Source organism: Rhinopithecus bieti, unplaced genomic scaffold, assembly GCF_001698545.2.
Source record: "Rhinopithecus bieti isolate Rb0 unplaced genomic scaffold, ASM169854v2 scaffold_23869, whole genome shotgun sequence".
Classification (NCBI taxonomy): domain Eukaryota; kingdom Metazoa; phylum Chordata; class Mammalia; order Primates; family Cercopithecidae; genus Rhinopithecus; species Rhinopithecus bieti.
This window is the reverse complement of record NW_016810959.1, coordinates 459,406-568,034: the sequence shown is the minus strand read 5'-3', so window position 1 is coordinate 568,034 and position 108,629 is coordinate 459,406. Positions and strand designations below refer to the sequence as shown.

The window sequence follows — 108,629 nt, the reverse complement described above, 5'->3', positions numbered from 1 at the left end:
CTCAGGTGATCCTTCCACCCTAGCCTCCCAAGTAGCTGGAACTACAGGCACAGGCTGTCACGCCTGGCTAATTTTTTGTATTTTAGTAGAGACGGAGTTTTATTGTGTTGCCCAGGCTGGTCTCCAACACCTGAGCTCAGGCAATCTGCTGGCCTCGGCCTTCCGAAGTGCTGGGATTACAGGCATGAGCCACCACGCGTGGCCTCGTGCTTTCTTTTTATAGTAGCTTTATAGTTTTAGCTTTTACATTGAGATCTATGATCCATCTGGAATTAAGTTTTGTTTAGCATGAGGTAAGGGTCAAGGTTTTTTTTTTTTTTTTAAATATGGATATTCACTTGTTTCATAACCATTTGTTAAAAATATTTTAATTTCTACATTAAATTGCTCTGGTGCCTCTGTCAAAAATCAGTTGACCTTGTATCTGTTGACCTATTTCTAGGCTCTGCCTTCATTGTATTGATCTTGTCCTCATGCCAATATCACATGGTCTTGACCACTGTGATTTCACCGTGAAACTGAAAGGTCAATAGTGTATGTCCTCCAGCTTTGTTATTCTTCAGGATTATTTTTACTATTTTACGTCCTTTGCATTTCCATGTGAATCTTAGAGTCCGCTTGTCAATTCTGCTTTTAAACAAAGTAGAAGTGTTGATATTGGACTGCCTTGTTTTTGATTTTCAGAGGAAAGTATTCAGTGACTCATCATGTTTAATTATATTGTACACTTTTCAAACATGCTCTCTTCTGGGGGGGGGGAATCAATATTAGTTCCTATTTCTTTCTCTTTTTTTGAGACAGAGTCTCATTCTGTCACCCAGGCTGTAGGGCAGTGGTGTGATCACGCCTCACTGCAGCCTCAACCTCCTGTGCTCATGCAATTCTTCTGCCTTAGTAGCTGCCAAGTAGCTGGGGCCACAGGCGCACACTACCACACCTGGCTAATTTTGTATTTTTTATAGAGAAGGGGTTTTGCCATGTGGCCCAGGCTGGTCTCGAACTCCTGGGCTCAAGCAATTCATCTGCCTTGGCCTCCCGAAGCGCTGGGATTACAGGCGTGAGGCACTGCGTTGTTGCTTTTTTGTTTCTTAACCATGAATAGGTGTTGCATTTTGGAAAACGGTTTTTCTGTATCTAAAGGATAATAAAACAATTTTGCACTCCTTTCATAAATACCTTGTTGTGATGTATTATACTTTTTATATAATGGATTTGATTTTGTAATACTTTGTTAGATATTTTACATCTATAAAATGTTGCTATTTTTTTCCTTGCCATATCTTTGTCTGCGTTTTGTATTGGGGATATATAGGTAAGCCTTATACACTGATTTGATAAGTATTCCCATCTCTACTTTCTATGTAAGACAGATATTAATTCTTCCTTGTGTTTCATGTAATGCATCAATGAAGTCTTCTGGGACAGGACTTATTTGTAGATTTTAAAGTACAAATTCAATTGTTTTGAATATAGGGCTATTGAGGCTTTCTGTTCCTTGAGTCAGTTTTGGTATGTTTGTTTTGCAAGGAATTTGTTCATTTAATTTGTAAAATGTACTGGCTTAAGTTATTCATAAAATTCTTTATCTGACCGGGTGTGGTGGCTCACGTCTGTAATGCTTGCACTTTAGGAAACCAAGGTAGGAGGATCAGAGCTCAGTAGTTCAAGACCAGCCTGAGCAACAAAGCAAGACCTTGTCTCTATTAAGTAATAAAAATCTTTTAATTATAAAAATTTTAAAATTATTTATCCCTTTATACCTATAGCATCTGTATTCCATCTTTTATTTCTGACGTTGATAATTTGGGTGTTTTTCTTTCTTAATTAGTCTTGCTAAGGATTTATCAGTTTTATTAACTTCAAAGAATCATCTTTTGGCTTTGGTAAAATTTTCTATTACTTGTCTTTTATTAATTTCTGCTCATATTTTTTTCCTTCAATTTACTTTAGGTTTAATTGTTCATCTAGCTTCACATAGAAATTAGGATAATTTAAGCCTTCTTAATTTTCCTCTAAGCACTGCTTTAAGTGTATTCTACAAATTTTGATATGTTGTATTTTGTCATTCAGATCATTAAACTTTCTAATTCCCCTTCAAAGACTACTAGGAAGTGTATTATTTTTTAAAGTTTTCTAGATACTGTATTGACTTCTGATTTAATTCCCTGGGGTGAAGATATATCCCCTTTAAGATTTCAGTCATCTTAAATTCATTGAGACTTGTTTTATGATCCACCAGATGGTCTGTGAAAATTTTTTGTGCAGTTGAAAAATATGCTCAGTGTAATGTTTTATAAATGTCAATTATGTCAAGATAGTTGATACTGTCAGAGCTTCTCTATCCTTACTGATATATATCATATATATATCTATGTATCCTATTAATTCCAAAGGGTGAAATATCAAACTATGATGTCACTTTGTCTATTTCTCCTTTAAATTTTTAACTGCATGTAGTATAAAAGGTCTATCAGGTATTAGATGCACAGGCAGAATTGTTATTTCTTCCTGTTAGAGACCCTTTCCCCTTAATAGATCTGGTTAATATTCCCTTGTCTTAAAGTCCATCTTGTCTGATAATACAGCCACTCCAATTTTGTGATTAGTATTTGCACGGTACATCTTTTCCTATCCTTTTACTTTCATACCATTTGTATATTTGTATTTAGTGTCTCTTGGCTGTTCAGTTTGACAATCTCTGCCTTTTAGTGTATTTACATTTAATATAATTATTCATGTCATTAGGCTTAGTGGACATCTTTGGCTTATTCCTTACAAGGAAAGTATGTTTTGCTTATTTACATTTGTCCTGCTTCTTGTTTTCTACTTTTCTTGTTCGTTTTTGTTAGTTACTCCTTCCCTGCCTTCCTCTGATTAATCAAATATTTTCCAGTGTTTCTTTTAATTTCCTCTGGCAGCTCCAGCTATGTGTCTGCATTGTATTTTAGTCGTTACTCTAGGCGTTATGATAGGCACCTTTAATATATGACAATCTACTTAACAATTTTTGCAAGAGGATAGCTACATTTACCTACATTCACTATAATACAATTCTAGATAGCAAGACAGCTTCTTATAACTAACAACTAGGCAGTATACAGATGTGGTTTTATAAACTCAACTGGCTCCTTAAGCCAGTACATGGCATTTGGAGTATTCAAACTGCACACACAGGTTAAACAGGGAAAGAGGTTTGACCAAAACACTCAGTATTTATTCAAATTCTTTGTTCAAAGACATTATCCATAAAGTTATTCATCTACACATCCAATGTCAGGAGACCATGACAGGGAATTGTGCAAGCCTCTTTCAACCCGTTCTACATCCAAGAAAAAACCTGAAGGACACGCTTAAAATACTTTTGAGATGGAGTCTCGCTCTGTCGCCCAGGCTGGAATGCAGTGGTGCGATCTTGGCTCACTGCAACCTCCGCCTTCCGGGTTCAAGCGATTCTACTGCCTCAGCCTCCCAAGTAGCTGAGACTACAGGTGTGTGCAATCACGCCCAGCTAATTTTTGTATTTTTAGTAGAGACACGGTTTCCACCATGTTGGCCAGGATGGTCTCGATTTCTTGACCTCGTGATCCACCCACCTCGGCCTCCCTAAGTGCTGGGATTACAGACATGAGCCACCGCGCCCCACCACCATGCTTGAAATACTTTAATACTGAAGTTTGTTCAATTCCCTCCTTATTAATCATGAACAAGATATTAACAAGATCAATTTGAAAACAGCAATTGTAGAGTTGCTGTTAAAGTAACCCAAGCCCCACTGACCTCAGTAATATAATATGCTACCCCATTGTTGAGAGCATTTCACCTTCCCGATAGAAAACAGTGAGACGATAAAAGCTACCATTGCCAAGTTAAGGTTACTTTTTATTTTTTCAGACGGCATCTTGCTCTGTTTCCCAAGTTGGAGTGCAGTGGTACGATCTTAGCTTAGTGCAACCTCCGCCTCCTGAGTTCAAGCAATTCTCCTGCCTCAGCCTTCCAAATAGCTGGGATTACAAGTGTGCATCACCATGCCTGGCCAATTTTTGTATTTTTATTAGAGACCAGTTTCACCATGTTGGCCATGCTGGTCTTGAACTCCTGACCTCAAGTGATCTGCCCACCTCAGCCTCCCAAAAGTGCTGGGATTACAGGTGTGAGGCACTGTGCCCGGTCATCCTAAGTTTAGAACGTTGTGCTAATGCTTCACATGTACTGACTTAATTTTCACAACCACGATAGGTACTATCCCTACTTTTCCTGTTTTGAGGAAACAAGCTTAATGGTCCAAGAATTTACTCAAAGTCAATAAACATGTATCAGAAAAAGGATTCAAATTTTATGTGTGATTTGTCTTTCTATATCCATAGCCTGCATCCTGAAACCACTCTTATATACTCATGTTTAAGTGGGGAGAGTAGATGGAAACTCCCAGGAGAGATCCTTCAATTTAGTTTTGTGGCTAAAAGCAGTAAAGGAGAGGTTGAGGAATCTACTTGTAAATGCAGGAGGCCTAAGGACTGACAATTAAGAAGAAAACTTAAACTAAAAAAACTAAAAAGCAGTGTAAAACCTCAGAAGCAAATAAGTCCTGGATCATACTCATAGGAGCAAAAAATACCTAAATCACAACAGTAAGTATGTCAAGGGCCTAAGTGAAAATCCAGTCCCTAATTGGCCTGAGTTGTTGAGTTCACATTATATTCAGATAAGTATTATTAAAAACATGTAGAAATAAAATATTTAACAAAAATTGGTTAAATGTGTGTTAAGTGATAGTGTATTTCCCATTAGAGTCAGCTATATATGAAGTTTGTGACACTTTTGTCCTCCAATAGACTTATGTTAAAGACAACATGTGTATTGAAAGTAGCAATTTTATTTGAGTTAAAATTATTTACAAAACCCAAAGACATACTTCATGAAACTGGTACAAACTATTTTCCTGCCGTTGGCTTTTGCTCCAAAGATCACAGCTGAGAAATACTGTATAAAATAAAAATAGGATTGGATTCAGAAAAGTACTCTACTGTTCTAATTTCCAATTGGTAGTATTTACAGAAATATTTACAATGGAAAAAAAGGTTACTTTAAAACTTTTAGTTAATTTGCAAGTCAGCCTCAAGTACCCTAAAATGCAGAGTTCTCTGAGGGTTAAAAACACACAAATGCACTGCAGTTGGTGAAGTGATTATCTCCCCCACCACCTCCCCCCACCAAAATCTGCATCTCTATCAGTGCTTGATAATTAGTTATTATTTAAAAAACAAAACAAAACAAAAAACTGTTAAACACTGAGGTAAATCAATTTTCAAATGATTACCAGTGTAACAGAAAAATGTAGTTCGCCCTGATTGTTCTCATCCAAATGTTTTATAATATTCCTTACCATCTGCCACAAGTCAGGTTCACCAAAAATCTGTCCCTTTCCCTAAATCCAATGATTAATAAATATCAATGTATTTTGCATTTTAAAATAGAACTAATTTAATTTTATGGGTATCATTTACCAATATGTTTTTAAAAGTATTTTGCTAAGCTAGCTTTAATACTCAGGGCAAATACAATCTCAATGGTTCCCACGTTACACTGGCGTAGTATGTTCTTAAAAGGTGATGGGTAGGGGTCGGGGTGGGTAGAAGGAAGAAAACAATTTGCCTGGAATCAGTTACTTCCTTATAGATTTCCCAACAATCTGCATTATCAAAAATAGGAAGACAATAGAAGGCAGCCACTGCATTTAAAAACATTACAGCTGGCACTGATACAAGAGCCCCGATTTGTCACTTTATACAAGGAAATAACAAAGTCTAAATGGGTAAAAATTAGACTTTTAGCTATTTTCCCCAATACACACCAAACTAATATTTTTATGGCTTCAAGTTTTACAAATCCAATGAAGAAACATGATGTGTACTACCTGAAAGTATTTTAAAAGTATTAATGAAAAAGATCTCTTAGAAAGCCTGTATTCAGGGGGCCCAAATCAATAAAAAAAGGAAAAGAAAAAAAAATAGTACAACCAGTGGTCTGAAAATACAAGAAAAATTTGCCATGTTATGATATTAAATCTATAAAATGTTTTGTGTTCCATAACTGTTTTTCAAATAACCGCTCTATGAACAAAGGATCTGAATGAAAAAAGGGTCTTCTCTAAACCAGCAATTTAAGGCTTTGCGCTTATGCAATTGATCCTGTCACTCTATAGAAGAATATACATGTTATCTGAAAACATGAATTCCACATTGGTGTTTTAGCTTCCTTATATTTATTGTACTGAACATTAGAAAATATATCTAGAGAGTCTTTCCTCAAAACCTAATAATGTTTCAAGAGCCTCTCTAGCATTAAGTGTAAACTACTCTGGGTTTGACTATTTTGCCTCTTCCTTTAACAGGGCACATCATCTTATACAATATTCCCTCAAACTGTTGTTTTTCTTGTGTCTACAGCATGACACATTACGGTATGATATTGAATATGGTTGTGGTCTCAAAAGTAAAAAGTAGTTCAATAACCCAAACCTAATCAAGAATAAAAAAATATACTATTAATCCCATGTATCTTTGGATTCCATCTAATTTTAAATATAGACAGTAGTTCAGGGAACAACAACCAAAAAATTCACAAAATTATTAAAAGCTTTATTTACGATTGGAATCATTCAACAAAAAAGCAAAAGCAAATGAGCCTGAAAAAGGAACTAAGCTGTTGTCTAGAATGTCCTCAGAACATTCGCTACCTCAGTAGCTAAGCTGCCTTTGCACCTGGCTGGCATGACAACAGTGGCTCAACATACACAGCAGTTGCACTAACAGCAGCACAAATTTTCCCCTTCAAACTTGCCCAGAATAAAGCAAGAAAACAAGGGGAGGGTATAAACTCTGCCAAAGTAAATGTATTTAAATACTGCATGGAATTGTTAACAGCCTGAACCTTTTCCCTCATTTTTGATAGTTGCAGATTGATGTAGTAACTGTCATTTAGCAAATGCCGAATGCATGACGAAGAAATCAGGTGGCCTTAAAAATCCAAACACGAATGATACTGATGAATGTTCTTGGTACATCTTCAAGGATTTCTTTCATAACTTGACTTTTCTTTGTCTAAGGATAGCTCCAGCATTACCGAGCACCTGAAGCAAAGGTAAAGCAGCTAGCAATGTTCCAAATATTCAATCACTCTAGAGATAGATTTCTGGCCAGTTGTTCCAACAGCACACTGAAAGGGGGATGAAGGCGAAAGGAAGTAACAGTTAATATTTAACAGATTTTAAGAAGTATAAATAAAAGTTTGCCTCTAGATTTACTAAACTGAACACTACAAATCAAAGTACACCGAGATTAAATTGTGGATTTGATAAACAGTTATTTGCCATAACATGCAATAATTACCTTGAAGAAACAGAACACAATTATTAAAATTAGAAGAAAATCCCTTTTTGCTCCCACTTACTATGGCCATAGTATTTTTATGTCTACTGTCAATGTATTATACTTAAATTTAAAATCATAAAAGCTACTTACAGTGAGATTCATGAAGCTCAAAAATTTTTTGAGCATCTCTGTCATTATTGAAAAGTCTCCTTCTGGCAGATATTCCCGCACAGTGGTTACATTGATCTGAGGAAACAGAGCAAGACATATTGGTCAGCTGGCAGAAAACATGAGACTGTACCTCGTACAATGTTGTTGGTTTTGACACACATCTCGGTGTAAATTTTTAAGATCCTTGGAACACGTGGTTATTCTCTTTCCACACTCATTCTGTGTGCTGTCAATTTCCTATCACACCCCCAGAAAGAAAGGAGAAAGGTAAAGTTGGCAAAAGCTACAAAGAAACATTTGTGTACACATTTACTTTCTTTTTTTTAATGAAACAGTCACTCTGTCACCCAGGATGGAGTGCAATGGTGCAATCTCAGCTCACTGCAACCTCCACCTCCTGGGTTCAAAGCAATTCCCATGCCTCAGCCTCCCGGGTAGCTGGGATTATAGGCACGTGCCACCACACCTGGCTAATTTTTGTATTTTTAGTAGAGATGGGGTTTCATCATGTTGGCCAGGCTGGTCTCAAGCTCCTGGACACAAGTAATCCATGCACCTTGGCCTCCCAAAGTGCTGGAATTACAGGCGTGAGGCAGCATGCTGACCTACTTTCATAAATGCAAAGAAAAAGGCCTGAAATAACAAACTGCACTGTTTAATGTATATGTATGTTTCATTGGGGGCCCCGGAGGAACAGGAGAAGAGAGTGAGGACTTTAGACTTGAGAATGTACTCACAAAGCTGCTCATGAAATAAAAAAGATGAAAGAAAAATTCACATGCTTCACAGATGAATTCAACTAATTACACAGGACAGAAATTAACTAGAAGCATCTTTCCAAAGGTAATCTAACCTCACCTACGATAGATTCTCAGACAGTATCAGGAGAGAAAACCCTTCATTATTAGCAAGAAGCAGCCAAACTATATATAAACCAATCTGTTACATGGAAAACATTACACAACCTGCTTTAAAAACTATTTCATTACATTAAAGAATGCTTTAAATGTTTTAGGGAGAATAAAAAGAAAAAACCTTTTAGGAAGGTTCACCTGTAGTAAGGAGCAAAAGAAAGTATACTGTCCCAAGTTTGGGGACACAAGGTAAAGGGTTAAACAAAACCAACCAAACAACAATAAAACACACAAAACTTCCAATTTGACTTTTGTTAGCGGGGCAAAAAAGGAGAGACGACATATTTCTCTTCAGAAATTTGCCACTACCCACCCCCTTTTTTCTATTCCCATGCCAGGGGACTTGCAAAATTAGAAAGCAGCAAAATAATGAGATGAATACAGCTTCAGAAAAGATCTAATCAAAAAACTGCTGAAGTACTCATGTGCTGAAGGGATCAGTTACACACATTCAAACTGATCCTCCCACCAAAAGCTATCACAGTAGTGGGCAGAGTGGTGGCTAAAGTGTCTCTGGAGAACTGCTCAGTAGAAAAGTACACCTCTATAATAGAGAATATATGATTAGCTCCTATGTTTTGGATGCAAGTCCCTCAATCCAAATCAAATCCTTCTCTATCAACACACTACAGAACATAACATACAGCATTTCTGAGGCAATGGGAGGGACAGTGACCGCATTTTTTAACAGAGTATAGCAGGTACAAAAAGAAAAGGCGTGATACAGCGTGGCCTATTCGAAAAATTCTAAAAGTATCCAGTGGGTATGTAAGTTTGGAAATTGGAGAAGCAGTCTTAAGTCCAGGGTCTTGCAACACTAAACAGTCATTAGTCCCCTTATTGGCTGTGAGCCAAGGAAGACTGGGCAAGGAGCTATGTGATCAGCAAGTGCTCTGAAGTAAGTTAGCTCTGGTGGCAATGTGCAATGTCCCAGGAATGGAGGGGCAAGAAAGCAGGAAGAGCAATGAGAAGACTGACCACTGCAATGCACCAGATGCAAAGTGAGAAGTCATGAAGGGCAAGTGAAAACGGGATCAGACCACACAGCGGCATTTGCTGCAACAACCACATGCTTTCTTGTCTATCTCTTTCACTTACACATTAGGCAAACCAAACTTCCTTTACATTTTGTGGTATCAGCTAGCTTTTTGGTGTTAATCATAATCTCCAAGGCAACAAACAAATCTGGGGCTCTATGAATTCACAACATTGCCTATAACTTAAGAACATTCTCTCTTTAGAGACAAGATAGATACAGGCAAACACAAATAGGAATTAGCATAGGAAAGATGACCCAAGATAAATCACATGTGGTAATAACACAATTTCAAGAACGATTATGTAAGAAAGAATATGACTGAAATATGACTAAACCTATAGTGTGTACAAAACAGAGCATCTAAAAATCTTTACATTTAAATATTATTTTCATTGCTTTTGAGGCCTGCCTCTTCCTCCTCTCCTGTGTGTGATGTGTTTCTGATTTGCTCTTAAAATCTTGTCACTGCAAACAAGAAAAAGGGATATAAAGATCTTGCGGGGCCTCCAGAGCCACGATGAGAACTTTGGTCTTGATCCTGAAATGGGTGGTATCCAAAGGGGCCACACACAGTGGGTTGGTGTATTTAGGTTGGTTAAAATATAAGTATGGAAGAGATGGACAAGATGGATTCAGAAAAAACACACAGGACTTAGATACAGAAAGTGAAAAAAAAAAGGCAATACAAATAATTAGATGGCAAAAATAAGGAAACATGGCTGGGTAGATGGGCCTAAGTACAAGGAGCCAGCATGAGTTCCTGCTCAAATGAAGCCATGCATTTATCATTACTCTTGTTCTTCCAGTCCTCCAGCTTCAAAATGAGATGGCCCCTGCTTCCTACTGAAACTAACCCCCAGCTCTATAGGTCTCCACTCTTTCTTGCTCCCTCAATGCCCTTGCTCCTAGAAAACAATCTGCCTTCCATTTCAAAACCTGGCTTTACAATAATCTACCTACGCCCAACCCCCCATCTTAAAGAGAACACTCACAATGATTCTGCCGTCCCCTTCATCAACAGTTTTACTCCTCATCTCTGTTTTTCCCAAGGCAGCAGACTATCCCCGTAGTCATTACCTTCCACTTTCGGGCTGACTCAGCCTGATTGTCTAGACATTCGTATTTCTCCAAAGTGAATCCTGATGATCTAATCCACTCACAGTAATCCCATGTTCCTGGCCAGCAACTGGTTCAGACAAAAGCATTGTGACCCAGTGCTGGCCAAGATAAGGAAGTCTACCTGGTGAGGGGTTAGAGTGGCATGGGGTCCCAAAGGGAAATAAACAAACAGTTGTCTTAAAAAGATATGTATTTCTAGCCAATGTACCTGTGGAAAAAAAAAAAAGAATCTAGAGGAAGAGGCACCTATTACTGCTAGGCATTATTTAATTTGATGAGACACCTAGCTTAGCATGGGACCATGAGAGCCAGCAAAGGACAACATGTGGAGGACAGCAGTTTAAAGACAGAAATGGGGTGAGCGCTGTGGCTCACACCTATAATCACAGCACTTTGAAAAACCAAGGCAGGAGGATCACTTAAGCCCAGGAGTTCGAGACAAGCCAGGGCAACATGGTGAAACCCTGTCTCTACAAAAAAATACAGAAAAACAATAAAGACAGAAATGATCCGAGTCTCTGATGACCTCAGTGAGGCACTGACATCACCCAAATTAGACTCTGCCATCTTGTTTAAGCCAGATGAGTACAGGTTTCACACTATCCCTTCTTTTACTCCAACCAAAGGCATCTGAACATATTCATCCATCAAACAAGAGCCTTTTCTTTTCTTATTTATTTTTTTGAAACAGTCTCACTCTGAAGCTCAGGCTGAAGTGCAGTGGCGTGATCTTGGCTCACTGCAAACTCCGCCTCCAGGATTCAAGCAAGTCAACTCTTGCGCCTCAGCCTCCCGAGCAGCTGCGATTAGAGGTGTGCGCCACCACACCCAGCAAATTTTTATATTTTTAGTAGAGACATGGTTCCACCATGTTGGCAAGGCTGGTCTCGAACTCCTAACCTCAAGTGATCTGCCCATCTCGGCCTCCCAAAGTGCTGAGATTACAGGCATGAGCCACCACACCCAGCCACAAGAGCTTTTTCATTAGACCTAATGTATTCTGACCTTTGGGACGTACCTTAAAAATCTCAACAAGTATTTAAAAGTTTTAATATTATACACTATCTTGATTTTAATTTGATTTCATGCATGTAATTCTTCCTTTTCATTAGATTAAAGCACTGACTAGCTTGTTTTCCAGAACTGCTTTTCTTATATCTTTAATAGCCTAACTCTGACCGTCAAATCCTTTCTAACAAAGCCATAAAGATCAACTTTATTTCACTTTTTAAAAAGTGAAAATCAATTTAATTTACTCCACTCCAAGCCTTACTTAATAAAACCTATATTGGAAAGGATTAGCATGTAAAAAATGCTACATATTCCCTTTCCAATAGAGACTGTACAAAAGTTTTTACTTTAAAACTATTTAGGTAATTTAAATAAAACTACTGGAAATGTTAACACATTTTCTTGCCATTTTTCCTCCATAGAAAACAAACAGTTTAAACAACCCTATAACCAGCCAATAGCCTTTGTGGAATAAGTTGGACATTAAGGGGGAAACACTGAAGAAATAAGTAAGTGAAACAGGTAAAGGTATGAAGCTGTTACATTGGAATCTTTCAAAGATACATAAAACATCACTGAACTATGTACTTACTGGACTTTCCTGGCAGAGACACCCAAGAAGTAGTGCTGTGTAGGAGGCCACAATGCAATCCTCCATGTGTTTGCCGGCATGCTGAAGGGCTGAGAGAGTTGAAGTAAAGAATTGTAACAGTATATTAATTAACACAAACCTTACAAAACCAACCATTCTGTTAGTTATCTTTACTTCAAAACAGCTACAAATCAACAAATGATGCTAGGACAACTGGATATCCACAACTTAACAAAAAGTAAATCAAAATGAAAAAGGGATCCAAAAGAAGAGCTGAAACCATAAAACTTTTAGTTAAAATTTTTGTGTTACAAAAGACACAATTAACAAACTGAAAAGATAATCCACAGAATGAGAGAATATATTTGCAAATCATGAACTTGATAAGGGTCAAGTATCCAGAACATATAAAAAAATTCTTAACAACTCAACAACAAAAACAACCCAATTAAAACTGGGCAAAGGGCCCAGGCATGGTGGCTCACACCTATAATCCCAGTACTTTTGAAGGCTGAGGCGGGAGGATCACTTGAGCTCAGGAGTTTGAGACCAGCCTGGGCAACATGGTGAGAGCTCCTCTCCACTAAAATTAAAAAACCTTAAATGGGTGTGGTGGTGCACGACTGTAGTCCCCAGCTACTTGCAAGGCTGAGGTGGGAGGATTGTTTGAGCCTGGGAAGTCAAGGCTACAGTAAGCCCTGATTGTGCCACTGCTCTCCAGCCTGGGCGACAGAGCAACACTCTGTCTCCAAAACAACAAAAACAAAAACCCACCACACTGGGCAGAGGACTTAGAGATTTCTTCAAACAAGATACACAAATGGCCAATGAGCACATTAAAAAGATGGTCAGCAGCATTAATCACCAGGGAACTGCAAATCAAACCACAATGAGATATCATTTCACGCCCACTAGGATGACTAAAAATTTTATTTTACAATACAAGTAACTTGGAACTTTCATACATTGCTGATGGTAATGTAAAATAGTGCAGCCACACTGGAAAACAATTTGGCATTTTCTTAGAATGTTAAACACACAGTTATAAACAATCCAACAATTCCAAATCCTAGGTATAAATCCAAAAGAAATGAAAATGTCTACAAAAAAACTTGTAGATAACTTCAAAAAGCTAAAAAGCAGAAACCACTCATATGTCCACCAGTAAACAAATGGATAAACTATGGTATAACAGTATTACGGAATATTATTTGTCTAAGGAATACAGTATTAACAAATACTGTATCACGGATAACTTTGAAAACATTCTGCTGGCTGAAAGAAGCCAGTCATAAAAGGCCACATATTGTATGATTCTTTTTTAAATGGAATGTCCAAAACAGGCAAATCCATAGACACAGAAAGTAGATTAGTGGCTGCCAGTGCCCAGGGAGGACGGGAAAATAGGGGTGATGGCTGCTAATGGGTATGGGGTTCCTTTAGTGGTGATAAAAACAATATTTGGAATTAGTGGTGATGGCAGCACAACCTTGTGAATATATGAAAAACTACTGAATTACTCACTTTTAAAGGATGAATTGTACAGTCTGTGAATTCTATCTCAATAAAGCTGTAACTTTTTAAAAGACTGCTAAAAAACCAAAACTGTTATTATGCCAAAAAAAGAAAAGCATCAAAACCTAGTAACTGAGAAAAAGGAAAAGAAAAGTATTACAATATTAGAACTAATGGTATCAGATTTGTGGAGAAGTGGGAGTAATAGAAGGAGAAAAGGCTCAGAATGACATATTGCGGCAGCTTGCTTCCTAGTGATGTAAAATTGAACACATTACGGTCGTCCCTCTGCATCCGAGGGGGGATTGGTTCCAGGATGCCAGCACTCTCCAATACCAAAACTGGAGTATGCTCAAATCTCTGATAGGAAAGGGTGCAGTATTTGCATATAAGTCACACACATCCTCTGGCATACTGTAAATCATTTCTAGATTACTTATGATACCTAATACAATGTAAATGTTATGTAAATAGCTGTTATATTATTTATTAACCTGTGTTATTTTTTCTTCCCCAAATATTTTTGATTTGTGGTTGGCTGACTCTGTGGATGTGGAACCCACATGTATGAAGGGCTGACTGAACTTAAATCATAACCTTAGTGATATGAAGTTACAAATGGCTATTCTGCAGAACTCGTATGAATGGCAAAAGTTGTATCACAAATTCTGACAGCAGATACTCAATAATGTATGACTGGTGAAGATATTACCTCTAGTATCTTTTTTTTTTTTTTAAATGAGAAAGGGTCTCACTCTGTCACCCAGGGTAGAGTGCAGTGGCGCAATCATAGCTCACTGTAACTTTGAATTCCTCAGCTCAAGCAATCCTCCAAACTCAGCCTCCTGAGCACCTAGGATTACAGGCTTGCGCCACCATGCCAAGCTAATTTTTTAAACTTTTCGTAGGGATGGGGTCTTGCTAGATTGTCTCAAACTCCTAGCCTCAAGTAATCCTCCAGTAATCCTCCTGCTTCAGCCTCCCAAAGTGCTGGGCTCAGGTGTGAGCCACCAGCCTACAGTATATTTCTTACTGTTTCCCATCTAGTACTTACATTTTGAGAACTATTACTATAATTTATGACAATAGATCTTCAAGTTTACAGTGAAGCTGAAAAAACAATCTCAAAAACTGAAAACTGAAAAAATCCTATTATGTCTCCTATGTGTCTCTTCACAGATGAGCAAAGGAAAGGAGGGCCCCGGAAGGAAGAGTGATTTAACTGGATCTTTCCTGTCACTAGCATGCCTGCCATTGGCATGCACCTTCCTCACTGTGGGAGAACTACTCAAGCACTCAAGTATCAAAGCTTGTCTGGATTGAACGAGAGAGATCCTCAAGTAATAGCCAGATTAAGACAATCTGCGAATTAAAATGGTTTGAAGGAAAAAACAAAATCAAACCACTATCTTCAATGTACACCATTCAAAGTAAATATACCTTTATTGAGGTCAAGTTCTTCATCCTCCTCCTCCTTCTTATGTTTCTCTTCTGTACCATCAGTCTTTTCAGTTGATACCCACTGTATTTCTCCACTTGTTTCTTGCCACTCTCCACTCTTATCATGCTGAGTGGTGGGAGCATCTTTGATCAACTCATCTGTTTTACTTTCTGCTAGCTGGGCTGCCCGCTCTCGCTCAAGGAATAGCTGATAAAATTATTTTGAAGATCATTAAAAGAGATCGCCAATCAATATGCATATATGTAAATATAAAGTTATAGTTGCTTTTAAATGTATCACTAACTCTAAGATGGTTATGTGGTAAAAAGAGATGAGTATAAGTAAAAGCTTTTGCTCTACATCCTACTGAAAGCCAAAACAAAAGTATAAATGCTGCTAAGATTCAATGAAGTCATCTACTAATGACGCAGGTTGCTTGCAAGAATGAGTCTCAATAATTTCCCTTAATTTGCATAATACAAGAAATTCAAGCAAAAAAATACAAAATTGGAAAATTCTTAAGTCAAAGGGGAATATGCTAAATTCCTTGCCATCACTTACTTTATTTTCCCTGTGCTGGTATAGTACTGACACACAGAAAACACTGACATGATTTGGGAAATGCTCCAAGTTACTAAAAGAATTGCCTGAAAATCAAATGCCAAGTAGACCCCAAAGATTTGTTGAGTATACAGAAGAGTGGTATATAAACTTCAAAGAGAGATTATATAAGATAATATCTTTCAGAAAATAAAAGTTAACCTTTATAGAGAACAGCAATTCTCAAAACTGGTCTAAGAATCCCTGTGGATCCTTAAGACCCTATCAGGGAGTATAGGAGGTCAAAATTACACTCATAATAATATTAAGAGGTCTGCTGACTTCTTTCTTCTTTCACTGAGTGTACAGTGGAGTTTTGGAATCTACATGCCATGTGATTATGTCACTGCCCTAACAGCTAATGTAATGTCTCCCAGTTTTAATTTCTAATTCAATAAATATAAATAGATAAAGCACATATAAACAACAAAAGTTCTTTGGGTTTCCCAATAATTTTCAAGCCCTGAGATAAAAATGTATGAGAAGAGAATAATGGACTCCTACTTATGACTTCAGAAAGAACTAAGTTGTTGTGGGTTACTCTGAAGACATAACTTCAAGGATGACTGCTTTTGAAAAGGCCAAAAAAGGAAGCTAAACACAGCAAGGGCTTTGGAAAAATAAAAAGAATGAACCATCACTGTTTCTGGACATGTACAAAATGCCATTTAAGGAAATACCAAAAATACCTAGGAACCTGTTAGACTAGCAAAAATCCTGGCAAGAGTATGAAGGAATGGGGACTCATAAAAAGTTTTAGGGGGAAGTATAAATTGAGGGCACAGGAAGTATGTGTTTGGTGATGAGGGTGGGAGGAGTTAGGCATATCAACTTTAAATACAGTACAATATATTCTGATACAACAATTCCTAAATCAGAAAATTACGCCCACAGACATACTTTGTATGGCCTGGCCAGGCGGGGTGGCTCATGCCTGTAAATCCTAGCACTTTGGGAGGCCGAGGCAGGCGGATCACTTGAAGTCAGGAGTTCGCGACAAGCCTGGCCAACACAGTGAAACCACCTCTACTAAAAATACAAAACTTAACTGGGCGTAGTGGCGCATGCTTGTAATTCCAGATACTTGGGAGGCTGAGGCAGAAGAATCACTGGAACCCGGGAGTCTGAGGTCGCAGTAAGTTGAAATGGTGCCACTGCACTCCAGCCTGGGCGACAGAGCAAGACTCTGTCTCCAAAAAAAATTAAAAAAAGAAAAGTATGGCCTAAGATTTAGATGCTAGGGTATTTATTTCTGTAATTTTTGTAACAAAATAAAACTTAAAAGAACACAAAACAATCAAAAAGTGTATCAGTAGAGGTTTGGTTAAATAAAGTATTAAGGCAGGGCATGGTGGATCACGCCTGTGATCCTAGCACTTTAGGAGGCAAGGCAGGAGGATCACTTGAGTGCAAGAGTTTGAGACCAGCCTGGGCAACACAGTGAGACTTCAGCTCTAAAATACAAAACTTAGCTAAATGTGGTGGCATGTGCCTGTAGTCCCAGCTACTTGGGAGGCTGAGGTAAAAGGATCACCTGAGCCTGGGAGGAAAAGGCCGCAGTGAGCTGTGACTGGACCATTGTACTTCAGCCTGGGCAAAAGAGTGAGACTACTATGCATGTATGTATGTATAAATAAAAAAGCTACTGGTTTGCAGTCATTACAAAGAATGTGATAAACCTGTGTGTTGACATGAACAGCTCAGGAAGACACATTAAGCAAAGAGCGGGTATAGACTAAACACTATGTACAGTAAGAGTCCGTTTATATAAAACACATTGCACATTTATTTTTTATTTACTTTTCGGACAGGGTCTCACTCCCATTGACCAGGCTGGAGTACAGTGGCAGGATCATGGCTCACTGAAGCCTCGACTTCCTGGGCTCAAGTGATTCTCCCACCTCAGCCTTCCAAATAGCTGGGACTATAGGCATATGCCACCATACTTGGCTAATTTTTTAATTTTTAGTAGAGACATAATTTTGCCATGTTGCCTAGGCCAGGCTCAAATTCCTGGGCTCAAGCAATCTGCCTACCTCAGACTCCCCAAGTGTTGGGATTACAGATTACAGTCATGGGCCACCATGTCTGGCCTCCATATTTATTTTGATATATGCACAAACACTAATTTCTCAGGACAAACACAAAAGTTACAAATGGTAATGTTTTAGGAAATACATTTGTGGAGTTTAAACCTTTCTGGATCTGACTTTTTTTTTCCCCACTATGTATGTGAATTATGTTTGGTTTTTAAAAAATAAACAGATCCATAAATAGGTAAGAACAGCTAGAAAGAGGAAAGTTCATGTCAGTAATCAGAACTACCTGTAAGATTCCATTTATACAACATTATTGAAAAGATACGTAATTTGAAAATTACTGGATTCAGACCAATGTTACCAGTAGCATAAAAGATACAAATATGAACATGGAATTTTCCACTCTATCTTTGAATAACAGAATTAAGAGCCATTTCTTGATACTTTAAGATAACTGATGTGAGTACAAGGCAGCACAATTTTCTAAAATGAGTAACAGAACCCATCACCCAAAAGGTATTACAGTTGAAAAACAAAAACTTTAAACTGATTTAAAAATGACAAACCATAAACCATAGCAGATAAAAGAAAGCCAGAGAAGATACAGGATGACACCCTGAAGGACAAGAAGCTTCCACAACACTAAGTGCAAAAGAGGAATACTGGAAGTGATATTCCCAGGTCAATTAGACACAGTAGGAAAATTTGAGACTATCCCTGAAACAACTCACCAACAGGGGTCTCCTAGGGTGTGGGGGTGGCTTCTGCAAATGAACCCCTATTATGTGAATAATGCAGACCTATCATCTGTGCCTTCAAACACAGCTCGTGAGGCGGCTGACGGTAAGTTTTTATTCATTTCTAGGTTCCATTTGAAGAAAAGTCAATTTTTAAAAGAAAGGGACTAGAATGATAGAAAAAAATAAAATGAGATGAAAAAAGATGGAAAACAGGTTGGTGGTAGCTAGGAGACAGGGAGGGCGGTAGGCTGTACAGTGAGCAGCACAAGGGAATTCTTTTATGGTGATGGTTCTATACCTCAATGTAGTAGTGAGTACATTATACATGTAATAAAACTGAACAGAGGTACAAATGTTACACACAAACATAAATGAATGCAGATGAAAAATGGTAAAACTAAGTAAGGTCTAAAGTGCAGTTAACAGTGATGTACCAATGTCAATTTCTTGGTTTTGCTATGGTACTACAGTTATTAAGATGTCACCATTTGAGGAAGTTAGGTAAAGGGTAAATGGGATTCTTTGTACTATTTTTGTAACTTCCTGTGAGTCTATAACTATTTTGAAATAGAAAGTTTAAAAACAAGTCAACTGTACAGAAAAAAAATACTTTTTTAAAACGTTATTGAGACATGGTCTCACTCTGTTGCCCAGGCTGGAACACAGTGCTGTAATTACAGCTCACTGCAACTTCAAACTCCTGGGCCCAAGCAATCCTCTCACTTCAGCCTCCCAAGTAGCTGGTACTATGAGCATGCACCACCACACTCGATCAACTATTTTACTTTTTGTACAGACAGGATCTCACTATGTTGCCCATGCTGGTCTCAAATTCCTGAGCTCAAACAATCTACCCACCTTGGCCTCCCAAAGTGCTGGGATTACAGGTGTGAGCTACCTAGCCTGGTCAAGAAATGCTTCATTTAGCAGAAAAATAAATGTGTCGATGGGATCAAAGCGAGAGGTGCCAAATATTTTAAAATGGTTTTTGCATTAAATGAAATCTCTAAATGGTATCTGGAGACTAAAAGTAGTCTATTACCAATTATTGTTAGTAAATTACTACTACCATTTACTATTACTGTTATTGATAAGTAATGAAAATTTATCACTAGTTTCACATTTAATTTTGTATTTTAAATAAACTAAAATTTCAAGGCTAGTCAAGACTGAGTATCCTGAAACTAAGAAGAAAATCCTAGGGATTAACTACCTCTTATCTACAGTCAACATTCAATCACACATAATAGAGAACAAAAGAGGATAATGAAAAATGACTTTAAATGGTTCAAAGAAACATTGTCATTCATGATTTCCCATGCTCAGCTACTCTGTCCTTTCCAGACTGGGTAAGGGAACAGGTGACAAAGGACTTCTAACTTTCTATGGCCTATAAGGTCAAACAAGTTCTGGACACAGATCAGACGAGTAAATAAATATTAGAGGACATGAAGTGGATGAGATGGGCCTGGATTCTTGACTTTTTTTTTTTTTTTTTAAACAGAGATGGGAGCTCACTATGTTGCCCAGGCTGGTATTGAACTCCTGGACTCAAGTGACCCTCCCCACCTCAGTCTCCCAAAGTGCTGGGATTACAGGTGTGAGCCACCGCACCGCACCCAATTTGATTAATAAAACAAATGTGCCTTTGTCTCTGCTTTTTGGTAACAATGCTTAAGGCGTGATTATAACAGTTGAGAAAAATCAGCAGAATAAAGTAAGAATGCATTCTAAGCAGTATACTGATCTACAGAGAAATCACAACACTTTTTTTTTTTTTTGAAACAGAGTCCTCCTCTGTTGTCCAGGCTGGAGTGTAGTGACGTGCCACTTTGGCTCACTGCAACCTCCACCTCCTCAGTTCAAGTGATTCTCCTGCCTCAGCCTCCTGAGTAGCTGGGATTACAGGTGCATGCCACCATGCCTGGCTAATTTTTGTATTTTTAGTAGAGATGAGGTTTCACCATATTGGTCAGGCTGGTCTTGAACTCCTGACCTCAAGTGATCCACCTGCCTTGGCCTCCCAAAGTGCTAGGATTATAGGCGTGCACCACCATGTACCACATTTTTAATTGGTTACAAATTCTGGTTTAAAATAAGCTTTCACCCTAGACGCTGTGAATATTTAAAAATTGGTCAGGTGTAAAACAGTCCCTTTCGACCCTAGCAGAGACACGCTTCAGGAGTTCTAACTAAAAAGGCTGGAGGACGGGCAGACGGGGCCAGCGACAGGTGGGGAAGAAAAGGAGGTAAAAGGTGGAATTGATAAAAGAAATTGGACAAATCCAACAAACTGCAGTTATGAGTTTGTTTTTAAGTGGTTGCTTACCTGCACTAAAGCCTGAACAGCATGAACTTGTCCAGCTATCCTTAAACTACCATCCCCTTCTCCACTACAGATGGAAGAATCAAAAGAACACGATGTTTCCATGTTGACAAGACAGTGCCGATTCCGAGCACTATACTCCACTAGATTTATCAGCAGACCTAAGCCCTTCAAAAATTTTAAAAGACACATATTATCAGAGATGAGTACTTAAAACAAACACAATATACACAATTTTACTGGTAGCTAAAAGCTGAATATCAATGTTCTACCATCTACAAAATGACTAAAACCAGTAGTATGAAAGGACAAAAAGAAAAAAAAAGCAAAAAGACCGGGCACAGTGGCTCACGCCTGTAATTCCAGCACTTTGGGTGGCCAAGGTGGGTGGATCACTTGAGGCCAGGAATTCAAGACCAACCTGACAAACATGGGGAAACCCCATCTCTACTAAAAATACAAAAACAAGCCAGCTGTGGTGTTGGATGCCTGTAACCCCACCTACTTGGGAGGCTGAGGCAGGAGAATCGCTTGAACCCAGGAGATGGAGGTTGCAGTGAGCCAAGATTGTGTCACTGCACTCCAGCCTGGGAAAGAGGGTGAGTAAGACTCTGTCTCAAAAACAAAAAAAAAAACAAAAACAAAACACCAATTTTCCCAAAGAATCATTCCTTTAACTTTTAACCGCCACTTTTAGCTTTTGTACTTTTTATGTTTACATAGGGTCTTTCATGGCTTTCTTTTGCACAATAAGAAGTACATTCAGCCAGCCGCAGTGGCTCATACCTGTAATCCCACCACTTTGGGAGGTGGAGGCGGGCAGATCGCTTGAGGCCAGGAGTTTGAGACCAGCCTAGGCAACATGGCAAAACCCCGTCTCTACTAAAAATACAAAAATGAGTCAGGCATGGTGGCACACGCCTATAGTCCCAGCACCTGGAAGGCTGAGGCAGGAAGACTGCTTGAAACAGGGAGGCGGAGGTTGCAGTGAGCCAAGATGATGCCACTGTAGATTCCATCTCCAAAAAAAAAAAAAAAAAAAAAAAAATGTTTTAATGGAATTCATGAAAAAAACCCAAAATATATTAAAGGGTTAGTTCTTAAACCCAAACTAAGGTTAACATTTTGCACACCTTACTAGATATGATACTCGTTTCTGAAAAAGTCATTTCCACTTACCAGCACTCGAATATCAAATCTCTGCTCCTGAGGTAGGTACTTTGGAACCTGAAGCACACAGTTCAGTGCTGTGCCTATGAGACCGTCCTGCTCTCCTGTTTTGGTGCTGCCCCACTCTGAAATAAGAAATGGATATAGGAAAGTGGTTATTGATTCTTCCTTAGAACACTAATAATGGAGATTTATTAACATGGACATTAACTTGGAATTGTACAGTCATTTCTCTATTGAAACATACTGTTGATACTTCCAGGTTAAGTTACTAGGCTTCTAAAAATACCAACTCTTAAAAGCAATTTAAACCTACACATGAATAAGTCAAGTACATTATGACAAATTAAAAAATCACTATCCTAAGAAAAGGAGAAACAAAAATAACTTGTTTTCACATGCAATATACATCTTTCAATGAGAAAGAAATGGAAAAAATCTTACCATTATCATTAGTTAAATTGAGCAACACCCCAATGATGGCCCTCATGCAGTCCTCCACTGCTTTGCCTACATGGTTAGTTACATTCTGGTGAGGCAGAGGCTTACTGTCAGCTAAGCATATGCTGTCCTCAGCACGGTTGTACTGTTGAATCAGTTCTTCACAATGCTGTAATGCTCTTAAAAGGAAATAAAATATAGACTATTATAGTAAATAATAATAGGTACACAGCAAATTTCTATTTACTTGAACCTAAAGGCTATCGGATGAAATTTCACTTTATTTTGGAAAAACCTGATACCTTAAAAAAAATTATCCAAGGAATGTTAAAATTAAAAACTCATGGCAGAAGTTTATAACTGTACTATCTACATTTACCACTAATAATCTCTTTATTTCCAAATTGTCTTGCATGTTATTGATCTCTCCAATATAAGAGACGGACAACAACCCTTTCTCAAACAGTGCAAATGATTAAAGACACTTCTGAGGTAGTAAATGTTATAACTACATAACAAATGTTAAAGTAAACACAAGTATTAAATATTTCATATGCATTAGAGCAAATCATTATTTTTATTATCTTAACTACCAACGTGACAATATAAATCATTATTTTTTAATTTAAGTTCATTCAAACTGACATGTCTCCTTGACAGTTATCCAAGGGGATGAGTTACATCCAAGGATTCTTAAGATTCTACCCCAAATAACAAGGAAATATAATCCCTAAATGGATCTAGTATTTCTAAAGACACTGTTTAAATCACCAAGTCCACTATTTTTATGTTTAATACAAATCAAGTAAGCTGCCTCTATCAGTTGATTCTTCATGCATTATATAACACACAAAATTAGAAACCGTATCTAATCTATGCCTAGTTGCCCTTTAAAACATACTGAGGAAATTCTGTGAAAGTTCTTAATATTTTACAACCACTTGGTCAGGAAGGTGTTCTTCACGTCTAACCTAAAATAATTTGTTCTTCTGGTATTGAATGCTGGTCAGGATTACCATACTGTCATTGGTAACTCAACTGTTTTTAGACTGGGCTAAACTCGGGCTTTGAAGATAAAAGGAGGTTCAGCATGTGTTATTTAATCTTTCTGTAAGCTATCTCTGAATTGATTATGGTTTCTGCTGAAAAGCTTAAAAACCTAGAGATAAGTGCTCTTTTACAAACACTCAATTCTGACCTCTACTGCCACTTCCAAGACATGTGGCCTGATTTTCCTAATCACAACAAAAGAGCATCTGTCATATGAAATACTTCCTTTTACAAGGTACTTGTCAGAGGTTATGAAGTATACACAAGAGATATTTTTAAATCAGAAACAACATATACAATTTTTCTTGTCAATTTAAAAAAGAAAATGAAACCTGAAACATTTAACTTCAATAATCTTTGGTAAGGAAGGGTAAAAACATGGTAGCAAACAACCAGAATGCATGCGGTAAGAGCACTAAATATAGGCAAGGCACAGTGGCTCATGCCTGTAATCCCAACACTTTGGGAGGTCAAGGCAGAAGAATCACTTGAGCCCACAAGTTTGAGACCAGTCAGGACAACACAGCAAGACCCTGTATCTATTTAAAAAAAAAAAAAAAGGTGCTAAATGTATATAAAATAGGCCAGGCACAGTGGCTCACGTCTGTAATCCCAACACTTTGGGAGGCTGAGGCGGGCAGATCACCTGAGACCAGCCTGGTCAACATGGTGAAACCCCGTCTCTGCTAAAAATACAAAAATTAGCTGGGTATGGTGGCGCACACCTGTTGTCCCAGCTACTCGGAAGGCTGAGGCAGGAGAATTGCATGAACCTCGGAGGCGGGGGTTGCAGTGAACCAAGATCATGCCACTGTACTCCAGCCGGGGCTCAGAAAAAAAAATAAATAAAATAAAGATAAATAAAATATACAAATGAAAGATACAAAATGTACAAATCCAAGACAAAAAGGGAGATTTTAAAAACCTACAGATTAAGAAAATCTATTGAGACTAAAAATTTGAGACTATTGAAAATTAGAATATTGCCTAAACATAAAATAGTAGGCAACTAATAATGTGTGGTATGCAAATGGCATTGAGGTTATATTTTTTAAAAGAGTCCTTTTCTTTCAGACCTTATGTACTGAAGTATTTATGGATGAAATAATATCTGGATATGTTTCAAATAATACAGGAGAGGGAATGGATGGGGTTATAGATGGAAACCAGACTGGCCATGATTGATAATGTATACATTACAGTTTATTACACTATTTATATTTGAATTCCTCCAAAATAAGAGGTTAAAAAACAGATAAACTAGAGTAAGACTGCAATGGGCCTTTGATAAGGCTGACTTCAATAAGAAAGTTGTACATATATCTAAAGACAATAAGGAATCAGACATTTGAGAAATCAAAACTTTTTTCAAAGTAGCAATTTGGAGAAAGTTAACTCCAAGTGGTATTGTTCTGGATAGGCTAAAAGCCAGAGAACTAGGGCAGATATCAAGAACTAGGACAGAGATATCAGGAAGAGGCTGCTGTAATAAGATAAAACCAGGACTGGAGACATACTTGGGAATTTTACCTGCGCAGAGGTGACAGCATTAGCCTAATTGTGATGAAACGTGGGAAGAAAGAAATGTGGAATGGAAGAAGCTACATACAGATATGAAAAAACAGGTTTAAATAAAGTGCAGAAGAAGAGGGCTAGAAAACTCCATTTAAAACCAGAATGAGGAAAAATGCTTAGTATTTACTATATGCCAAGTACTGTTCTAGGCTTTGCATATTAACTAATTTAACTCATTAACATGTATCACAAATAAGATACAAAAGATACTTTTAAAGTCATTTAAATTTTAAAATGTTTTATATGTATTTTAATATACACATATTTTAAATTGTAATAAAAATCCTAGGTGGGTTAGACACAATTATTATCCCCCCTTGTAAAGAGCTTGGTTTGTATATTACAAAAGTGATACAGCTGAAATTATCAAATTGGAATCCACATCTTCATTTTGAGTCCAAAATCTGTACTCTTCAAACTTTTGTTACACAATGTGAACTGATTCATAGAACTCAACAGAGTACTTCACGGAGGAAGCTAATCCAAATTTCTTTCATTTACGATCAAGCCAAATGTTTAAAATAAGTAATAATGTTAACTGTTAACTAATAAACAAAAAACTTACTTAGCTGATGAAACAATAAGTTGGGAATCTTTATATGCTATCAAGTAGCTTTGATTTTCGGGATTATGCACAGTTACCTAAAAGGGAAGAATATGAGATAACTGTGGCAATCCAAAACTTTCATTCATTCACACAACACCACATTCTGCCTGGGGCGTAAAAGATATAAAAATGAGGAAGAAATAGTTCTTGTTACCTAAGGAAATAATTTCACAACCCACAGGTTCCAGACGTAAAATAAGAAAGCTAATATTTTACGAAAAAATTAAGACATCACTGTTATAATTATTCATTCATAATTAACATATTCTACACTATATATTCACTGTAACAAATTGCCAAACACACTGAATGTCAGAATACAGCAGTCCTCAACTTACAAATAACGTAAAGTTCATAAGTAGATTCATTTAGAATACATTTTTACAAAGAAATATCTGTTATCTACTGTACCCAAAGCACTCTAGAAGACATATGGAGCGATTACAATTTAATCTAGCCAGGAGCTTTTAATTTATACTACACTATTTTCCCCACAGATTTATTTATTTTTTTTTTTTTGAGATAAAGTCTCACTCTGTCACCCAGGCTGGAGTGCAGTGGCCAGATCTCAGCTCACTGCAAGCTCCACCTCCTGGGTTCATGCCATTCTCCTGCCTCAGCCTCCCGAATAGATTGGACTACAGGCACCTGCCACCACACCCAGCTAATTTTTTGTATTTTTAGTGGAGACAGGGTTTCACCGTGTTAGCCAGGATAGTCTCGATCTCCTGACCTCGTGATCAGCCCACCTCGGCCTCCCAAAGTGCTGGGATTACAGGCGTGAGCCACCGTGCCTGGCCTATTTTCCCCACAGATGTTTTTAAAATAACCTGGTGAACAAATCTATGCATGCTGAAATTAGCTGGCAGTATAAATTCTAATCTACACGGAACTGGGTTAAGTCCTTCATAAGAGTCAAAGAACAAAATATACTTACTGCAGTTCAACAGTATCATTCTCCAAAGCCAAATATTATGACAAGTCATGCCTATAAACAATCTAACTCAAATAAAAGTCAAATAAACAAAATGCTAATAATAATTTAAAAATAAAACTTGATTGCATTTCACTATTGTTATCTACAATGTAGTCAAGTAGAAATTCACATTAAGGAAATTCACATTAAGGAAAAAAAAGCTGGGCTTGGAGGGGCCCAGCAAGGTGTAATGCCTGTAATCCCAACACTTTGGGAGGCCAAAGCCAGCAGACCACTTGAGGCTAGGAGTTTGAGACCAGCCTGGCCAACATGGGGAAACCCTGACTCTACTAAAAATACAAAAATTGGAAGGGCATGATGGCACATGCCTATAATCCCAGTACTCAAGAGGTTGAGGCATGAAAATTGCTTGAACCCTAGAGGCAGAGATTGCAGTGAGCTGAGACAAGGCCACTGCATTCTAGCCTGGGTGACACAGCGAGACTCTGGCTCAAAAAATAATAATAAAAATAATAAAATCTTAAAAAAAGATTGGCATATATAAACAAACAAGCATAACATTTCATTTGCAGCAATAATACAGGTACTCCTAAAATACAAAACTACTCATTTGGCTTGTTTATTAACAACTGGTTGCTCAAAAAACGTACTGCTATTTCTATCTGGATTAACAGAAGTGAACCCCCAGGGGTATATAAAATATTTCGCAGTCTCTCTCACACACACAATCACAATTAAGATTGAATAATTTTTGCCAAATAGTCATCCATACTTACACTTTCTAAAACTCGTAAACATCTCTCTGCTCCCCATAGTGAGGCTACCAGTTTCTCTTCATCCTCATCTCTACTTAAATGATCCACACATTCTTTTACTAGGTAAAAAAAAAACAAATGTAAGTTAGTATTTACCATCAATATTTACCAACTGAATACTTTTAGCTAACATTAGAAGCCATCTGTACACACGCTATGAACATGCTGGAACCTCTCTGAACATTTTTTATTCTAGGTTTCATACTGTGAGATTCTGAAATATATCATACTCTGTAATTATTTTGTTTCCATAATTCCCCAATATCAAAATGTTAATGGCCTTTTTTCTTTCTTTTTTGAGACAGAGTTTCACTCTTGTTGCCCAGGCTGGAGTGCAACGGCACAATCTCAGCTCACTGCAACCTCCACTTTCCATGTTCAAGCAATTCTCCTGCCTCAGCCTCCCAAGTAGCTGGGATTACAAGCATGCACCACCACGCCTGGCTAGTTTTGTATTTTTAGTAGAGAAGGGGTTTCTCCATGTGGGTCAGGCTGGTTTCAAAATCCTGACCTCAGGTGATCCGCCCGCCTTGGCCTCCCAAAGTGCTGGGATGACAGGCGTGAGCCACCGCGCCCGGCCAGTTGCTTCTTTAAATGTTAGAAATTTGCAGGATGCTACTAAAAAAAAAATAGACATTTCCAAACGGATACAATTATTTTTTGAAGTATGTCAATGGAGTATTTTCTTCAGGCTTTAAATAACATATAAAAACATTATAAATGTGAATATCATACCTTTATCTACAATATGATCCAGACCACCCAAAAGCCGGAGTTCTTCTTTAAACCAGTCTCCTGCTCGTTTAGAAGTAAGGGACAATAATGTCTCCATAGCTAAATGCCCAGTCTAAAAACCAGAAGCATCATTAATGAATATTAACTTTCAGCAATAAGTCTAGAAATTGTTTCTTTACAAAACTTTACTGCATGCTACATGTAGTTTTTTAATACTACTTTTATACATAAAATTGAACTAATTTTCAATTTTATCAGAACAGTCTACATTGAACAAATTTAACCAGCTTTTCATAGAGAAAATGTGCTATTAGTCTATCATTTGTCAGTTTAGTATTATACATATATATAGGTTCTCTTATTTCTATAGTATAGAGGTCAAGTGTGGAACTGCTAAGTCAAAGGGTACATATATTTTTTAACTGTAAATCAATATTGGATTAATTTACCACAATGGATTTAACAAGTAACACTCTCAGGAGCAAAGTCAGTTGCCCTGAATCTTCAAAAGCACAAGTTATCACTTAACATTTTTGTTTGAGGACACAAAATGGTAACATATTGCTTTTGTTTGTATTTTTACAACTACAATAACCTTGAACAGTTTTTCACATATTATGTCTCTAATATGAGACTCCTGTTCATTATTCTTTCCATATTTTCCTGCAAGACTGATTGTCTTTTCTTATTATTCGGTGTATTTTGTCTATTCTGCATACAAATCTTTTGTTCATTTTAGTGTTGCAGACTGACTAGTTTTAAAGGGCATACTGCAGGCTTAGCAGCTCAGATATTCATCACGTGGCCATGATGACAAAACTGTATACAAATAATGCTTTAGGACCACCACCTTCTGGTACAAAAGCTAACAGCCACATTCACAATCTGAGTAAAGTTTTTATTGCTCTTTATTTCACTTTGGCTGTTGTTTTTCTTTTTAAAGCAGACAGCCACTTCCCAACAAAGAGCAATTTGGTTCCTGCTGTAATAAAGGAACTTCAGCATAAAAAAAGAAACGCTCTTTAACTAGCAAAGACTGACAAGATCTGATTTTTCTCCCTAAATTTCTCCCTTTCGAAAGATGATAGTTTACATTATCAGGTCTATTTGAAAACTGCACAAAAATTAGATATTTAGAAATGCAAACAACAGATATTACCAGTGAAAACCTTAGGACTGCACATTTAGAAGAGATCTAAAATATTTTAATCTACTTCTTTTTAAAAAGTTGCTCTCGGCCAGGTGTGGTGGCTCACGCCTGTAATCCCAACACTTTGGGAGACCGAGGCGGGCTGATCACCTGAGGTCAGGAGTTCAAGACCAGCCCGGCCAACATGGTAAAACCCCATCTCTACTAAAAATAGAAAACTTGGCTGGGCGTGGTGGTGGGCGCCTGTAATCCCAGCTACTCAGGAGGCTAAAGCAGGAAGAATTGCTTGAATCCAGGAGGCCAAGGTTGCAGCGAGCCAAAATTTTGTGCCACTACACTCCAGCCTGGCCGACAAAGTGAGACTCTGTCTCAAAAAAAAGAAAAGTTCTCCAAGGTGACAAATACAGAACTAGAATCCAATACCACAAAAAACAGATTCAATTGTGCCCATTTTTCATTCTGTCCCTCAAAGAGTAATTTAGATTGGTTCGGGTGTGTTAATTCATGAGTCATACCGGCAAAGCTGAAGCCTAATGAGGCATTCTTTGTTTGGAAGAAAGGTGACAGTAATGTGATATTAATAATTAAAACTCAAGTCTTTTTAGTAAGTTTTGGTTTTGTTTCTATTGGCATAAAAAGGATTCTTTGATATTTTAGGCTATATTCAGTATACTATAAGCTAGCATTTAAAAACAGCCTACTATTCAAGCATTTTATTTGAAAACTGGAATAGTCCTCAGAGTTAAAGCACAGTCAAATCACTAATCAGAAGATAAGAGCAACAGGCCGCAAGGTGGCTCACACCTGTAATCCTAGCACTTTGGGAAGCTGAGGCACAAGGGTCACTTGAACCCAAGAGGCGGAGGTTGCAGTGAGCTGAGATCGCGATACTGCACTCCAGCCAGGTTGACAGAGCCAGAGTTTCAAGGCAGTGCGGGGGAGCCCCCAGGCAGGTCCTTCAGAAGGTATTCTAGGTCAAGGCATTGTTATCACAGGAGAGGACACCTCCATGCAAGTTTTACTGCCCCTAAAACCTTCCAATGGGACAAGATATGGAGGTGGAAGACAGTCATATTGATAATCTTGACCCTGGGTGGACCTAGGTTAACGTGTGTGTGTCGTCTTCATTTTTAACAAAAAAATTGTTTTTTTTTTTTTTTTTTTTTTTTGAGACAAGAGTCTCGCTCTGCCGCCCAGGCATGGAGTGCTAATGGCCGGATCTCAGCTCACTGCAAGCTCCGCCTCCCGGGTTTACGCCATTCTCTGCCTCAGCCTCGCCGAGTAGCTGGGACTATAGGCGACCGCCACCTCGCCCGGCTTAGTTTTTGTATTTTTTTTTTAGCAGAGAGGGGTTTCACCCAATGTTAACCAGGATGGTCCTCGATCTCCTGACCTTGTGATACCGCCCGTCTCAGCCTCCCCAAAATGGCTGGGATTACAGGGCTTGAGCCACCGCGCCCGGCCAAAAAAGTTTTACCAAGAGTTAAAAAATAATAATTTTAAAAGCAGAAAAAAGCTCACAGAATATTTTTGTAGATCTATAAAATTTGTGTTTTAAGCTAAGTGTTATTATAAAAGAGTCAAGAGTTAAACTTAGGGGAGCCAGAGTGTATGGTGTTTATCAAGTCTGTAGCAGTGTGCAATAATGTCCTAGGCCTTCACATTCACTCATCACTCACTCACTGACTTACACAGAGCAACTTCCAGTCCTGCAAGCTCTACTCATGGTAAGTGTCCATATAGGTGTATCTTTTTAAACCTTTTATATCATATTTTTACTGTACCTTTTTTATGTTTAGATGCACAAATTTTACCACCATTGTGTTCCAACTGCCTTCAGTGTTCAATATAGTAACATGCTATACAGGTTTGCACCCTAAAAGCAACAGGCTTTTACCACATAGTCGAGATGTGTGGTAGGTTATAACTTCTAGGTCTGTGTTAAGTACACTCTGATGTTCACAAAACAACAAAATCACCTAACGATGCATTTTTAGAACATATCTGTCATGAAGCAAAGCATGACTATATTACTATTTTAAATTCTCTTTTCATGGCACATCAGCAATACCAATATATTCAAGAAATTAAGCAACTAGGAACAAAACTAATGTGTAGAGGATATTCATTGTACAAAACAACATACTAAATCTACTGTACAATTTAAAACAAAAATATTCAAGAATAGCTAACATTAGTGGGGAAAAAGAGGAATCCTAAAATTGACAACTGTGCTCTGGCTTAATCATATGAGTAAACTATTTAATACAGTGTAGGAAAGTTTCTATTCTGGTAAATATCATCCTAATAAATTCAACAAAATATAAGACAAATCCAATTATCAAGTTTATCATGTTATTTAACAGCATACCTGAAATGAATCTAAATGTTGAATACAGACAGAAAAATAAAGGCACATTCATCCAACTATGCGGGCAAATAAAAATTATAGGCTCAAATTTATTCTTTTATAGCATGAAAAAATTAGTAGACATTGTAAAATATAGAAGTAAATAAAATTACAAATATTTCAGACAGGCGCAGTGGCTCATGTCTGTAATCCCAGGAAGGCTGAGGAGGGCAGGTCAGCCGAGGTCAGGAGTTTGAGACCAGCTTGGCCAACATAGCAAAACCCCGTCTCTACTAAAAATACAAGAAAATTAGCTGGGTGTGATGGCACACGCCTATAATCCCAGCTATTCAAGAGGCTGACGCACAACAATCGCTTGAACCGAGGAGGCAGAGGCTGCAGTGAGACGAGATCACACCACTGCACTCTGGCCTGGGCGACAGGAGCAAGACTTCGTGATTTGCCATCTGAGCAAACCACCTCTCTCCACAATCTTATAAAGTGAAAATTACTGAATACATGTCAGTTTTGTATCTTGCTGTTTAGAGTTAAATTGCTCTCCCATCCTCCACCGTAACCAGAATGTATTACCACCTCTACCTTAATTAAAATAGAGAATGGAGTAAGAGCCTTAAGTCACATCTGCCTAGCACAAAGCATCCTACAAATTTTTGTGGCAAATGCTGCAGTCTTCAGTTAAGTAGGTGTGGAGACACTGGCCTTTTTTCTTTTCTTTTCTCTTTTTTTTTGGAGACACAGTCTTGCTCTGTTGCCCCAGGATGGAGTGCAGTGGCGCCAATCTCAGCTCACTGAAACCTCCACCTTGCCTCTTAGGTTCCAGGTTCAATAAATTCTTGTGCCTCAGACTCCCAAGTAGCTGGGAATACAGGCACCCACCACCATGCACAGCGAATTTTTGTATTTTTAGTAAAGACCGGGTTTCACCATACTGGCCAGACTGGTCTCGAACTCCTGGTCTCTGGTGAGCCACCTGCCTCGGACTTCCAAAGTGCTGGGATTATAGGCATGAGACACACCGCCCAGCCTGGCTTCTGATTAATTAACATCTGTTTGGGAAAGCCTCTAAAATTTCCAGTTTACCCATTGTTCCTTGTGTAAAATCAGGTACTTACTGTATATCCTACCCTTACGTCAAACAACCCTGGTGTACTTCAACAGCCCTATACATCCATTCTGAATTACGCTTTCCATATAGCATATAAACCATGGATGTGGGGTGTAATGGCATGGGAATCCCGAGATACAGATATGGCTTTTGTTCGTAAGTCTCTATTAAATGTTTCTTTCTAAAACACTGGATTTGTCAGACTCTTCAGCCTCTCAGCTTCCTTGGACTTTGGGGGTACGTTTGCACAGACTCGTCCATTGTGAACCAGTAGACAATAACCAATGTTTATATAGTTTTGATGCTGGAAATGTCTGAAAACCAGGTTACTTTATAATAAACATTCTTTTTGTTTGTTTTCAAAATCACAGGCCAATTATCTTCTACTGGCCTAGAAACCATTGGAACATTATTGATTCTACAAGTAAAAAGTCAGAAGAAAGCAGAACTGAACTAAAGCAAAAATGGAATAGCCATCTCACACATGGGGCATCGTGATGAGCATTAAGAGCAGCTACTGGCCATGACTAAATTATAAGGCACACCACCTCAGGGGAGGCGAGGTGCCTAGGAATCTTCCTTGTCGTGTCTTCAGGGTTCTTCAAGTCCCATGAAGCAGTTAGACACCCTGAGGTACTCTGGAATAAATAGATGCTTGCCCATTGAAAATGGCAGTTATGGCAGGGGTGGTGGCTCACGCCTGTAATCCTAACACTTTGAGAGGCTGAGGGGAGATCGCTTGAGCCCAGGAGTTCAAAACCACCCTGGGCAACATGGAGAAAACCCCGCCTCTACTAAAAATACAAAAGTTAGCCAGATATGGTGGTATACACCTGTAGTCCCAGCTACTTGGCGCGCTGAGGTGGGAGGATCACTTTAGCCTAGGGGTTTGAGGCTGCAATGAGCTATGACTGTACCACTGCACTCCAGCCTGGGAAACAGAGCAAGACCCTGTCTCAAAAAATAATTATTACTATTATTATAAAATAAAAAAAAAGAAAATGGCAGATGTAAATCCTCTGAACCTTTTATTCCTGAAATCCATGGAGAATAAGAATTCAAATTCCTAATAGCCTAAATGTAGTTTCTACCCTTTTTGTTGAGACGATCTCACTCCGCCACCCAGGATGGAGTGCAGGGGCGGGTACAACCTCAGCTCGCTGTACCCTAAAACTCCCTTGGCTGAGGATATTCCCCCAACCTAAGCCTCCTGAGTAGCTGGGACTACAGGTGCACACCACCATATCTGGCTAACTTTTTTGTATTTTCTGTAGAGCTGGGGTTTCCCTGTGTCACCCAAGCTGGACCCAAACTCCCAGGTTCAAGCAATCCACGTGCTTAGGCCTCTCAAAATGCTGGTTATTACAGGCATGAGCCACTGTGCCCGGCCCATTTTTTCCTTAAAAAATAAAAAATAAAGAGAAAAGGATTAGAAAAAATGCAACAGAAAATGTAACTATTTACTGGGCAACAAGCCTAAATACAGATAAACTAGTTTAGGAAGTTCAGGCAAGGAAGGAAAATATGCTCAGATCTAAACCTAAGAAATTTGCCAAACTGTAATACCAAGGTAAGAGTTAAAATAATTTGCCCACAGTCACAGAGCTACTGCAACTAATCAAAGACTTTATGAAAGTAATTCTCATCTTAAAAGGAAGGAAGAAGGAACCCACCGTTATATTTTCTAGATCAAGATGCTTGTTGTGTACAGTTTCACAGAGCCTTCGGATTTTTTCTTTAATTTTGTTCATATCTTTTTCATTCAGTAGCTTGGCTGACGAAGCATCTTGTTCCAGTTCCAAAAGTCGAATCATTAGATCTAAGCTAGCTCTATCAAGATCCATGTTCAAACGATCTCTACTCAGTATATACATGAGGGCAGCTGTACAGAGGGACAGATTCTTCAACAGGCCAAAAAAAGGAAAAGAAAAAAAAAGTTCATGTAAGCAACTCCTGACATCTCAGGAAATAAGATGGTTAATGACTTTTGTTTACAAGTTAGAACGCTTAAAACTTATATTACTAACCATATTGGAAACTTCAAAATGTTATTCAGTGGTCCCTCTAAAATATTTTTTTTTTTTTTTTTTTTTTTGAGATGGAGTCTCGCTCTGTTGCCCAGGTTGGAGTGCAGTGGTGCAATCTTGGCTCACTGCAGCCTCCACCTTCTGAGTTCACGTCATTCTCTTGCCTCAGCCTCCTGAGTAGCTGGGACTACAGGCGTGCACCACCATGCCCAGCTTATTTTTTGAATTTTTTTTTAGTAGAGACGGGGTTTCACCGTGTTAGCCAGGATGGTCTTGATCTCCTGACCTCGTGATCCGCCCAGCTCGGCCTCCCAAAGTGTCGGAATTACAGGTGTGAGCCACCACACCTGGCCCCCCTCTAAAAATATTCTGAAGAAACATGTTTAAAAAATTAAACGCTGTTGCTTAAAATTTTCCTTTCAATGGATCCTCCATACATGAATGCCTGATAGCTATAAGAATATAAGCTGAGTTACATATTTATTTGGCTATTCTGTGCTACATGAAGAGTTTATAGAACATTTTTACAGATATGTGTGTGTGAGTATATATATATATATATAAATTCTATTATGACATACCTCATTTTTTTTCTTTTTGAGACAAGGTTTCACTTTGTCATCCAGACTAGACTGCAGTGGCACCATATCAGCTCACTGAAGCCTTGTCTGTCTGGACTCAAGCAATCCTCCCCACTTCAGCCTCCCAAGTACCTGGGACAATCGGCAGATGCCACCATGCCCAGCTGACTTTTTTCTATTTTTTTGTAGATGGGGTTTCACCATGTTGCTGAGGCTGGTCCTGAACACCTGAGGTCAAGTGATACACCCACTTTGGCCTCTCAAAGTGGTAAGATTACAGGCGTGACCCACCACGCCCAGCCTATTCTTTATGACATAGTAGTCATATTTCAGTTTAAAATCAATAATTTAAATAATAATTTTAAATCTATATCAAACCCTTAACACATTTTTTCCCCTGGAAAACACAGCTGTGTTTACATCTGTATATAAACCCAGGATGCTGAAATACACGTATTTGGATTTCTTTAAAATAAAACAATCGCTAGGCGTGGTGGCTCACACCTGTAATCCCAGCACTTTGGGAGGCTGAGGCGGGCAGATCACCTGAGGTAAGGTGATCGAGATCAACCTGGTAACATGGTGAAACCTCGTCTCTATTAAAAATACAAAAATTAGGCTGGGCGCAGTGGCTCACGTCTGTTAATCCCAGCACTTTGGGAGGCTGGGGCAGGCAGATCACCTAAGGTCGGGAGTTCAAGACCAGCCTGGCCAACATGATGAAACCCCGTCTCTACTAAAAATACAAAAAAATTAGCTGGGCATGGTGACGCTCGTCTGTAATCCCAGCTACTCGGGAGGCTGAGGCAGGACAATCACTTGAACCCGGGAGGTGGAGGCTGCAGTGAGCTGAGATCGTGTCACTGCACTCCAGCCTGGGTGACAGAGTGAGACTCTGTCTCAAAATAAATAAAATAAAATAAATAAATAAAATAAAAAATAAAATAAAACAAAACAAAATAAAATACAAAAACTAGCCTGGCATAGTGGCAGAAGCCTGTAGTGCCAGTTACTTGAGAGGGTGAGTTGGGAGGATCGCTTAAAAAAATAAAATAAACCAATCAAGTCTGGTTGAACCAAATAATTTTTTAAATCATTAACAAAATGTCTCAAAATCACTCAGATCAGGTAGTTAAATCAGCACACTCTACTTTTTTTTTTTTTTTGAGAGGGAGTCTTGCTCTGTCGCCCAGGCTGGAGTGCAGTGGCATGATCTCGGCTCACTGCAACCTCCACCTCCTGGGTTCCAGCAGTTCTTGTGCCTCGGCCTCCTGAGTAGCTGGGATTACAGGCACGCACCATCACGCCCGGGTAATTTTTTGTATTTAATAGAGATGGGGTTTCACCATGTTGCCCAGGCTGGTCTCAAACTCCTGAGCTCAGGCAATCTGCCCATCTCAGCCTCCCAAGGTGCTTGGATTATAGGCGTGAGCCACCGCACCTGGCCAGGACACTCTACTAACACAAGCTAAAAATACTGAAGGTGAAATATTCTAGATAAATGTGAATACAAAAAAAAGGTCTTACATGTGGGATATCCCAACACTTGAGATATTCTGTACTTACACTTATTTCAATATACAGAAAATGCAACTATCTAAAGATTTAAACTTTGAGCCCCCGGAAGCAGAGAAGCATCAGACCAGGTGTCTGATTAAATGTTTATACAGCAAATTATTTTTGGAAAATAGGATGCCATAGTAAAGGCCATTGGGGATCCACTGCCCTTAAAATCACACACAATAATGTCTAAGTTCACTGTTAACTGCATAATAAAGCAAATTCTATTTTTTGTTTGTTTTTAAGAGATGAGGTTTCACTAGGTTTCCCAAAATGGATCTGAACTCCTGGGCTCAAGAGATCCTCCCACCTTAGTCTCCAGAGTAGCTGGGACTTATAAATGCACACCACCTTGCCTAGCGACAAACTAACTTCTTTTAAGACAGAATTTTGCTCTGTCTCCCAGGCTGGAGTGCAGTGGTACGACCTTGGATCTCTGCAACCTCCATGTCCCAGGTTCAAGCGATTCTCCTGCCTCAGCCTCCCGAGCAGCTGGGACTACAGGTGCATGCCACCACGCCTGGCTAATTTTTATATTTTTAGTAGAGTCGGGGTTTCATCATGTTGGCCAGGCTGGTCTCAAGCTCCTGACCTCAAGTGATCCACCTGCCTCAGCCTCCCAAAGTGCTGAGATTACAGGTGTGAGTCACCATGCCCGGCTAACGAACTAACTTCTTAGTTCTCACTTTTTCTCCATTATTATTTTGTATCTGCTACAACTGAGTAAAGGAGTTATGCTCACTCAGGGTTAAGTGCATTACTTTAGGTTTCCTAAGATGCAGGTTTTTGGGGGTTTTTTTTGAGAGGGAGTCTTGCTCTGTCGCCCAGACTGGAGTGCAGTGGTGCAATCTCGGTTCACTGCAACCTCCACCTCCCAGGTTCAAGCAATTATCCTGCCTCAACCTCCCAAGTAGCTGGGATTACAGGTGCCCACCACCATGTCCAGCTAATTTTTTATATTTTTAGTAGAGTTGGGGTTTTGCCATGTTGGCCAGGCTGATCTCAAACTCGTAACCTGAGGTGATCCGCCCACTCTGGCCTCCCAAAGTGCTGGGATTACAGGCATGAGCCATTGCACCCAGCCCAGAAGATGCAGTATTAAATTATTTATCACCTAACCTGTATTTAGAACATAATTTCTTTAACAAAAATACAGTAAGGCCATCTCAAAATACTACTAATGATAATAATTAGCAATGATGGTTACTGTCTTCTAATTTTAGAAAATGTTAAACCTAATAACTTTTGTTACTATGTTTATTATTAAGCAAAAGCATCAAAGGCAAGGAAAATGAAGAATTTATTCCTTATCACAATGAGGCCATGTGAGGCCATGTTCCAGATTCAACACTGGACAAAAATGTTTCTAAAAAATTAGGGCTGCATTTCTGAACCAGTTTTTTTCCATTCATTAGTATCAAATAATATTAAAAGATTCTTCTCAGTGCTTTCTGATTATAGAGAATATCATGCTTACAGAATTCAGTATCAATATACTACGTCAGCTAAGATAACAAAATACAATTTTAATAGTATAAAATGACAAGTTAAGAAAAAATGTTTTCATGAGAAAATAAGTATTAAGCAAAAACTTCTGGCCATAAGCACTACAAATTTAGCAAATAAAATGAACTCAATCTGTAATTAGGATATATTTACAGACTATTCAGTGAAGATATTTTTTGATAGCCAAATAGACTAGTACTTTTCAATATAAGGCTTCTCAATCTCGGAAACTTAAAAATACCTGATGGTGCTGGGAATCATCCAAGGTTTTAAAGACCATTGCTACCATCCCATGTGCTCTCAGGTGCATTCGAAAACTGGGCATGGCACATTTAGTAGCCAAGCTAATAACACTACAAGAAAATAGAGTAGGTTAGGGGGACTGGAAACAGCTAGTACATTAGTTTTTAGTTTGTGTAATACCAAAACCAGCAAATAGGAAGGGGTAAAAGGGTCAAAGCACTGCCCATATATGATCACAATATAAAACCATAGGCAAAACACACTATTAAAACATACTGATGCCTAGTGCATGATTAGGTACACTGTATTTTAAAAAATAACGTAACTGTCTTTAGTGCATTCCTTACATTACTACTACCATTAAAAGCTTAAAATCTGAACTGCCTTTCATAATACTTCTGATAAAATTATATTTGATTGGATATACTACAAATGACTGAAAATTCAATCAAAATTATAGTATTCAATCAATCCATTAGGAAATACAAAAGATCATCTTTTTATTTTGAGCATTTGGGTGCAAATGTAAGCACTCAGATCACAATATGCTTAAATAAATCTAATTTATTACTTGAACATCAGAGGTAAAAGAACTTAAAATATCTTTTAAAAGTTATTTACTTTATTTCTTTCTGCTATTTCTTTCTTTCTTTTTTTGGAGACAGGGCCTCACCTCACTCTATCATCCAGGCTGGAGTGCAGTGGCATGATCACAGGCTCAAGCCACCCTGCCACCTCAGCCTCCCAAGTAGCTGGAACTATAGGCATATGCCACCATGACTCGTTAATTTTTTATTTTTTGTAGACATGGGGTCTCACTATGTTGTCCAAGATGGTCTCGAACTCTTGGACACACACGATCCTCCCAACTTGGCTTCCCAAAATGCTGGGATTACAGGTATGAGCCACCATACAGGGCAAAAAGATGCTTTAGCATAATGCTTTTTTTTTTTTTTTTTAAGCACTTGAAAACTGAAGCCTATGCTATGCTAAAAAGGCTCTCACCACCCAGCTTTCCCTCTATCATGTAGAATCAAATTCTTTCTAAAGAAATGGATAGCATTTTAACATATCACTGGCTATATATTCTCTCCATCATAACAAAATAAAAAATGTTTGGCTTTTTGGACAACATCTAGTTGAAAAAATTTAATACAGCATGCACATAATTATAAAATATAAAAATAAGATCTTACCTAAGGCAACGTGTGTTTAGAGGCTGAGTGCTCTTTAAGCCACTTAACAAGTACTCAATGTCATCAGTGAACTCTTGATTTTCACCAAATTCTACGACATCATTGAAGTGCTTCACGTGCTGAACAACAGTATATAACTGCCAAGAAAAAAAAAAGTTCACCCCTTTTTAACTAGGAACTAGCATATCTAAAACAATGGGCTCACTGTACTTTACATAAGTGCATAAAATAGTTCCTTAGATGGCAACAAAATATTTTAGAACAATGATGATGGTAGGACAAAAGAAGTTTGTGGTTCAAAACTGAGTATCAGTATACTGATACTTGCTGAAGATATTAAAAGGCTAAATGTTACATACAAAAATCTATCAACATGCAGTAAACACTGTATATGGCTGCTTACTTCTTTGTCTTCTCGTCTGCATTTCAGTGCAGTAACTATATCTTGGTAGGGCTGAGTAGGTATTGTCACAGTTTTAATCACTTTGGATGGTGGCGCAGGAGCCTTAAAAACTCCATCATCTTTTTGATTTGGTTCCTTTGAAGACAGCCTCACCTATTAATAAAGGTATTAAATTAGTTGTTCTAAATAAATATATAAAAATAGGAACATCTCATCTATCTGGCAAATTCAGCTTCCAAAAAAAGTAAATAAAGCTTTTCAAAAAGCGGGGAGCAGGGAGGCCTCTCAAAGGTCTTTAGAAATACTTTGAATTCCATGCACTAACAGGTAAGACATATGTATGTCTGCACACAGAAGAACTACTCAAGGATTCCTTCTGGTCTTTTTTAAACTTTTTATTTCACACAATTTGTCGTTTGTCTCTAGTACCATTAGAAAGACTAAAGAACCACAATTGCATGCAAAAATAGCTTTCATAAGCAGAAAAGGACAGGACAGAAAAACTAGACAGAGTCAAAAGAATTTTAATAGCACAAGAGTGTGAAGTAGTTTAGGGTAGAAACAAATAGCTATAACAGAAGCATGCTATATCACTACTAATATGCAAAATGATTTCTTTATACTGTCGAAAGGAGTCTAATCAGTTTAAGAAAACAGGGAACTGTACATTATACTTTAGAAAGACTTTACCCCCAAATTTCTTGTTGTTATAAAGAACTAATTTACTTGATAACTCCAGATGAGTGAAGCTTTACTGTTAACCTAGAAATCATGTATGATATTACCAGTCATTCTGGAGAAAGTAAGTTGCTAAGAATCTTTTTCCTAATGTTTTGGATTGAAAAGTATTACTGGAATACAGGAAGAGATTTGCCTCTGAAAAGCAAATTAAGCACTGAAAGCCACTTAGAAATACATACAGGATGTAATATACAATATAGCTCTTATACAAACATCAAATATGGACAATCTTGCTCTTAAACACTAAATACTATAAATTCCATGAAATGTGGGTCATGAGTAACAAGAGCCTTATTTTTTATGGCTTTCATTGTTTAACCTAGCAGCACTAGAATTTCTGCTATCTTACTGACAATCCTCAGTTTTCCAATGAATTAAACTGAAACTACTAAGTTTCAGTAAAGAAAGCCAAAATAAACCGTTAAATAGAAAAGTCAAAGATTTACAAATTATGAATTAAAAGAGTAATTGTTTAAATTACAGCTTATTAAAAAACACAAAATAAATAAGTACAGTTCACTTACTGTGACACTCTGAGGTTTTACTACTGGTGGCCCAGGCAGTTCTTCTGAATCGGGATGATTCCAATGTCTGGCATTATATACAGCTTTTGTGGGTGACTAGAGAAATGAGAGAAAGATCAACTGCTTCCATCCTTATAAAAGACTCTCAATAAACTAAAAATCATAAAGAATAATTTATATGCATAAACATGCCCTAGAAACAGCAGGATGGATACTATCTGGGAATAGTCCCACCATAGTTCCTATTCTCATGTCTATGGCAAATATAATCTCTGTAGTACTAGGTCACAAAATCAGTAACTATGCTCTGTGCAACTATGACTAACCAAGAAAAGATGGCACTTGAAAGTAAACGTAGGCCGGACGCAGCGGCTCATGCCTGTAATCCTAGCACTTTGGGAGGCCAAGGCGGCTCACTTGAGGTCAGGAGTTTGAGACGAGCCTGGCCAATATAGTGAAACCCCGTCTCTACTAAAAATTAAAAAAACTAGCTGGGCGTGGTGGCAGGCATCTGTAATCCCAGCTACTTGGGAGGCTGAGGCAGGAGAATCACCTGAACCCAGAGGCAGAGGTTGCAGTGAGCTGAGACTGAATCACTGCACTCCAGCCTGGGTGACAGAGTGAGATTCCGTCTCAAAAAAAAAAAAAAAAAAAATAGTAAACCTCTTGCTAGGCTTACTGACTAAGTAATCAACACATTTAACTCAACATGGGCTGGGCATGCCGGCTCATGCCTGTAATTCCAACACTTTGGGAGAGTGAGGCAGGAGGATCACTTGAGCCCAGGAGTTCAACACCAACCTGGGTGACAAAGCAAGACCCCATCTCAAAAAAATTTTAAAAATAGTAATGATGATAATAATAATAGTTCAACGTGTTCTGTACTAAAAGGTTATTCTTCCTACTACCAATTCATGCCTCACAACATTCCAACAATGAGAATCCAGCAGTTTATGACAGATAATGCACTCATTTAAAGCAAACCACTGCAGTCAGATGTGTGCCACCACTCAAGAGTTCTCAAATTTTATCAAGGTAAATATAATACATATACCACATATTCCAAGACACAGTGGGATCCAAGAAAGTACCATGTAAAAACATACATGATTTCTGCAGCAAAATGTCACACTAAGCAGGACAAGGATGTAAAGTCCCTCACATCAATTCAGGTTATTGTGCTGCCCCATCAATTTACTTAAACTTATAGGGGAGGATTTTCAGTTTTAACACTGAATTTCAGAATTGAGAATAAATGACAGTAAACCTACAAAATCAAATCAAGTAAAAGAACAAAACCCTCACTTTCAAGAGAAAACTGCATAATTACAACGACTGACAAGATAGAAAGGTAACACCTCATTCTATCCTCTACAAATGTGATGTTAAATTATGTTTTGAACTTCAAAGAAATGGTTTGGTCAAATTAGAGATTTTCTCTTATGAAACTAATCTTATTTTCAGTACAACACAAAAATAAGAAGACAAGTAGAAAACCATACTTCAAGACCGTCAAAAAATCTACATTAAAAAACTTATCTCCTCTTCCTAGCTGCAATGAAGCAACATAATTAGCATTAAGCATTAGTGTGTACTAATGGTAATACATATCATCTTTAATAAAGTAGAAAAACTGTCATTTGTATTGTGTATACAAACCCATCATTCTTATATGCCAGGTTTGCATAACATGATGACGCATTAGCAATCTGAAACAATTTATGCACTCATGCAATGACTTGATCTGGCTTCCTGAGACACAACACATAAAGTGGACTGAACATAAATTTTAAAACCTACCTCTCTATTCCTTCCATTCTTTTCAAAGACCAGCTATATAACTTGTGTGCTAGCTATGGATCCCTGATTTGAACTACCTTTAGTACCTCAAGCATACTCAGAGTCCAGCCTTTGGTAACAACAGCCTTTTGGCAAGAACGAGTGCCTCAAGGCTCAAGCATTTTACTTCTTTTTAAAAAGCACTGACTAGGCTAGGCACAGTGGCTCATGCTGGTAATTGCAGCATGCCTCTAGGCCGAGGCAGGAAAATCACTTGAAGCCAGGAGTTCAAGACCAGCCTGGGCAAGAAAGCAAGACCCTGTTCTTTACAAGAAATTAAAGAAATTAAAGAAACAAAAAGAGAAATTATTTTTTAAAAAGCATTGACTACAGGTAATAACCTAGTTACCTAGTTCCACAGCCAACAAAATACTAGGGCGGCTCAAAGTTCTAAATTAAAACACTGTAAGAGTCCCTGAAAGAATACGTGCTTCTGGCTGTGGTGGCTCACACCTATAATCCCAGCACTTTGGGAGGCCGAGGCGGGTGGATCACCTGAGGTCAGGAGTTTGAGACCAGTCTGGCCAACAGGATGAAACCCCGTCTCTACTAAAAATACAAAAATCAGCCGGGTATGGTGGTGAGCGCCTGTAGTCCCAGCTACTCAGGAGGCTGAGGCAGGAAAATCGGTTGACCCCAGAAGGCAGAGGTTGCAGTGAGCCAAGATTGCGCCACTGCACTCCAGCCTGGGCGACAAAGTGAGACTCTGTCTTTAAAAAAAAAAAAAAGAAAAGAAAAAAGTGCTTTGTAAGTATTAAATATTATCAATAATTGTTATGTGATGATGTGCTGCTCAGTTTAAATCTAACACATTCGTAAGAAAATAGAAATATATAGCCTAACTACCTAATAAGGAATATGATAAACAAATGGAATAACTGATGTGTCCATTCATCTCAAAAGTCCTTGAAACATAACAGCATACAGAATAACTGAATATTTATATTAAAAGGTCATATTAAAGGAACTATTGGTTATGCTGTTGAACAAGGCAATTCAGTAACACTATTAGTTTTAAAGCTTTTGATGTTTTACCATTTTAATACTAATAAGCAATCTAAAGGAAGTAGTCCCATCAGAACTTTTTCTTGACTTTTATTTCAAAGTCTTACAAGATTAATATAGAGTTTATTACAGGAGGAGGGATATTGAAGACACATCTTACTAACTAAAAATTAAAATAAGTAGTATCTGTGTATGGCTAACATACACACACAGCAGAGAGGGGAAGAAACAGGGAAAGACAGAAAAGGGAACACTGACTGAGCTCTTTACATCATTCCAAAACAGTACAATAATTCCACATGCTCCCAAGTGAATTGTATATGTAAAGCACACAATAGCGGTATGTCACATGCTAATTTCACTTAATGAAAGTGATTGTGTGTGTACAAAATATGTAAAAATATCATATAGCAATAAACTTTCCATGGAAAATCAAAAGTCACCCTTACCATTTAGCAACCTAGCTAAATGTTAACAGAGTCATTCTGATTGCACCACCAGGATTGTCTTTAATCTTCTTAATTTTATGCTTGTTTGAAAAGCAGATAAAGGGCCAGGCGCAAAGGCTCATGTCTGTAATCCCAGCATTTTGGGAGGCCAAAGCAGGTGGATCACCTGAGGTCAGTAGTTCGAGACCAGCCTGACCAACGTGGTGAAGCCCCATCTCTACTAAACACAAAAAATTAGCTGGGTGTGGTGGCAGGCACTGTAGTCCCAGCTACTTGGGAGGCTGAGGCAGGAGAATCGCTTGAACCCAGAAGGTGGAGGCTGCAGTGAGTCAGGATTGCTCCATTGCACTCCAGCCTGGCCAACAAAAAAGCAGATACAGGTCGGGCATAGTGGCTCACGCCTGTAATCCTAGCACTTTGGGAGGCCGAGGCAGACAGATCAGGAGTTTGAGGTCAGGAGTTTGAAACCAAGCAGGCCAACATGGTAAAACCCCGTCTCTACTAAAAATATTTTTTAAATTAGCCAGGTATGGTGGTAGGTGCCTGTAATCTCCACTACTCAGGAGGCTAAGGAAGGAGAATTGCTTGAACCTGGGAGGCAGAGGTTGCTGTGAACTGAGATTGTGCCATTGAACTCCACGCTGAGCAACAAGAGCGAAACTCTGTCTCAAAAAAAAAAGAAAAGAAAGCAAAGCAAAGCAGATACAGCATATAAACCCGATTCCTAAACTTTTTTCTGTGTTAAAAAATATACATATAGGCCGGGCGCGGTGGCTCAAGCCTGTAATCCCAGCACTTTGGGAGCCCGAGACGGGCGGATCATGAGGTCAGGAGATCGAGACCATCCTGGCTAACACGGTGAAACCCTGTCTCTACTAAAAATACAAAAAACTAGCCGGGCGAGGTGGCGGGCGCCTGTAGTCCCAGCTACTCCGGAGGCTGAGGCAGGAGAATGGCGTAAAACCCGGGAGGCGGAGCTTGCAGTGAGCTGAGACGTGTCACCTCCCCCCCACCCCGGGCAAAAAATAAAAACCCCCCTTAAAAAAAAAAAAAAAAAATATATATATATATATATATACACATACACATATACATATTGTGGCTAGGCATGGTGGCTCTCGCCTATAATCCCAGCAAGTTGGGAGGCCAAGGGAGACAGATGTCTTAAGCCCAGGAGTTTGAGACAGCCTGTGCAACACGATGAAACTCAGTCTCTACAAAAAAGACAAAAATTAGCTGGGCATGATGGCACGTGCCTGTGGTCCCAGCTACTCAAGAGGTTGAGGTGGGAGGATCACCTCCTGAGTCCAGGAAGTGGAGGCTGCAGTGAGCCAAGATCACACTACTGCACTCCAGCCTGGGTGACAGAGCGAGATCCTGTCTTCAAAAAAAAAAAGGCAGGGGGAGGTGGATTCTGTTTGCTAGGTAAATTAATGAGAAAAATACTTAGAACAAAATAAGCAAAAAGTTCATAATAATAACCTAACATTCTAAATATTCAGATTCATTTCATCATATTTCAATACTAGTAGTAATCTTAAATATATTATTCTTTTATATTCAGTGCTCCAAGGGCATAAGAAAGAAAAACCTCAAATGTGACATTCCATTAAAGCTAAGGAAAAAAATATTCCAGTGACAAACTAATGGGGCATTTCTCCATGAGAGATAATATAGCTTCTATAAAAACAATGGACAAAAATGGGTTTTTACAGTAACACCACAAAGGTTGCTGTTAACCGACTGGATTACTGAATCACAACTATAAATCAGAGGAAAAGGCCAGGTATGGTGGCTCGTGTCTGTAATCCCAGCACTTTGGGAGGCTGAGGTGGGCAGATCACTTGAGGTCCGGAGACCAGCCTGCCCAACATGGTGAAACTCCATCACTACTAAAAATACAAAAAAATTAGCTGGGTGTGGTGGCACTCGTCTGTAATCCCAGCTACTCCAGGAGGCTAAGGAAGGAGAATCACTTGAGTCTTGGGAGATGGAGGTTGCAGTGAGCCAAGACTGTACCACTGCATTCCAGTCTGGATGACAGAGTTACACTCCATTTCAAAAAAAAAAAGTGACAACATTACGTTATCCCCCACTCACTGGGGCTGTCTCATAAAAAGGAGGAAAAAAAGGAATGGGTTTTGTTTTGTTTTGTTTTTGACAAAGTTTCGCTCTTGTTGCCCAGGCTGGAATGCAATGATGCAACCTCGGCTCACTGCGACCTCCGCCTCGAGGGTTCAAGTGATTCTCCCGCCTCAGCCTCCCAAGTAGCTGGGATTACGAGCGCCCGCCACCACACCCGGCTAATTTTTGTATTTTTAGTAAAGATGGGGTTTCGCCATGTTGGCCAGGCTGGTCTGGAACTCCTGACCTCAGGTGATCCACCCGCCTCGGTCTCCCAAGTGCTGGGATTACTGGCGTGAGCCACCACGCTTGGCCAAAAAAAGGAATGTTTTTAAGCCATAAATACTTTATAAACAACAAGAGCAAATTTATTTATACGTTTCAAAAACTATGTGCTATATGAAGACAAAAATAGTAAGCTGATCAGAATTCACCCAGACTTACCCACCCAAGGACTCACCAGTAATTCAATCAATCAGCATGAAGTACAACTAAATGAACTCTGAAAAAGTACTGCAATGCATAACTGTGTGTGTATGTACGCACAGTACTTTACTGGCAATTCAAAAGGCGGAAGTAGAAAAAACAATTTGGATCTGGATTGTCAAAAATTTCTTTAAAGGATTTGTATAAAAGACAATTGGAATCAGAAGCAGGAAGAAGAAAAGTCTTAAAAAGAATCTTTCAGCTCTTTACAACTTCCTTTTAAGCATAGTCATACACAAAAAACGTAACACATGTTAAATATTCAGAGTACTGAATTATTTGAAGGAAGACTACAGAAACTCCTAAATTAAAACCAATAGTGTCTGTACTATCAAGAACTAGAAATTGTAATATTCAATATGAAACACTGTGTAGAAATCTAATCCACAGCTAATAGGTAGAAATAAAACTGCAAAGTCTTTCTTCTTTGCCTGAATCAATTGCGTACTACAGGTAGTAATGACTTTTAAAAGACAGCTGCCATTTTATGAAGAAATTGTCAATTCCTGTCTTCATGAAGAACGATGCACACCACTACTGTGAGTATAACTTCAAAGCATAATTGGTAGCCACGGTTTTATTAAAAGTAGGTAACTGTCACTTCAGAATATCACCAGGAAATAGCATAACTTGGTCGTAAGTTCTAAAAAGTTCGTGCAAAAAAACATAAAATGCAGTAGTTGGCATTTTGTGAGAACATAACTTAGCCTATAATTCAACAATTAAAAACTAAGACACTAGTATGAGAGCCATGACCACAATCAGCTAAAATAACAGTTCTCACAACTAAAAATACCATTAAATATTGTTGACAAGTTGTATTAGAAAGATGATTATCAAATTTAGAAATAAAAAAACAGAAGTTATAAATATCTTGAGACAACAACACCTGTGATTTGAGAATATCCATTCTCCCCTTCATTCTCCTTTAAGAACATTTAGCTAGACACATGCTCACATAGATTTCTCAACATCTTGATGCTTGCATGGGCATGTGACTAAGCTCATGTCAATGAAGTGTGAAGAGAAGTGAGGTACACCTTCTGGGGTCCTGGCTTCTAGGGATGGCTCACTGCCCTCCCTTCTAGTTCCTTCTATCTTAATCAACAGTCTAGGAAAGGTAGAACACCACCACACAAGGGAAGCCTGAGTCCCCTACACTGCAACAATTTGAAAATTGCCCAGAGATAAACAACCAGAGACTGGTAAGCCAGAGAAAAATAAGCTATCTATTAAAAACTAATTTGTGATTTCTTTTACAACATCTGAACCAAATCCTAAGAGCCACCTTTGAACAACAGTAAATTGAAATTAGAAACAAATATTAACAGGACATGCTGAAAATATAAAATTTTGCCAATACTGGATGTGGGTAAACTACGCACATACAACATCAAAAAGAAACATTGTAAAAGATATAAACAGTCAACATGTAAGGAGGAAGACAGAAACTAAAGAAAAAAATAAAATCTAAAACCAACTTTTTAGAATTATAAAAATATATACTGAGGAAGATCTATATGAACTGATAGAGTGATTTCCAAGAAATATTACTAAATTTTAAAGGAGAGACAGTGCAAAACAGCACATATAGATGCTACTTTTTATGTAAGAAAAAAAAAATTTTTTTTTTGAGATGGAGTTTTGCTCTTGTTGCCCAGGCTGGAGTACAATGGCGCGATCTTGGCTCGCTGCAAACTCCACCTCCCGGATTCATGCGATTCTCCTGCCTCAGCCTCCCAAGTAGCTGGGATTATAGGCAAGTACTACCACGCCCAGCTAATTTTGTATTTTCAGTAAAGACGGGGTTTCTCCTTGTTGGTCAGGCTGGTCTCAAACTCCTGACCTCAGGTATCTGCCCGCTTCCGCCTCCCAAAGTGCTGGGATTACAGGCATGAGGCACTGTGCCCAGCTGAAAAATTTTAGTCTGTTTATTTTTATAAAAAAGAAACACAGAAAAGAAAAAGCAGAAAACAATAAAATTGGTTCCCTACAAGGGTGGGTGACAGACTGGAACAGATCTCAGATGAAGTGACCTCATTAAACTTACCTTTTTATATAGTTTTGACTTTTATAATGCTGTACATATTTTAAAAAAAGAAAAAAAACGGTAAGAATGGAAATAGAAAACCCCAACACTTAAAGCAAACCAGAACAAAGAAACCTACTCATATTTCACATGGACAGCAAATACTGTGAAGAGAAGCCAGACAAACAACCCAAAGCACTGACCAACCAAGAGGCAGGCAGGCAGAAATAATCCCAAGTAATTTGTGAACATATTACTTGACTTTATACCCTCAATCTTTGGCAGGATGGAGTAGGTAAGTGCAGAATTGCCAAACAATTCCTGAAAATTTTTGTCAATTTACTTATTGTAGTGGAATGGGCAAAGCAATTCCGTACCTATTTAGATGTATTACAGGTTGAGTAAATGTGTTGCTGTTGTTCACTGTGATAAAGACATAAGGCCAGAAAGAACCCTGGGCTCTCACTGTGAAAAAGACAGAAGACAAGAAATAATCCTGTGAGGATGCGCTGATACTGAAGGTATCGGTGTGAATTCATAATTTCTAGATAACTTATGTGCATAGGCATGAATCCACATATATATGTGAAGGTATATTTATATGTGAATGTATGTGAATATATATAGATATATGTAATATATGTATATGTGCATGTTTCCTATGCCTGTTTGCTAAAAGGGCCAAGTAGCAAAGGACACACCTAGGGCCCATTATCATAATCTCTAATACCATTCTCCACTAAAGAGAATCATTACTCCTCAGAGAATGGACTTGATCCCAAGGCTACAGCTGACCAGGTACAAGATGAACCTGGAACACTGTATTACACCAGGAAGAAAGAAGTTTTCATTGAATGATGGGGACATGGCAGAGGAACCAAACAGCCAGCTTGATGAGGCTCTACTAGCCAAATTAGGACATATTTAGGCCCCGAATAATTAAGTACAGTAACAGATTATAAACCATTGGGGAAAAAGTAGGGACTCACTAAAGAAGTCAAATTCATAGGAATGAAGAGTAGAAAGGTGGCTGCCAGGGGCTGGCAGGTAGGGGAAATGGGATTTTGGTCAAAGGGTAGAAACTTCCCATTATAAAATGATTAGGTTCTGGAGATCTGACTTATAGCATGGTGACTACAGTTAATAATAATGTACTTTACAGAGTTGTGTACCACATAACAAGGTTTCGGTCAATTACAAACTGCATATATAACGGTCCCATAAGATTTTAATGGAGCTGAAAAATTCCTAATGCTTAGTGACATATTAGCACAATGCATTAGGTGAGTATTTGTGGTGATGCTTTCATCAACAAACCTACTGCGCTGCCAGTCCTGTAAGAGTATGGCACATACAGGCCAGGTGTGGTGCTCACACCTGTAATCCTAGCACTTCAGGAGGCCAAGGTGGGTGGATCACCTGAGGATGGGAGTTCGAGACCAGCCTGACCAACATGGAAAACCCCCGCCTCTACTAAAAATACAAAATTGGCCAGGCGTGGAGGTGCATGTCTGTAGTCCCAGCTACTCGGGAGGCTGAGGCAGGAGAATCGCTTGAACCTGGGAGGCAGAGGTTGTGGTGAGACGAGATCACACCATTGCACTCCAGCCCGGGCAACAAGAGCAAAAACTCCCATCTCATTAAAAAAAAAGTATAGCACAATTAGATACAGTAAGTAACACCTGACAATGAATGACTATTAACAATAACATAGGTACTGGTTTATGTATTTACTATACTTTTAACCATTTTAGAGTATTATCCGTCTACTTGTAAAACAAAAAAAAAGTTCACTGTAAAACCGCTTCAGACAGCTCCTTCAAGAGTTATTCCAGAAGGGTGGCATCATAGGAGATGACAGCTCCACGTATGTTAGTACCCCTTGAAGAACTTCCAGTGGGACAAGATGTGGAGGTGGAAAACTGTTAGAATGATGACCTTCACTCTGGATAGGCCTGGGCTAGTGTATCTTAGTTTTAAACAAAAAATGTGTTTTTGGTTTTTTTTTTTTTTGAGGCAGTCTCGCTCTGTTGTCCAGGCTGGAGTACAATGGCGTGATCTTGGCTCCCGCCACCATGCTTGGCTAATTGTATTTTTAGTAGAGATGGGGATTCACTATGTTGGCCAGACTGGTCTCAAACTCCTGACCTCAGGTGACCCACCTGCCTCAACCTCCCCCAAGTGCTGGGATTACAGGCGTGAGCCACCGCACCCAGGCAACAAAAAAACTTTTAGAGTAAAATTAAAAATAATTTTAAAAATAGAAAAAAGTTTACGGAATAAAGACATAAAGAATGAAAATATTTTTGTACAGTAGTACAGTGTGTTTGTTTTAAACTAAGTGTTACTAACAATAGCCAGAAAGTTTTAAACAAATTTAAACGTTCATAATGTTAAAAAGTTACAGTAAGCTGGCTGGCCACAGTGGCTCACATCTGTAATCCCAGCACTTTGGAAGGCCAAGTGGGTAGGATCGCTTGAGCCCAGGAGTTCAAGACCAGCCTGGCCATGGCGAAACGCCACCTCTACAAAAAATACAAACTCAGCAGGGTGTGGTGGTGTCCACCTGTAGTCCCAGCTACTAGGGAGGCTGAGGTGGGAGGGTCAATTGAGCCCAGGAGGTCAAGGCTGCAATGAACAGTGTTCACACCACTGCACTCCAACCTAGGTGATAGGAGATTGTCTCAAAACAAAAAGCAAAAAGAACAAAACAAGCCATTACAGTAAGCTAAGGTTAATTTATCACTGAAGAAACTATTATAACTTTAGTGCAGCATACATGTACAGTGTTTAAAAGGCTATAGTAGTGTCCTTAGCTTTCACATTTACTCACTGACTCCCCAAAGAAACTTGCAATCCTGCAAGCTCCATTCATGGTTAAGTGTCCTATATAGGTGTGCCATTTTTATATCTATTTTTACTATACCTTTTCTATGTTTAGATACACAAATACTTACCATTGTATTGCAATTGCCTACAATAGTCAGTACAGCAACATGTCAGGAGCAACAGGCTACACCATAAAGCCTAGGTGTGTGGTAAGCTCTCCCATCTAGCTTTGTCTAAGTACGTTCTGTTTGCACAATGAAATCGCCTAATGATGCATTTCTCAGAACGTATCCCTGTCATTAAGTAATGCGTGACTGTAGTACAAAATGGAAAAACAAATGAAATTCCAAAACATAAACACCCTAACACACACACAGGCATACGTGCGCACACGCCGCGCTCTCTCTCTCTCTCTCCCCTCCCCGTCCCTCCCATCTCCCCCCTACCCATCCTCCTAACCCCTACCTCAATCCTTCCCATCTTTAACTATCAAATGGATGTCAGTGCTTTCCAGCTCTTGATAACCCCTGGCTACATTTTCTCACTTCAAGCCTCATTTCCTGGGAAATAATAGTAAAATACTTTGAACTTTCAAACTTTAAAGGCATCTATACTAAAGAAAATACGATTAGGCAGGGCGCGGTACCTCACACCTATAATCCCATTACTTTGGGAGGCTGAGGGAGGCAGGTCACTTGAGATCAGGAGTTCAAGACCAACACGGTAAAACCCCATCTCTACTAAAAATACAAAAATTAGCCCTAGGACGTGATGGCATCCGCCTGTAGTCCCAGCAACTCAGGAGGCTGAGGCAGTTGCATCACCTGAACCCAAGAAGCTGTGAGCCAAGATTGCACCACTGCACTCCAGCCTAGGCAACAGAGCAAGACTCTGCATCCAAAGAAGAAAAAAAAAAAAAGATTAACTGTACTTTCATTCCTTATTAAAATCCTTCCAGAATAAAGTATTAAAGGAAAAAAAGCACAAGAATTGGATCACAGAGAGAAAATAATCTACATTTTCCTAAGCCTTTTTAACTTTTGTCTTTTTTTTTTTTTTTTTTGAGACGGAGTATCGCTCTGCCACCCAGGCTAGAGTGCAGTGGTACGATCTCGGCTCACTGCCAGCTCCACCTCCCGGGTTCACGCCATTCTTCTGCCTCAGCCTCCCAAGTAGCTGGGATTACAGGCGCCCACCACCATGCCCGGCTAATATTTTGTATTTTTTTTTTAGTAGAGATGGAGTTTCACCGTGTTAGCCAGGATGGTCTCATCTCCTGACCTCATGATCCGCCAACCTCGGCCTGCTGGGATTAAAGGCGTGAGCCACTACACCCAGCCTACTTACACAGATCAATGATTTTAATTATCTGGTTTATTATTTAAGTTAAATACTACCTATATAAAAGGAAGAAATAATGCTTCTGGTTTGGAACAAACACACTAAGGAAATACTAAGACTGCTCAAAATTCCAGCAGGAAAAAACAATTCTGCCTTTTAAGATACTCTTCTTATTCCTTTTTGTATCCCTAGCACAGTGAAAGTCATGTAGTAAACACTAAATAAAAACAATGATGAAAAAAAAGCCAACTAAAACCGACTCCCTCTCTTCCATACCCAGGCCCAGCCAGAACCTGCTCAGCTTCAACAACTCTTTGGATCACCCACTCTGGAGCTGTAAATGAATAGCAGCTGCTATTAACTTCCACACTTCTGCCAGTTGCCCTCATCACCAATCCAATTGCTACAGTCACTCTTTTTTTCAGGCTTCATATCAATTAATACAGGTTTCTAGTACTTGAGAATATAGTGGATCTCACAATACCACATGATGACTGGATCTCAAGATGGTCAGTGAGTTCCTATACACAGAACAAAGGTAACACTGGGTAAAACTGTTCTGACAGAAAAATATGCTATTTCATGAGAGTGGGTTCTAACTGCTAAAGGAAGATACTGTGTGGAAGGAACATTTGTTCTTGGGTGAGATGTGGGAGTACTTGTCCTTTAAAGTCTCTTCAATTGTAAGATTTTTCTACTTAAGTTGACAACCTGTATAAACTCATTTTATAAAACAAAAAATGAAGTTTATCAAAGTATACAGCTATATCCAACTTTAAAACTGCAGGTTTATGTAATTGTAACATTCTAAAACAACTAAATATGTAACCATGATTTATACTGATAAATTTTAATTGCCCAGAAGCCCACTATCCAGTGTCATATTGAAGGACAGATGGGAAGAAAAAATTAAGTCCAGAATGTTCCTTAAAGAGTTAGACAAAAGATAGTGCCAGAAGGGCCTAGCTTTAAACCACAGGGGAATGATGAAAGTAAAGGTACAGGCTGGGCGTGATGGCTTATGCCTGTAATCCCAACACTTTGGGAGGCCGAGACCAGCAGATGGCCACACTCAGAAGCCCGAGACTAGCCTGGGAAAAATGGTGAAATCCCATCTCTACAAAAAATACAAAAAAGTTAGCTGGACACAGTGGCGTGCGCCTGTAGTCCCAGTTACCCAAGAGGCTGAAGCAGGAGGATCACTTGAGCCCAGGAAGTCGAGGCTACAGTGATACATGATGACAACATTGCACTCCAGCCTGAGCAACAGGAGTGAAACCCTGTCTCAACAACAACAAAAAAGAACGTAAAGGTATAAATATTTGAGAATTGAAACTGAGACTGATGTTATGGTTAGTTTCATCAATGACCCAGCAGCAGTCTTAACTGCAAAACAAGATGGCCAACATCCCAGGCAAAACACAATCAACCCCACAAGCACTGAAAACCTGTATAGTCAGACTGACTATACAGACAATGAATGCTTACAAGCAGGGATGACACGCAGCAGCTAAATGAAAAGGGAGAAATCAAACCACAAGCAGGGCAAGCAGAAGAAATAATCTAAGTATATCAGCACACATATGACAGCTACAAATAATGGCATGTAGGGAAGCTACAGCCAGAAATCAGAAACTGGATGACATTTCATGAACGAAAGCACCAAGAACTGCTCAATGATCAAAACCTTACCTAGAAACAATAGGTACTTAAATCCAGGTATGTTTCAACCCAATCTATCAAATCCTATCTTTCCTTTTCTAACCAGCAAGTGACAACTTTTCTGAATCATTGTCTCAACTATGTTCTTACTACAAGTTTTCTTCTTCACCCTCCTCATCTTCTTTCTGAGGCATGTATTCCTACAGTCAGCCCTCAATCTTGATATTAACAACTCCTCTATATTCCTGGAAAGATTCCTGGGAGACGAAAATTCTCCCAGGAATATAGAGGAATTTTCGTCTGGGAGACGAAAATTCCCAGTATTTTCTTCCTGGGAAGAAAATTCTCACAGAGGAGTATGCTTAAGAGTTAATGCTTTCTAACACAGGGTAGAGTAGGTAGAGGGAGGGGGACCTCTTGGCCAGACTATGTCAGCAGAACTAAGGTGAGGAAAATGGCCGGCATAGTCAAGAAGCTGGTTACATACATGAGGATTGTGGAAATAAGAACACATGTGGAGGATAATGGAAACCAGATTTCTCTCGGTGAAGGGAATTAAAATATGGAAAATAAGAAGTCTAGAATAAAACGTGGTATCAGAAATATTAGTATGAACTCATGGTTCTAAACATACATAGAATGACCATGCAATAGGCATGTGTCTGTATATGAAAGAGTATATGCATATTTTTACATGTTTCCTAGCTGTCTACTCAAAGAGAGCCTAGAAGCAATGACACTTCAGAAGAAATAACCATACCTAGTGAACAAATATTTACTTCTAAATACCATTCTCCATGAATTGCAAACAGGAATCCTTGAAGAAATGGCTGACTCCAGGACTGGGAAAGTATAGGATGAGCCTGGAACATCTTAGAATGTCAGTAAGGTGCTTGCTTCAGCAGCACATATACAAAAACTGGAACGATACCAAGAAGATTAGCATGACCCCTGCACAAGGATGACACACAAATTCATGAAGAGTTAAAATTAAAGAAAACAGAATGTCAGTAAGTAAGGAAATGCAAAATAGTGGGACACATCAAAGTCAGCTTGAAGGAACATCCACCAACCAAATCTAAGATCAAACTAATGACAGAAGTATGATTTAAATAAATACAGTAACAAATGACTGAATAAAGTAGAAATCCATGTTCATACTGTAATAATAGAATGAATACATACAAAAATACATGCATACATTCTAACCTACATGGAGGGGAAGAAAATATCTACCTTACACTAGAAGGCCAAATACTAATAACTGCAGAACAATTACTATAATTAGGAAATTACATTTGCCAACCAATGTTGTAAAAACTGACTCAGGCAAGAATCAATGCTAAAACTAGTGGGTGAAAGTCTAATGAGGAAAGGTGACAAACCTCATAAATACCATCTTAACCAAGTGATCAGTTAACATCAATAGTAATGGTACAAACTGACATTAAGTACTACCTGATGTGATGCAGCAAGAAAATGGCATCTCCTCTGTACTGCCATCAAAACTGTCTAACCTGAGTCTAATCATGAGAAGGCATCAAACACAAACTGAGGGACATTCGACAAAATAACTGGCCTTAACTCCCCCAAAGATGTAAAAACCATGAAAAGACCAGGAAACACAGATCCCATGGCCGACTGAAGGAGAGTAGAGACTTGTGACAATTAAATTTAACATGTGATTAATGGATTAGATCATGGGTTCTTTGTTGAGGAGATGTGGGGATGTGGTTTAGTTGTTTTGCTATAAAGAACATTACTGGGACAATTGCTGAAATTTGAATGGGATCTGTGGATTAGACAATGGATTACCTCAATGTTAACTCTGGTTTTGATGGGTATTCTGTCGCAGTACAGTAAAGTGCTTTTGTTTTTAGAAAGTATAAACTAGGTATTTAGGAGTAAGGGGCATCACATCTGAAATTACTATCAAGTCACAAACACATATACATCATACATATACATCACAAATACATATACATCAATGGGAGGAGGATACACTTCACTCCCCAGGAAACATTTGGCAATGTCTAAAGACATCTTGGGTTGTAACAACTAGGCAAGAGGGGGATGCTACTGACGAGTGGATAGAGGCCAGGGATGTTGCTGAATATCCTCCAATGTACACGGCCAGCCTCGAAACCAGGAATTATTCAGTACAAAATATCAATAGTGCTTAGGCTGAAAAAGTGTGATAGAGCAGGAGGAAAACTCTTGCCACTACAAGTCATAGACTACCTCTTTACCACCTGGAAATGGGGCCACTGGTATTCTTAAATCTAATCAGATTAGAGAGCCAGAAAATCCAGATATTCCCACTGGCCTACCAACTACACAAGGGTGTTTCTATCATAATAGAGAATGGGCCAGGCACACTGGCTCATGCCTGTAATTCCAGCACTTTAGGAAGCCAAAGAGAGCGGATCACTTGAGCCCAGAAGTTCAAGACCAGCCTGGGCAACATGAGACCCCATCTGTACAAAAAATACATAAATTAGCAAATGTGGTGTTACATGCCTGTAGTCAACAGCTACAGGCACTAGCTACCCTCCAAAGGCTGAGGTTGCAATGAGCCATGATCATGCCACTGCACTCCAGCCTAGGCAACAAAGCAAGACCATGTCTCAAAAAACAACAACAAAAAGAAAACAGAGACTGGAATGACTGCTGAGAACATTTCCTATACCCACCTATCTCGTCTTTTTTTTTCTCCCGGTACATGTGAGGTAACTTGTAAAACTTCCCTGGAGAACTGAGCTTTCCATAAATCCTAATTTCTCATACATAAACAAATCTGTGGCATTTACTTAAGTAAGGCTCTTCTGGGAATAAAACGTCAGGGCTACATCTAAGATCTTGCTCCTGTTAAGTCATGAAATCAACTGCAGTTGGCTCCTAAAAGCTGTGTTTATTCTAGTTTTGTTTGTAAGTAGGTTATGTGAGCTAATTCATTTATATTTATTATGTCTTTTAAATTAGAAAATATTGTTTATGATGCCCTTTCAGATTTTACCTGTAGTTCACACTTCAAAATAATCACCCAGTAGTATCTTATTCTAGCACTGTCTAAATCTGAGCATCATCTGGTGGAATCTTAAACTTCAGTAGGAAACCATGAGTTAATACATTTTCCACTCAAATATTAATTTCAGAAGGAAACAAACTAATATTCTTAATAGGGCTAATTTGAATTAATTGGCCTCTATGTTTGGGGGGAAAAAAAGCTGAGACGTTGCATGAAAGATGTCGTGGGATATACGTTGATCTTTTGGCCCCATTTGTTAACTGTATGACCTATTTGAACGTTGTCCTGTTCTATTGTTAGTTTTCTTCACCATTTACTGTAGTCAATTTTTAAATTTCTATAATATGAGACCTTTCTCTATCTTTTAAATTACTGTTACCTAAAGTTAATAAATCCAGATTATATGTTCCTTACACTTGTGCAACATTAAAATGAATAAAGGCTTTGCCTTGAAAAAAAAGGGGGGGGCTACTACGTTAAGACACAGCTTGTTAAGACATAGCTTTGGCTGGGCGTGGTGGGAGGCCCACTTTGGGACTTTGGGAGGCCAAGGTGGGCCGATTGCTTGAGGTCAGCAGTTCAAGATCAGCCTGGCAAACAGGTGAAACCCCATCTCTACTAAAAAGACAAAAATAAGCCGGGCATGGTGGTGCATGTCTGTAATCCCAGCTACTTGGGAGGCAGAGGCAGGAGAATTGCTTGTACCTAGGAGGCAGAGGTTGCAGTGAGCGAGATCGTGCCACCACACTCCAGCCTGGGGGACAGAGTGAGACTCCATCTCAAAAAACAAAAACAAACAAACAAAAAACAAACACACACACAACTTTACTTATATTACATTTTTCAAATAAGCTCAGTCCCATAGCTCTTTTTGTTTTATAAATCAGCAATAATTTTCTTAATTTTCTGACACTATCACGTTGCATCCATTAACAGTAAATAGGTCTGCCGCTGACTCAGTTGCCATGACCTGATTTACTTTAGGCCAGATAGATTCCTTCGTAATCAGGTCAAGTACATGTACACTGCTGCCTTCTAAGCTATGTTCGTAGCAAAGAAATTACTCTAACATTAAGTTCAAAGCTAAGTTAAAAAAACAGAACACAAATAGGTACAAATGACCTCAACTGAATATAGAATTAACCATAAGCAGACAATATAAAAATCATTTCAACAAATTTTAACACACTACCATAACTGTTTATCCTAAGTAAACTATAATCTAAGGACAAAACGAATTGCAAAGAAATTAAAATTCACTCAGTATATTTACTGCTCATGTCACTGGAATTATAATTTTGATATATATGTATGCTGTAGGATAAAGCAGATAAGTATACAATTCTGCGATGTTAAATTTGAAGGCCGGGCGTAGTGGCTCACGCCTGTAATCCCTAACACTTTGGGAGGCTGAGGCGGGTGGATCACCTGAGGTCGGGAGGTCGAGACCAACCTGACCAACATGGAATAACCCCGTCTCTACTAAAAACACGAATAAAATTAGCCAGGCATGGTGGTGCATGCCTGTAATCCCAGCTACTCGGGAGGCTGAGGCAGGAGAAGCACTTGAACCCGGGAGGCGGAGGTTGCAGTGAGCCAAAATCGTGCCACCGCACTCCAGCCTGGGTGACAGAGCAAGACTCTGTCTCAAAAAAAAAAAAAACAATAAATAAATAAATTTGAAAAAAAAAAAACTATCAATAACATAAACTCATGGTTCATTTTTCAACGTATCTCCTAACTCTGTCCAAACAAAGGCCCTTGATGTGATGAACACATTCAGCACTCAGATCTCGGTTTCTGAGTACTAATGTCCACAAACAGAACCAAGTTCCTAGAAAAACACATGATTCCATGACTTAACAGGGAATCTACAAGATGAGCCTGAGCCATCTTATCGTACAGAAGGCAAGGGAAGTGCTCAAAGATGACAGGTTATTTCAAAAGGATACAAGAGACTGCTTGAAATGGTTCACATTGGCCAAATCTAAAACAACTTCAACTTAAAAAAAAAAAAAAAGCAAAATCAACTATAAAACATTTAGTAAATAGTATTTATTTTTATTGCATATATTTCACATGCAAGATAATGCTTTAATATACACAGTGATTACTACAAGCATCCATCACTTTCCAGTTACCCTGTGTGTGTGTTATAGAGCACCTACAATCTACTCTCTTAGCAAATTTCCTATGTTATTAACTACAGGTCTGCTACTATACATCAGATAGCTACATTTATTCATCCTATGTAACTGCAAGTATGTACTGTCTGACCAACACTGCCCTATTTCCTCCCCCTCCTCATCCCTGGTAACCACCGTTCTATTCTGTTTCTACATATTCAACTATTTTTAGTTTGACACACAAGTAAAATTATGCCATTTTTAATATTCTTTGTGTCTGAGTTACTTAACTTAGCATAATGTAAGTAAAAATGTTATCCAATAAGCAGAAATTACTGAATCTACACTGATGGAGACAGTGGGAAGGAGACGGGAAGAAGGAAGAGAGATGAAGGTTCCTCTTTACAAAATTCCAGCTATTAAATGTGTAAGAAATAACGATTAGAAAACTCATCATTCTGTAACTCGAGCAATAAATGATGTAGGCTAAACTCAACAATGGATATGAAAATGATGAGGTAAGACAACAATGGGGAACAGGGCATGCATGTGGTACCAGACTAGCATTCTGAAGTTTCCTAACTAAATTATAAAAGCAGAAATGTACTTATATTTTGGAGAGAGGTGGTGATCAAACAATGCTAAGAGTGGAGTAACCAGATGTCATGAGACTTCTAATGTAAAGCATCATACACAATGCAACCGGTGAAATAGTCTCTCCCCCCTCCCACACACACACACAAAGTCTAACCTGAATTTAATCAAGCTTCTAGACTTAAATTCTGGTACTTTAACGCAGTGATGTAACAAGTTAAATGACATCAGTAGGAAACAGATAAATTCTGAATGTAGAACTTTCTGTAAGACAAATAGCCTAGGCTCTTAAAAAACCATCAGGGCCGGCTGAGCACAGTGGCTCATGCCTGTAATCCCACCACTTTGGGAGGCCGAGGCAGGCGGATCACGAGGTCAGGAGATCGAGACCATCCTGGCTAACACGGTGAAACCAGGTCTCTACTAAAAATACAAAAACGAAATTAGCCAGGCGTGGTGGCAGGCACCTGTAGTCCCAGCTACTCACGAGGCTGAGGAGAGTGAATCGCGTGAATCCAGGAGGCAGAGCTTGCAGTGAGCAGAGATGGCGCCACTGCACCCCAGCCTGGGAGACAGAGTGGGACTCCGTCTCAAAAAAAAAAACAAAAAGAAAAGAAAAAACATCAGGGCCAACGGGAATTTTTTTCAAAGGAGGGTACTGTTCAAAACTAAAAGAGACATAACTAAATGATTATAATGGTTTGGAAAAAAAATATATGAAAAGACATTTTGAAGATGGGGAAAAATGAATACACAGTGATTATCAGATTATATCAAAGAATTACTAGGAATTGACTTAAGTGTTATATAACCACAGGTATAAGACCTTTCTCTTAAGAAATGCAGGCAACTTACTTTCAAATAAGACCTTATATATTTAATATAATAAACTTGCAAATAAGACTATCTATATTTAATATAAGTATTATATATTATACAGTAAATACGTATTATAGAGAGCAAGAAAAGGAAGGGACCATGTACAATTATGGTTAAATGCTAATTGGAAATCAATCTAGGCAGAGGGATATGGGTATTCATCTTACTGCTCTTTCACATTTTCTGTATATTTCAAATTTTAGTTTATTTATTTACCTTATTTATTTTTGAGACAGGGTCTCACTCTGTTGTCCAGGCTGGAGTGAAGTGATGTGATCATAGCTCACTGCAGCCTTGAACTCCTGGGTTCAAGTGATCTTCCTGCCTCGGCCTCCCAAGTAGCTGGGACTAAACCAAGCCACCATGCCCAACTACATTTTTTTCTTTCCTTCTTTCCTTTTTTTTTTTTTAAGATGGGGCCATGTGCATTGGCTCACGCCTGTAATTGCAGCACTTTGGGAGGCCGAAGCAGGTGGATCACCTGAGGCCAGGAGTTCGAGACCAGCCTGGCCAACATGAGATCCCGTCTCTACTAAAAATACAAAAAATTAGCCAGGCATGGTGGCACTTGCCTGTAGTCCCAGCTACTCAGGAGGCTGAGGCAGGAGAATTGCTTGTGCCTGGGAGGCAGAGGCTGTATAGTAAGCTGAAATCGTGCCACTGCACTCCAGCCTAGGCAACAGAGCCAAGACTCTACCTCAAAAAAAATTTTATAAAGATGTTATCTGGCTTTTTTTACTGGATTGACATTTGTATGAATGGTGCAAAAGCAAGGGTGGGTAAAACTGCTGGTGCCTTAGCACCAATAAAGGTAGGACTTCTGAACTGCTACATACTATGTAGCAGTCAAAAAGTAAAATGCCAGTTTCACTTAAAGCTCTTAATGAAGGAATAAAAATGGTTAATTTTATTAAATCTCTATCCCTGAATACACTAATAATCTCTGTGACAAAACAAGTATGCATAAAATACTTCTGCTGCATGTAAAGTACAGTGGCTGTATGGAGAAAAAACCACCACTGTTTAAGTTGCAAGCCAAACTAGCTACTTTTTTCTCAAACATCATTCTTTACTGGAAAGATCAACAAACTATGCTGATTCAAACATGGGAATGTGGCAGGCATTTTCTCGAAAACAAAGAGTAAATCTGTTACCATCAGTTGTTTTCCTTGAAGTATCTGCTTCCAACAACAACAACAAAAAAAAAAAAATTGAACTTTCAAGCAAAAACAAAGTTTAGAGAACTTATATCTACCACTGTGAACTTGATAGGTTCCCAGTACTTACAAACTTTCTGAGTTTGACAGTGGTATTTTGATACTGTATAATGAAATGTGTCATCATTTGAAAGATGTGCATAATTCATCGTAACCAGTATTTTGCAAGTGACCAATACATGATGTTACAAAGCATGTATGGGTAAATGCCCATTTAAAATGCAAGACAAAGCAGATTTTAATGCAATGGTATGAAAGGTTACTGGCATGGTTTCAGATTCCAAGTTGCAACTAATCAATCAAGAAACTCCCATTTATTGAGTTTTGGGGTAGTACTGTAGAAGAATATCCAAAATTACCCAAAAAGGTTGTTAAAATACAATTACATATATCACTGTGAAGTCATACAGTTTTCTAGAAATTCAAAGTCTCACCTAAGCACCTGGAGTGCAAAACTATAGCACAATTACATTGAAAAGATCCCCAAATGAGCTCTTTAGGTAAAATAGGAAAATAAGGCCATAAAATTGAACACACTCATTTGTTACTTAAAAGCAATTCAATCTACAAGAATAAAAGGTACTGACAATCTCTAATTTTAACTTTAAATAACAAAATACTATTAACAAGCTATTTAAGGAATTTTTTACAAAAAAGGTGAAATCAAATTATTCTCAATACCTATGCTGGACCATATTACATTTTGGGAGGCCAAGGCAGGCAGACAGCCTGAGCCTAGGAGTTCAAGACCAGCATGGGCAACAAAGTGAAACCACATCTCTACAAAAAATACAAAAATGTAGCCAGGTATCAAAACACACGCCTGTAGTCCCAGCTATTCAGCAGTCTGAGGTGGGAGGATCACCTAAGCCCGAGGATGTCAAGGCTGCACTGAACAGTGATCACATCACTGCACTCCAGGCTGGGTGAGTGTGAGACCATCTCAAAAAAAAAAAGAGGAGGAGGAATAAAGTTGGCCCTAACCTTATACCATATACAAAAATTAACTTAAACAGAACAAAGATCTAAACGTAAAGACCTGAAACTATAAACTATAGGAAAAAAACATAAATGAAAAGGTACGTAACACTGGATCTGGCAACAATTTCTTGGATATGACACCAGATGCACAGACAACAAAAGGATAAATTGAACATCAAAATTAAAAACTTTTTGCATCAAAGGACAGTATCAATACGGTGAAAAACAACTAATGAAATAGAAGAAAATATTTGTAAATCCTATTACTGATAAGGATTAACATACTACTACAACTCAATAAAAACAAAAAACTCAATTATAAAATGGGCAAGGGGCCAGGCACGGTGGCTCACGCCTGGAATCCCAGCACTTTGGGACACCGAGGCAGGTGGATCACCTCAGGTCAGGAGTTAGGGACCAGCCTGACAAACATGATGAAACCCCATTATTAAAAATACAAAATTAGCCATGCATGGTGTCACATGCCTGTAATCCCAGCTACTTAGGAGGCTGAGGCAGGAGAATCGCTTGAACCCAGGAGGTGGAGGTTGCAGTGAGCCAAGATTGTGCTACTGCACTCCAGCCTGGGCAACAACAGCGAAACTCCATCTAAAACAAACAAACAAGCAAAAACTGGGCAAAGGACTTAGACATTTCTTCAAAGACACAAAAGTAGCCAGTAAGCATATAAAAAATGCTCAACATCACTAGTCATTAGTGAAGTGCAAATCAAACCACAATGAGATACCACTTCATACCCATTAGGCTATTATCAAAAAACAGAAAATAGAAGTGCTGATAAGGATATGAAGAAACTAAGGCCCTCATACATTGCTGGTAGCATACATTGCTGGTAGCAATGTAAAATGGTGCAGACATCACAGAGAACAGTTTGGCAGTTCCTCAGAAAGTTATAGGCCTACCATGTTGACCCAGGAAATCCACTCCTAGGTATATATCCAAAAGTACTGAAAGCAGAGACTCAAACAAATATAGCTGTGTGCCAACCTTCACAGCAGCATTATTCACAGTAGCCAAAAGGTAAAAACAATCCAAGTGTCCATCAACAGATGAATGGATAAACAAAACGTGGAAGGTGTGGGGGTGTGGTGGTGGTATGTTTGTCTCACAATGGAATATTATTCTTATATATATATACACACACATATATATCTCACATACAATGGAATTTTATTCAGCCATAAAAAGGAATGAAATTTTTACATACAGTAAAAGACAGATGAACCTTAGACAAATTAGGCTTAGTGAAATAAACCAGATTCATACAATGTTTGTCCTTTTGTATCTGGTTTATGATAAATATTGTATGATTCTATTTATATAAGATACTTAGATAAAGCACATTCCTAGAGCAGAGTGGAATAGTATTGACTAGGCATGGGGTGGGGGAGGAAGTTATTGGTTAATGGGTACAGAGTTTGTGCTGGATATGATAAAAAGGTTTTGGGTATAGATAATTGTGATGGTTACATAACACCGTGAAAGTAATGCCACTGATTTATACACTTGAGAATGGTTCAAAAAATATGTATATTTTACAATTTTTAAAAAAAGGGTTACATCTGAAAAAAGGACTTACATATATCCTTTGAAAGACAGTTGCTATGTTTATTAGTAACTTTCAAATAAAAAATAAAGAGTTGAGCCCTCCAATAACAAATAAATAATAAAATCACTGATAGTGCTTTACTTACCCGTTTGGGGCCACTAAAATCTTTCTGGTATTTTCCTTTGATTTATCTCCTTGTTTATTTATGGGTTTCTTCACACTTTCAGGCACACCAGGCAAGTCCTCTGTAAAATCCAAGTTTTCTGAAATAGTAATCAAAACTATCTAGCTTACTAATATTTCAAATTACCTACCAGAAAACCTATCAAGATTATATATATATGAATCAATGAAAATGGGAAGAAAAGAATAAAGGAATCAGAGCACCAGAAAGCTGACAAAATACTCCCTAAAATAAGAAGTTTCATTCTGCCATTCTCCCTTCCTGCTTGCCCCTCCTGAGAGAGAAATCATAAACCTGGTTGCTATATATGTGTTCTAGTCTTATTTTATGTTAAATGGAAAAATCAAGTCTTTTCCCAAATAATTTTCTTACTTCCGAGAGGTCACATAACTGCTGGATATCTATAGATACTGCCACTGGAATGGTATAGTTTATACATATACAAAACACCATGCGGTATCTACCTGTAACATTTTTCAGAACTTTAAATCCACTAAATCACGCTGGCCTTCAAAGAATGCCTGCTGGCAACTACAAAAGCCACATTTAAAACACCAGAAAAGGAGGACAGTTATCCTTGGCAAGAGATTTAAAATGACCTAATACAACAAAGTTTAATGATTTGTCGGTCTTCAAACACAACTAACCAAAAAATCAGTTTATCTCCCAACTGGTTAAAATAGGTATCTTTTCTAAGCTAAACAAAATAGGAAAATAGGAAGACTTTTCTGTATCCCAATGCTTAAAATTTTTTGCTGTTTCACATATGGTATGAAGACTCAAATTTCAACTTTGGGTAGATCAACCAAATGGCCTCTAATTGTCAAATGTTATTTAGCATCTACTTCAAGTTTCTCAAAGGGAGTCTAATTTCACATTTTAAACCTTTAAAAGTTTTATTACCCAAGACGTAAATTTCAGTCACAGATTTTCAATTGCAGGGGATAACTTGCTATCCAGATTAGAATAAAAGCTTGTAAGTAAACTGCAGCAGGACAAGGGCAGTGGTACTGTATAGCAGTATTTATCATTCTACTGAGGAAGCAAATGCCTAGCTGTTCTGCCCAGCCAGATCTTAAGTGACTATAGTAAGCCTGCGGCAAACTTCCATTCTCCGGAAAAGATTCAAAGACAACACTGGATATATTTCTTTTTTCTTTTTTTTTTCGGGGGAGGTAGGGGTGAGCCCCTAGGGGTACTCCTGCGTATGTCTAGTTTTGAAGAATAAATTAAGCAAAACTATTTTTAGGCCAAATAAAGCAAAACGGTAGGTAATCTCAAGAATGACTTATATTCTACAAGAGAATCTGTATTTTAAAATACTATTGTAATTCTAATTTACCATAATGACACTTCTGTGGCCCTACCAGGAAAAAAGCTTTATTTAATATGTAAAGCAATCCAGAAAAACTATATTTGGTTAAGAAACCATGTATCCCAGAAGCTTTCACAAACTCTTCCTCACTAGACAGTCAATCCACTTCACAAAGCCCTTGTCAGGTAATGACTTAATTATAGCAGAGCTAACCTACTTCATTTGTTTGTCTCTCACAGTGGAGACTGAACTCCTTGAGGACCTTTAGTCATTACTGGGTCTACAATCTCCACACAAATTAAATTTCCACAGTTAAGAGTGAATGCATAGTTACCTGGTACTTTTCAATTTTATTGAACCAACTTAAGACGGTTTGAGAGTGTTTTGAATGTTTATTAGTTTTCAGCCAACCACAAAGAGTTTTTAAATTCTAATCTTCTGGTATTTCCCTCATTATAACCATTTGTTATCAGCATAGTTCCAAAGGTCCAAAATCTAATCTATGTCTTCACTGCATTTGCATTTGTCAAGTGGAAACATCATGATGTTTGGTGTCCCTGCCCCATATACATACATGCTTTAAAATTCTCAAGTGCTAAAGGTTAAATTAAAACTCAAAGTATGAAGACTCTCCAATCTACAAAATGGTTCCTTAAAACTTGGGACCTGATCATTAACACTTAAAATGCTGTACCTTTAGATAGTTCTAAATAGGTACTTTTAATAAATATAACAAGCTACAATTGAGTATCTAAGAAGAAACGATGTAGGTGTTGATTTAAGCCTGAAAAACACATTTAAAGTAGTCCCCCCGCCATCAATAGGGGATACATGCCAGTTCCTAGTGGATTCCTGAAACTATGGATAGTACACCAAAACCTGTATATACTATGTTTTTTCATATACATACCTATGATAAACTTTAATTTATAAATCAAGCACAGTAAGAGATTAGCAATGACTAAGAACAAAACAGAATGATTATAACAATATGCTATAATAAAAGTTATGTGAATGGGGTCTTTATCTTATCATACTGTACTCACCTCTTTTCAGAATGTGGTTGACCTTGGGTAATTGAAACCATAGAAAGTGAAACTGCAGGTAAGGGGGGGACTACTGTACTTACTATATATTTTTTAAAAATTCTTACCTGCATTGTTAGTACCAGACTGACTGTCCTGGGAATTATCATTGCTTTCTGGGGGAGGCTGCAAGGAGGGTGATGGAGCTGTTTTAGTTCTTTTTTTGCTTGTCTTTCTTTCCACTTGACAGTCATCATCTTCATCATCATCGCTTTCACTGAGATCATCAAAGCCAAAATACTTAATTTTGTAATTAGAACTTCCAGAACCCCCTTCATCACCTCCTGTCTCATGATCTTCAAAACCAAAAAATTCAAGTTTAACATCCTTTTTGGATTTGGTATTACTAGGTCGAAATCGAGTAGTGGTCTTAGAAGTTGCAATGTCTGCCTTTTTTCTGAGACGACCAGCTTCTCCCAAATCTGCAGGAGTGGATGCAGTGAACTCATCCATGCTGCGTTCCATAGTATCCTGTATGGTAACATTACAAACTGACAAGCAAGATGGATGTAAAACTGTGTAATCTCTAGTCCGTCCAACTGTCCCTCTAAAACTGGTCCCACAACTTACACCGCCTTTCTTTGCCTGATTCAGGCCATCTTTACTCGATTCACTGTTTGCTTTGGCTAAGGCCTGACTGGTGCCATCCATCAGCTTATCAAAATTTGACGCTCCTTGGGAGGATTTCGCTTTATTGGCCCTACAGTACGTCCTACAGTTGGTTGGCCTAAGAACACTTTGTACAATATCTTCCTCAATGGCTTCATTTAGATTTTCCAATCGATTTTTAAAATCGTCATCCTTCATCTCCAAAAGGGGATCACTATCCAAACTTAAAATACAGTCTTCTGATCTGATATCTTCAAAATCATTATCCCATTCATACAAACCAGTTCTTACAGATCCCTTGATTGGAGATATTTCTGATGGTGATTCTGGCCTTTTCCCAAACTGGGAGTTCCAAGTATCGTTTGCTTCCTTGATTTCAGAAGCCACTGTAGTTTCTGCATTGGGTTTCTTAGTACTGTCGTCAGCATTTTTGTGAATATGGTGACTATTCTTCTCACGTTCTTCATGAAAATTCTCCACTTTATCTGTAAAATAAATCAAAGGATAAAACATGAGTGGTATCAATATAAAAGTTAATAAACAACAGACATGTGTTTAATCAATAGTATATGATCAATCTTGAAAGAACTGCAAATAATTTTAAGTTGTGAAGAAATTAATATTTACATATCAGACATTTTCTCTCCTATCTTTTCAGTATATAGCTCTCATGTCTTCTACTGACCTTTCCTCAGGCAATCAAGTCCCTTAAAATTATCAACTCACAAGAAATTTCAGCAGGGTTAAGCAACGGAATCCATTCAGAATGACATGCAAATGACTCAGCCAAACCTTCTTAGGGTTATTAAGGGCTTTTCAAATAAAGATGCTTAAATTAAAAATTATTCAGTAAAATCTAACCAACTGAAAAACCTTCTACCAATGTTTTTATTTATCTGGGATAGGGCTGCCCATAAGGTATGCTAGTTCTATCTAGAAGCCTGCCCATAGGATCAGGTTTCTCTAGCTATTTCTGTTCTTTCTTCTAATCCTATAAAGCCATATAACCTCAAGGAATTTTTAGCAGTCGTTCTGGTGTGTTAGTTAAATGGCTAATAGTGGCTATTTATGCATATCAGCCAGTAACAAATCCTTGGCCTGCCTATTCATCTTGTATGTGGAGAATTCATTTTTGTTGCCTTCAATTTTTACTATCAGAACATTTTTATAACCTTTCCAAATGAAATACAAATATGATTCCAACTGGTATTATTATTAATTCCCTCAACACTTACTTGTAGAAAAACACTGGCAAAATGTATACTCTATGACAAACAATAAAATTACTTCTACAAAATATATCTACATTTAAGGAAATTTATTTACAAATCTCAATTAGTATCATCAAATACAGGTGAGAGGGATGCTTTACATGGACAGATTCACTATAATATGTTTAATGCTACCCAATAGGTTTTCCTCCCCTCAAGACAGGATCTCACTCTGTTACCCACACTGGAATACAGTGGTGTGATCACGGCTCACTGCAGCTTCAGAGCCGAGCACAGTGGCTCATGCCAGTAATCCCAGCACTGTTGGAGGCTGAGGCAGGAAGATCACTTGAGCGCAGGAGTCCCAGACCAGCCGGGGCAATTTAGCGAAACCCTGTCTCTTCAAAAAAATCAAAAATTAGCCTGGCATGGTGAGGCATGCCTCTACTCCCAGCTACTCAGGAGGCTGATGTGGGAGAATTACTGAGCAGGAAGTCAAGGCTGCAGTGTGCCATAATCAGGCCACTATAGACTGCATTCCAACCTGGGTGACAAGCAAGACTGTCTCAAAAAAAAAATTTTGAGCAGCTGTCACCAACGAAATTATAATGACATCAAGAATATACACATGAAAAATGCTTATCATGAGTTGCTAGGGAAACACAAAAGGTAAACTCCTTAATATACGAAGAATCCTTACACATCAGTAAATCCAATGTCCCAGTACAAAATGGAGCTAGGGGCCAGGCACAATGGCTCAGGCCTGTAATCCCGGCTCTTTGGGAGGCCGAGGTGGGCAGATCACTTGAGACCAGAAGTTCGAGATCAGCGTGGCCAACATGGCAAAACCCTGTCTCCACTAAAGAGACAAAAAAAAAAAAATAGCTAGGCGTGGTGGCACATGCCTGTAGTCCTAGCTACTTGGGAGGCTGAGGCACAAGAACTGTTTGAACCCAGGAGGCAGAGGCGGTTCCAGCGAGCTGAGATAGAACCACTGCACTCCAGCCTGGGCAACTGGGCAAGACTCTGCCTCAAAAATAAATAAATAAGAAGCTAGGAACACAAAGGAGCAATTCATTAAAATATATATAATGAATTAAATAACTTATGAAGGATACTTAATTTCACTCACAAAACTCAAAGTAAAACAAAGCTGAACTATATTTATAAGCCCTCAGTATATGCCTGGTACTATTCTAAATACTTTCCATTAATTTATTTTATCTCAAAGCAACCATCAGGTAGGTACTACTGCCATATTCATAATCCCTTTCCCACAATTCCAGCATCCAAAAGCTCTAAAAGTAAAAGTTTTCTCACAACACACTTCGAAGCAAAACCCGACCCCAGCCAAAGGGAGGTTGTTTATAGTATTTACCCTACTTAGGGAAGGTATTTTCTCCTCTGAAGAAACACTATATTTGAATAGAGAACACCACCTCAGATCCTGATAGGGGAGTTAATATAAACTTTCCAAAATCCAAAATAATTCTAAATTCTAAGACACATCTGGCCCCAACGATTTCAGATAAGGAAATGTGAACCTTTATCTCATTCCACAGATAAAGGACAATGGGCTTACATTACTAGTTGTTGATTACATGGCTATTAAGTGGTATTTACTCTCTGAAAAACAAGGCAACTTACTAAAAAAAAATTGGAAGTAACTTGAAAGTCTGACATTAATAAGGAATTGGTTAAGTAATGTATAGCACATACAGAAATTGACAACATGCAACAGTATTTTCTCAAAGGGTAGGGGGAGGGCCAAAAAGAAAACTGATATGGTATTATCCCCAAGATATTACATGAGAAAGAGTAAGGTACAAAACAGCAGCAAATCATCATTTTGTGGATTTTAATTTTGTGGATTAAAATACACAGGCACACATGTACATACAGACATGCGGAACTGCCTGTATTGCTCGTATGTACACAAAACATATCAGAAAGGTTAAAACAAATAACAATGAATGGTCGTTCCAGAGAAAACTGAGGTGGCTAAGGAAATGTGCTAGGAGGGAAATTGTTAACCAACACCATATTGAACCATGTGCAAATAAAAGGTATTTTTGTGTGTTTTGGGGGTTTTTTGTTTGTTTGTTTTGCAGCGAAGTCTCACTCTGTCTCCCAGGCTGGAGTGCAGTGGCACGATCTCTGCTCACTGCAACCTCTGCCTCCCAGGTTCAAGCTGCCTCAGTCTCCTAAGTAGCTGGGATTACAGGCACCCTCCACCATGCCCAGCTAATTTTTGTATTTTCAGTAGAGATGGAGTTTCACCACATGGGCCAGGATGGTCTCAAACTCCTGACCTCAGACAATCCACCCACCTCAGCCTCCCAAACTGCTAGGATTACAGGCATGAGAAACCGAGCCCAGCCATAAACTGTTTTAAAAATAAAAGAAGGGCAGGGGCTGGGCGTGGTGGCTCACGCAGTAATTCTGAAGGCATGAGAATTGCTTGAACCTGGGAAGCAGAGGTTGCAGTGAGCTGAGATCACGCCAGTGCACTCCAGCCTGGACAACAGAGCGAGACTCCATCTCAAAAATAAATAAATAAATATAAGCCCTTTCAATGCCACTTAAGAAACATCTCCTGCCCTTATATTCAGACATGGGACATAATGGTCAAAGACATATTCGTGTGTAATTTATAGCACATACAGAAATTGACAACATGCAACAGTATTTTTTCAAAGGGTAGGGAGAGGGCCAAAAAGAAAACTGATATGGTATTATCACCCAGATATTACATGAGAAAGTGTAAGGTACAAAATAGCAGCAAATTATCATTTTGTGGATTTTAATTTTGTGGATTAAAATACACAGGCACACATGTACACAAAGATACGTGGAACTGCCTGTATTGCTTGTATGTGCACAAAACATATCAGAAAGGTTAAAACAAATAACAATGAATGGTCGTTCCAGAGAAAACTGAAGTGGCATTTATGTGTAATACTGTGTAGCATTTATGTGTATATAATACACATGTATTAATAACTACATATGTATTAATATGTTAATATAATTATACATGTGCATTATACTAATACATTATATTAATATATTAACATATTATACTAATACATTAATATAATACATACGTGTATGTAATACTGTGTAGAATTTACGTGTATATAATAATATTGTGTAGCATTATGTGTAATAGCAAAACACTAGAAACAGCCAAACTATCTGTAAGACACCAGTTATGGTACTATGGAAACTATAGTTATAGTACTATGGAAACTACAATGGAAACTAAAACCAGTTATAGTACTATGGAAACTACAGTGGAAACTAAAACCAGTTATAGTACTATGGAAACTACAATGGAAAACTATGAAACTGCTTTAAAAAAATCAAGGCAGAGCTATAAATATCAGTAAGATTATAACAATGTATAAATAAATCTATAATAATCTATATCAGATTATAATTAAGATAATTTTAATTATAATCTTAATATTTATAGATCTGCCTTATGTTACAATAAACATCTTAAAAGATTAAGTGTTTTTAAAAGCATAATACACTAAATATATATATGCTCCCATTTGTGTGTGTTTTTAAGAACACAAATATAGACATACATGCTGTGCCTACTAAAGACTGTGTAACAGACTGTTAACAGCACTGGTTCAGTGGAAGGGAATTCACTTTTCACTGTTAATATGGTCATGTGGCTGATCACCAGAGGCACCTGAAAGGCCACAGGAAAAACACGGCACATCTTCCTAAGTGAGCAAATCTTTACTCAAAGATTTGAAAGATAAAAATTATTTTTTAAAACAGTTAAGGCCAGGCGCTGTGGCTCACACCTGTAATCCCAGCACTCTGGGAGGCCAAGGCGGGCGGATCACTTGAGGTCAGTAGTTTGAGACCAGCCTGGCCAACATGGTGAAACCCCATGTCTACTAAAAATATAAAAAATTGCCATGAGTGGTGCTGCACAATCCCAGCTACTCAGGAGGCTGAGGCTGGTTGAATCACTTCAACCCAGGAGGCAGAGGTTGCAGTGAGCCAAGATTCGCCACTGCATTCCAGCCTGAGCAACGAAGTGAGACTCCATCTTGGGGAAAAACAAAAAACTAAAAAATGGTAAAGCGTTACAATTGGTAATCCAAAACATTTTATATTTTATAAGGCATACCTATAAAACACAAAATTTACATGCAATTTTAAAGATAAAACACTAAACTAAAAACAATTTCAAAAGTACTACTCAGCTTGGCCCACCACACAGAACAGTCCAGGTTATCGCAACCTTCCCTTAGCTGCCACTAACACAGTCTGTGGAAAGCCTAGGTACAATGGCGTTTTAAGGAAATTCACTTCTAAATCCCCAACCTCCAGGTGTATACTGTTCCAAAAACCGATTTGCCAACCCACCTGGCATTAACCAATCACTCTTCTCCCACATTACAAATATTAATAACAGCGTATCGCTCACCTATCCCTAATCTTATATGGTACATTTCTCCAACTCTTGACATGATCTATAAAGAAATAATGTGATAGATTGTTGATAACGTGATAGATTGTTGGTTTCTGTACTTCATAATTAAGTAAAACTTTCATGTGTGGATAACAAATCCTTTTCATGTCAGGTGGTTTCCTAAATTAATTGCATTTCACAGAACTGAAAAGACCTAACAAACTGATTCATTATTACAATGAATTTCTATAACTACCACACGCTTTGTGGCATGCAAAAATTCAAACAATAGAATCTGCTATAACAAAATTCTTACCATTCTTATCTTTATTTTATGAATTTATGGCTTCTCAACATTTACACATATTAAAAAATTGAAATAGGATGCCAGGTGCGGGGCTCACGCCTGTAATCCCAGCACTTTGGGAAGCAGAGGCAGGCAATCACAAAGTCAGGAGATCGAGACCATCTCGGCTAACACAGTGAAGCCCCATCTCTACTAAAAAATACAAAAAATTAGCCGGGTGTGGTAGCACATATCTCTAGTCCAAACTACTTGGGAGGCTGAGGCAGGAGAACTGCTTGAACCTGGGAGGCAGAGATTGCAGTGAGCCTGGGCAACACAGCGAGACTCAGTCTCAAAAACAAAAAAAAATTTGAAATAGGAATAATAGGGACATAGTAGTATGTGCTTGTAGTCCCACCTAGAGCTACCCAGGGTACTGCGGCCAGCAGTTCATTTGAGGTTGCTATGTTATGATCACACCTGTGAGTAGCCACACACTCCAGCCTGAGCAACACAGCGAGGCTCCATCTCAACAACAACAAACAACAAAAAATAGGAAGAAAATTGATGCCAAAAAACGTTTTTGTCCAAAACCTTTATATACTTTAGCAATAATATTCATTCATATATATATATATAAACTGAAAAAAACCCACTCATCTCTTAAAAGATTCATTTCCAGTAAATTTTATCTTTAATATATACAGCATTCAAGTTTGATAAATGACAGCATTTAAGTTTGATCAAATATTCTGCTGAGAGAGAGAGAGCATTTGATCAAAAAAAAGTAAGCACTGGTAACTGTGATCATGATGTAGTATAGTAGAGAATCATAATCATTTTTAAAACAGTTTACAGCATTACAGTCACATAAAATTCCTAAAAGCTGTGGAGTTTTTTTTTTGTAGAGACAGGGTCTCCCTATGTTGCCAAGGCTGATCTCAAACTCCTAGACTTGGGTGATCCTCCCAACTCAGCCTCCCAAAGTACTGTGATTACAAGCTTCAGCTACAGCGCCCAACTTTTTTTTTTTTTTTTTTTTTTTTTGGAGACAGAGTCTTGCTCTGTCAATGAGGCAGTGGTGCAGTCTCCACCTCCCACGTTCAAGTGATTCTCCTGTCTCAACCTCCTGAGTAGCTGGGACTACAGGCGCGAGTCACCATTCCCAGCTAATTTTTTTATTTTTAGCAGAGACGGGGTTTCACCATGTTGACGAGGTTGGTCTCAAACTCCTTACCTCAAGTGATATACCTACCTCAGCCTCCCAAAGTGCTAGGATTACATGCATGAGCCACCAGGCCCGACTGCAGCTCTTAAAAATTTGAATTTAGGCCAGGTGTGGTGGCTCACGCCTGTTAATTCTCTCCCACTTTGGGAGGCTGAGGCGGGCGGATCACGAGGTCAGGAGATCAAGACCGTCCTAGCAAACACGGTCTGTCTCTACCAAAAATACAAAAAAATTAGCCAGGTGTGGTGGCGGGCACCTGTAGTCCCAGCTACCCAGGAGGCTGAGGCAGGAGAATGGCAAGAACCTGGGAGGCGGAGCTTGCAGTGAGCCGAGATCGCGCCACGGCACTCGGGCCTGGGCGACAGAGTGAGACTCTGTCTCAAAAAAAGAAAAATAAATAAATAAATAAATAATTTGAATTTAAATGCATATACATATTTTTGTACCAAGAATTATGAAAAGGATGACCACTAAAAGACTAAACATAAATACCATAATCATCAGGATAAAATTCTGAAGGGGAAGTAGGATAGAAATACAATTTCAAAAAGAACAAGGAACACTATATTCTAGCTATTAAAGAGCATGTTCTTGTATTTTTTAAAACATACAAAAGTGAACAGTTTCTGGGGCATAATGGGGACTCGTAAGAAAGAAAAATTATTAAAGAAAAATTTTTAAAAGAGAATGAACAGCAGGTAATTATGGCATTTGCAAGCAAGAAAATAATTACGGGCCAGAAGCAGTGGTTCATAATGGTAATCCCAACACTTTGGGAGGCCAAGGTGTGAGGACTGCTTGAGCTCAGGAGTTCGAGACCTCGTCTCTACTAAAATCAAAAAAATTAGCTGACTGTGATGGTGCACACCTGTGGTCCCAGCTTCTCAGGAGGCTGAGGTAGGATTACCTGTGCCCAGAAGATTGAGGCTGCAGTGAAATATGATTGCATTACTGCACTCCAGCCTGGGCGACAGAGTGAGACCCTGTCTCCAAAAAAAAAAAAAAAAAAAAAAAAAATACTTTGAGGGTGAGGAAGTGATGCATGGAAGAGCTTCTAGAGTGGCTTGGCACAATTCTATTTCTTAACCTAGGTAATGGTTACAGGAGTGTTCCTCTTCTAATAATTAATTAAGCTAGACCTCTTCTGTGCGGTTTTCTGTTTTATTTTACAACTTAAAAAAGTTAAAGAAAATCACTGTGACACCTAAACTGCATGTTATATTTTAAAATGTCAATATTGGCCACGTGTGATGGCTCACGCCTATAATCCCAGCACTTGGGGGGAGCAAAGCAGGGGGATCACTTGCATCCAGGAGTCAGAGACCAGCCTAGATAACAGAGTAAGACTGTGTCTACAAAAAAAATTTTTGAAAATCAGCCGGGCGTGGTGGCACGTTCCTACAGTCCTAGCTACTCAGGAAGTGGGGGCAGTAAGATCACTTAAGCCCAGGAGTTTAAGGTTGCAGTGAGCAATGATCACACCACTGCACTCCAGACTGGGCTTCTAAAAAAAAAATTTAAAGGATACCTGGGGTTCATCCTTTCTACCACTTCCTTGCCCTAGACTTGACTAAGGGTGCCTCTTCTCCTGCAGTCTTCCCTGCTATTTCAGAGCAGGATAGTCTGGGGACACTGATATGTTGACTCTCCAGAGCCTCTTTATAAAATGATTACTCCTCCACCCTGTTATATAAAAGCCCCTTCTTGGCTTCTTTGATTTTCTTGTGTAAGACTAAACAAATATTAATAATAATAAAAGACAACAAAATAAACAAGAAAAGATTTAAGAAAAAAAAAAAAAGTAGTGGCCGGGTACGGTGGCTCACACCTGTAATCCCAGCACTTTGGGAGGCTGAGGCGGGTGGATCACCTGAGGTCAGGAGTTCAAGACCACCCTGGCCAAAATAGTGAAACCCATTCTCTACTAAAAATACACAAATTAGGCAGGTGTGGTGACAGGCACCTGTAATCCCAGCTACTCAGAAGGATGAGGCAGGAGAATCATTTGAACCCGAGAGGCAGAGGTTGCAGTGAGCCAAGATTGCACCACTGCACTCCAACCTAGGCAACAACGAGACTCTGTCTCAAAAAATAAATAAATAAATAAATAAAGCCCCTTCTTTTGAGGCTTGTGCTAGTTACCCTCCAATCTTCCTAATACCTATCATCCAACAACCTCTTATTCAACCTCTCATTCACCGTTCATGTATTTAAGGATTTTACACCATATTTATAATCTACTCCATCCCAATTTTGCTATCACACTGAATTCCACCAAATTCCAACCCTCTAACTTCCCAGTTCCTTAACCTATCTCATCATCAACACTCTCCCGCATTCCATCTCAGCCACCAGTTTTCATCCAGAAGCTCGCTGTACATCCTAAAATGCTTTACTTCTTAAACATTAAAATCAGCCCACTTTTTTTTTTTATCATAACCTACCAACCATCCAACTTGCTTGTGCCAGTACTCCCATTCTTCATTTTTACTTAAGAAGATTCTCAGTATACTACCCCTTTTCTCCCCTTTCTCCTATTCATTAGCCCTGTCCAGGCACTCAGCATTTTAAATTCCACAGTCTAATCTTCTCAATCACTCTCTGGGCAATAATACTCTAAATTCCCTTGCTTCTCTCTCTTCATTCCACATGCTGACAGAATGTCTATTGAGGACAATTCTAATAACTCTATCCAATATTCTGTATTCTGTACAGGTTCCAGGTAATGGGGCCTACTAAAGGAGGGGGAAAAAACATACTCACACACTAGGTAGATTAGTGACCATGTGTTTTCAGTAACACCAACTTCAACTAAGGCCTCAATAATGTCCAGAAATTCTACTTTGTCTCTAGACAGCTCACTCTCCCACTTTAAGTAACATCTATCTGAACTCTTTCCTGCTCCCCTAAACCCCCCAAGTTACCCTGCACGCCCAGGCTGGAGTGCAATGGCGCGGTCTCGGCTCACTGCAACCCCCGCCTCTCGGGTTCAAGTGATTCTCCTACCTCAGCCTCCAGAGTAGCTGGGAATACAGGTGCCCGGACCATGCCTGGCTAATTTTTGTATTTTTAGTAGAGACGGGGATTTACCATGTTGGCCAGGCTGGTCTCGAACTGCTAACCTCGTGATCTGCTCACCTCGGCCTCCCAAAGTGATGGGATTACAGGCATGAGTCACTCCGCCGGCCTTTTTTTTTTTTTATGGAGACAGAGTCTCGCTCTGTCACCTAGGCTGGAGTGCAGGGGCGTGATCTTGGCTCACTGCAACCTCTGCCTAGTGGGTTCAAGCGATTCTCCTGCCTCAGCCTCCTAAGCAGCTGGGATTATAGGCGTACACCACCACGCCTGGCTAATTTTTGTATTTTTAGTAGAGACAGAGTTTCACCATGTTGGTCAGGCTGGTTTCGAACTCCTGACCTCCTGACCCACCTGCCTTGACCACCCAAAGTGCTGGGATTACAGGCGTAGCCACCGTGCCTGGCTGTCTGGCTTCAAGTTCTAAAAGCATAAAATACTTAGGGAAAATGCTCTGAAAAGCACAATGTATTATATAAAAGTGTTGTCATATGTTACTTCTTTATCATGACCAGCAGAAATCAATAACTCTAAAGTACAGAGGCTATGTTTATAAATTTCATATTTTACCCCATAGCTGGTATTCAAACTGGATCTGAGAAGAAATATGTTAAGTGGTCTCCCATGCTTTTGTTAATACACAAACCTTGAGAATAATACTCTTTTTACTCAGAATATCTGAGTAAGAAACAAAAGTTCTGCTTTAGAACAAAATGAATTTACTTAAAATTATAATGCCTCTTTCATAATTTACATAATGTCGAATTTCCATTTGTATACACACATGAAAATAAGAAGCAGAAAACATCTATAAAATCAAGTCAAAACTTTATTCGGTAAGTATTAAAAACAGTTTGGTCATCATTCTCGTTTTGTTTTTGAGATGGTTATCTTGCTGTTTCGCCCGGGTTGTGACCCAATCATGGCTCACTGCAGCCTCGAACTCCTGGGTTCAAGTGATCCTCAACTCAGTCTCCCAAGTAGCTGGAACTACGAGTACACCCCAACACATCGGGCTAATTTTTCTTCTTTTGAAGAAATGGGATGTCACTATGTTGACCAAGCTGGTTTTGAACTCCTGTGCTCAAACCATCCTCCCACTTTGGCATCCCCAAGTGCTGGTATTACAGATGTGAGCCACCATGCCTGGCCCATCATTCTTATAAAAAAGAAAATTACTTAAGCCAGGTGGCATGCCTATAATCCCAGCCTCTCAGAAGGCTGAGGCAGGAGGCTGAGGTGGGAGCATCACTTGAGCCCAGGAATTTGAGGCCAGCCAGGGCAAGATAGCAAGATCCCACCTCTTTAAAAAAAAAATCAGATCTTTAAAATTAAAAAAAGCAGAAAATTACTTGAACAGAAATAAGAGGGAATCCATAATTTGCCCCTCGCAAAATAACTTTATTTCCAACATCAAGATAAAACTGTTCTTACAGTGACAGTCTCTTCTAAATATACAGCTTTGAAGACGACAAAATTAATCTCATTCACATCAGAATACAACAGCACTGTATGAAAAGAACACTCTGGATATTTCCCAGATCTTCCACTTAACAGTTCAAGTTATTCAACCTCTGAACTGTGCCTTACCCTCAATACAATGGAAATAAAGCCTCCCTTATACAGTTGTGATTAAGGATCAATTAATATGTAAAAATAGGAATTTAAGAAATAACAGGGCTGGGCACAGTGGCTCACGCCTGTAATCCCAATATTTTGGGAGGTGGAGGTGGGAGGATCACTCAAGTCCAGGAGTTCAGGACAAGGCAGGGCAACATACTGAGACACTGTCTCCACAAAAAAATTCAGAAGTTGGCCCAGTGTGGTGGTGCACCCCATACTCCCAACTGCTGGGGAGGCCAAGGAGGGAAGATGGCTTCAGCCCAGGAGGTAGAAGCTGTGATGAGCCAGGTACTCCAGCCTGGACGACAGAGTAAGACCCTGTCTCCAAAAAATAAAAAGAAAAAAGAAATAATAAGTCTTATCTACTTCTCTTAGAAAGAAGCCGATTTTAGATATGATTTAAATATATTCTACACAACAAATACATTCAATAAATAAAGGCAGGTAACTCTTGCTGATACTATCCTTTCAGGACTTAAAAAATAATAATAATCCTCATTAATCATCTATAGTTTATCCAATGACAATCTCATCTCAGGTCACAAGTTCGTGGACTACTCTAAACTTTCAGTAATAATTCATTTCCCTTTCTAAAAAATCACCTTCAGTTCTAAATCTAAGTTAAAAATCTCCTGACAATACCATCGCTCTAACTTACACAAATACTCACTACAGCTTTAAACAAATTAAAAAATTTTATTGGCTACAAAACCAGTCAGGCAAATTAAGAGCCTATGCTGTAGTTTTCTCAGTATTTGGCAGGATATGTAGACTGAATCCCAGCTGACTGGCAAGGAAAGTGTGCCAAGCCGAAATATAAGTCTTTGCACACTTTAGAGTCCAGATTAAAAACCTGTAGCAGACAGAACAAAGATGAGAAATGGAAGTAGCCTTGCATAAAAGGCAAGAGAAGACTTCTTTTTGCCTCTACTACAGACAGAACTGATTCAAACCATTAAGGACTACCTGGAGATCTCTTAGAAGGGTAAACCTTTAGCTTCTGCTAACAGTCATCTTTAATGGGCACACCTGGCTGAGAACTGACTGACTTTAATAGCAACCGTAATCAGAAATTTCTGTTTTCAAAATTCAAGATTAGATACAGAAGTATTTGCAGATAGAAACAGAAATCTGAAATTAGCTTTAAAATCCAGGGAGTAAAGGATGGGAAGTGGAGACAGTAGTGTGCAAAACAGATGAAACAAGATCTACCAGATACTAAATACTGGAGGTGGACAATCAAGTACATGAGGTTTTTTTTACCATTCTATTTTTGCGTGCCTGAAAAGTTTCCTAATAAACGTTTTCTTCTTGTTTAAGGAATAGGACATTTTAGCAACATGACTCTTCCCTGAAGTACCTATTCAGTTTGTAATCTTGTTTCTGGTTCCCTTACCCATCAAGCATCTGTCTGGAAAATGGGAACCATTGTAGATTTTGTGGGTTGTTTTTTGTTTTTGTTTTTCAGATAGAGTCTCCCTCTGTTGTCCAAGCTGGGGTGCAGTGGCACGATCTCGGCTCACTGCAACCTCCACCTCCCCAGTTCAAGCAATTTCCAGCTAACTTTTTTTGTATTTTTAGTCGAGATGGGGTTTCACCATGTTGGCCAGGCTGGTCTCGAACTCCTGACCTCAAGCGATCCACTCCTCTCAGCCTCCCAAAGTGCTGAATTACAGGCGTGAGCCACTGCGCCCGGCTATTGTATGTTTCATAGTGACCACATCCTATGTTTCCTCTTCAAGTGAAACACAATTTTTTTTTTTTTTTTTTTTTTTTGAGTCAGAATCTGACTCTGCCACCCAGGCTGGAGAGCAGTGGCACAATCTCAGCTCACTGCAACCTCCGCCTCCTGGGTTCAAGCAGTTCTCCTGCCTCAGCTTCCTGAGAAGCTGGGATTACAGGCATGCACCAACACACCTGGTTAATTTTTGTATTTTTATAAGTAAAGACAGGGTTTCACCACGTTGGTCAGGCTAGTCTCGAACTCCTGACCTCCTGATCTGCCTGTCTCGGCCTCCCAAACTGCTGGAATTATAGGCGTGGGCCGCCGCACTCGCAACACAATTTTTAAAAGTACTATCCATTTTTATAAAAGTACTTAAAGAATTTTAACAGTGTCAAAAAAAATCAACCACATACTCCCCTATAGAGAAAGAGATGCACTTAAAAACGTAATGCCAGGTCAAATGACATAATAATTCTGAGCCTGGATGAGCCCTTTTCACTAATGTGATATAATTCTACAGCAAAAAAGATGAACAAGCAGGGACACTCAACACTCCACTGGAAAGATATGACGGAACTTCACCTGTGCACTTTGAACGAGTTGTTAAAATTTGCAACAGGTGGCCGGGCACAGTGGTTCACGCCTGTAATCCCAGCACTTTGGGAGGCTGAGGCGGGCACATCACCTGAGGTCAGGAGTTCGAGACCAGCCTGGCCAACATGGTGAAACTCCTTCTCTACTAAAAAAAATACAAAAATTAGCTGGGCGTTGTGGTGCATGCCTGTGGTTCCAGCTACTTGCCAGGCTGAGGCAGAAGAACTGCTTGAACTCGGGAGGCGGAGCTTGCAGTGAGCCGAGATCGCGCCACTGCACTGCAGCCTGGGCTACAGAGTGACACTCCGTCTTAAAAAAAATAAAATAAAAATTTGCAACAGGTTCTTAAATAAAATGCCTAATCATGACCTGCAAAAGACTGCTAAGATTTCTGAGACCCAAGTAGGTACATGAGTACTTGCATCTGGAGAAAAGAGTTCGAAACTATCATTCTTAGAAAGGTACCTAATGCAAAAAAGGTTAGGAACCCCTTGAGATTTACAGAGGTCTCTTTTATCAAAAATTTAGGTTTCGGTTTCTAAATTTCAATTAAAATTACAAGGTTTTCTGAGTGAGAGTAAAGGCAATGAAAATTGACAGACATAATGCAAGAAAACAGTCTAGGCACAAGAGAAATGACCAGTTTAGAGGGAAGAGACAAAGGAAAGGTCACGAAGTGCAAAAGCATCCCCACAACTATAACAAACTTACAAACATACAAACTTATAAATGGTTTATAACAACAACTAACTTGCACACATTAGAGACAGGATAAGACTGCCATAAAAATTAAATGCACGCCCTCAAATTCACTTCTTATCCTACAGGGAGCTGCCAAGGTTGTTGCAACTCTGGATGACGAAGGGAGAGGAGAAAAAAAGAAATATTCATAGTGCTATACCATTCCCTGACCACTAAAAGACCCTTTGTGAAGGAGGAAGGAAGACGGACAAGATGTTCCTGAACATCTATTTGCCTGTATTTTAGTATGTATTTTCCCCTCACAAACCAATTAAAATGGAGTTTGAACTCAGAGTCAGTCACAGTATCAGCATTAGAACTACAATTTAACTACATAGACTGGGAAGCAATTATCCCACTTAGCTGGCTGGTCTCTCCAACCTACTTCCAACAACAGATTTAACACAAAGATATATTGTCCGCAAAGCTACAGAAACAATTACTTCTGAATACTTCCACATTCCTTTCCCCCTTACCTAAACGTTCATCTTTATTAATATGCTCTGCCATCAGGGTCCCTGCCTGCCAGTGATGCACCATCCCTCAAAAGACCACACACTTAAGGAAGCTGGAGTTAGCCTTGAGCACTTTCACCACTTGCACAGCTTCATCTTCCTTCCTCCAGCCCACCCACCCCACGCTGTAGATTATCTGAAAACATCAAGAAACGTCAGGCCGGGCACAGTGGCTCACGTCTATAATCCTAGCACTTTGGGAGGCCGAGGTGGGTAGATCACATGCGGTCAGGAGTTCTAGACCAGCCTGGCCAACATGGTGAAACCTCGTCTCTACTAAAAATACAAAAATTAGCCGGGCATGGTGGCAGGTGCCTATAATCCCAGCTACTTGGGGGGACCGAGGCAGGAGAATTGCTTGAACCCAGGAGGCAGAGGTTGCAGTGAACCAAGACAGTGCCATTGCACTCCAGCCTGGAGGAAAAGAGCAAGACTTCATCTCAAAAAAAAAAAAAAAGAAATGTCAGTTGGAACAACAAACGCAAGCAGAATAGCATTCGCAGAGCCTAGTACAGTGGTTTGACAAACAGTAGGTGCTCAAGATGTTGATAATAAACGAATCTCATTCCAGTTCTGCCACTAGCTGACCTTGGACAGTGACTTAACCTCTTTGAGCTTCATATATAAAATGAGAGCTCAGTTAAAATTCATTTTAGTTCAAAAAGAGTTTGATGGGCCAGGCGCGATGGCTCACGCTTGCAATCCCAGCACTTTGGGAGGCCTAGGTGGGCGGATCACTTGAGGTCAGTTCGAGACCAGCCTTGCCAACATGGTGAAAATCTGTCTCTACAAAAATATAAAAATTACCGAGACATGATGGCAGGTGCCTATAATCCCGGTTACTGCGGAGGCTGAGGTGGGAGAATCACTTTAACCCAGGAGGCGGAGGCTGCAGTGAGGCAAGATGGCGCCGTTGTACTCCAGTCTGGGCAACACAGTGAGACTCCCATCTCAAAGTTTGATGATTTTAACATACATTTATGTATTTTTAGAAGCTGACCTGAAAACAGTTTTTATGCTGTTTATGCTATTTATTTATTTATTTTTTTAAGATGGCATCTTGCTTTGTCTCCCAGGCTGGAGTGCAGGGGCATGATCTTGGCTCACTGCAACCTCCGTCTCCTGGGTTCAAGTGATTCTCCCGCCTCAACCTCCCTATTAGGTGGAATCAGAGGCGCCCACCACCATGCCCAACTAATTTTTTGTATTTTTAATATAGATGGGGTTTCACCACGTTGGCCAGGCTGGTCTTGAACTCCTGAGCTCAGGTGATACACTCGCCTTGGCCTCCCAAAGTGCTGGGATTACAGGCATGAGCCACTGCACAGACCCTTTATGCCGTTTTTTAATGGAAATTTAACCTAAACTTGCCAACAACGCCTGAGGAGAAATGTGGGCAAAGCAGTAAGGACAGCCAAACTAGAATTAACCCGGAGGATCAAAGGAATGACAGTAACAGCTGGCTCATCGTCTCATCCAAGAGTGAGAGAAAGAGTGAAAAAATGCTCAACATTTTTAGTAAAACTATGCAAAGCCCAGTACATTGTACTGTTTCACGTGTCTTAACCTTCAAAGGACAAATTCCCCTTAAGAATTCAGTACAGCAAAGTTTTGTGTTTACTTCCTTTCAAAGGAAGATTTTTATAACCTTTCATTATTGCTAAACTTTGCCAAGATGTCAAGAACTAAGGTTTCTTTTCAATTACAGTATAGTGCCACCCTTATACTAATGCTGATAGAGTGTTCCCACTTCTCTACCCCACCTCTTCCCTGCCACCCTCAATATTAGCTCTTCAGTCTTTTAGTTAATTGTACCTTTTTCACTTATTATAAATCTCAAATCCCTTACAGGAGACAGAACAAAATGTATCGTTTTAGGAGTACTAGATGCTATATTTACAAATTAACATTTTTAAAATACAACCAGTTTTGTGGTTTAAAATCTATCAATACGGCCGGGCAAAGCGGCTCACGCCTGTAATCCCAGCACTTTGGGAGGCCAAGGCAGGCGGACCACAAGGTCAGGAGATCGGGACCAACCTGGCTAACACAGTGAAACTCTGTCTCCACTAAAAATACAAAAATTAGCCAGGCGTGGTGGCGGGCCCCTGCAGTCCCAGCTACTTGGGAGGCTGAGGCAGGAGAATGGCATGAACCTGGCAGGCGGAGCTCGCAGTGAGCCGAGATCGTGCCACCGCACTCCAGCGTGAGCGACAGAGTGAGACTCTGTCTCAAAATAAATAAATAAATAAATTTATCAATACAAGCTGCTACTGGCCCCAAACTAATCTCAATTTGGAATCAAGTTCAATTCTTTAATGTCTCCACTCAATACCTCCTTAATCTTTCTGAGCTAGTTTTGGCAGAGAGTTTACCATTGTTAACTAACCCTCATTTTAAGTACTCATCTCATTTTCATTAACAATAACCATCCAAATCCTCCACAGTAATAGAAATGAGATACTCTGTGATCCTAACACAACAAAAAGAGATATTTCTTATTGGAATCGGGGTTAGAAACTTATGACTGTTCCCAAAATGTACCCTGAGCAACCGTCTATAAACATTAATATCCAAGTTGTTTTATTATTTCAACCTCTAACTGGTTTCTTTAAAGTTCTTAAATGTCTTTTACAAAACTATCAATAGTCCCCATTTATCCTAAGTGCAGAAAGAAAACACAATACGTATTTTAGAAGTTAAATCATTTTAAAAAATTGCTTGCACAAAACCCTCTTGGTTGAGAATAAAGAAAATCAAAACTTACCTGAAGTTATTAATTTATTACAGCTACTTATGCTTGCATCATCTTCTACAATTCGGTTTGTGCTCTTTTCTTTCCCAAGCAAAGTGTCCTCCAAAGGGAAGCATTTATCAGATATAACAGTGTCTTCAACCACCACATGACTAATTTTGCTATTAGCTTCAAGTACTGAAGTGACCTCTTCCAGCTGAGCAGCTTCACTAGATTCTGAGTAAGAGGAACCCTTACCCTGGGCTAAATTCTTTGAAGAAACTGGTAGAGACTCATCATCACTATCAAATCCAAAAGGATCTCCAGTACTTTCTTCTTCCACTTTAGGTTTCTTCGGAATTTCTTGGATATCTGGTTTGAAATTGGGCCTCTTCTGCCCTAATTTAGCCATAAATGTGGTCTCTCCCCATTTTGTGCTAAGGGTGGTCCGTTTGTTGGAAAAGACTTCATCAAATTTTGAACTGCCATTTCCACCTTTCCTACTGTATGTTTTCCCAAATCTGGATGTCATTTTGACACCAGTTTCATATTCTGTGAAAAAAAATTTAAGAAAACATATAATCATCATATACTCAACAAGTGTTAAACAGTGCTATAAAAATAAAAACCTAGGGATTCTTCCCTCATGACTTTTGACACTCACCACAGACTTTTAAACAAACAAATATGAGGAAGGGGTAAAAAGAAAGGCTGATTTATTACTCTACATGCTTCCATGTCAATTTTCCTCTACAACGAGTACATATTCCTATGCTACTTACAAAGTAAAAAAACTTAATGATTAACCAACTTATAATACGATATCCACAAAGCTAACTTAAAATGAAACGTGTTAAGCTCCAAATGAATCAACTTACTATTCTTATAAACATCATTTTTACCTTAAAAAATAATCTGTATAGAGGTGGGAGGCCGAGGCAGGCAGATTACTTGAGGCCACGAGTTTGAGACCAGCCTGGCCACCATGGTGAAACCCTGTCTCTACTAAAAATAAAAAAATTAGCTGCAAGTGGTGGCACACGCTTGTAATCCCAGCTACTTGAGAAGCTGGGGCAGGAGAACCGCTTGAACTCAGGAGATGGAGGTTGCAGTGATGTAATAATAATCTGTATAGGGTAATTACCTATATAAAATCTTAAGCACAGAATGTTAATTTTTTTCAGGGCCTCAGAAATATCCAATACTTGATTAAATTTAGTTCTTTGAAATTTCATGGCACTAATTCATAGGAGAAAAAAGGTCCCCAAAATGGTGCTTTTTCTCACGTTTTACAATCTGCAGCTTTTAACCCAATCTTGAAGATTCTGCTTCTTGGTGTAATGTAATTCGGGCTGTGACTTAAAAAATGTTCCTTAGATGGTCATCTCCCTAAGGGAAAGAAACTATCCTTATCCTTTCTGCCTTGTCCCGATAGTGCTGTGCTCATTTGCTGAGTTACATTTTCTGGAGCTAGTGAGCTCCAGCATATTACACTGTTTCATGGATTAATACAGGAATAGAAACATATAACCTTTATTTTCCTCTTCAATTTATAAATGGCAAATCGATTTACCTGATTTATCTACGTCACAGGACAAAAAAAAAATCTTTAGGGCAGAAAATCAAGAGTCAAACATTTTTTAAAACAAGTTACTTGCATTGGTTCTGTGCCTATTTAAAAAAGGTACAGTACTTTTTAAACATGATCAATCCTTATCCGTTTGTCTACACTTTGACCTTTCTACAGTTCAAACATGAATACATCGAATATAACTTTAAAAAGTGAACAAGGGCCTAAGGGATGAAAAATCTTCATTACTTTGAAAGCTACAAGAATTGAAATTATATTTGACCTATACTTTTGAATATGTTTTGAGCTACACTTGTGTTTTCCCTTAACTTAAATTATTACAACTTACAATGAGTCACTGTCTGAGTTTTATATATATTCTGTAGTAGATCCCCCAATGTTTGGTGAGAATTTTAATTTGACAAAATAATAATTTAGTCATCATACATATCTGTGTTAAGAGAAAACAGTGTTCCTGAAGGAGATCTATTTCATCTTCTACTGCAGCTCTAACACTAAGAAGTCTTACTCTCTTTCTTGTTAAGTACAGCCTAAACACAACAGGATACTGGGCAACTACCACGGACAACAAACTAAAAGTCGATTCTCTTGATTCCTTCAAGAATGTAAAGCTGAGATCCTGCAGGTCTGTAAGTGTGCTTACATATATACACCAACAAGGTTGAAATGTTTTGGATACGCTTATGTGCTAATCATCTAAAAATACTGAGCAAAGGCCAAAACAAAAATCTAGACTTCGAGTTCCTTTATGTCAACAACAGAAAAACTCACTGTTAAAATGGTTCTAGAACCCCAAAGCATTCACTGTTGAAAGTTTAAAGTCTGCAGATGAATATCTGACACTAAGGACCTAATTATTTTATGTGATAAAAAATAATTTTGTGCTGGCTGGGCGCGGTAGCTCACGCCTGTAAACCCAGCACTCTGGGAAGACGAGACAGGCAGATCACTTGAGGCCGGGAGTTCGAGACCAGCCTGACCAACATGGAGAAACTGCGTGCCTACTAAAAATAGAAAATTAGCTGGTCGTGGTGGCGCACGCCTGTAATCCCAGCTACTCGGGAGGCTGCGGCAGGAGAATCAATTGAACCCAGGAGCAAATTGAACCCAGGAGCCGGAGGTTGCGGTGAGCTGAGATCACGTCACTGCACTCCAGCCTGAGAAACGAGCGAAAAACTCCGTCTCAAAAATAATAATAATAATAATAATAATAATAATTTTGTGCCAAAAGACCATGTTTTTTACAAATACATGGTGAAATACTGATGAAATAACGTCAGCGATTTTCCAACATTAAAGAATGAGAAGTGTACAGATGAAATAACTTTAATATTAACTGCTGAATCCAAGCGATGGGTACACAGTTCATTACATAGTATCTCCTCCTGATTGCCTTTATCGTTTCCCACAATAAAATGTCTTTAAGTCTGCAGACTGTTGCAATGGCATGTAAGCATAAAGCATTACAGATTCCAAAATAAGTGTGCAGACGTCTTTGAAATTAAATTTTAAGTGTTTCAAGTACACGATCCTGCTCAACCTTTAAACTCCAAAGGCTGTCCTAACTAAAAAGGAAAGAATGATTCACGACTAAGTCTTTTCGGTTGTTGGGCTTTTGCCCTAGCCCAAAATCAGGTCGAATTTTGAGGGAAGTGCGCTGATTAAAGAAAACCAAAAAAAAAGCCTTTATTCTTCACTCCCACCCTAATCTAGCGTCTTCCCGATCCCCAAAGGCTTTAGGGGCTTCCACTGAGGATGGAAAGCGGACGGGACAAACCTGACTACCCAGAAATCCTCACCTGGGGACAGCCGGGGCGCCACGGGCAGTGGGCGCGGTGGACCCCTCGGACTGGACACTCACGCAACTTTTCTCCTCCCAACCCGCGCCGCCCAGGAAAGGGAGGTCGCTTTCGACGCCCCGGAAGCCTCTGCCACCGAATCCCTAGGGCAGTGCAAGGCCCCAGTGGCAGCCAGGGGCGGATGAAACCACGGGAAAGAACTCCGGGCTGAAATCAACACACTTGACTAGGTTTGGGGACCTAAGTCAATCAGCAGTCGCCCGAAAAGAACTCCGAAAAGGAAAATAAAACGGGAAAAGAGAGTTCTTCAGGTCATTCCCCTGCCCAACTTCCTCAGCGGCCCGGTGGGCGAGGCAGTTAGACTTCCACCGCCCGCTCCCAGCCTCTGCCTCCCCCACCCTCCCGGCTCCCTCCCGGCCTAGGCGGCCGCCCGACACCTCACTTACCCTCGGCGCCTGGCGGGTGCTTTGGCCACGGGCCGCCTCCGCCTCTCCCGCTCCCTACGGCCCGCGAGCGGGCGCGGAACCCCCGCGCGGGAAAGCAGGGCCGGCTGGTGAGAGCCGAGAGAGGCGAGGGGCTCCGCTTTCGGTAAATAGGAAGCCCAGTGGGGGGGGGGGAGGAACGGCGGCCCCGCAACTTCCCTCCCCGCCTCGAGCGCCGCCGGCCGGGCCCGGGCCTAGCTCTCGCTGGTCGCCGCCGCCGGAGCTGGTGCCAGAGCCCGCTACGTGCCCCTGCTGGGCCGCCGCCGCCTCCTGCGCCGCCGCTTCCGCCGGTGAATGGTCAGCGCTGGAGTTTGAACAGGGCCCTGAACCATCTCAACGCCATTTGCGCTCCCGGCCCCCACCTCCTTCCTCCAACAGCCGCTCGCTCCGTCACTCCGCTTCCCACAGTCCCCGCGCGGCCGCCCGACCCCGCAGCCAATCGCGCAGCCGCTTACTCAAACCGCCGCGCAGGCGCTGCGCTCCGCATGCTCCGGCGCCCGCCATTGGCCTGGCCGCGGGGCCCGACGGGAGTTGTAGTCCCGGTCCGCGAGGTCGCGTTGCCCAGAACCGGGCGCGGGAGCGGGAGCGGGCGGCTGGCCTGGCCCTCCCGGTCTCTGCAGCCACTTCTAGCTCCCGGCCCCGCCGGGAGACGCAGGTGCCACGGGGATGGGCGGCCGAGCGGGTGGCGCAGTGCAGGCAGCTGTATCAATCGCTTCCCCTCCAGGGACTCGCCGGTGTCTGGGGACCGCGGGCTGTGCAGCTGCGCTAGGCCTGCGGGGGCCGCCGCCCGGGAGCGCGGAGGCAGGGAGCGCGTGGTCCAGAGCCGCCCTCGACCTGGCCTGGCAGGTCCTGGCCCGGCGTAGGTGACGACGGCGGGACCGCGAGGCGCCGGACACCCGAGGCTGCGAGCAGCGTTGCCCCTCGCTTTTTCGCGCCCCTCCAGTCCTGCAGCCCTCCCTCTAACTCCGTCTGCCCGTCTCCGATTGAAAGTGGCCCCGAGAATATTGGATGGTATTGAGCAAATATCATTAACCTTGTTGGGTGTGGTAACGGTAATGTGGTTATGGTTTTGTTTTTTTTAAGACCTACTGATATGTTGACAGGTAGAGTGATCTGGTGTCAGGAGTGTAAAATACGCCTATGAAAACTGGGGAGAGGAATAAAACAAGCTGGCAGGACGTTTTCATCGTTGATGCTGCGTGATGCAAGCACATGCGCTCATCATACAATCTCTCTACTTGTGTATCTGAAATTTTCCATAATAAAAGTTTAGAGAAGTAAACCANGTAATGTGGTTATGGTTTTGTTTTTTTTAAGACCTACTGATATGTTGACAGGTAGAGTGATCTGGTGTCAGGAGTGTAAAACACGCCGATGAAAACTGGGGGAGAGGAATAAAACAAGCTGGCAGGACGTTTTTCATCGTTGATGCTGCGTGATGCAAGCACATGCGCTCATCATACAATCTCTCTACTTGTGTATCTGAAATTTTCCATAATAAAAAGTTTAGAGAAGTAAACCAGTGATTGCCTCAAGGGAGAACAGTGAGGTGGCGGATGACGGGAGGAAGGAGTCTTAATTTTTCGCTGTGCGCCTTTTCGTGCTGTCTTAGGTTTTTCCCATTTAATGTGTTACCTAATTCAGAAAATTGGTAAGTTTTTTTTTTTAAGGCTACCATGAGAAAACAGTATTCTAAAGAATAGCACAACCAGTTCCCCCTAAGAGAAGTGCATGATTCGTCGGACTCGGACAGCCTTGGTGTTTGTTAGGCGGTTAATGGAGACCCACCTGGGAAATTAGAAAACTACTAATTGCTTTCAGTGACAAGCCCGCCCTTCTTCCACAAATGGATAATTTGCTTTTAATGCACCCAGAAGTTATCCAGCTCCCTCCGGTATAATCGGGGAAACTCCAGATAAAGGAAAAATAGTTCAGAGACCCTGCAGCCTTTCCCAAGAGGAATTTGAGGTGGGTCTTAGTGTGGTTGCATTGTTTTGCCTACCTGACTGCAGAATTTATATTCTGACATTTACAATTTCCCAAATACTGAGTCAGTACTTTTTCTTGTTTCAAAATAAATCAACTTCTTCTGTAGTTTATATGAATAACAAGTCCATATCTTCCACTGTGGGTGGGATGCACATTACTGTTTCATTTGGGTCAGTTTTGTCTCTTTTTTTTAATTGGCAATTTAGGAACTTGTTTTTATCATTTTGTTTAAAGATCTCTGGCAAAGGTGCAGGCTGCACTTACTATAATTATTTAGATGACAAGGTAGTGGATGGTAATTAAAGGGTAGTTATCATCAGAGGGAAAAGGTAAGATCAAAAAACCAGAAGAGGTGAGGAGACAATTGCAAGATCTTCCCGTAGGAGGGTGTTGTGAACCTCCCAAGACCAAAGGATATATGTGTTATGCCTGGCCTCTCTAGTGCTGGACACTTGGCAGGGTCAGTGCCTGCATGAAGCTGAAGTGGAAGGGCTCATTGTTTACACTGTGTGGTGCCTTTTGAGGGCTTTTGTGTGATGGTTGTGTTAAGTAATGGAACTTGGTAGTGTCAAATTCTTGCCATTCAAAGAAGGATCCCTAATCAGCAGTGTAGCATAACCTGGAAGCCTGTGAGGAACGCATAATTCCTATCCTCACCCCAGCTCCACTGAATCAGAACCTGCATTTTAACAGGATTCCCCCAGCTGATTGGGCTGCACATTAAAGTTTGACAAGCACCGATTTAAAGTATACCCATAGCATTTGACAGCAATCTAGTATTTTTCGTTAGGATGAGGGAGAGGAAGGGAGATGATTAAGAACCTCCTATGCATCAGGTAAGATGCTAGGCTGTTCAGGGGCTTTGTCTGCTTCCCAGCCTGTTCCCTTATCTTACAGGTAAGGAAATGGGAAGACTTATATTACAACTAGTGAGGGAGCCAAACTTTTTCTTAATGGTTGGATACCCATTAGTACTTATGGATGTTCTTGAATCTGGTACAAAGTGGTACATGATTTGAGAAGTAAACAAGTGTGTGTGTGTGTGTGTGTGTGTGTGTGTATTTAGTCTGTGGAAACTTACTATATGAATATTAAGCAGAGCTTAATATTCTGTACCCTTCCTTGTGTGGCTCAGGCTAAAGACACCTCTTGGGTCCCTCCTGGAGGGAGTTCAGACTCCTGGCCCTGCAGGCTGTACTACCACCTTAACCCCTCACCTCCCTGCTTCCACTGAGGCAGGCAAATGCCCTGGAGTCACCTCATTCCCTTACCAGGGCCCTGGGTTCCACACCAGAATGAGCAAACAGGATTCCAGTATGGGTAACACATGGCTGAGCAGCTTTTTGTTGTATTGTTTTTCTTAGTTCTCTCAGCTCAGACTTCACCCTCTGCTCATCCCCCTGGCCACCCTCAACCGCTAGAATGGTTGTCTCCATTTCATGAGAATCTTCACACTAACGTGAAGTAGCCAGTAGATGCTTTTGGTTTTGCTAGAATGCCTCTGTGCAAGCTCTCAGATACCTGATTTTCTTTCCCCCACTGAATGTTGTATTTGTCAGAAACTGAAATAATGGATCGGAGCCAAGTTTGTAGTACCCTTAGGAGGGGCTTCTGCCCTCCTGTTTGCTGCTTGGGTGAGGACAGAACCCCCTACTACCTGGAGCTGCACTTGAGTGGGCCCATACCTGTACTTGCCTCTGAAAAAAGAAAATCCTGCAAAGAAAATAGAAGACATCTGTTCTGCCATTGCCATGCCCTTGTTCTAGCCCAGACATGAGAACTGTCAGAACTGGAGTTACTAAATAGAACTTTTAGTCTTTTTCTGATAACATGTAGTAAAGTGTATTACAACTTACAGAATTCTATTTAGGGAACTAGAGGTCAGAAACTACCATATTGGTAGCAGTCAATTTTTCTTTGCCATAAGATGTGGAATAAAATGTTAAATTGTACACTTGCATGTTGTGGTTATGTTACAAAGCTCTACGAGATGTGGGCCAGGCCCTGCCCTTTGCTCATGCAGCCCCTACTTTCTGCTCTGCCCACACATGAGTCCTTGCTGTTTCCCCACCTTAGGGCCTTTGTATTTCCTATTTCCTCTGCCCACAACTCCCCCAGATGCCAGCCTGCTTCAATTCCTCTCCTCTAGGTTTTGACTCAGATGGGACTTTTCAATGAATCTCCCCTGACCAACCTATTTTAAATTGTTGCAACATCCTCACTCCTAGATGTCACTGTCCCTGCTTTACTTTCCTTAAGGGCATTTATCTTCGCATCTGACATACCAGGTGTTCTGCATGTTTATCTTACATATTGTGCTCCCTCTGAGAGCAGGGATCTCTGCCTGTCTTGTTTTCTGCTACAACCCTAGCACCTAGAAGACTGCCTGCCACAGAGTAGGTGCTCAATAAATACTTGTTGAATAATAGCACCCATTTATTTCCTTCTTTCGTGTAAGATTATATACATATATATATACACACACATTTTTTTTTTTTTTTTAGACTGAGTCTCACTCTGTCACCAGGCTGGAGTACAGTGGCACAATCTCGGCTCACTGCAGTCTCTGCCTCCCAGGTTCAAGCGATTCCCCTGCCTCAGCCTCCCCAGTAGCTGGGACTACAGACGCGCACCACCACACCCAGCTCATTTTTTTCTCCTGACCTTGTGATCTGCCCGGCTCAGCCTTCCAAAGTGCTGGGGTTACAGGTGTGAGCTACCACACCTGGCTACATTTTTTTTTTTTTTTTTTTTTTTTTTTTTTTTTGGTGACAGAGTCTCGCTCAGTCGCCCAGGGTGGAGTGTAGTGGCACGATCTCCAATCACTGCAACCTCCACTTCCAGGGTTCAAGCCATCCTCCCACCTCAGCCTCCCAAGTAGCTGGGACTACATGTCCATGCTACCATGCCCCACTAATTTTTGTATTTTTGGTAGAGATAGGGTTTCACCTTGTTGCCCAGGCTGGTCTTGAACTTACGGGCTCAAGCCATCCACCTACTTTGGCCTCCCAAAGTGCTGGGATTACAGGCTTGAGCCACTGCCCCTGCCTATATCTTGAAAGGAAAGTGGCAAAACTATCAACAGTTTCACATAACCTGGTAGCTCTAATAAAGTGTTAACTGGGATATCACAATGGGGAGGGGAGTACTTCCTGGAGACCTTTTGTTCTTGCCTTGGATAGGTTTTCATTCTGAAAATTGAGAAAATGAGTACTCTTATAATCCCAGTTATCTTATTTCCCAGGATAATTGGAATATGTTCTCTGGAGATAGTGACATCCTTTAGGGAATACACTGCTGTCTAGGTAGATGAAACACAAAGCAAAGGAAATTCTCTAGAAGCACATTGCCTGACAAGGACTCGTATGAGCAACCTTGAAGAAGTCTGGCTTCCTGACCCTTGTCCTGGAAACAGCCCTTTTTTATCCAGGATCCTCACCCCTAATACTGTATGATACCCCCCTAGTCAAAGACCCTGAAGGGTCTTCCTATCACTAAGACTAAAATTCAAATTCTTACGGCAAAAAGGCCCTGCATGATCTGGCCCCTGAGTACTCCTATCCCTTCCCACCTTGCCAGGCCTACCTCTGTCTACTACTAGAACGTGCCAAACCAGCTCCTGCCTGCGGGCCCTCTTCATACTTGTTCCCTCTGTTAGTCCTCAAGAGACATACATGACTCATTCCTTCCATGCTTTCAGGTCTTTGCTCAAGTATCTCTTTCTCAGTAGTGTCTTCCCTGGCCATGCTATTTAAGGTCATCCAGCACCCTGTATCTCCTTTTCTCTGCTGCTTTTCTCCATAACATTGTCATTACGTTTGCTTTGTGTATGAACTTGGTTATCATCTGTTTCTTTTCAGAAGAATATAAACTCCATGAGGACACGGATGACTGACTTGTTCACTTTATATGCCAAGCACACCTCGAATAGTGCCTCACACGCAGAAAGTGTGCTATAAATATTTGTTGACGGAATACCTGAATTAATTCAAGCTTTAAATTGTGTTCAGCAGCCGGGCACAGTGGCTCATGCCTGTAATCCCAGCACCTTGGGAGGCTGAGGCGGGCGGATCACGAGGTCAGGTGATTGAGACCATCCTGGCTAACACGGTGAAACCCCATCTCTACTAAAAATACAAAAAAAATTAGCTGGGCGTGGTGGCAGGTGCCTATAGTCCCAGCTACTCGGAAGGCTGAGGCAGGAGAATGGCGTGAACCCGGGAGGCAGAGCTTGCAGTGAGCTGAGATCGTGCCACTGGAATCCAGCCTGGGCGACAGCGAGACTCCGTCTCAAAAAAAAAAAAAAATTGTGTACAGCTTACATATGTGATCTCAGCGCTTTGGGAGGTGAAAGCGGGCAGCGAATCATCTGAGGTCAGGAGTTCAAGACCAGCCTGGCCAACATGATGAAACCCCATCTCTACTAAAATACAAAAACTAGCCAGGCAGGTGGCAGGCACCTGTAATCCCAGCTACTTGGGAGGCTGAGGCAGGGGGATCACTTGAACCCAGGAGGTAGAGGTTGCAGTGAGCCAAGATCACACCATTGCACTCCAGCCTGAGCAACAAGAGCAAAACTTTTTCTCAAAAATAATAATAAATAGTGTTCAGCTCTTCTATATCTTTAATAATTTTTTTGTCTGCTTGACCTATAAATAATAGCAAAACATGCGTGAAAACCTCCCACTATAAGAGTAATCTTTTTCATTTCTCCCTGTAGTTCTATTTTTCTTTCTGCATTTTGAGGCTATTTTATTGGGCACATACTACACAAGTTAGAATTGCTATCGCTTCCTGGTAGAATTGAAAGCTTTTAAAGTAATATGGGAGATTAATTGCAAAAATTGCCTGAATTTTCCACGCACTCCTCCCCATAGCCACACCTTTTGCAATGTGACTTGGCAGCTCCTCCCAGAATCTCAGCTGGATTTTAACTCACCTTGGCCTAAAGAAAATGACAGAAGTGATAAAGTCCTGAGCCTGAGCCTAAAGAAACCTTGAATGCTTCCACGTTCTCTTTGGGATCCCTGCTTCTGCCATGAGAACAGGCCTGGGCTAGTTTGATGGAAGATGAGAAGCCACATGGAAAAGAGCTGAAGTCTTCCCTGACCTGTGAACAGCCAGCAGACCCCAAACATGTAAGCCCAGCCAGGAGCAGCATGGCAACCCACCTGACCTGCAGCCACCCAAAGATGTAGATGTGAGCTCACCTGGGACTAGAACTGTCCTGATGACCTGTAGGCTCATGAGTAATAATAGCTACTTATTATGTTAAGCTTCTCAATTTTAGAGTGGTTTGTTATTCAGCATTGTGACAATAAATAATGGATAACAACTAGTGATTTTCTCATTGATAACGCCTCCTTTTTTTGGAGTCTCAGCCTCCAAAAGACTTTCCTGACTATCCAGGCAATCTGAAGCAGCTTCCCAGTCTCTATCATAACACTGGTGTATTATTAACACGTACCACTGTCCCAAATTATCTCTTTTTTCCCCCCCCAAATAAGGTCTCCCAAATAAGGCTGGAGTGCAGTGGTGCAGACACACATGGCTCACTGCAGCCTTGCCTTCCCAGGCTCAGCCTCCTGAGTAACTGGAACTACAGGCAAGAGTGACACCCAGGGAAAAATTCAAAAAATGAATGTTTGATTTTTTTTAGAGATGGGGGTCTCACTACATTGCCCAGGCTGGTCTTGAACTTCTGACCTCAAGCAATCCTCCAGGGCCTCCTAAAGTGCTGGGATTGCAGTTGTGAGCCACCACACCCAGCCTGCGTACTTCTTTGTTTGTTTGTGTGTTTGTTTTTGAGACAGGGTCTCACTCTGTCACCCAGACTGGAGTGCAGTGGCACAATCTCGGCTTACCGCAACCTCTGCTTCCCAGGCTCAAGTGATTCTCCTGCCTCAGTCTCCTGAGTAGCTGGGATTACAGGCTTGTGCCACTACCGCCCAGCTAATTTTTCTGTTTTTAGTAGAGACGGTTTCACCACGTTGGCCAGGCTGGTCTTGAACTCCTGACTTCAAATGGTCCGCCGCCTCGGCCCCCCACCGTGCTGGGATTACAGGCGTGAGTCACCACGCCCAGTCTAGTTCTGTATTATCTATCTTCCACGTTAGAATGTCAACTGTGTAAAGGCAGAGATCTTGTCCGTTCTGCTCTCTGCTGTATGCTCAGCACCAAGAACAGGCTGCACAGTCCAGTGTGGTAGCCATGAGCTGTGCGTTCACTGAGCACTTGAAATATAGCTAGTCCAAGTTGAGAAACCCTGACAATGTAGAACACACACTGGATTTCAAAGACTTCCTACAAAAAAAGAAAATAAAATATCTCAATACTTTTTACACTGATTAAATGTTGAAATGATTTTTTATATCAAGTTAAATAGAATGTTATTAAAGTCAATATCACCTGTTTCTTTTTACCTTTATTTAATGTGGGTACTAAAAAAAATTAAGTTACCTTTGTGACTTGCATTATATTTATTTTGGCAGCCCTGATAACAAAGCTCAGTAGCTGGGCACAGTGGCTTATGCCTATAATCCCAGAACTTTGGGAGCCCGAGGCGGGGTGGATGGCTTGAGCCCATCAGTTCAAGACCAGCCTGGGCAAGATGGTGAGACCCTGTCTCTACAAAAATTAACCAGGTGTGTTGGCACATGCCTGTAGTTTTAGCTACTCAGGAGGCTGAGGTGGGAAGGTCGCTTGAGCCTGGGAGATTGAGGCTGCAGAGAGCCATGATAGTGCCACTGCACTCTAACCTGGGAGACAGAGAAAGCCCCTGTCTCAAAAAAAAAAAAAAAAAAAAAAAAAGGCTGAGTAAATATCTGTTGAAGAAAAATATTAAAAATGAATTTACCAAAAGAAATGAGCTGTCAGGCTATGAAAAGATATGGAACCTTAAATGTATATTGCTGAGTGAAAAAAGCCAGTCTGAAAAGACTACATACTATATGATTCCAACTACTGTATATGATGTCTGGAAAAGGCAAAACAATGGAGAGAATAAAAAGATCAGTGGTTGCTAGAGGTTCAGGAGGAGGGGAGAAGAGAGATGGATACCTGAAGCACAGGGGACTTAGGGAGTGGTGAAATAATTCTGTTATACTCCAGGCACGCTGGCTCACACCTGTAATCCCAGCACTTCGGGAGGCTAAGGCGGGCGGATCGCCTGAGGTCAGGAGTTCGAGACCAGCCTGGTCAACATGGCGAAATCCCATCTCTACTAAAAATGCAAAAAATCAGCTGGGCGTGGTAGCACATGGCTGTAGTCCCAGCTACTTGGGAGGTTGAGTCAGGAGAATCGCTTGAACCTGGAAGGTGGAGGTTGCAGTGAACCAAGATAGTGCCATTGCACTCCAGCCTGGGCGACAGAGCAAGACTTCGTCTCAAAATAAATAAATAAATAATAGAGGAAACTGGGGAAGGGAATTGGGGAGGGAGGTAATATGGGAACTCTGTACTATGTGCACAGTTTTTCTATGAGCCTAAAATTGTTCTAAAAAAGTCTATTTTTTAAAAATGAATGTACTCTTCTTGCACAGTCCCCAGAATATTTCTAAAACATACATTTGAGAAATCACTTCCCTCTCTTAAAAGAAGAAAATATTTTGCTCCCCACTATCTATGGGAAATAAGTTCATATCCCATAGGCATAATTTGCATTGGCATTTATGGTTATGTTCTACCCTGCCATACCTCTCTTTCCCTTCTCTCCTGACTAGCTGGGCCAGACTAGCTCATGCAGTCCTCTCTGTCTAGAACTTCCTTCTCCCTCTGCACTTGTGGAGCCTCACACTTATTGAGTCACACACTCACCCATAAATGAATCAGTCATCCTCTAGTCCTTGGTTCCACCAGTTCTATGTTAAAAGAAGATACAGGCCAGGTGCCATAGCTCATGCCTGTAACCCAGCACTTTGGGAGGCCAAATTGGGAGGATCGCTTAAGGCCAGGAGTTCCAGACCAGCCTGGTCAACATAGTGAGACCCTGTCTCTACTAAAAATTTAAAAATTAGAGCCAGATGCGGTGGCTCACACCTGTAATCCCAGCACTTTGGGAAGCCGAGGCAGGCGGATCACAAGGTCAGGAGATTGAGACCATCCTGGCTAACACGGTGAAACCCCATCTCTACTAAAAATACAAAAACAAAATTAGCTAGGTGTGGTAGTGGGTACCTGTAGTCCCAGCTACTCAGGAGGCTGAGACAGGAGAATGGCATGAACCAGGGAGGCGGAGCTTGCAGTGAGCCAAGATGCCTCCACCGCACTCCAGCCTGGGTGACAGAGTGAGACTCTGTCTCAAAAAAAAAAAAATATTAGGCCGGGTGCGGTGGCTCATGCCAAAGTAATCCCACACTTTGGGAGGCAGAAGTAGGTGGATCATTTGAGATCAGGAGTTCAAGACCAGACTGACCAACATGATAAAACCCCGTCTCTACAAAAATGCAAAAAAATTAGCCGGGTATGGTAGTGCGTACCTGTAGTCCTAGCTACTTAGAGGGCTGAGGCAGGAGAATCGCTTGAACCTGGGAGACAGAGGTTGCAGTGAGCCGAGATCGTGACACTGCACTCCAGCCTGGGCAACAGAGTGAGACTCTGTCTCAAAAAAAAAAACAAAACAAAAAAAGTAACCAGGTGTGGTGGCATGTTCCTGTAGTCCCAGTGAGGCAGGAAAATAGGGTCTGGAGGCAGGGAACATAAGGCCAATTCACACTTCAGCTATAACAGGAAATATCCTCTCCATAGGGCATACGCCGTAAATGACTTTGTAACTTTACTTCATCCTCTCCATTTACATAGGGTGTACCCGAAGTAACCAATGGAATCCTCTAGGGAGTATATAAACTCCCAGAAATTCTGTAATGGGGTCTTTGAGCCTCATGCTCTGGCCAACTCCCACACTGTGGAGTGTACTTTGATTATCAATAAATCCTTTCATTCCTTCCTTGCTGTGTTAGTGCTTTTTGTCCAATTCTTTGTTCAAGACACCAAGAACATGGACACTGTACCGTTAACATGTTTCTGTTAACACCAGCTACTTGGGATGCTGAAGTGGGAGATCACTTGAGCCCAGGAGTTCAACGTTACAGTGAGCTATGATTGTGCCACTGCACTCCAGCCTGGGCAGCAGAGCTAGACCCTATCTATCTCAAAAAAGGTTTAAAAAATAAAAGAAGATACAGCAAAGCAGACACATGTTTTTGTCATTTTTGTGCTTCTTTCTAGTAAGAATTTAGAAGATGGATATGGGCCAGGTGCAGTGACTCACACCTGTAATCCCAACACTTTGGGAGGCCACGGCGGGCGGATCACCTCAGGTCAGGAGTTTGAGACCAGCCTCGCCAAGGTGGCGAAACCTCATCTCTACTAAAAATACAAAAATTAGCTGGGTGTGGTGGCTGGCACCTGTAATTCCAGATACTCGGGAGGCTGAGGCAGGAGAATCGCTTGAACTTGGGAGGCGGAGGTTGCAGTGAGCAGAGATGGCTCCACTGTACTCCAGCCTGGGCAACAAGAGTGAAACTCCATCTCAAAAAGAAAAAAAAAAAGGTGGGGGGGGGTCTATATTTTAATCTTGGAAATGTTGAAAAAGAATTCTGATAGCCATGAGTGGGTGAGGAATTAATAACCTTGAGATGGAAACAGTGGAAGCAGAACAAGGCTATTGAATGTCAGGGAAAATCTACTTGGGCTCACTTCCTAGGTGAAAGGCAGCAGGACACCCAGTTAGGAGCAAGATCCCAGCAGTGAGGCCCTGCTCCCTGACTGCTTGCCCACAGTGACATCAGGAGAGAGGCCTCTGGGATGTCACCTGCTCTGAAAGCCAATCTGCGTCTGAATGCTGCTTGCCCAAGCGAGGATGCCATGGCCATACAGTTTCAGGTATTTAACTTCCAGGGCATGACTAAGTGGAGGTGGAGGTGGCAGCAACATTACCAATGTCATGGTCTTTACCTCCATATTATGGAGCCTCAGGAGAGAGTGTGAGAACAAAGGCAAGCTCCAGCTACTCAGGAGGCTGAGACAGGAGGATCTCGTAAGCCGAGTTCAAGGTTGCAGTGAGCTATGATCATGCCACTGCACTCCCACCTGAGTTACAGAGCAAGGCCCTGTCTCTAAAAGAACTTTTTTAAATAAAAGAACAACGGCAAGCAGCCTCCTAGGTGCTGAGTTGCTCTGTTCTTACCTAGGGAGAAGGCTACCATTTACTGAGTCCTATTCTTTGCCAGCCACAGTGCAGATTTCCCTGCATTGTAATTTACATTGTTATTTACATTGTCATTGATGTCTCATCTCCTTATCAGAGCTGCATTATCCTACCACTTCTCTGATAGGAATCTTAAGGAATACTGTACAATGGTAAATGACTTACCTAAGGTCACCCAGCTGATTAATGTGACAGAGCTAGGGTTTTAAACCAAAACTATCTTTCTCCAAAGGTTCCAGGCATGAAGCATGTGCTGTCCTGGGCCCTGAATATCAAGCCAGGTAGAGGAACCCCATCCTTCTGTTGTCATTTCAAGCCAGAGGCTCAAGCCAGGAGTGAGGATCAAGATCAAGAACTCAAAGCTGTTTAGAGGAAGAAGCCAAGTTCAAGGAGGAGTGAGGAAGGGTAGGTGGAGAAGCTTTGGCCTAGGGAGAGATCAGGTATTTGTGAGCAGCAAAGGTAGGGTGGCAGACAGAGATCTAACAGGCCAGGTTGTTGAAGGCAAGGTCACAGTGTCTTGTCTTAACCAGGCCATGCCTCTTCTTGCCCTGCCCACTTGGTTCTTGACAGCATCCAGATGTATTGCTGGGGCCTGGAGGGAGCTCCTCCACCATAAGCGGCTCTTCCTCCCTTCACAGCGTCCCGTCCCACGGCTGGGTCATGGGCTCTGCAACTGGCCTTTGGGGCAAGGAAAAGGGAGAAACTGTGCTTTCTGAGAAGTGCTCAGGAATAACCTGGGTGGGGGTTTCTTCGTGTGAGGAACTCCAGCCTCTGAGTGGGCAGAGGAGCTCTTTGGCTTCCCCCCATTCCTCTGATGCGCCCCTAACCTGGCCCATAGTTTGGGTCGTTTGGGCAGCCCTGCAATCGATTCCCTGAGCTGAGGGGCCTCTTCCAGGAGAGTGGGAAAGAATTCTGTCCTTTGTGTAACTCGCTTCATTATGTATGAGTGTTGGCTCCCTTGGTTGAAAAATGATCACTCTATTGGGTTCTCCCAGCTTGAGGCGAAAGCTTTTGGAAGCTCAGGCAGCTTGGAGGAGTTCGTGGATTAGAGAATGTTGAAGTTGGAGAACTACAGCGGGGTCTAAAAAATCTTCCAGAATCAAGACGGTGCCTGACGCCCTACCTAGCCCCTCTCCAGCACCGGAGCCCCGGGCCCTTGGCAATCATGTCTGCGCAGCTTGGGCCCCATATCCAACAGGGGAGCACGCCCCAATTTACTCTCACCCCACCAGTCGAATGGAGGGCAGGTGACCTGCCAGTTCTCGAAAGAAGCCAGATGACTGACTTTGGTCGCCTCATCACAGGTTAATTCATAAGAAGAGCTTGGAACAGCGCCCGGCAGAGTCTCAGCGCGCCCAAAGTGTGTGCGGGTATGATTACCATCGCCAGCAGCTGAGCTGGGAAAAGGCTCTGACTAGATAATTTTGGCAATAACTCGACAAACTATCGAATGTGGACAGTGAGACGCATTCCAACGTTTCTAAAAAGCTCCCGTTGTGACACCCTCTGTGTCCTCCCCAGGCCCGGCGGCCTCCGGGCCAGGGACACCCGACCTCGCGTGGTCCGGGCTACCCAAGGACCTCCCGAGGCGTGGCGGAGACTTGGCGGCTGAGTGCAGGCCGGGCTGCCGCCCAGCAGGACCTGAGCGAGGCCTGCGGCCGGGGCGGGGCCAGGGTTGGGCTCTGTCAGAGCTGCGCAACAGCCGCCCCGCCCCGGCCTCCCTGCCCCTACCTGTGACCTGGATTCCGCGGTTCCTGTGCGGTGGCGGAGGGTGTAAAGGACAAGAGCAAATAAAGGTCTGTGGCCGGGAGAAACTTCAACTCCTGGAATTGGTGCACCAAAGGATACTTTACGGCGAGGGGTCGGGGTGTGTAATAATTTACCCGGTTCGTCTGTGTACACTGGCCTCTCTAGCTTACACCAACACATGTTTACCGGGTTCGCACCCGAGCCAGAGGCGGTTAGTTTAGTAATCCCACAGAGGCTTCTGCCCGCTTTCTAGGAGACGGATCTGGGCCCAGGGGAGTCTTCAAAACATTAACATTTCAAATAAATGCCCCCGGAATTGGGGGCGGGGTGCCTCAGACTGCTTCTCCCCTAGAACTCCCCTTTGCACTGGGGTCACCCTGGGCATTACCCTTGGGGCCGCCTGGGCTGCCTCTGTTGCGCAGGGGACCTTCCCGACCAGGTCAGTGGCCCTGGCTGCTCTGCGGAACAGTCCCGGCTCCGAAAGCCGGCGCGGGGGCGCTGAGCTAGGGCCCGCTCTAGATCGCCTCGGCTCCGCTGTTATCATCCGCGCGGTGCTGGGGCCTCCCGAGACCCGGGAGCCGCGGCGGATTAGGCCACCCGCCCCAACCTGGGTTTTGATCTACTTATCTGAGGCTTGTGAGTCCAAAAAGGCTTAGCAACCGCAGCCCTGGCAGCCCCAAGGACATAAACACCCGCACCTCCGAGCCTCCCCCTGTGGAGTACCTTGGAGGTGAGGCCTGCAGAGCCCCAGGAAGAGGGTGTGGGCGCAAATCCGCAGTGGAGAGCTAGGCCTGCCGGCTACACGATTCCTGCCATCTTCGCTGCGCCAGCTGAAACCAATTGGCACAGCAAACGCAACACCCACAGACCTGTGGCCCCTTCTTTCCCTTCTCACCTCCTCAGCAACCCTTGAAAGCACTCAAGTGCGAAGTTGTAATTGCAATCATAATTAACTGCGTCTGACTTGGGCTTCCCCAGGTCTTGGCTTCCGTTAGGACAGTGTCCCAGGTCTCCCTGTCCCCGGCAGCCCCTGTTCCCAAGAAATAGTTGAATGAATGGATGTTTGCATCCCCTACCCAACCTCAGACTGTGTACTCCTTTCTCTCCAAGCACAGAGATTCTACTGGAAGGCCCCAGGGATGGTGGAAAGGGCACTAGGCGTGAGGTTTGGTAAAATGAGGACAATACTGGTACCACTCCATCTCGCCTTCCCAGAAAGGGATTTAGGAGGCACAAGTGAGATAGCTACACGACTCCTGGCTGATTGACAAGCAGAAGGTCCCGGCAGCCTGGGTTTTATCCCCTGTTGTCCAGAAGCCACAGTGGGTCTCCTAATGCAGAGCCTGCCTGGCAGTGTTGTTACAGTGGGTAACAGCAGACATGGGCAGGGCATGAGAGCCCCTACCTCCAAACCCAGGAATATTAGAAGACCATCAGGTGATGGTCAGGAGGCTGTGAAGCTGTCTAAAATAGTAATTGATCACACCCAGAGCCAGAGAAAGGCAGTCTCCCCAACAGATAGAAAAACCCAAAACTGGTGATCAGCTTCCCAATTAGATCTCAGGAGTTGGGCGAATAGGCTCAAGCGTGTGACCTAAGAGACAAAATGGTGGTTTAACTGGCATATGAGTTCTCTCTGGGAATGTAGCAGGACCAGCCACAGACAAAACTCCTCAGACAATGAGTTAAAGAAGGAAGGGGTTTTTTCGGCCAGGAGCACAGGCAAGCCTCCTGTCTCAAGAGCCGAGCTCCCTGAGTGAGCAATTCTTGTCCCTTTTAAGGGCTCACAACTCTAAGGGGGTGTGCGTGAGAGGGTTGCAATTGACTGAGCAAGCAGCGGGTACATGACTGGGGGCTGCATGCACTGGTAATTAGATGGGAACGAAACAGGATAGGGATTTTCACAGTACTTTTCCATACAATGTCTGTAATCTATAGATAACATAACCAATTAGGTCAGGGGTCAATCTTTAACTATCAGGCCCAGGGTGTGGTGCCAGACTGTCTGCTTGTGGATTCCATTTCTGCCTTTTAGTTTGTACTTTTTCTCTCTTTGGAGGCGGAAATTGGGCATAAGACAATATAAGGGGTGGTCTCCTCCCTTATTCCCCCCTTTGAGACTCTCACTCAATAGTGGGAGTTCTCACTTTCATTTTTACTACCTGTGTCTTCTTGCAAGACAGATCAATAGTGATTTATATACCACACTTGTGCTGAAGCATTTTGGTGAACTAAAGTAGCAATGAAGCTCTTTATCATTTGAAGAAGTACAGGTAGAAAACAAGGAACAGTAAGTAGGTTCCTATTACTATTGTAACTCTTATAAGAGTTTTAAATCCTCCTAGCGCTGGGAACCATTTTCTAAACATGGCCCCAGGATCAAATCCATGCCACACTTGCATGGGCATATGTGCCAGTTTTGTCATATCTTTATGTCTTTAACTACTTGCCCTTGATTATCTATGTGTAGGCAGCAATTAGTAAAGTTAAATTTCCTACAGACCTCTCCTTCAGCTGCTGGCAAGTAGTGGAGAGCTAATCTATTTTGATAGACAGCATTTCTCATCTGAGTTTCTTGCCAGGCTAGAATAGTCACGGCTCTGCCAGTTTTATTAGTGATTATTTTTAAGACAGCTTATAACCGTGTGATTCGGTTGATCATGTAAATGGAGGTCTGGTATCACTACGTGCCATCTTGTGCCTGAGTAGCAGGCCTATAATATTGTATGATTCTCTCAGGGGGCCATTTATCATATTTTCAATTTCCTATAGCTATGCTTCTCTTTTCGCGGGAAGCATAAACAGGGAAGCCCAGGAGTTTGCCTGTTTTTATGGGCAGTAGGAAGAAAGATGGTTTAATAGTGCCAATAACACAGCTACTTGTCCACTGGTCAGGCAGCTTAGCATAGGCTCTATGTCCACATATCCAATATAGCCCAGTGGGGGCCGTCCAGTCCTGGTGGGATTCTGGGTGGGCCTAAATGGTCTGCAACTTTGGAAATTTACTGAATGGATTTTTCTCTGTGTGGTTTGAACTCCACCATGTTGTCTTCCTGCAGGAAGGGTGAAGTCCTTCTCCACTGTTGCTATACAGTATTGTCTAATGATTGAGGCTTTTAGGACCTAGAAGTGATCAGGGTGATTCTTTTGGGCCAGGAATTCATCAGGAACTGGGTCTGTAGGTACTAATTATCGGGCTTCCTATGGCCATTGATCTCTTATTACAATTCCTTCACATATATAACATGTGACATTGAGAGACTTGGCTACATGCTCGGCTAATTGCAAAACAAATTTCTTGTTTTCCTGGAATTTCTGGTACTGACACTTTTAGTTTATCATAGAAGGTTTGAAATACTGGCTCAGGAGAGCATTTATAAACTTTTTCTGAAACCACAATATTTACTTGAAGATCTAGTCTGGCTCCATTAATTTTTAGGGTTACACGTTCCCCTTTTCTTCCAGCGAGGATCACGGGATTGGTTATTACTAGCTCTAAGGGGTTACATTGTCCTTTAGTACAGGAAGGGCCATTTTTCCCTTTCTGAAGGTGGACTGGATCCTTTTCATTTTTTTTTTTATCTAAGTGGCCTAAATGACACAAGACCAGTATTTACATTTATTTCCACACAGTCCTAATTTATGACAGATGTACTTATTTTCTGCCATATA

The 108,629-nt window shown here is 40.5% G+C and overlaps 2 protein-coding genes across 3 annotated transcripts; one reads left to right on the top strand and one right to left on the bottom strand.

Annotated features, from left to right (window-relative positions):
* Nucleotides 1–4,853: 4,853 nt before the first annotated feature.
* Nucleotides 4,854–91,399, bottom strand: WAPL (WAPL cohesin release factor). Of its 2 annotated transcripts, XM_017893274.1 has the most exons (20): nt 90,977–91,399; nt 87,174–87,692; nt 68,426–69,451; nt 65,933–66,036; nt 48,558–48,572; nt 41,615–41,710; nt 40,350–40,502; nt 39,947–40,083; nt 38,749–38,860; nt 34,507–34,734; nt 28,208–28,319; nt 27,434–27,531; nt 25,679–25,755; nt 22,492–22,667; nt 22,057–22,172; nt 20,881–21,045; nt 15,172–15,379; nt 12,217–12,305; nt 7,521–7,616; nt 4,854–7,215 (listed from the first exon to the last, which is right to left on the bottom strand). In XM_017893274.1, exons 2-20 carry the CDS (start codon nt 87,670–87,672, stop codon nt 7,150–7,152), a joined length of 3,573 nt encoding a protein of 1,190 aa, XP_017748763.1. In that variant the 5' UTR covers nt 87,673–87,692; nt 90,977–91,399; the 3' UTR covers nt 4,854–7,149. The 2 variants fall into 2 exon arrangements, with proteins under 2 accessions (XP_017748763.1, XP_017748762.1); XM_017893273.1 differs by lacking the exon at nt 90,977–91,399 and having other exon boundaries at nt 65,933–66,018.
* LOC108542968 (atherin-like) lies at nt 90,487–94,953 on the top strand. The gene is made up of 3 exons (XM_017893243.1): nt 90,487–90,694; nt 91,127–92,023; nt 94,561–94,953. Exons 1-2 carry the CDS (start codon nt 90,487–90,489, stop codon nt 91,873–91,875), a joined length of 957 nt encoding a protein of 318 aa, XP_017748732.1. The 3' UTR covers nt 91,876–92,023; nt 94,561–94,953.
* The last annotated feature ends 13,676 nt before the right edge of the window (nt 94,954–108,629 follow it).

Bases quoted from the DNA above. Each gene is read 5' to 3' on its own strand.
- WAPL (XM_017893274.1), bottom strand. From the start codon at position 87,672: ATGACATCCAGATTTGGGAAAACATACAGTAGGAAAGGTGGAAATGGC. The intron at 40,503-41,614 runs GTAAGTGAACTG...CTTTATTAATAG, and splicing joins TAAAACCTCAGAGTGTCACA to GTGAGGCTGTCTTCAAAGGA. The intron at 38,861-39,946 runs GTAAGATCTTAT...ATTTTCTTGTAG, and splicing joins CTAAACACACGTTGCCTTAG to TGTTATTAGCTTGGCTACTA.
- LOC108542968 (XM_017893243.1), top strand. From the start codon at position 90,487: ATGGAAAGCGGACGGGACAAACCTGACTACCCAGAAATCCTCACCTGG. The intron at 90,695-91,126 runs GTGGCAGCCAGG...TTCGGTAAATAG, and splicing joins TAGGGCAGTGCAAGGCCCCA to GAAGCCCAGTGGGGGGGGGG.